The sequence below is a fragment of the Zingiber officinale genome, chromosome 2B (assembly GCF_018446385.1).
Source record: "Zingiber officinale cultivar Zhangliang chromosome 2B, Zo_v1.1, whole genome shotgun sequence".
In the NCBI taxonomy this organism is placed as follows: domain Eukaryota; kingdom Viridiplantae; phylum Streptophyta; class Magnoliopsida; order Zingiberales; family Zingiberaceae; genus Zingiber; species Zingiber officinale.
This window is the reverse complement of record NC_055989.1, coordinates 35702169-35846347: the sequence shown is the minus strand read 5'-3', so window position 1 is coordinate 35846347 and position 144179 is coordinate 35702169. Positions and strand designations below refer to the sequence as shown.

Sequence of the window (144179 nt, the reverse complement as noted above, 5' to 3'; positions counted from 1 at the left end):
TATTCGGCGAGGACGCTCCGGCCCCGATACCACCTCCACCTCCAGGCCGAGCACCACACCCCGTTCCTCGCACTCTAGGCGACCGGTTGTCGGACTCGAGCTATCCATGACGAGTCTTCGTTAGGAGGTCTCTGACTTTCATCGGGGCATGCGGCAGGAGGTCACCGACCTACGACGGGAGATGTGGCAGGAGGTCTCCGACTTGTGACGAGACGTAAGACAGGAGATCTCTGACCTTCGAAGTGATCTATCCAGCTCCCGAGAGGATGACCGGACCTGTCATACTGAGTTGATAGAGTTGTTACGTTCCTTGGGGTCCGGACCACCCTCCTCATCATCCCGATAGATTTGATCATCACTATTTGTATTTTATCATGACCATTGTATTTTGACTTATATATTGACTTATACTATTCTAATTTACTTCGACTTAGTTATATCTCGACTCCGACATTGACTTATCTTGATGTGTTTGATAGACTAGGACTCTTAAATTACAAATATTGTTTTCAAAAATAGTGCTTTTAAATTCTAGGTTAAAACTTTCAAAACTTCCCATTTTTAGAATTTCAAAAACAATTTTAGCTTTAGACTAGGTTAATCCCTTAGAAAGCATGTTTCTACAAGACTAGAATTTGAGCATCTCACCAACACACTAGAACTACCTTGCTTGTGATTGTCGAACATAGAACGGGGTGAGATGCATAGGCAAATTGCCTGGACTTAAGATGCTTATTTCAATGCATCGACATAAGTCTGGGCGTTAAATACAAAATAGACATTAATCAGGTTAAGTTATTCAGTTTAGTCAAACACTAACAGATTACAGTTAGACTTAACCTGACTAACCAAGTGAAAGCTGCTATCCTCTAATAGTCAGTAAGTAGCTAATTGGTTAGATAATTTTTGTAATGTCAGGTTCAGGGGGAGGTTTAACTATTTTTATACTTATTTTGAAATTAATTTTTGAAAAATATTTCTTTAATAATATTTTAAATCTTTTTAACACTAACTTTTATAAAACTAAGTTTTTAAAACAAAAATTTTTGTTTGGATTTTTCAAACTTAGTTTTGAAAATTAGGCTTCCCTAATTGGGTTGTTTTAAACTTAGGTTTGAAAATTGGTTTTATTTAGTTTCAAACTTTAAACTTTTCAAACTTAATTTTGAAAATCATATTTATTTGTTTGATATCCAAATTTAGGTTTGAAAATTTGATTTTGAAAAATAAAATTTACTTGTTTAAACTGAGTCTTTCAAAAAGTCTTAAACTTGCAAAACTCATTTTTAAATTTTTTGGTTAATTTTACAAAGTTTATCTTTGAATAATTGCTTTAAAAGTTTATCTTTGCAAAGTTATCTTTCTAAATTTGACTATTTTTCAAACTTAGCTATTTTTTGAAAAAGATAAAAGTTAAAAGCTTAAAACAAAAGTTATCTTTCTATGTTTTAGTTTAAATCCCCCAAGTCGATCTGACTTACATTTGTAGACTTCCTTGCATTTTAAATTAACATTTGTTCTATATTTATTTTTGATGAATGCCAAAGGGGGAGGGTTAGGTGGTTAAGTTAGTTAAACAACAAACTACCAAATTTAAAATAAAGGTTAACTTAAAAACCAAATTGATTGTTTTAATTGCATATTTTTCACTAACTTAAGCTGGTTGTCATTGCATCAAAAAGGGGGAGATTGTTGGTGTAATTAACACTAACGGTCTAACTCAAGTTTTGATGAATGACAAAGTAGGTTAAGTTAGTTTCATTTGTATTTTAAACTGTAACGACCACCCTTCTTACAACTCTACTACTCTCTAAGGTGACCGTTACTTAACTATTAACTCTACTTAACCGGTGTGATCGAAACCACGAGGAATCCCTACCGAAAATTTTCGGCAGAGTCTCCCCTGTACCGATGACCATAAACATCAATACATACACAGTATACACAGCCACAGGTGACTGGAACATATATCAAACACCCACGCAGTTCATATATAATCAAAATAACCAACTTTCGCAAAACACGATAAAACAATCCAAATAACATGGAACTCAAAATACATTCTCAATGTTTATTAATCACTACAATGCGGAAAACTCAACAACATCCCAAGTCTCTCCCATAGTCCTGGCATCACACACCATCCGCACCTCCTCGTCATCTTCCTTTATCTGCAGTAAGAGGAAATGCAAACTATAAGCAAATACTTAGTAAGCGCTATCTAACTCACAAAATCTCAATATGCATGTACATATATCTATAACATGATCTAACTGATTACTTACTGAAGACTACTCATGCTCATCTAATAATAAAGAAACAAATATACTGAAATGCTAAACATGTAAAGCTACTCATGCTCTTCTAATAGCAAAGAACAGTAAACTAATCTAAATAACATGCTAGCATAAAAGAAAACTCAACTTGCTGATTCTAAAACAAAGTGAAACTTATTTCATTTGTTCTAAACTTATTCTTTATTTCACTTGTTTAAAATTTATTCTTTAATACTTTATACTTAGGTAAAACTTGTTTTACTTGTTCAAAAACTTATACTTATAATACTTCAAAATAGTAATCAACTTCTCTTGGGCCCAGGCTTAGTACCATCTTATGCGCGTTCCCTAATAGGTTGGGGTAGCGAGCCACCAATCCTAAAAGAGCAAACCTTGGTCTACCAGGGCCAAGACTTTAGAATTGGGCACCTGGATTTGTTTAACGACAACCTTGCGAAGTCGGGTACTAGCCTCTTCTTAAAAGTAAAATACTTATAATCTTAATTACTTCTTCTTTAAATGTCTTGCCATTTTAATAGGCACCTTGTGTGCCAAAATCCCTAAAGTCTTGACTTTGGGATCTACTTAAGGCCTTGACCTTTTCTTTCTTTTCTTTATCTTTTTTATACTTTTCTTAAACCCAAAATACTATTAGGGTATTTTTCCATATGCATCTATAAGTGAAATCAACTAAGTAACACACAATCATGCATATTGAAGTAGCAAATAAACTCAAATCTGTATGCTTAAACAAATTCTAAAACTATAATTCTTAACCCAAATCTGTACTATGATACTTAACAAAAATCTGCACTATACTAAGCTTATCAAAAATCTGCATATTAAGCTTAACAAAAATCTGCACTAAGGCTTAACAGAAATCTGCACCAATGCTTAACAGAAATCTGTACTAAATTGCTAATCTACACCACTAAACAACTTAACACTGCATGTTAAAGAATTAATAACAAAATGGGTCTAACAGTAGGTTAATCAATTAATAACACAAGGTCTAGATAAGCTCATTTCTTCTTCTCAAGTAGATGCCAAATCATCCCTCAATCTAACGCATGATATCTTCTCATTGTCTATAGCGTAATTTTAGATATTGAATCTCTCTTCTAATTAATTGCTTGTCAAAATATGAATATTGGAATCCAATTCTATCCATTTTCTCAATTGTCCAGTTTGAAAGAGAATTAAGGATGAAGATATTAATCAAGAAGAATGTCATCCTTTAAAGAACAAACCAACTTGAATCTTCATCAAATGTAGTTGTCTATTCTTTTGAAGATCAATCCAGAAAGCATGCCTAAAGACTTCCTCAATTCTAAACTGCAAGACTTCCTCAATTCTGTACAAACACAATCAGAAAGCAAGGAAGGAGGGCTAAATCCCTAGCTACTCAATTCTAAACTACAAGGCTAAAATCTAAGCTACTGTGATGAGATCTTCATTAAAGACTTCCTCAAAACTTATCATATCATGTAAAGAACATCTTTAACCCAACAGAACCTCACAAATCTACAAAGGAATATACTTGAAACCTCTTAATCTACACCAGAAATTTCCACAAGCAGGGAAAGAACTAAAATGTTTCTTATCTTCTAATTCTTTTAATATAGAATGCCTCGGCATTTCTTCAAGCACTTGGCGTGCTACTGATCCCAAATTCTGAAATTTAGAGATCCTATCAAGACCTTGGTCTTTTCTTACTTATAGCTACTTATAATCCTCAGAAACTAAGGCTATCTGTTCATGATACATGTATAAATAACAAAAATCAGAACTGATGGTTTATTGAAAATTCTGGAACTGAAACCCACTGAAAAATCTGAATCTAAATTGCTTAAATTACACGATAAGGAGACCTAAAACTGCAGGTTAACACAAGAAAACAACAACAGATCTAACAACATGGTTAACACAAGTTACTCCCACATAGAATTCCATAGGGAATCAAAAATTCTGCACTTCTACTAATTATAGAACACGCCTACTGCCAAACAAAAGAAGTGAATGCTCATTGAAATAAACTGCACTGCTATAAGAGAAAACTTTCATAAACCTCATTCGTGTATCATCATGACAACTAAACCTCTATAATAGAATTTAAACCAAGCCTTAAAGTATCTAAAACTTGGAAGTTCTACTCTATATATTGAGATTGCAAATTTCTCTAACTCCTAAGGGTAAACATGAAACAACTTGTAATGCACATTGTGATAACTATATAACTTCTAAAATAGAATTTTAGGACTACCCTTATGGATCTGAAACCTACAAGTTCTAAATTTATTGGGAACATAAATAATTATCTAACTTCCACGTAGAGGTGAGGAAGGAACCTAAATCATGGTATCATCTTCTTAAAAACACAAAGGACATAAGGTTCCATAAACATCCCAAAATCAGCTAACATGAGGTAAACTTCAACTCTACTCATTCTACAATCTTGCTCATTTAGTCATGATAGAGAGTTATCTGAACTAACCATTACCCTATCTAGAAGAAAGGTTTTGTCATTAAACAAGTGTTGTACCAACATTTAGGGTTATCTAGAAAGAGTAGGAATCATGCTCAGAATTGATCTAACATTTACCAAAATCTGTCCATAACAAAAGAATTCGATGCCAATACAAGGAGCAACAATCCCCTTACTTTTACGTCATAGAGTACTAGATCCATCCACAATTCTAGAAACGATGAACTACAAACCCATATCAACTTTGGAAATCCACCAACCTGTCCATAGAGAAAGGAAATTCTGAACCCATCAAAATGTGCAGGAGCCTCAGATGAATTCACACTTCATCCTATAGATCTACTACCAAAACTATAACCAACTCCAAGAACCCAAATCACCAATGAATAAATTCCGAAATCTACAAGGCCCCACATGAACCGATCATGCCTACTAAGGTAACAAACAGAAAGGGTTTGGGTCGAAATATGAGAATACTAATTACAAGGCTTGAAGGAAATCTAACCCACATGCTTGAACTGAACTAATCCTTCTCCTTCTTTCTTTAGGGTTCACGGCAGTAAGCATCAAAAACAAAACCCCTTAAAACATGCTTCGAAATCCAAAAGGAAACAAGAATTTGAAACCTCAACATATGGCAGAAAATAAAGGAAATCCCGGAACTACTCTTACTGCAGGTGAGTAAGCAACTTACCCTTACGTTTGGGACTTACAACTGGAAGAGGAAGGCTCTAGGGTTTGGAGAAGCTTCAAATTCCGGCGGCTTCTTTATGTTTCCGAGCTCCTCTCGTCGAGGTGGTCACGCACAGGTGAAGACCGGCTGGAAAACGGTGCTCGTCGGCAGCCGGAGACGTGCCCTAGGTCATCTTCGTTTCTGCCCGAGAGAGAGCCGCGCCGCGCGTGCGTGAGAGGAGAAGAGGGTTTCGGGAGATATTAGAGCTCGGGAAAATTTTGCCCTCTTTTTGTAACTAGGTTTCATTATCAACTATACCTTAATATATTCCGCTCCTTCCTAAATTAGCAAAACCCGCTGGCACAGTTGGTTGGCTGCGTTCTGGTTAAGGCGTGGCTCGCGAGTTTGAATCTCGACTGAAACCATTTTTTTTCTTCCTATTTATTTCCTATTCATTAACTACTGCTTAAATAGAATATTTCTCCTTCTTTAATAAGAAACACCCGTTGGGACAGTTGGCTAGCTGGATTCAGTTAAGGCTCGGTTCAGGTCCGAGGTCCACGATTCGAATCTCGACTTGAACATTTTTTTGTCGAAACTTCCTTCGTTTAGTAAAAATATCAAATGACCTCCAAAAATTACATAAAAATACTCTAAAAATTTCTAAAAATCTCTAGAATTTTTATATAGTATTTTTAAATATTTTTAAATTACTTTTGAGACTCGAAATTGAGAAATTTGGGTTGTTACATAAACACTCTAATCAAATGTGTAGGAGAAGTCCAAACAGGTTAACGGGCTGACCGGATGTCTGGCACGAAGCCCAGCTAGGTCGACGGGCCGATCGGATAGCTGGCACGAAGCCCAACTAGGTCGACGGGCCGATCGAATAGCTGGGAAGAAGTCCATATGGGTCGAAGGGCTAACCAGACGTCTAGCACGAAGTCCAGCTAAGTCAACGGGCTGACCGGATAGCTGGCATAAAGTTCAGACGGGTTGACGGGCTGACCGGATGTTTGACAGATAAGTGAAGGTAAGTTACTGGAGGAGAGTGACTATGAGGACGCGTTCCCGGGAAGGAAACTTAGGTGCTGATCCAACTTAGAACCATTTCAGAACTCTAAGTTGAGATCTTGACTAGATTCCGGTCTCGATGAGAGGGAATCTAATTAATATTTCATTTGATCATAAACTGTGCTAACACTCTATTTTGTAGAATATATAATTAATATTTACCTCGGACTAACATTTTCTTACAGGAAGGAAACTACTGGAAAACAAGGGTCTGGGCGCTCGGAAGGGATCTGAGCGCCCGGAGGTCCAAGCGCCCGGAAGGGATCCGGGCGCCTGGAGGTAAGTTTTATCTTTATCGCCGCATTGACACATGGAGCTCCCTGGTTGGCTCGGCTACGTCACATTCAGGGTGCCCCGAAGGGATCCAGGCACCCCGAACCTCCTATATAAGGAGGGTGAAGGCTGGAGTAGAAGAACAACAGCAAGATCTTCTATCACATTCTCTGCTGTGCTCCTGCGACGCCGTGAGGCTACTCCGACAAAGTGTCATCTTTCTTCTTCTCCTTATTATTATTGTCGGAATTTCTTTTTAGCAATTTCCTGTAATTCAATTGTGTAACACCTTTTCGAATTGCTAGTGGATTGTCCAACGAAAGCACTCGATGAGTGCGGGCCTTGGAGTAGGAGTCGACAAAGGCTCCGAACCAAGTAAAACGAATCTTGTTAGCATTGTTGTTTTTTGATTTTTTTCGCTTCATAAGTCGATAAATTTTTATCGCTATTCCCCCCCCCCCCCCCCTCTAGCGAATTCTCGATCCAACAATATATGCATAAAAATTTAATCTAAGCATGATTTTGGAACCCAAAATATATTCCTTCTTACTGGATTGATCAAAACTTTTCTAGGAACATATTTATGTGATAATTTTCTTATTTGGCCCTTATGGTATCTAAATTACTAATTTAGTCCTTGATATTTTTTGAAATTTGAAATAGCAACATTCGAACATGCAAAATTCTTTAGATTCTCTATTTCTAGTTTTAATTTTTAATTTTTAATTTTTAATTTTTAGTTTACCGAAATCTTTCAATCGATAAGATGTTGATAAGGTTCCTTTTAACTCATTATTTTCTTTTAATAATTTTTTATTTTCATTTTCTAATTGATAGAAAGTTTTAGACAAGATTTTTATAAACTTGTACAATTTATCAAGAGGCAGAGACCGTACCTAACTTACATGGTTGATCCCTTTATCTGAAGCTCCCCCTATAGCGCTGCTTCCTTCTGATGTTGCTCCCCTTTCTTCAATGCTTTCGATGCTCATCTCAGATAAGCTCACTTCATCTTCTTCTTCTTGGTGACTTACCATCAGCGCAAGTCTGGCATGGGCATGGATCTTTGACTCTGATAATGTTTCATCCCATGTCACCTTTAGGTTTCTATCTTTTTCGGGGTCGGCTTCTTGTTCTTCTCCTTGTTCTTTAATTTTAGGCAGTTGTCTTTGATGTGCCCTTCTTCATTGCATTGATAGTATCTTACTTTTCTTCTCCTTTTCTTGACTTGAACTTAATTGAATTTATTAGTTTTAACAAACTTTTTGAACTTTCTTACCATAACGGCCATTTTGTCATCATTGAGAGATGTTTCAGATTCTAGTTTATCCATTTTTACCTTCAAGGAAATATTGTACTTCAACTCCTTCTTTAGATCTGTGCATCTAGACTCATGAATTTTAAAAGTGGAAAATAACTCTTGTAAATTCCTTACCTCTAAATCTATAGAGATGTAATATGCATCTACTAGAGTTGACCATTCAGGAATTCTAGGGAAAGCGTTAAGGGCATACCTTAGCGAATATCAGTTGGTTATCTTTTCTTCAAGATTCGTGAGTTCGGTGACTAGTTCTTTAAGCTTGACGTGCAATTGAGGAACTTTTTCACCTTCCTTGAGTCACAAATTCATCAGCTGGTTCCGAAGAAGATCTCTTCTTGCGAGCTTGGCTTTAGAAGTTCTTTTGTGAAGCTCCAAGAATTTTTCCCAGAGATCCTTTGTAGACTCATAGACTCTGATTCAATTTACCTTTTGTGGTGGCAACACGCTTAGCAGATAGAACTCTGCTTTTCCATTCACCATAAATTTGCCTTATTCCTTTTTCGTCCAATGGTCTTTTTTATTTAGCTCGTTGTTGCTATCAATAGGTATTGTAAAACCATTTTTCAAGATTAGAAATATATTGAAGTCAATTTTAAAATATACTTCCATCCTCTTCTTCCACTGTGCGAAGTCTCCCTCAAACTTTGGTGGATGGATGCTTGTTTTGACTATCGTCTTTTGTACTTTGGTCGGCAGTTAGTCCTTTTGAAGCTATTGAGCTCTGATACCACTTATAGGTCCTCTACGGCCGGTAAGAGGGGGGGGGGAATTGCCTGAAAATGAAAGAACACACCTTCCTTTCTCGATCTTATAGCTTGATTAACACAACCACTTGTACAAAAAAAAGAATTAAGAAGCAAATTAATTAAAAGACAGAGGCACAGAAATTTACTTAGTTTGCAATTAGAGGATTGTTAATCCAAGGCAAGTAAAGCTCACTATAACGGTCTCCTTTGGATGGAGTAGCCTCTTACAATGTTGACAACTCACATAGTAGAAAAACAGACAAAGAACTAGTTTATAAGTGTTATTCTTGAACTACTAAAATCAAGATTGTATTTATAAACCTGATCCAGGTGCTTGGAAGGGCTCTGGTTGCCTGGGTGATTTTGGCCATCTGGAATAGGGCTCATCTGAACCCATTTTCTTACCTTCTCGAGCAACTTTCTACTTCGGCTTCTCGTCCCTCAGAATGGCAGTGCGTTTCCTTCTCGTCCATCAGCGTACTCTTCCACAGCTCCTCGTCCCTTGGATGCACCGAGCCCGTCAGCTCTCTCCCATGCCGTCCTTCTCGCTAGTTGGGACTTTCACTTGACCTCTTGTGCTCCTAAGTTCCTGCACACTTAGACACAAGGATCAAACCACAGCAAAGCCTAACTTGACTTGGCCAATTACATCAAAACTACCACGGGGTCTTATAGAATCAATAGTTATAACCTCTTAAGGTTATAACTTATAGTTGTAGCAGCTACAATTTTGTAGTAGCTGCTTCAATGAGTTGCTAGTCTTTCAGTAATACATTGTAGCAACTATGAAATTGTAACTACTACAACTATAAGTTATAACTTTGAAAGACTATAACTTTTGATTCGGATTGAATTATAGGATACAATATATAGGAAATCAAAGCTTTTTCAAAGATCTTTGATTTGATATATTATGCATCCCATAGTTTAATCAAAATCAAAAGTTATGACCTCTTAAAGTTAAACTTTAGTTATAACATGTAACGACCCAAATTTCCTTATTTTGAGCCTCACAAATAATTCAAAAATATTTAGAAATGCTATAGAAAAATTCTAGAGATTTTTAAAAAATTTTAGAGTATTTTTATGCTATTTTTGGAGTTCGTTTGGTATTTTTACCAAGAGGAAGAAGTTTAAAAAAATAATAAAAAAGAATATGTTGAAGTGGGGTTTTGAACCCAAGATCTCGAACTAGAACCTGAGTCTTAACCGAACTCAGCCAACCATCTAGTCTGCGAATATTTTGTTAATCAAGAAGGAGAAATATTCTATTTAAGCAGTAGTTAATGAATAGGAAATAAATAGGAAGGAAAATGGTTACAGACGAGTTTCGAACCAGCGACCTTTGGCTCGGTCAATACCCGGCTGACCAGGTGTGCTGGCGATCGTTGCTGGTAAAGTAAGAAGCGAAATTTATTTAAGCAATGATTAAAACAGAAAATAAATTGGAAAAAGAGTTCGGCTGGGGATTTGAACCTGCGGCCTTTGGCTCGGTCAAATCCCGGCTGACCAAGTGATCCAGCCACCGGTTCTGTTTAGAAAAGGTAGGAAAATTATTTAACAAGTTAACTGAATATGGAGATTATAAAGAGGGATAAGTTGAGGTGGTAAATTCCCAAACCGAAAACCCTTTTCCCTCTTCTTTCCTCTCCCGATCGCGAGCGACGGCGATTCCTTCTTGGGCGAAGACAAAGTCGCGGCTAGGGCATAGTTTTCCGGCGGCCGGCCAAGGTTCATCCGAGAGCTCTTCGCCTTCCCGAGATCCTCTCACCGAGAAGAAGCTATAGGCGCAAGGAGAGGCCGGGAACCTCGAGCTATCCGAACCCTAGAAGCCTTTTCTCCTTCGGTAGAGAGTCCAAGAACGCTAGGTAAGTTGCTACTCACCTGCAGTAGGATTGCTTCGAGATTTTCTTTCCTTGCTGCCGTGGTTTAAGGATTTTGGTTTTATGCTTATTGGCGTGAGTTAGATTTCTGAAGCATGTAGTAGGAGTAGTTTTCGGACTTGTTCTTCTTGATTTCGAATCATGCTGTAAAGATTATGCTTGTTCTTCTTGATTGTTGAAGCATGCTGTAAGGAGTTTTGTCTTTGAAGATTTCTGCCGTGAGTGTTCTATAGGTTATCGCTTGATTTCTAATTCTTTTTGGAAGTTAGAATGTTGGAGCTATGTAGCCCTATCTTTGCATGATTGTCTATTCCTTTGTATCGAAAAGGTTAGTAGTTGTTTGAATTTTCCTTGTTCTCCGAGTTTGGAATGGTAACTTAAGGATAATGAGCAAGTGATTCTATTTCCTGTATCTTTTCTGTTCGAGTACTTTGTTAGAGAAGGTTATTAGGTTTGTTCTTCATATCTAATTTGTATAAGGATTATTCTCTTTTATTAGCAGCAGTAATCTTTCTTATTGCTTTGTTTAGTTGGAAATAATTTAGGATGTGTAGATTTATTGAGTTATGTTTTGGAATATGCATGTTTAGATGCTTGATAGGAGGCTTAAGATGTAGATTTTGATAATTCATTATCAAAATTGGATTTGTATCATTATACGAATCATTATAAATTGAGATTTTAGATAAGCTTAGTATGCAGATTTTAGATAAGCTTAATATGCAGATTTTAGTTAAGCTTAATATGCAGGTTTCTGTTTAAACTTGTATGCAGATTTTGTTTAAGCATTGCAATGTTAGAATTTGTTTAAACATTTCAGTTTTGTAAGAAGCATTCTTTTATAAGAAAAGTATAAGAAAAATTAAGAAAAGAAAGAAAAAGGCCAAGGCCTTAAGTAAATCCCAAAGTCAAGACTTTAGGGATTTTGGCACACAAGGTGCTAAAGAAAATGCCGAGGCATTATATAGAAGTATTAAAAGATAACAAGTATTTTACTTTTATCAGTGGCACTGTGTTGGACTCTCGTCCTTGGGTTGGGCTCCATAGTCGTCCCTAGGTTTAGATAACCTAGTAGTAACGGCTCGGCCGACGGTCGACGACCATAGGGTCGCCAAATGGGCCGCCAAATGGGCCGCCGAATGGGTCGGGTCGTTACAAAAGTAAAAGCACAGTTGTCGGGCCCAAGAAGAAGTTGATTATTATTTTGAAGTATTATAAGTATAAGTTTTTGAAAGTTTTACATAAGTATAAAGTATTAAAGAATAAGTCTTTAAACAAGTAGAATAAGATTCAGAAGGTGTTTAGAATTCAGTAAGTTTAGTTCTTTATTCTACCATGTTTATCTAGTGGATGAGTAGTTTTCATGTTTACCTATTAGATGAGTAGCATGATTAGCGAGTAGAATTACATGAGTAGATTTCTTAGCTTTTCTTTGTTATTAGTTTGACATGAGCAGTTATGTTTATGCTTTATTTCTTTTTAGAGCATATAGTTTTTAGTTCTTTTCGTATACATGCACATTCGTGATTTTGTGAGTTAGATAGCGCTTACTAAGCAAATTTTGCTTATAGACTACACTTCCTCTTACTGCAGATACAGAAAAGGAAAAGATATAGAAAGGAAGGCGACAAGGTGGCGCGGATGGTGTGTGATGCCAGGACTATGGAAGCCTTGGGACTTAGTTTAAGAATTTATTAAGATTGCCATTTATTAAGAATGTATTAGATGAGTCATTTAGTCTTCCGCTGTTAGTTAATTGTATGTTTATTTTGTTTCCGCTATTCATTACTTGCATGATTTGATTTCATTAAACTGCGTGGTGATGTTATTCCTTTTGTGTGTTTGATATATGTTCCAGCCACCTGTGGCTGTGTATATTATGTTATGTATGTCAATTTAAGGTCACCGGTATAGGGGAGATTCTGTCGAAATTTTTCGGTAGGGTTTCCATGTGTTTTTTAATCATACCGGTTAAGTAGAGTTAGTAGTTAAGTAACGGTCATCCTTAGAGAGTAGTAGTAGTAAGAAGGGTGGTCGTTACATAACAGCTACGATTTCGTAGCAACTACGGTTTGGCTGCTGGGTAAAGTTTGAGAGCTAATAACTTTTATTTCAAATTAAACCATGGGATGCACAATATATCAAATTGAAGATTTTTGAATGAGCTTTGATTTGATACATTGTGCGTCTCATAGTTCAATCTTAGTAAAAGTTATGGTCTATCAAAGTTTAAGCCAGCAACAACGTTGTTGTTGATTTTTTAAAAACCAATACTATTGTGTTGTCTTTCTAATTTTTAAAAATTAGAAACACATGATTGATTTTCTGTATTGTTGTATTGTTGATTTTTGAAAATCAGCAATATGGTGGTACTAATTTTTAAAATCAACACAGGGTTGATTTTCTTGTTGATGTGTGTTGTTGATTTTCTGTTAGAAAATTAGCAACATGGCAACACAAAAATTAATCTTGTATTGCAGATTTTTGAAAATGAGGTACATCACTTTTTACTGTGTTGCTAATTTTCAGCAACACCATATTATTGATTTTTGGATATAAAGTATAAACTTTAAATCACTTTTTAATGTGTTGCTAATTTTTAAAAATCAGCAACACAGTAAAAAGTGGCTCAAAATTTTTTTTGAATGAATAGTAAAAAGAAAATCAACAACACTAATTTTTTTCGCCATTGTGTTGTTGATTTTCAAAAATCAACAACACAATTGTGCTAATGTCAAAAATTAATACCATTATGTTGCTGATTGTCAAAATTTAGTAACATAATAGTGTAGATTGCATGGTGAGAAAAGGAAACTTTTTTATTGCTTTTATGCATGTAAAAGGGAGAGGAAAAAGGAGAGAAGTTGCAAGTAATTTTTATCACACTACATTGTTTGGATATTTCTAAAATCACATACGTGATTGGGAAAAATGCATATTCATCAACATTATTTGGTAAATCAACCGTATATATATATATATATATATATACACACACACCATTGATAACATGCACTCCATCTGTGGGTGACAATTATGAGTGTTTATTTTTTTTAAGCTCCCGATTATGCTAATAAGATTTTTTTCCTTTAGGGTTTACTGGTTGGGTTACATTGTTAATAAAAAAAATTCAAATAAAAAAAAATTAGGTACTTACAAGGTGTGCAGGATAACATTTCACCTATAACCCATTGATAGCCTACACACCCTTTGTGGGTGGCAGTTGTGGGTGACACTCATAAGAGGCGGAATCTGTGATTTTTTGTTTATTTTTTTAAGCTCTCAGTTATGCTAATAATATTTTTCCTTTAGGATTACGGGTCACACACACACCATTTTTATGCTGTTGATGCTGTGTTGTGGACGACATCCGTGACTACGTATTTTTTAAGTTATTTATTTATTTATTAAAAAATCCTTCGTTATGTCAATAAAGTTTTGTTTTTAGGGTTTCAATGTTAAGTTATAATATTAAGTATAAATTTTAGATTGAAATTTTGTTCGGATGTATACGGGGTGTATGGTATAAGTTTCTTAGAATATCATTTCTCTATGTGTGTGTATATATATTAGTTATGTGCTGCAATTTTCAATATCATATATTGTAATTTTATTAAATCTTATTTTTTATGGAAACAATAACTAAGACGAATTTAAACAATAATCAATTACCCTTAGTAGAGATTTCTATCGAGGCAAGTTCAAATGAATTTCTTTACAAATGGGATCATTCATTTAAGATACCAACATACTTGTCAGTTTCCTTTTAGTTGTATATTTTATTTATAATGTTATTAATAATACCATAATTACTTTGATTGTTTCCCTCGACAATTAAATGTTGGTATTCATGCAGAATAAGAATGCCAATAATATATGACAAATAGAAAGCAATAAAAAATTTAATCACATCTCACCTTAGGCATCTTCTATGGAATGTTTTTAAAATGGTTTATTAAATAAAAAATTGGAAAAAAAACTCTAACCATTATAAATGTAAAATTTGTAATTTGAATGTTATTAAACTCTAACCAACATTTGAAAGTTTTAAAAATGGTTTATTAAATAAAAAATTGGAAAAAAATCTCTAACCATTATTTATAATGTTATTAATAATACCATAAATACTTTGATTGTTTCCCACAACAATGAAAGAATAAGAATGCTAATAATATATGACAAATGTAAAGCAATAAGAAATTTAATCACATCTCACCTTAGGCATCTTCTATGGAAATTTTTTAAAATGGTTTATTAAATAAAAAAATTAGAAAAAAAACTCTAACAAAACTCTAACCATTAGAAATGTAAAATTTGTAATTTGAAGTTTAAGAGGGATAGCAAAATTTTAAACATGTTCTTTCAACTCAAAATTAACAATATGAGTGAGGTTAATAATCAATGATATAAATTTTTTTTTTGATAATATAAGGTCCATAAAAAAAGTTATAAAAAGATTTTTGATTGCAGAGAGAAGTTAGATTTTTATGTTTTTGATGTAGCATTAAGGTGACGTATTGGATATTAAAAAAAGAAACTCATATAGAGTTCTAAGATGTCCTTAAAAGAGAAAATTAAACTAAATGTGGGGGCATGTTATCTAGGAGAGCATTAATTGCAATGATGAAATATTTTCTTTTCACTTCAAAACACTCGGTGGTCATTGACACTTTAAGACCAATGCAGAGCTATTAGAAATATTTTTATGCTTAATCTTCAATTAAATGTTACGTGATGGTCATAGTGAAAAGCAACGCATTGGCAAACTGAAATGAACATTTTTAGTTTTCCTCTATGTTTTTCTTGTGAAGTTTGATCAAAACAATATAAAAAGTTAAATCGACAAAACAATTTTTTCTTTATTGGTTGCTACTCGGAATATCGTTCTAGTTCCGCTGTATAAAAATTTATACAAGTATAGAACTATCCTAGCTACCCATGTGCTCTACTAAAGTTAATTTTGGGTTACAAACGATGCTTAACATTATTAATCCAAATTTCTCTTTAGAAGTTAAACTTGAATTGTGAACGAAATTGAACATTCTTACTTAAAGTTTAACCGATGTGATCTTCCTAAGTTAAACACATATTACAGAAGTTATCAAATATCTATTTCAAGGATCGACTTCCAGGTTAAACATGGCGAGACACTAGGCCTTCTTGGGTATGAGATCACCCACCACTTCCTAGACAAAAGTCTCACAAAGAAATAATTGGATATTTAACTTCTTACAGTAAACTAGGTTTAACTATAGAGACCTCAATTGAAACACAATATTGAAACATGAAATCGAAAACATAAAATCGATAACAAAAATGATAACTTAAACCGATAACCTCTTGTGTTTAGTTTTTCAAGATCTATACAAAAGATGAACTAGTTATGATGCGGAAACTAATAATTAGTTATACCTTTTATAGCTTATAGACCTCTTGATCTTCTATTGTATTCCTCTCATTTTCTTGGACATCGTGTGGGCGACGATCTACCAAGATGAAATCCACCCAAGCATTCTCTTCTTGCTTCCAAGTTTCGGCCACCAACAACCTCCAAAGGATGATGAGTTTCGGCCACCAACCAATCTCCAAGGGATGCTAGGAAACAATGTCTCCTTTCTCCTCTTCTTCTTCAAGCAAAATCTGGCCACCAAACAAGCTCCAAGAGATGATGCCGCCGGCCACCAAAGAGGAAAAGAAGGAGAATAGGAAGGGCCAACCACAAAGAATAAGAGAGGAGGAATAGAAGATGTGTTCTTGGGTGAGGCACCCCCTCCTTCTCTTTTATATTCCTTGATCTCATGAAATAAGGAAAGTTTTAAACATAATTAAAACTTCCTTATATTCCTTGCTAATGACTAAAAAGAAAAATTTTAAAATAAAAAATTAAAACTTCATTTTCTTCTTATCATGGCCGACCATATCTATTGCTTCAAACAAGGAAAGTTTTAAACATAAAATTAAAACTTCCTTATTTGTTTCCAAATTAAAAATTTCTTTCTTTAAATCCCTTGTTGGTTGTAAAAGGAAAATTATATAAATTAAAATCTTTCTTTTAAAATATGTGGATGATTGTAAAAAAGGAAAGTTTTATCAAAAATTAAAATCTTCCTTTTAACTACAAATAAGGAAAGATATCAAACATTTCTCTTAATCCTTTGTAGAAAGCTATAAAAGGAAAGATTTAAAATTTTTTAAAAACTCTCTTTTAAAACCATGGCTTCCACATAAGGAAATATTTAAAATTTACAACCTCCTTTTAATCTTAATGTGGCCGGCCACCCTTGCTTAGGCTCCAAGCTAGGGTCGGCCACAACTTGGCTTCCTTCTTGGTTTGGTTTGGTCGACCCTAGCTTGGGCTCCAAGCTAGGCTTGGCCAGCCACCAAGAGGTGGGTAAGAAGTTGAGTTTTGGTGGATATAAGACTTTATAAATAAGAGACTACAATAGGGACCGAGAGGAGGAATTAGTTTTGGTCTCCCAAGCTTGAGCTTCCCGTGTTCGCCCCGAACACCCAACTCAAGTTCATCAATAATATCTCATTCCACTAAAGAGTTATTATTGCACTACCACAACAATCTCATTTTACTATATGGGCTACTTCTTATTATAAGTACGTTAGTCTCCCTGTGTTTAAGATATTGAATGCCCACTAATTAAATGATTTACTGACAACTCACTTAATTAATATCTAACTCCAAGAGTAGTACCACTCAACTTTGTTGTCATGTCGGACTAAGTCCACCTGCAGGGTTTACATGACAATCCTTATGAGCTCCTCAAGGGGACATCATTAACCTAGATTACTATGACACAGTTTCATTCTATAATCAACAACATACCATATAAATAATATTATTTCTCAACTTATCGGGCATATTGATCTAATGAACTAAATCACACCTTTTGATAAATTAAAGAAATAAATATTAAGTATACGTGCTTGTTATTATATCATGATTAAGAGTACGTACTTCTATAATAATAGAGATTTTGTTCTTTTATATAGTCAGTATAAAAAGAAACTACCTCAAATGGTCCTGCTCAATACACTCATAGTATATCAGTGTAATTTATTAGTCAAGATAAACTAATACCTAATTACACTATAACCACTCCAATGGTTTGCTCCATTCCATCAACTATTTATAATTTATAAGGAACTGTTAACATAATCTTCTGTGTGTCTCCTCAGACTATGTTATCTATAATATAAATTAAATGGATAACTACACTTAGCATAAATGTAGACATTTGACCAATGTGATTCTTATTTCAAAATAAATGTTTACAAAAGACTAGACTTTTAGTATACATTCTAACACTCTTACCTTATAGATATGGGTTGGGTAACACATCTGTTAGTACCCTAAATGATTGAGGAGAATATCATTGATATCCGAGTGGTGTTGATCATGATTTTAAGATTTGAGCAAATGAGTTTAAGCTAGACATTGAATTGTGATTTAATATGCATGTCTAAGTATATAGAGACTTACGAGAATACACAAGACCATCCAACGACTTAGGGTCTGGTGTAATATAGTGAAGGATGGTATGAGAAACTCGAGGGATCAAAAGGACGAGGAGTATTGAAGATAGTTGTACATAGAGTAGAAGACAAATGCATACGAGATGGATGACACGAAAAGAGAGTTAATGGACTTGGTACATTCAATGGGAGAAAGATTTCTGGAAATGTATATTGGTGGAGCAAGAAGGAAGCACAAGTAGTGGAGGGCTCAAATGTATCTAATGGATGAGAAGCTGGGTGAAAGTCTTCTTGAGTAAGTTGATTGTTAGTTGAGTTGAGTTGAGTGAACTTGTTTTTGGAATAAATGGTAAAACTCAACTTAGGGGGACTTGCTTATAGTGAACTTGAGTAAAAGTTTCGGGCTATTGGAATTGGGTTCTAAGTGACTAGAATTCTCATTGATCAAAATTTACTTTAGGCGAACGATGCATAGTTTATCAACTTTTGTTTAAATAGGTTCATTTAGGGATGTTTGAGTGACCAAAAAATAGATCCAGTTGACTAGAAGTGCATGTGGAGCATGATCAAGTTTAACATTGAAAAGACCAATTGAGGATTTGATTGACTGGGAGGATCGAGTGATCGAAAGGGCTTCCTATCGATCAAAAGGTCGTCATATTAACTAAGACAAAATTCGGAGACCTATTCATGAGAGTTGCCACAGTCGAATACAGGCGATTACGTTACTATTTCTTTATTAAGCCTTTTGTTTTCTATTGTATTGCTACCACTTGTTGTACTAAGAGGTTTCTCCTACTCTAGCCTTTTACTGAAGTAGATAAGGATAGTGGATATCGTATATATAAACCTTGGAAGTAATAACCTAGGGGTTGTGGATAAAGTAAATCTTGTGTTCTTCTAGGTATTCTTGTGCTTTTGTGTTAGACTATTTATATTTGCTAACATGTGTGTATCATTGCTATTACGATAGCAAGAGAAGTTTCATTTTATTTGTAGGTGTGTCATTCACACCCCCCCCCCCCCCCCCCCCTCAGAGTGGGGTCGCCCATAATAATTATTTACTAATTGAACATCTTGATTAGGAGGAATGAATAACACTTGAAGAGATGGTCAAATCAAGCATTTAACTACTCAAATTTGATGGAGACTTCATTATTTAGAAGCACATGATGGAGGCATTTTTTTTTCATATGGATTTTAACATAATAATATCTATAAAATATGACTTTGAGTTGCTCAGGGACATTGATGGAGAAGAGCTTGAGGAATACTAATAGAAAAAAATAAAGGGAAGACTTCACGACTAATAATAAGGTAGAATACGATCTATTAAGTATTTTAATTATATAGGAAATAAATGGGGTTGGAGTGTATCATTTTGTAAAAGAGCTTTAGGAGAAAATGTGTAGGATCGAGAAATGTTGGGGGGAGGGTAAATTACACGTGTCGCTAACTCCCGATTTTTTAAAACTCTTTTTGTTTTTTCAAAGTTGGTAGAAGAATAAATAAAACAAACACAGTAAGAACACCTTTTTTTTACTTGATTCATAGGTCAACTACTGCTAGTCCAAGGCTTGTGGTCTTTGATCATTTTTTATGGCAATTCACTAGTAATCTCTTTTTTGAAAAAGAAAGAGACTCATATTTATGAAAAGCTGAGGACCAGTAACATATTTACCGTTCCTTTTACAATTGAAAGTATGAAAGATAATTAAAAAGAAATCCAAGTTATACTGAGATTAGAATTAAAATCCAAAGTAGCATAGTTTTTGGAGCAACAGATCATCATGTCATCAGCATTTCATAGCGAGACAAGAGTTGAAACACTTCGAAGTTGTTGTCTGAGCCTCGGCCAAGGCCTTCTTTTATAGGCCCTGATTGGTCTACTGCTAATCTTGACCGATATACCAACCAACATAGAAACTAGATCTAGATTCGCTAGATCGATCTACTAATCCCTAGGATTGGTTTACAATCCAGCCTTGGCTACTCTTGTTCTGCCACATCAACTTGACAATGAGGCAAGCCACGTCAGCAGCTCAGTCTTTATCCTCGATCGATTTGTCTACCATGTCAACAAGTTAAACCTTATCCATATGCCACGTTAGCCAGGTTGTTCTTATCCTGTATCACATCAGCAATCTGAGATCCAACTGGTCCACATCAGATGCCATGTTAGCACATTGAAGGACTTACTTCATACATCAGTGTTTGGTCTACCAGTCCAGCTGATTGGTCTATTGAACCTATTCGATCTACTCAACTTATTGTTGGGGTTGCAAGGTTGCAAACATAGTCTCACATTGAAAGCATATGCAAAAGATCATAGGTTTATAAGAGAAAATATATCTCCATTGGCATGAGGCATTTTGGTTAGACCTCAAGAGCAAAACCATGATGGTTTAGGCCCAAAATGGACAATATCATACCATTATGGAGATATCTAAGTTATTTTCGATCCTATAATTGGTATCAGGGCCTGGACAACCAAAATGTTTAATCGCTGGCTATGCACAAGAGCTATGGTCTGATTGAGCCATGTCGGTACAATATTGACCTCGAACAAAGAAAGTGGGGACTCCTATGTTGGATCAAGAGGACCAGACACCAAGAAGGAAGTCCTAGTTACCGCTAGGCAAGGAAGTCCTTGTAACGCCCCGCCCCTCCTGCTAAGGCGACGGGGGTTACTTGTACACATACATACTTACTTAACACAGCGGAAATCTTACTTAGAGAAATTAAAAGCTTTTACTTTAAAATCACTATGGACATAAAAGAAACACATAGCATACTTATCATGATTTTTGAGTCATAATACCCAACCACATAATTAAGGTCATGGAGTCAAAATGAAATAACATAATCCTGGCATATTTCTTTATTAACAAAAGCAGGTCTTTCCCTTTAGCCAAGCCACTACCACACACATCCTTCTAGCCCCTCCTGCTGCTCCCCTAGTACATCCATTCCTTGCCTTTATCTGTGGTACAAGAAAGTAAGCTGTGAGCACTCATGGCTCAGTAAGTTCCTTTCCTACTCACAAAAACCGTATAGCATATCAAAATCACAAGTCAAAATGCATGGAAACAATTTATTATATCAAGCAGCATATCATGGCATATCATAACATAATCATCATAAAGTATAATAGCATATTCTAACATGAACATCAAATGAATCCTGACATAGCATAACATCATCATAAATATCATGGCATAATCATAAAGTATATGCAAGGTGAATTCCTAAACATGTATCATGAAACATATGCAACATGTCTTTTGAAAACTTATAATATACATACTTAAACATAATCTCAACATGATTAGGGCCCCGGCTTGTACCACATACATAAATGTGCGCATCCTATGTAGGTCCAAAGTAGCAAGTCTTGAACCCTACAAGGCATACATACTAGGCCCGTTTCTTAGTCCATCGACCTAGGGGCACTTAGGAGTCCATCCCTAACGAGGCCCGTTTCTTAGTCCATCGATCCCGGGGCGCTTATGGAGCCCACCCTTGGTACAAGCCATACATAAAGTAAAGTAGCATGTCATACATATCATAGTTCTTATCATTTCATGCATAACATATTTCTTAACATATCATAAAACATGCATATTTGGGCACACAGCACATGCATGGATCATAAGCATACATAATGAACATGTCATTTATCACATCATAAGGCATGCATATTTGGGCACACAGCACATGCATGGATCATAAACGTACATAATGGACATGTCATTTATCATATCATAAAGCATGCATAATTGGGCACATAGCACATGCATGGGTCATAAGCATACATAATGAACATATCACTCATCATAGAAAGACATAATCATACATGGAATCATTTAAATAACATCTCTTAATTCATAGCATAGCATGTGAGGCACATCTAGGTCACTAAACCTTTTATGGCCAAAAGTCAAGAGTAGGGACATGAACTCTAGACAACATACAAACATAAGAATCTCATGCTAACTTCACATCTATCATAAGAAAGATCATAAGCATGTTAACCTAAATTTTTAAGCCCTCCTAGGTTTCTAATTCTTTCATGGCCGAAACCTTCATGAAGAGCAATCGAGTTCTAAACAACATGTAAACATGAAAACCCTAAACTCATATCACATCATATTTCATAAGGAACAACTTGAGCATGTTTAATTTGGGTTCTAAGTTCCATAAGCTTTTATCCTTATCATGGCCGAACCCTAGCAAGCCCTATTCTAGGTTACATGTAGCATGAAGGTGTTGAACCTTAAGCCAATATCCTACACATTTCATGAGGAACATCATAAGCACATTTGGTTCAAGTTCCAAACTTCCTAAACCCATTAACTCAAGGTAGTCGAAACATATTAAGCATGGAAAACTAGATTTCTAGTGGCATAAGAGCATGGAAAAACACAACTACATTTCATAGCATTTATCACAAGAAACATCATGAGCATATCTAAGTTGGGTTCTAAATTTCCCTAGGCCTTTAGACCAATAGTGGCCGAAACATGTGAGCATGAAAACTAGGTTTCTAGGGCATAAGAGCATGGAAACCACAACTACATTTCATAGCATTTATCACAAGAAACATCATGAGCATATCTAAGTTGGGTTCTAAGTTTCCCTAGGCCTTTAAACCAATGGTGGCCGAATCATGTGAGCATGAAAATTAGGTTTCTAGTGGCATAAGAGTATAGAAACCACAACACATTTCATAGCATTTATTACAAGAAACACCATGAGTAAACTTAGTTTAAAATCTAAGCATTCTAGCCCTAAAACTTAGTGTGGCCGAAAGTTACATGTAACTAAATTTCTATGTAACAAGCAACTCTAAGAACATCAAACTAGTTTCATATCATTTCATCAAGAAGGTCATGAGCATCTTAGCCTTGGTTTAAACTTTCCTAGGCCTCAAATCACAACATGGCCGAATCTTCATAAGCATGAAATAGACTTTCAAACCAACATACAATCAAGGCATAACATTTTAGCTTCATATCCTGTCTTAGGAAAAATCATAGCATGCTTAGTTTTTAGTTTTAAAGCTCTCCTAGGCCTTTAGTTCTTCCATGGCCGAATATTCATGAGCATAAAAAAAATGGAGTTTCAATCAACATACAAGTAAGAGAAAAAGTTAACAACACCATTTTCATAGGGTACATAACACAAGAACAAGGGAGCATGTTTAGTTTGAGTCTTTAGCTTACCTAGTCCTCTTGTTCATGCTTGGCCGAGAGTCTAAGGTTCATGGATCTAAGTTCTAATTAATCATTCTAGCATGGAAACATTAGATTAACCTCCTACATAAGATACATGCCACAAGAAAAATAATAAGCATATCTAGTTTAAAATTTCTTAGACTCTTCCTTTTGTCTTGGCCGAAATTTCCATGAAGCAACCCTAGGTTTCTAAGCAATCTATCTTCATGAAAATCATATGAGCTATTGTACCACAGGTGAGGGGAAGCTTACCTAGTGTTCACTTGTTAATCCTTAAGGAAATGGTACCCTTGGTGAAGAGGAAGAAGAGAGCTTCTTCTTTTAGCACTCCTTTTGATTTCTCTTGCTTGGAAGGGTACACCTTGAAGGCTCCTTCTTGTATCTTAGTTTTCTCTTAGGAAGAAGACCTAAACTCGGCTTGTGGTGATGAGGGAGAAGAGCTCTAGTTTTGGCAATGGTGAGGAAGAAGAAAGAAAATGAAATCCTTTTCTTTCTTTCCTTTTTATGCTAAGTGGGTGGAAGAAACAAATATGAATTTTGCTTCCCTTTCTCCTTAATTCATGTATATACTTTTCTAATGAGAATATGTCCTCATTCATCTCCCTTAACTCTTCTCATCCTCACTCTCTTAATCCCCACGAAAATAGAGAAAAAAATAGAAAAGACAACTTGTCTTTTGCTTACTCCTTTTCTTTACCAAGAGGTAAACAAGAGGAAGAAAACTACTTGATTTTCTCTTGTTCCCTCACTTAATTTTATCTTCACTTTTAACTACAATACCCATCATTTTTCATTCATATGTTATTCATTATCCTAGTGGTTATCATACATAATTTTATTTCTATCCTTTGTTAGAGGTTCAAGGTTCAAACCTTCACCTCTTCTTTTTATTTCTCTTATTTCTTTTTCCTTTGATTCTTCTTACTCTTATGCTCTAAAGCAAATAACACCCATATACTTATCTTATAGTTTTGTGGGTGTTACAGTCCTAGTTACCGCTAGGCAAGGAAGTCCTAGTAGGTTGGGTGGACCAAGAGGCAGGAAGACCTAGTGGGTCGAGGATCGGACGTAGGAAGCCTGTGGTCCTTTGTTTGAGAGAGGAGGGGGGGAGGTTGCAAATATAGTCCCACATTGAAAACACATGGGAAAGATCATGAGTTTATAAGAGAAAAGATATCTCCATTGGCATTAGACCTTTTGTGTAGAGCCCAAGAACAAAACCATGTGAGCTTAGGCCCAAAGTGGACAATATCATACCATTGTGGAGATATTTAAATTCTTTTCGATCCTACACCTATTTGATCTACTGATCTAGCCTATTAGCCTACCGATCCTGCAAAACAAGAATTAGCACAATTTAAGTATAAATGAATTTGACAGTTGATATATGTATATTATGCATGTTTTAAGTTATTTTTTATCGCACATCTATTTTCATTTCATAAGCATGATTTACGTTATCACATCCTATTTCAATATCATGTCTTAATTTTTTTTTTTGTCATTTCTTATAAAATGAAAAACCATAGCCAAACCTGATCTTCAAGTATAACTTATTTACAAAGACTCTAACTTCTTTACAATAATCTCTAAAGTAATGCAAATCAACTCTGTAGTCTTTACAAACCCAGAATTAACAAATCTTTCTCACCCAACAGATTTGAAATACTCACAAAACAAGAGGCAATATCAGTGTAACTACAAATGAAATCCCATATGAATCATGCAAACCAAAATGCCCCATGTCCTAGAGAATTCACAAGCAATCAAAACCCCAAAGAATTAATCCAGACTACCTACACATCCTCAGTTTCTATACTTATATACACCAAAATAAGTATAGAAGTTTAACAGGCTCCAAACATGTTTAAGATATAACTATTTTCCACATCCAAGTGATTATAACAAACCAAAGAATAATTCCATTAATCAAATACCGCACACCAGCTTTTAGTGAATATCCTGTACAAAATTTAACAAGCTCCAGTTGTCAACAAAAGAAAACCTCTACGCAGCCCAACGATTTCTGGTCCCAACCTCCCCTCACAAATAAGCTTTCAGAATAATACAAAACCTGCCAAAAACCAACCACAACCAATATACCACAACAACATCACCATATGAAATAAAGGAAACCTGTGCTTTGAATTTGCCGACAGAAAACCAGCAACTCCAAAAGCAATAGCTCCATACGTCAAAAGAGGGCCAAGAACACATAAACACAACTTGCAAACAAAACAAGCACCATTAGAAAGAATAAATATAACAAGAAACACTGCTGATAAAAAATTCACAGGAACTCCTTTTGCCAGCGTAAATCCAGCGCACATAAAACTTGCATCATTTAAACTAGCTTAGAAGAAAACTGAATATATAGATCCAAACAGCAAATTCCACAAAATGCCTTACCAATCTCAAAGACACTTTCGCCATAGAATTAAAAGCTTGATTAGCAATATAATCAGCCGTTGCATTAGCCTCTCTATACACATGAGAAAAAAAATACTTAATACTTACAAATAATGCCTTTAGTTTTGCGTACCAGGTTTCAAAAGTCCCAAGAAACATAAGGAGATGACAATATCTTCAATGCTACTAAAGAATCGGACTCAAGCCATAACGGGAATCAATGGGTCACAACACATAACTCCAACCCCTTAAGAATAGCCACCAATTCCGCCTTCACATTTGACCCCACTCCAATTAAACCACACTTTGCCAACAGCATGATACCATCATGATCACATATAATAACCCCAAAAGAAGATAAACCCGAATTCCTCTTCGAACATCCATCCGTATTTAACTTAAAAGTTCCACACCTCGGCTTTTTCCATCTCACCACCGAAATTGTATTCACCAATTTTGACCTCACCAAAATCTCCAAATTGCAAGTCGTAGAACTATAGCCTTCCCAATGCCTTGGTTTAATTAATCCCATAGCCATTCCAGTAATGAGATAATGGGTAGAATTCCAAATAATCTTCTTTGCAAATGGCTTTAAACCACAATGCTTTGCATCATTTCTTGCATACCATAAAAACCATATAATCAAGAATGGAATAGCCTCCCTAACATGACCCCCATGAGACCACACCCAACCAACCCTCCACCTTTCAAAAACCAGGAATCTATCAACTCTAAACAATTGCGCAAAATAACCCCACACTTCTAATGCAATAGCTCCATGATAAAACAAATGCTCCCAAAACTCCATAAAATCACATCAATAGCATTTAGAAGCTAAGTAAACTCCTCTCCTCTGCAACACTTCATCCACAGGTAATCGTTTCCTTAAAAAAACATCAAACAAAAACTGAAATATTTGGAAAAATTAGCTTACAACAAACTGCACTCCATACTTCAACCTGCTACCCAAGACCATCCTGTTGCTGACCATTCCAAACACACCGGCAAGCAGACTTCATAGAAAACCTACCATCCAATGATGGCTTCTATACAATACAATCCACCACTTTTTTTGCCCAATAAGAAGACCCCTCCACAATAGGCAAAGAACCAACAATTTCACAAAAATTTGATCCGGTAAAAGTTTTTGTAACTTATTCACATTCCATCCCACATTACAAATAAAATCTGTAACTTAGAACACTTTGAATAAGCATAAGTTGGCCTCCATGAGAAAGCCTAGAAAGATTCCACCCAAGTGCCCTCACTTTCTCTAACAGTGGTTGAAAATAAATTACCTTTCAATTACCAGAAAATATTGGCACACCCAAATACATGATCAGAGCCACCCCTTCAAAACCTATAATACTCACAATTTGACTCCTTCTAACAGTAGAAACCATTTTTGAATGATAAAAAGAACTTTTAGCAACATTTATAGATTGCCCTAAAGAAATCATATATAAATTCAAAAAAATCTGAATCCTTTTAACACAATTAATCGAAGCACTCATCAAAATCATAACATCATTTGCATAAGCTAAATGAGAAATTTTCATAGCACATCCAGAATCAAAAAACATTTGAGGATATTTAAAAAATAATTCATCTAGCCCTCTTGATAGAAACTCCGCCACTATAATAAAAATTAGAAGAGATATAGGATCACCTTGCCTTAAATCCCTTTTTGAGTGGAAAAAACCAGATAACTATCCATTAATTCTCACCGAAAACTAGCAATCACTAATACATCATCTTATGATATCAATAACCTTTTCAAAAAAATCAAAAGCAGCCATAACTTTAAACAAAAAACTCTATTTAATTCTATCATATGCCTTAGCCATATCCAATTTCAAAATTAAGTTCCCTACTCCAGTGTGGTAGTTCAACTTATGAATGAATTCTTGTGCTAACAGGATATTATCAGAAATTAATCTTCCTACTACATATCCACTCTGTGACTAAGATATAATTTTATCCAGCATCAAGCTCAGCCGGTTTGCCAACAGTTTAGATACAATTTTATTAGAACCATTACATAAATTGATTGCCTAAACTCCTACCAACACTGCACATTATCAACTTTAGGAATTAGCACAATTGTAGTCATTACCATACCTTTAGGGAGAGAATCCCCTTGAAAAAAAAAATTCTAAAATGGCTTGATACAAATCCTCCTTAATAATATCCTAGCAGGCCACGTAAAAAGCTGCAGAAAAATCATCTTGACCAGCTGCACTATCTTCACACATCTCCCATACCACTTGCTTTAACTCCTCAATAGATGGTGAAATTGACAAAGCTTAATTTTCCTCCAAACTCACTAAATATGGTATGTCGTCTATACTTATAGAATAACACTCAAAGTCCTCTCCTATTAATAGATATTCAAAAAACTAAGCTCTAGAAGCCTGAATAAGGTTATTATCCTCCGAGCAAACTCCTTCATCTTAAATTCTAAATATCGGCCTTGCCATCCTCCTTTTCCATACCAGATTATGGAAAAATTTAGTATTCCTTTCACCTTTCCCAATCCATTTCACAGTTGCTTTTTGTTTCCAAAACATTTCTTCCATATCCAATGTACAAAATAAAGAAGCTTGACATTCAACCATATAAATTTTATTCTCCAATGTAGGAGAATAATCAAAAGCCTTTTCTGTCGACTCAAAAATCTCTTTAGCCTTCATAACATTCTCAAAAATATTACCAAAAACCTCTGCATTCCACCATTTTAAATGTGCCTTTAGCCTTTTAAGTTTAAATTGAAATTTCTGAAGTCCAAAACAAGAACACGACAACATCCAATTCAGTCATACTGGAAGAGAAAAATTATGTTGTTTAATTCACATTTTCTGGAATCTAAATGAAGCCCTTGGCATAATAAAGATAGGGAAAGAAATATGCAAAGGGCAATGATCTGATGTCGTCCTATTCAAATGTTCCACCTGTACCATATAATTTTGATCTCCCCAAGATGAAGATGCCAAAATCCTATCCAAACGCTTCCATACTTTACCGTTATGGCGACACTGACTGTGTTGAGTTCAAGTGTCTCATGCAAATGGAAGAGGGGCCAAGGTTGTGATTGGCGGCGGGGGGTCGAATGCTGCATGCGAGAGGAAGGAAAACGACACAAGGGGATTAATGAAACTTAGTTTTTAATCAGCGAACTTAGGGCAAGGTTTAATCAGCTACTCATTTAAATTGAGTATTCTAAACGGCTTTATTAAGGTATGTCCATTTATCCCCATAAAAATAATCCCAATGTCCATATTAAATTATGAAAAAAAAACCCTAAAATTTTAATAAATTCCCTAAATTTATTTCCTTCCTAATTTCACACCTATACAATTTTATTTCCCTAAATAAATTAAATCACGTCAAATTTTAATGATTTTAAAAGTTAAATATATATACTCTCCCACTAATAAAAATTTGGTACCCAAATTTACTACTTAAATTAAGAGATCCTCATACAAAGGTAGCAACTAAGCAGCATATATATATACTAGTCCATCATAGTATCATGAACAAATTTTCAACCATGAGGGATTTAAGGTCTTTATAAAACTACACAATCTACTCCTAAGGTATGCAATCATTGTTTTGTAGGTTATGAACCCACCATATTTTCACTACTCCCACATTACGATTTATCTAACTGTTGTGGGTAAAATCCACTAGGTGCATATATTCTTCTAGCTGCCTTCGAAATCTTTGGCGCATGTTTGCTAAGTGACCCAAAGAGTCAGTCTAATGGGTCAGTAGGAAATGGACAACGTTAGTTAATCGATCAACGATCACCAAGTACTATGCTTCCCTTTCTTCTCAAGAACAAAAATCTTCTGAAATAATTAAGTTTGCTGTCTCTGACGCTCTCGCAATAAAAATAGAAATTCAATAAAATTAGTTCAGTTGTCTAGTAACTCTTGGAAGACAGTAACTTCAACTTCACTAACCTCTTAATAACCAAATCATAGAATAATAATAATAGCTCATCATAAAATCTACTTAAATGACTACTGAATGAAACATGTAAAACAAAATCGACTAATTATACTAGTGGGGGAAAAATATAGTTCAGTGTTTGCTAGATTGAATTGTTATATTTACTTATAAACTTTTGGTATATCATCCATAATGGAGCACCAAAAGGAAAAGACCTTGCAGCTTATACTTTAACGAAGCTGCAAAGTCAACCACAACTAGCCATAGTGTCCGTTGCATAACACTTTGTTGAAATTCTTTGAAAGCTTGAACAAGAATAGCAGTGAATAATGTTACTATGGTCATAGGTACTAAAACTAATTAGAGTCTACAAAGAAGTTTGGTTTGGATCAAGAATTATTCTTCAGGATAGAGTAAACAATGTAAAAAAAAAAAATCTAAGGTTAAAGTATGTCTTGGAATATGTGACAATATGTGAGATCAGATAAGAAGGCAAAGAAAACTCAAAAAAAAATTTGAAGTACACTTTCCTATGGAATCTGAAACACTTTCTGTGCTTTAACAAAAGAGGCAAATAAAGGCTTAAATAAAGAAGATGCAAGCACAAAACACTTCACATTTTTACCTTAAAAATTGATCATATATCATATTTACTAGTGTATGGATATATAACTTAAGCTATATTGTCTCAAAAGATCTAAAATGACTAGCTAGCTCAACTTAACATAGGCAAACAAACATGGTGGATTTTGTTACATAGAAAAGTTTAACTTAACAATTCACAAAACTGGATCTAAATACACTGCGATTTTAAATAGACATCAATTGTTGAAAAACCTAGGAAGGAAAACTATAACGTAAAGCAAGGTATCAACTTCTAATTTCATTATTAATTACTGCACATGAGTTTATGATCCAAGAAGACATTAAAGAATTCCTACAAGTGAATGCGCTATATAAAATGTCTGATTGTACAAAATGGGACTAGACAACCAAAGAAAAGATTGACTAGCTTAAGTCGTCATATAAGAAGTTAATGAAGGAAAGGAGAAATTTTCCATTTCCATAAAGCACAATTAATAATATTTTTCCATGAAAGTGTTAAAAACTAGCTTGTTCTCTTCAACCAAATTACTGGATCTCAAATGGCCAGCTCATCTTACCTCTTTCCTGAGTTTGTTATGTTAGGACCTACAAGCATTTTCCCCCACTATTTTCATGATGTGAGAAAATCTATCCCTATTGATAATAATATCAAGTCAACTCAATCGTTGGAATTGCTTCAGATTGAGATGATGAATATAACAAAAGCCCCAATACTAGTAAGGTTGAACATTGGCTCGCATGATAGTCTGAAATAGTCAAGGCCAAACTAGCATTTGATGCAGTAATTCAATGGAGGGTGAAGAATCAAATACTTATGACACAACAAGGCAATGAAAGAATGCCCTTCTGCTGATCGTCCAAGCAGTGTTATTCTATTCGAGCAGGGGAGTTCAAAAACTTGGGGACAACAGAGTTACATTGGCGTATCAGAGATATTGTTTGATTCCTAGGGGAAAGAAGGTAATGGTGACAATGACACTGCAACAGCAACAACTAAAACTATAAAAACAACACCAAGAGTGTTGGTGATGAATATAGATGTGCTACCACATTACAACAGAGAAAATATCAAATTGCAACAAGGTTAACTAGGGAGATTGAGAGGAAGAAGGAAGGAGAAGGATCTTTTTCATCTCCATTCTCACAACCTTAAACTATCACTTTAAGCTTTATGTTGAAAATTATAATTAGGTTCTTGGTAACTTAATAAATTTATCCAAACCCTTCGTTATCTTACAAATATAGAAGAAAACAAGAGAAATTGTATTCACCTAGTGTTATCATGCTAAACCACATTAGTGAGAACCCAAAGGACATTCAACTGGCCTAACAATAACCTAAATATAGTAGTGAATCCAAATGGTATAACAATACTAGAAGTATACCTTACTTCATATAGCTCAGAGATGTCTTGTTGTTACTTGATCGCAGAACTCAAAAGTCACATCGACAAAACCAACCACAAAAATTCAAAACACAAAGATAGACTTCACAACCTGTGCCCTGATACCAATAAAATTGTCACACCTAGGAGGTATACTTGTCCGACTAAACGGACAGTACCCTTTGTGATAATATTTGATAAAATATGATATCAGTTGACAGATCAAGAATAAATATATAGCGGAAGATAAAACATAACCACCACTCATAAAGAGGGATTTATACAATTCCCTCACAATATATAAAATACAAATGAATGTGTATCGGTATGACCTACACAACAAGTACAAGTTAGAAAAAAGTGGATACCATAAGGCTAAAGACCACGAGTGAAATAAAGTGTATTAAAAAAAACAACAAGACAGTGGGGAAAATACGATCTTGAGTGTGATATGGGATTGACAGTCAGGACCTCTGAGTGACACAAACATCCCCTATCTACTCACCTGGAAGGTCAAAGAAAAACAATGGCCAGTGAGTACAAAATACTCAGCAGGTATAAGAAGATAATGCATGATACTAAAATATAAGAAGCAAAAAGAGCAATCTCAAGTATACCACTTACTAGAGAAGGTAAGAGCAAAGCGCTAATCTAGAAAATCTACAAACATGAACAACCAAACATAGAATATACATATAATAAGTATACAACAACTATTGACTGAAGTCGAACTGTCAGCCAGGGTATGTAAGACATCACTATCTGCGAAAAAATACTCTACCACGGATGGTTCCGTGGGCACGCTATTATAGATAGTCCTGTGGGCAGTCAAACTCTACAAGTACCCATCCAATAAGAACAAGAAGTAGACATCACCATGTACTAGGGTACACGCCATTAGCTATATCACTATCTAAAGGTATAGTACATGTATAAACAATCAAACATAGCAACAAGGAGACTGCATAGATGCCCAATGAAATAAATATAAGGGCAAGCAGATCAAATAGCAATATCAGGAATCAATCAAACATAGAGTAAAGGTAAAATAGGTATACTATCATAACAATGAAAAAAAATTATGCACCAAGTACAAAGGATCTAAAAGAGAACAAGAGGGAACTACCCACCTCATCGTAGATCGTCCTATCTCCAAGTCAGTGCACCTGCCTCAAGCTCGAATCCTTTTTTCCCCTTTTTCTTTTCGGTAAAACTAACACTGGGCAGCAATTGGCTGTTAACCAGCGAGGAGAGCAACATCCAATGTGGCAGTGATTACAGATACATGTGAACAGTGCGACGACAGAGCACGGGCAGGGACAAGGGGTGATTGCTGGTTGCTCGCATTAAGGACTCAAGAAGGTAGTGACTACATGGTCGGGAAAGCAGCGGTGGTGGTTGCTCATGGTCGAAGGCCAAGGAACAACGGTGGTTGCCATGCGGCTCACCGGGGGAAGGAATGATAGTCATTAGTAAAGTTCTTCAACCTTGGTAGGTCACAAGTCGCTCTAGAGATGGCTTGAGAGATGGTAGTCGTTAGTAAAGTTCTTCGACGATCAGCCTACTACAATAGCAGCAACGTTGTAGCACGAGCAAGGAGGGGGGGGGGGGATAGTCAGCCAAGGCTTCATTGGCGGTCCGATGAGGTGGCGGCTACCGCGATGCCGACTATGTCGAGTTCAAGTGTCACACATAGACGGAAGAGGGGCCAAGGTTGTGGTTGGCGGCGTGTGGTCGAGCGCCCCATGTGAGAGGAAGGAAAACGACACAGGGGTATTAATGAAACTTAGGTTTTAATCAATGAACTTAGGATAAGGTTCAATCAACTCCTCATTTAAATTGAGTATTCTAAACAAGATTTATTAAGGCATGCCCATTTATCCTTATAAAAATAATCTCAATATTCATATTAAATTCTGAAAAAATCCCTTAAATTCTAATAAATTCTCTAAATTTATTTCCTTCCTAATTTCACACCCATACAACGTTATTTTCCTAAATAAATTAATTTACATCAAATTTTAATGATTTTAATACTTATATATATATTTGGTATATTACAATTATGGTTTGATCAATGATGAGTCATACAGATTTTCCTACTTCCTTTTGGGGATATGATCTAGAGATAGCTGCTTCACACTTAACTGTGTTCCATCAAGACGGTCATAAAAACATCATATACGATATGGACCGAGAAGAATCCCAAGATGTCTTTTATGAAGATTTGAGGTTGTGAGGCTTATATTCAACTTCAAGTTTCAGAGAAACTAGGATCTAAATCTAATAAGTGTTATTTTATAGGATATCCTAAGGAAATGAAGGGATATCACTTTTATAATCCCATACAAAGTAAAAAAGTAAAATGTTTGTTGCTAGAAATGATGTTTTTCTAGAAAGATATTTTATTTCTAGAAGAGCTAGTGGGAGTAAAGTCGATTTTAAAAAAAAATCAAGATACACAAACTAGTAATGAGGCCTTAATAGAAATTGAATAGGCACCACAAACTGTTGTGGGTCATAATTCTGTTACACTACAAGTAGTTATGGAGCAACAACTTGTTCGGGTAGAACAAGCGCTACACAGATATGATAGAATACATTATCAGCCTAAGAGATATTCTTTTTCTCTTGTCTGACCATGGTGATATAATGCTTGTTGATCTCAATGAACCTACATCCTATCAAGAAGCTATAATAAATCCGAATTCTGAGAAATGGCTAGAGGTCATGAGGTCCACAATGAAATCTATATACACCAATCAAGTATGGACTTTGGTTGATCCACTTGAAGGAATTAAACTCATTGGGTATAAGTGGATCTTTTGAAGCGAAGACTGAAATGGATGGTCTTATGCATGCCTATAAATGTAGATTGGTGGCTAAAGGATTCAAGCAAATTCATGGTATAGACTATAACAAAACTTTTTCACAAGTTGCGATGCTCAAGTCTATTCGAATCATGCTTGCTATTGCAATTTACTATGATTATAAGATCTGACAAATGGATGTCAAAACTGCATTTCTTAAAGGCAATCTACTCGAGAATGTGTATATGACACAACCTAAAGATTTTTTAGATCCAAAGCATGCTGGAAAGGTATGTAAGTTGTAAAGATCCATTTATGGATTAAAGTAAGCTTTTAGAAGCTGGAATATTCGATTCGATGATTCAATCAAAGTGTTTGGTTTTATCAAGAATAAAAATGAATCTTGTGTCTATAAGAAGGTTAATGAGAGCACAGTCATCTTTCTCATATTGTATGTAGATGACATACTTTTCATTGGAAATAATATTCATACTCTTCAGTCAGTGAAGACTTGGCTTAAGAATTATTTCTAAATAAAGGAATTAGGAGAAGCAACCTATATTTTAGACATCAAGATCTATAGAGATAGATCTAAAAGATTGTTTGGCCTAAGTCAGAGTATATATATTGACAAAGTGCCTAATTGTTTTATCATGCAAAATTCCAAGAAGGGCATTTTGCTGATGTCACAAGGTGTGAGCCTTTCAAAGACTCAATGCCCCTCTTCTAGGGAAAAAAGGACCACATGGATTAATATCCTTATGCGTCTACTATAGAATCTATCATGTATGTCATATTTTGTATTCGCCTTGCTATTTCGCAACCATTAAGTGTGACGAGTAGATACCAATCAGATCCAAGTGAAAGTCATTGAACAACAGTCAAGAATATTCTTAAGTACTTGAGAAGAACGAAAGAATATTTCTTGATATTTGGAGGTGATGAGGAGTTATATGTAATGCACAAAAGATCCATGTGAGTTAGGTAATGTTACATGGATTGCCTAGTTCTTATCCTCTATGTTCATGCTCTTATAGAGAACCTAACTAAATACTAACACAACCTCACGATAGCCACATCAGAGTCAGAGTGTTTATCCCATTGGCATTCAATGCTACTAATTAAGTAGAATATGTAATGCAGAAAGTCCAGTTAAAGAATTACCCTTTATCACTAAGAGCTCCCAGGTAATACAATCTACATTACACCATGCATTTCGTAGCATGGAATTGAGATAAACCTGTTAAGTTCTAATTAGCTATTTTCTTATAGAGTATTGACCTCCCTTTCAAAGCAATACTCTAAATGTCCGGTTAAAGGGATACCTTTATCACTAGGGTCTCTCGATTATACGATCTAGAGCACCCCCTTACATGGATATCAATCCTCCACGTCATTGAATAAAATATGCAAAAGATATATAAATGTGTCACACACATATTTCATCAAACATGAACAATGCATTAAACATGTCATTGAATATAAAACATGGGAAATCTACATAGTTTTACATCTCCATCATATTACAAATACTTCCTAATTCTAGAAAGGGAGATCTACTTTATTGTAAGGGAAGAACAAATTCAAAACATAAAATAAGGCATACTTACAACCTTAGATGTGAGAAGAAAGGAAGAATAGCCCTGAAAAGAAAGTTAGAAAAATCTCTTGCTTTAAACTTGACAAGGACACAATATTAATTAAGCACAGTTAATTATCATTAAAAATAATAACATAAAATAAGTAAGAGGACAAAGAGATTTAGCCTTTTATAGACTTTGAAAGCACAAAAATAACTAGGAAAAGTGATATAATGCTTGATGTTTAATTTCTAGCTCTAGGATTTTTTTATAGTCTTATAGGGAAAAGTTACTATTAGTTCACATCAGTTGGAGACACCTCCAAAAGGATCCAGGACGTCTCCAAGAGGATAAAGATTATCCTCTTCTCAACAGTAGCTTAACGACTACTATTCATTGGAGGCGCCTCTATGGAAGCTCCAAGGCACTTCTTAGAGAGGCGCGCCTCTAGCTTGTAGCCTCCATTAGGGCGCCTCCATAAAGAGGCACGAGGACGCCTCCAACCTCCATCAGGGCACCTCCATCAAGAGACACGGGGGTGCCTTCAACCTCCATCAAGAGGCACAAGGGCGCCTCCAATCATCTTGGAGGCGCCTCCAACTAGCTTGGAGCTACATTCAGCCTGTCCAGTTAACCTCTAAATGGTTAACTCTTCCTCGCACTTCTTTAAGTGATGCTTCGGCTATCCGGAATTGAGTTTACCTAAACCCAATTCCGATCTTCTCCTCAAGCAAGTTTTTTCCACGACTTCTCATTCCTCGAACCATCCGCGTGTATCATTCTTGTGCACCGATGTACTCTTTCACATCTTTTTAATGGTTAACTCTTCCTCGCACTTCTTTAAGTGATGCTTCGGCTATCCGGAATTGAGTTTACCTAAACCCAATTCCGATCTTCTCCTCAAGCAAGTTTTTCCACGACTTCTCATTCCTCGAACCATCCGCGTGCATCATTCTTGTGCACCGATGTACTCTTTCACAGCTTTTTGTTCCTCGGATGTACCAAGCCCATCAACTCCTTTCCCGTGCGTTCTTCTCGCTTGTCACATCTTTTGCTTGGATTTTTGTGTTCATAAATTCTTGTACACTTAGATACAAGACATCAAAAGACACAAGACCTAACTTAACTCAATTGATCACATCAAAATCAATCTGGGGTAAGTTTGATATTATTTTTTTTTAAATTTCAATGGAGTGATTGCATCCCTCGTCCCCATGTGGCTACACCATTGCCCCCACGGGCATAACCAAATTAATATTTAGGTGGTAGATTGTCACATGAGAGCAAAGTTCGAATCCTCACGGGAATACTCCTTTAGGGAATAAAATCTTTCTCACCTAAAGAGCCTGCTCGGTTATTATGATTTATTTTTTTTATCTTACTCCGGGGCTAAAGGTGAGGGACGTTAGGTGAGCAAGTCATTTTTGTTGGGGATGATTTTACTTATAATATTTATATTTTATAAAAAAATCAAAATAAAACTTATATAATATACCTATACAATATCAAAATGACAAAATAAAAAAATTATGGTCATGCAATTAAATTTACTAAAAAAATTAACAATTAGTTATGAAAACCTTAATTTTTAAAAGTTTGATAACAGATCCTTCGATGGCTTATTTTAACTTACTTGCAGTAATTTTTTTTTCTTTCTTTCTCGTGTAGGCTACGAAAACAAAAAGTCTATTGACTATTTCATAGGAAACATATTTTCAATTAAAAAAATTGTTATCAATTAGTCTCATTGCTTAATTTTAAGTATGACCAATATTAAGGGTGTAAATGGATTAAGTCATTTGTGAGTCGTTCATGAACAACTCGATCAAAATTGAACTTAAGCTCAGAATTGATCGAGCTCAAGGTGAGCTCGGAGTTGATCGAGCTCGAGCTGAGTTTGAATTTGATTGAGTTTGAATTGACTCGTTTAATATTTGAGCCGAGCACAAGTCCATTTAATACTATCTCGCTCGTCCAGTGTAGTTACTAATTTAATATTTAATATTTAAAATAATTTTTACATTAAAATTAAATAATAAATTTAGAAAATATTTGTGGTTAGAATTTTTTATTAAATAAACAGAGATGGAAAGTTCGAATCTGCGCTCGATACCTTTAAATTTTTCCTTCGGCCATTCAGATAAATAGATTTTCAACCAAGAACTAACAGCTAGATATCATCGTATCAATCTAAATTGAAGCTTCTTGGCCGCATTTACCTCTTTTCGGAACGAACCGGACGTCTGAGCTTAATCCTTTTTCCAGCTGTAGTCTTCTCTGCCTTCTGGTTGGCTCTGCCTCTGTCGTTAGTTGTTATCTTCTTATCCGCAGTCTCTTACTCGATTGATTGAGCTGCTCTCGCGCCATGGCGGTCGCCGTCGCCGCCTCTCTCCTTCCATTCTTCTACCACCTCCTCGTCCTTTCGGCCTCCCGATGGCTCTACGCCGGCGCTGCCTACATCGCGTACAACACGTCAGGTAGCCTCGTCCCAGGCAAGATTAACGTCCACCTGGTTCCCCACAGCCACGACGACGTCGGCTGGCTCAAGACCATCGACCAGTACTACGTCGGTTCAAATAACTCCATCCAGGTCTCCTCCCACCGACATTTTCCTCCGGCTGGCTGGATTTGGGGTTTTGTGTTTGATCCTTGATCTGATCTTTTCCCCCCATTTTTCTGTTTGGATTTCCGCTGCGAGGGAAAACAGGGTGCTTGCATCCAGAATGTGTTGGATTCGGTTGTGGAGGCTCTCCTCAAAGACAAGAATCGAAAGTTCATATACGTGGAGATGGTTTTCCATTGCTTTTCCTTTATAACCTTTTCTTTTCTGCGACTGATTTTTCTTAGAATTGTTGGTTTTGGGATCTTCCGTTTTTCCTAAAGCATTTTTGCTTTCGTTATCTGGGTTTCTCCCCTTAGGCTTTCTTCCACCGGTGGTGGCGACAGCAGAGCGATACCACGAAGAAGTCAGTAAAGGGGCTCGTTAGCTCGGGACAATTGGAGTTCATGTAAACTACCTCCCTCCCCCCATTTTTCAACTGCAAGATAATCTCTTCTCCAAGTTCTTGGATACAACTACAAGCGTTGTCCAATTGGTTACTACTTTTTCATTTTCCGTACCTTCTTTTGTCAACTGTTGTATAAGTATTAAAATTCATGGGTTGGCGTGACTTTCTACTTTTTCCCTCCTATTTGATGCTTCCTTTTCTTATATATTATCCATTATTCATTTCCTTTTTCCATAGAAACGGAGGTTGGTGTATGCATGATGAGGCAGCTGTCCACTACATTGACATGATTGATCAAACTACTCTCGGGCATCAGTTTCTGAAGCAGGAGTTTGGCCAAGTTCCAAGGATTGCTTGGCAGATTGATCCATTTGGCCATTCTGCTGTACAAGCTTATTTGCTTGGAGCAGAGGTACAAGCTTTGAGCTACTGTTAGACTTACTCATTGGGTTTAATTGAGCGACAGAATTAGCCACAGAAGAGAGGGGACACATAACAAAAAGCAGATCTTGGAAACAAATATTGGGAGAAATGGAAGATGAGAAATTCATGTCTTGACTTTTATACCATCTTATAATTTTATTGAGCTAAAGCTTATGTTAGAGAATGTGCAATTTATGTATGTCTAGATTATATACCTACCTATTAGAGATTGGTTAATTTATATCTCATCCACCTACCAAGATAAGTAGGATTCAATAATTGAAAACCATGTTTGTTTTGCTTGTACTTTTGTTTTGTTTTGTTTGTTTGACATATTGTTTTTTGGTATCTTGGTTGTACTCTTTTTATAAAAGAAATGAATATATATATGTATGCATGCTTCAGCTAGGGTTTTAGATGTCATGAAGAGTATTGACTCTTATCCAATACTCCTACCCTTATGGTTCTTTCGCTACTAAACCTTTCTGGGGTATTAGGTTAAGAGTCAATACTCAGTGAAATTGAGTCAAATTATATAACTCATACTAAAATGTAGTGCACTTTCTTTTGGGGGTCCCCTTTGTGATGCTCGAACTTCAAACCTTTCTAGAATCTTCATCCAAGGGGTTGGATGGTCGCTTCAAGGTTGTTATTGTTTGATTTGACCTATAGTTTATGCTTTTTCATGTGGCATGTGCTTGGCTTAGAACTTGTGTTTTTTGCACCCCATAATTTTTTGCACCCATCTCAGATTATCGACCTATCTTTTGTTGTACGGTATTATATAAGGTTATTTCTAAGGTAGCTAGGATGTCAAACGTTATGGGTCAAATTCTTCATCTATTTTTAGTGGCTTTTGTGTAGGCAGGCTCATCACTCTCAACATCCATTTAGCAAAGGAGCTTTTTTAGGAGGTATACTAGAAATATGATATCACCTCGATGCATTATGAAGATTGACCTCTAGAAGGCCTTTGATTTAGTAAATTAAGACTTTCTGCAAGAAGCTATGTGGTGGATCATAATTCGAAATTCAGATATATTGTCTTTACACTCCTATGCGCAGCGGAACTTTAAAATTTGTTTTATGATTTAACAATTAAATCAAAGGAGTGTTCATATGAATTTTTCAAAAACAAACATGAGCATGATCTTTAATCTAAGTATGCATTACAATCTTACCATTCAAGTAAGATTCTTAAAGCATAACAAAGATAAACTATCTATTGATTGATTCATCTGATGTCAATTTAATATTTTTATTTAAACATGCAAAATTATTTAATTTAAACATACTAGATCATTTAAGCATAGTCTAAATAAAACTATTGACATATTCATCAATATACAAATGAATCAAAAACATAAGCGAACACATATCTCCCAAACAACCTATGTATAGGGATGACTCCAACTATTTTAGGTTTAGCGAAATAGTTCTTCTTTGTTTGTCTTGAACTTGTGCTTCCTCTGTCTAATCGGATCCACGATCAGAGCCCCCTTTCTAACACTTGATCGCACTAGAGATCAAGTGTCGTTTTTCGTTGAGACCGTCGTAACGACTTCCTCAAAGATGAAGAAATTGCTGCCTAACTACCCCTTCACAAGGGGCTACCAAATAGAGATATATAAGAAAAATGGGCGGCAACAATCTTCTTAGAGAAGAAAAATAAGTGACAAAGAGATGAATTTCTCTTGATGGAAGAAAATGGGAAGATCTGTATCTTCTTCTCTTTTGAAGGGGCGATAACTTGAAAGAAAAAAACTTCTTGATAACTCTAAGGATGACCACTCTCTTTATAGTTCTTCAACTCTCCAAGGAAGATAAAGAGATATATGTCTCTTCATCTCTCCAAGGATAATGAAGAGATGTGTCTCTTCATCTCTCTAAGGCAGATGAAGAGATATGCGGCTAACAAATTAAATCTAGCCATTTTCTTTCTTCCATCTGGGCGATATTAGAACTTTTCTAAAACCCAATAATGTGAGTCCATCATAATCATATTAATTGGGCTTCCACGCGATCCTTTTGTTAGAGTAGGTGCCCTGCAAAGCCAACTGTTGGCTAGGACTTTATTGACTCTTGTAAATAAGTAATCTTTATTTTAATATAATTCAATTTAGTTTGACATTTACTTTATCTTTATACCCATGCTAGATGCATAGATAAAGTCCTTGAATATACTATAGTGAGATGTGATGGTATATATGATGATCATCATTAAATACATCAATATTCATTGTATATTCTAAATTTGTTTCTAGTCAATTGGACCGCCTAATAAACAAGGATAAAAGGCTGCTTGAGCTAGAGAGTAGCATCTGTGATGTAGTGTACCATGTTTCATTGGTAAGGACATAAAGATGTTCAAATATACATATGGGTGATCATACGATGAGTTCATCGAACATCCCTCACACAGATTTTCCAAGTGATTATCATTTATCGAGTGGATAAGCCTTTGGTTGTTGTTGTACACTAGTAGTCCTTATGACCCGGGATAACACTGAGACTCTATATGCTGGGGTTGTATTTTGACTCATTTACCGACTCTATTAGGATCATCAGGAAGTGAGATTGGGTGTAGTAACTAAACATATAGGAGTCAATATTGTAGTCGAGGATTCACCACACACTCACAAGTGTGGATATCCTATGTAATATATTATTTTATAGTGTATGAAGTCTCTGATCAGAGCTGTAAGATGTACTTTAGGAAAGGAGTTTCCTAGTTACACATGCGATATCACTATAAGATATATCACATGGTTGTCGAATCAATATACAATCCTCGATATACCAATAGTTGTAGATTCAACCGGAATGTATGAGATGAAGGGACCAGACTGAACGTTAACCATGATCGACTGGTTCTTGCAGGCACTATTCAGTGATACCTAGGGAATTATAGGGTGGTGCTACTAGACGTTCTTACCATGATTCGTTGGGTCTTAATCAAAATTAGTTTTGACTTCCTATAATTAAGGAGTTGATTATAGGATGGGGCTATTAAGGGCATGCCCGAATAAAAGACAAGTATCGTCTTGAATCACAAAGAGTTGTGAACCCATGACTAGCTGTATCCTTGAATCAATGAGGGTCACACAAGTATTGATTTCCTTATTTCCCGTTGAGAAAGTCAAATTCAAGTAGTTGAATTTGGCGAATAAAGTTTGATGCGATCAAACAGTGTATTGACAAAGAAAGTTTGATATGATCAAATGTTAGAGTGATTTCCAATCAATGGAAATAAGGAGAGTGGAAGAGTCCCACACAAAGTATATAAATTAGATTTATATTATTGTAATAGTGAGCAAGTATATTTATCGCGTCAACGATATTGGATCGTTGATATGATTACAATGGACTTATATTATTGGGTTCTAGAAAAGTTCTAAAAACCCAATAGGCAAAGATGGAAGAGATATTGGGTTTTGAAAGTTCAAGCCTAAAAGGAAATGTAATATATTAATATTTGCATCATGAAATTGAAAATAGGAATTTCATTTCAACGTGTAATGAAAAAGGAAAGAGGATATTTTTATTTTTTCCCTTTTCCACCAATTCCATGTTATCCATTTTTCCACTTTCTCCACTCCTCCACCTAAGCCACTCTCTCCACTCCTTTTGAAAAGAAATGGCAACACTCAAAAAGGAATGAAAACTGATAGAGTTTTTGATTAAGATACATAATCCATCAGTAGCTTCTCTTGGAGGGCTCGACATCAAAAACTTTTGATTTTCCTTGGGGAGTTGAGCGACCACTTCACCTTTGAAGCTCTTGAAGAAAGATACGACAGCCACATTTTGCCTTGAGTTTTGCTGAATTCGGACATCAAGCGTTTCCATCCTCTATTTGGAGAAATTCGGCAGCCCCCTTTCAAAGAAAGAAGATAGAGATCTTCTTCCTCTCTTCCATCGAAAAGTCCCATCTCCTTGTTGTTGCTTTTCCTCTTAGAGAAGTATTGTAGCCGCCCACTTTCTTGCAGAATTTTAGAAGGAGTAGCCCCTTGTTGAGGGCTATTAGACATCCCCTTGTGAAGGGGTAATTGGCCAACTGCTTCCTTATCTTCGAGGAAGACGTTTCGACCGTCTCGACGACAAATGACATTTAATTTCTAGTGCGATCAGGTGTTGGAAAGAGGACTCCGATCATTAACCGGATTAGACGAAGGAAGTACGAGCTCGTGACAATCAACGAAGAGTTATTTCACTACAACCAGAACAGTTAGAGTCATCCCTAAACATAGGTTGTTTGGAAGGTATGTTTATACTTGTACAATGATTCATATGTATATTGATGCATGTGTTAATAGTTTTATTTAGATTTTACTTAAATGATCTAATATGCTTATTTTAGATAGTTTAACATGTCTAAATAAAATGATTAAATTAGCATTATATGAATAAATCACAAATAAAATTTTAAATTTTCGCTGTGCACAGGTGTAGGGATGACAATGGGGCGGGGCGGGGATAGGTTTGCCATCCCCACCCCGCCCTCGAATTTCATCCCTGTCCTCATCCCCGCCCCCATCCCCATTTTTTCGGGTTCGGAGAATCCCCGAACCCGAACCATCGGGGATCAAATCCCCATCCCCGCCCCATCCCTGCTTTCATCCCCAAATTAATTTTATATTATTATTATTATTATTATTATTATTTTATTAATATTAATATCAGTATTAATAATAATTTTATTATTAATATTTTAATTTTTTAATATTAATATTATTGTCAATATTATTATTAATATTTTTAAAAATAATATTATTATATTAATAATAATAATAATAATATTATTATTATTATTATTTTCAGGGCGGGTTCGAGGATGGGGACAATATCCCCATACTCGCCCCGAACCCGTCCCATCCCCGAAAAAAATCTCCGAATCCATCCCCATCCCTGAATAAATCAGGGATCCCCGTCCCCATTTAGAGTTTTCCCCTCGGGGCCCCGAATCCGCGGGGAAAATTGTCATCCCTACATAGGTGTGTAGAAACACGATATCTGAATTTCAAATTCGGTTCCAACACCTTTGGGCTTCCGAGTGCTGCTACTTCATCCTCCTGCTGTGCTGCGAAGCTGTTGTGCCCGACAACCATTCAGAGGACTTTTGATCACGGACGATAGACCGACGTTGACAAAACAAGCGTTCGGACTTCAATTCTTTCTTATTGGTAACAAAGCTATTTTATTATACTTAATTCTGCATAAAGGAAAATGTAGTCTGTTACACTTTTCTATTCTTTCTCTTTGTACTCGATTTCCTCTTCCGGAGGTACTTAAAGAGATATTTAAGTGGATTACCCATCGATATATCCGCGGGACCTGAATCTTGGAGTAGAGTCGCCGAAGGCTCCAAACCAAGTAAAATTGAACACATGCTTTCTTGCCACTTTTCTACTTCGTTTTCTAAATTATTTTTCCGCTGCGTACTTCACTTTTAGTTTTAAAAGAAAAGACAAGTTTTCAAAAACCACTTGATTCACCCCAATCTCACGTGCGACTCGATTCAACACTGGGGAGGTAAAGGTGCACCACAAGCATATATTCTTCGCATTCTCTTGTTGTAAATGTGATCAACAATGCCAGGAGGTCAAGGAAGGATGGATAACCAGAAGCACGACGTCAGCATTCTTACCTTGTTGGGGAGAACAACTAATATCTAAAAAGAGGAGGAAAATAGATTAAGGGTGCACAACATGCAATCCAGAGTTTTGATATATGACTAAGGTTAAAGTTAGGTTAGTTGTGATCTAAACAATTATGTCAAGTTTGTAGGTGCAGGATACAGACATGTGTTAAAATCTTGGTTTTGAACCTAAGTCCTAATGAATCTAGGCATCTAAGTCCTGGTTGGGAATCAGACATGAGTTAAGTCTTGGTTGGAGACCAAGTAATAAATTTCTAGCTGGAGATTAGGTGAATCACAAAATTCTTACTTGGACACTACGTGAATAAAGTCCAAGTGTGTGGAATTAGCTGGATGTTGATTGCTTGACACAAGTTCAAGAGTGTGGAATTAGTTGGGAGCTGATTGCTCAGCACAAGTCCAAGTGTGGGCTGATTGCTTAGCAAAACCGAACTAGACGGGTCAAATTTAGTCAAGTGTGAGTAACTTCACATTCTATATCATACTCATTACGTGTAACGACGGTAGGAAACATGTTCGACGATTCAGCAATCGGATGGAATTCGGTGGCGACTGGCTGGTGATAACTCTCGACGAAGGGATTTCGGAGGGTTCAGACGTCTATAGTTGGGTTTAGACGATCGGAGTGTATGTGACCGGAGCAGCTTCTAGGTGACCGAGAGACGATGTTATCAGCAATTCGAACAAGGCGGTCCAGATGAAGTTTGCCCCCTACCTATGTGATTGGAAGGTGTACGACAATCGAAGAGTTTCGTTAATGTTATGACCGAGAAGGCTCTAGGCGACCAGAGGAGTCCTATATAAGGAATTTCGAGGCAGAGCTTGAAAATCAACTCATCTACATAGAATTCACTCTTCCTCTCGCGCTCGAAGTGTTCCTTTGCCTTATGTGCTGCGATACACACTTTATTTTTATTGACAACACCTATAGTAATATTTTTATTTTCGGTGTTGCCTTAATCTATTTTATCGTGCTTAAACTTTTTTTTTTTTCTGTAAGATTTCTCAACTTAAGAGAAATTAGAAATAAGAATCATATTCTATATGTGCTGCATGTTTATACTTTTGGTTTGATTGATCAACTTGTATGCTTAAACTGTTAGCTAAATTCATTTGTATGCTTTGATTTGCCTTTATCTTGATTGAATCAGTGTAAGTTTAATTTATATCTCTTACTATTGTTGATTCAACTGTTTTAAATTAGTATTTGCTCATTTTTAAATTCTTAACGCTATTTACACCCCCTTTAGCGTCAATTTCGATCATACAATTTGGTATCAGAGCGGGTTGAGCGGATAGAAAATAGGAACGCGTGGATAGTTGCATGTCTAAGTTGGATTTCCCTACCTGGCGCATCTAGCTAGTAGAAGTTATCTCACCTCACTCTAAACAGTTAGACTAAGAAATTGTATTAAAGTTGATTTAACTACTGTTCCTTAAAACGACTTTGTTCGAGTGATTGTTGTTCCGATTCTCATGAAGTCTGCTGTGTCTCCCCATGACCTAGAAGCTAATTTCAGAAACTCTTGCTAAATTCGTTTAAAGCAAAACCTGAATCTAACATAGGACGAACTTTGCGTTATGAATCAAGGACAAATAAATCTAATCATTTAATAATCGGAGCCTAGCCCATACCCAAATCCAAACCTTAACTAACCAAACCAAACCCAAACCCAAACCCTAGACTTTAATACAACTTGAACAAATATTTGCTTGAGATGTCTTTGTATGAAGGATTCAGTACAACCTGCCCGCCGCTCTTCAATGGCAAATGCCAGTTGGAAGAAAAAGATGAAAACATTCTTAAAAATAATTTAGAATACTTGGAAAATATCCAAAATGAAACCAACTTGCTAAGAGACACAAAATGTGAGCTATGCAGGTTCGAATCATGGACAAGTAGCATGAAACAAGCAGTCCAATCAAATGCAAAAGCTACTACCATCATTCTCTATGGTCTAACTCAAGCCCAACTTGAGAAAGTCGGGTCATTCAAAGATGTAAAAGAGCTTTGGGAAAAGTTAAGTGCTAAAATAAAAAAAGCCGAACTTGAATAAGTTAATTGCACTGTTTCAGTCAGATTTTGAGGACTCAACCGATGAAGTTGAACCTGAATCAGAATCTGAGCCCAAATTAGAACTCGAGCCCAAGTCAAAATCCGAACAAGGCAAGTTAAAGGTAAGTTAAACTTTAATTTAATTTTCATATTATTAAAAAGAGGGAGATTATTGGTGCTAGGTGCACAATATGCAATCCAGGGTTTTGATATATATGGGCATCTAAGTCTGGTTGGGAATCATATATGATTTAAGTTTTGGTTGGTGACTAATCAAGTCCAAGTAATTAAGGCTTGGCGAACAAATTTCTAACTGGAGGCTAAGTGAATCAAGCCCAAGAGATTAAGGCTTGACTAACAAATTCTTAGTTGGACGCTAGTTGAATAAACTCTAAGTGTGTGGAATCAACTGGGAGCTGATTGCTTGACACAAGACTAAGTGTGTGGAATCAGGAGGTTGATTGCTTGGCAAGACCGAACTAGATGGGTTAAATCTAGTCAAGTAAGTGCGAGTAACTTCATATTTTATATCATAGTTATTACGTGTAACAACTGTAGGGAAGCATGTTCGACGGTTCAGGCAACCAGATGGAATTCGAGGGCAATTGGCTAGTGATACCTCTCGACGAAAGGATTTTGGAGGGTCTAGGCGATCGTAGCTGGGTTGAGGCAATCATAGTGTACAGGCGACTGAAGCAGCTACCGGGAGACGACGTTATGAGTAATTCGAACAAGGCAGTCAAGATGAAGTTTGACCCTGCCTAGGTGGCTGGAGAGCTTTATGAATGTTTTCTTACGGATAGAAGTTGTAGCCACGTCAACACCTCTACAATCGATTGGGAAGGCTCCAAGCGACCGAAAGAGTCCTATATAAGGAGTTTCGAGGCAGAGCTAGAAAATCAACGCATCTACACAGAATTCACTCGTGCTCTAAGTGCTCTTTCGCCTTCTATGTTGTGACACACTGTAACCCATGCTTCATTTTTCATCGGCAATACCTAGAGTAATATTATTTTCATGTTGCCTTAATCTATTTTATTATGCTTAAACTTTTTAGATTTTGTTTTGTAAGGTTTCCCTAGGAGAAATTAGAAATAAGAATCATATTTTATATTTGTTGTGTGTTTATTTTGATTGATCAACTTGCATGCTTAAATTGCTAGCTAAATTCATTTGCATGCTTTTATCTACCTTTGTCTTATTTGATCGATTTATTTCCACTTTGCTTACTCTGATTGATTCAATTGTTTTAAATTAGTATTTGCTCATTTTTAAATTCTTTATGCTATTCACCTTCCTCTAGTTTGATCCCACAGTTCATTCCTCTTTCATTGAAAGGGATGCCCAAAGGACAATAAAAAAAAATATTGCTGCGTAGAGTTAGTGAAATAATTCTTTCCTATAATTGGAAGCAAAGAACCAAAATGAAGGGATGACAACTCGACCCGGAGTAGAGTTTTTGTTAATGGGAAGAATAATATAGGTTGGATTTCAAATTTTCCTTTGAAAAGTTTAAAAGTTGTCTAAGTCATTAAATTTGTATAATTTATTATATTTCTTAAAAAATAGCATGAGAACTTTTAAAAGATTGTTTAATTTTTTTAAAAAAGTGAATTAGAGTTGTTTTTGGCATGATTAATATTTTATTGGGATAAATTAAGTTTTATTTGCAAGAATAAGTATTATTATTAATTTATTATAAGGGGTTAGGATCCCATGTAATAGATAACTTTTTGAATTAATATTATTATTTTTTATTTTATTGGTGAGAATTTATTTTCAGTAAGTGTTTTGTTTCTTCATGTGGGTTGTTGTTGCTGTAGTATTTATATTTCCTCTGTTTCATCAACACCGTTCAAGTTGGATTCTTGGAGGTTGGTGCGATGTCACCATAAGCTGACATTATGGGCTTTCTTGTTGCTTTGTGTAGTGGGTGTTTAAATGTCTTATGTGGAGGTTTTTTCAGAAACCATGCTTGGGACAGATGAATGACCAATCAACTTGAACATTAATAATAAAAAGTAAAGATTGTGCCATTTCTTTAGATTTAAAACTTTTAGGAAACTTGATGCGGTCACCCAAATTAATATTTGATATATGGAAATTGAATCCATCTAGTTTTTTCCAGGTAATGCAAAAATTGAAACTATTTTCCCTTGCATTACTTTCATGTTTTACTGGTAAAATAACTTCTTTCATCACTTAAATGCCTATATTTTATCAGCTTTATATATTGGTTTTCTGCCAATATGAGTTCTATGTACTTTCAGGTTGGTTTTGATGCCCTTTATTTTTCACGAATTGATTACCAAGACCGACAAAAGAGGACAGATACCAAGAGCCTTGAAGTTGTGTGGCGGGGTTCCAAAACTCTTGGTTCATCTGTAGATGTTAGTTCCACTCCCATCTTTCACTCTCATCTTTCAAGCCCTTTTTTTCCATTAATATCCAAAGCATGATTAAAATTTTTACTTCTTCAGTTAACTGTTTAAAAAAATGTCTATTTAGATATTCACCGGCATATTCCCAAAGGACTATGAACCACCCCCTGGTGGTTTTTACTTTGAGGTTAATGATGAGTCACCTGTTATCCAGGTCATTCCATGACTCAAACTATAGAATGTTAAACACTCTTTCAGAAACTTATTGCGATAAATGTTTGTGGATGAAGGATGATCCTCTTTTATTTGATTACAATGTTCAAGAACGAGTAGATGATTTTGTAGCTGCAGCTTTATCCCAGGTATGCTTCGTACTTTTCATATAGTTTTCACTTGCTACATTTTCCTCTCAAAATTCTAGTTGTCTAATTGACATGCTACATGAATGTGAACTTATTTTTTTTAGTTTTCTTTGATTTTATTTTCTCTGTGCTCACATTTAGATGACAATTTTTGATGCTTGCAAGAGCGCTTATATAGAGGAAATGACATGAAAGTTCTGCTTAAATATGCAGCCTGCCTGCAATCAAAATGCCATATAGTTCTAAAATTGAGTTCTTGCATAAAACGACATCAAAAAGAAACCAAATTATTCACAACTCCTGAAGCTGTCACATACAACCATTTATTATCATTTTCAACATGAAAAAAACTCTTCAGGCCTTATAGATTAGGATTTTGTTTGTTTTTCAACATTTGTTTAACTGCAAAATGGTCCATCATGTTAGAACACTAATAGCAATTTTCCTATATTTTCAGGCCAACATTACTAGGACGAATCATATCATGTTCACTATGGGGACTGATTTCAAGTATCAATATGCATCCTCATGGTTCCGACAAATGGATAAGTTCATTCATTATGTCAATAAGGTAATTTGTTTCCAGAAAAAGAATTCTTTGATAAGAACATGTAAGATTTTTTTTTTAGTGTGAAAGGTTTTTTTAATGTCATTATTTTTCTTCATTTGTCTATGATTTTTTAGATTTTGTTTTCCATGTTTTTTTTTGTAGTGCCGATGTTTGCATGTCCACCTGTTTATGAATTCCTACTTCATGTTTTATGCGGAATCACTTCTTTTTCTTCAATATCTTAAAGCAAAACTTGCTGAGATTGCTTAATCCGTGTTCCAATGTTTCCCTGTCTATCATGGAATATTTATGACCAAACAGTAAGTCTTGTAACTATGGTATCTAACAAAATTGTTTGCTTGCTGAACTCTAATTATTAGGTTGTATATTAGAACTTGAAAGACAAACAAATTATTCTGCAGATTTTAATTCAAGGATCATCTTCTTTCTTAACCTTGTCTCTTGCAAAATCTAGTACGCTTCCTTTCCTTAATTATAGTGTTTGCATTTCTCTGGTTTAGGATGCACGCATAAATGCCTTGTATTCGACTCCATCAATTTACACAGACGCTAAGCATGCTGCAAATGAGGCTTGGCCTCTGAAGATGGATGATTTCTTCCCGTGGGTGATGAATATAGTTGATACCAACCTTGGAAATTACTTTGTATTATCGTTTGATCTTCTTTAACTTGATTGTTAGATATGCCGATCGTGCCAATGCATATTGGACAGGATACTTCACAAGTAGACCTGCTTTAAAGGCTTATGTAAGAATGTTGAGCTCTTATTATTTGGTAAGTACTTTGTACTGAAGTACTTATACTAGCAATATCCCATGGTTATTCTCTGGAATTTTATTTATTTATATTGGCTATTAGCCTCATTGTTAGTAGCATCTCTTCCAAAACTAGGCAGCAAGGCAGTTAGAATTTCTTAAAAGAGGAAGTTATGGCCTTACAACAAACAGTCTGGCTGAAGCTTTAGCAATTGCACAACATCATGATGCAATTACAGGAACAGAGAAACAACATGTTGCAGACGATTATGCCAAGCGATTAGCTATTGGTTATACAGAGGTGATATGTTTACTTGGGGCATGAAAATGCGAAGTTTTTTTTATATAGCCATAACTATTGTCTTCATGCTAAGATGTTTCTAACAGGCTGCTAAATTGGTTGAATCTACACTTACTTCCTTGACTGAATCACATTCCAGCTCTGGTCATGATGGTGGTGATGCTGTAACAACAAAATTTGAGCAGGTAGAAATTAGTTAGATGCAACGCCCGCTGGATTTCAGATTCCTTTTTCATTCTTTCATAGTATTCACCATTAGGATTGGTGTAGCTTATACTTCCAATTAGGTAATTTTTCTGGGCTATTTTGTTATTACAATCTTGTTTATAATTGAAATGATGCTTATGCCCTTTAGCACATTCCAGAATCTCCTGATATTGAAGTAGCTTAATTAATAATAATATCAAAAATAAATATCAGTTCTATTTGGCCTTTGTTTAAGAAATTAAGACAGTAAAGTTCTGATATTTTAAAAAGCACTGATCAAGTTATGTCCTTTAGCAGTAATTAGGAAGTAAGCTATGGTGATTTCTTTTTCTTAAAAATGATAATTGAGCATCTAACTTCCCCGACCTTTTTCCTAATCTTTAGGGATCCTAATCCTTTAAATAACACAGCTGAGATCATGGCTATAACGGAGTTTTGGTCTATGACCGAAAATATTTTGGTCTATGCTAATATGATTTCGGTATTTTTTAAATATAAAATATATTAACTAAAAATAAAATATTTAACATAAATATATAAAAACTAATTTTTTAAAAAGAAAAAAAAATATAGAGATAAATAAATAAAAATTTTATTATATATTTTTGGAATTAGAATAAATAAAATATATAGTTAATTAGATAATTTTATTAGAATTTAATTAAGTCTTTTTAGATTATCCCATTCATAGTTAGGAATTAATTAAGACAATCAACTTAAATTTTAATTAAAACCCTTTAACCAGTTCACGTGACCCCTTCGTGGCTATGACATTTTTTAAATATAAAATATAATAATTAAAAATAAAATAATTTAAAAACAAAAAATTATAAAAAAGAAAAAATATGGAGGTAAATAAATAAATAATTTATTATATATTTTTTTAAAATTAAAATAAATAAAATATATAATTAATTCGATAATTTTTATTAGGGTTTAATTAAACCTCTTTGGCTTGGGGTCGCGCGATCCCTCTTGTGGGGGTCATGCGACTGCGACAGTAAGCTATCAGGCTTATGTCTTTGGTCAAGTCTATCTAGCTAGCACCTATTACACTCCTTTAGTTTTGCTATACTTACCATACCATAACAGACCATTTGACGGCAATATTAGACCAATTTCAGACAACACATTGAAGAATATAATGATATCAGAGCCCTGTTCGTATCTTGAACCGTGAGTTTATGACTTCTAGATTTCTACGAGAGAATTGAAAACTACACTATTTAGATTTGGCTCTACAACACCCATCAAGAAAATAATTACTTTAGATTAGAATATACATGGTTGCTATTTTAGAACTAAAACTCATACTCATTGTCTACATACATACAGATAGCTCTCACTTAAACTCTATTATAGAGTTTAGGAAGTTCTTTAGAAATCCAGCAACAAAACATCTTCCGGATTTTAGATTATATAACTAATAGCCTAGTACAGAAAAACTAGATATTAGTTGAGATTTAGAAGAATCTAGACTATCTTAAAGAAGCTCAAGAGTCTTTAAAAAAAACTTTTAATCAACTAAGATTAGATAGTATTCTTGCAAAACAGGACATACTAGCCCTATCTAAGTTAATTGTGAAAAATAAACCCAAACACTTTAAAACCCAATCTAAAGCACTCTTACTGCAAATCAAAGGACTGATTATTAGTAATAGTACACAGATTGACGAAGAACTTATAGCTCTTCATAAAATACTTAATGAAATCAAGTATAAATAAAAAAAATTCATTTTGAAAACACTCATTATGAGGAGACTTTAGAATATACACAACAATATTCTAAAACAAAAGAGGACGGATATTATAGAGTTGATTTGACCGGAAAAAGTGATCAGATACAAATCCAGCAAAACAACACTATAATAGCTCTATTAACTTCTCTTCATCATAGAGTAACAATTCTAGAAAATCATAGAAACAAATACAAGGGACTAATCATTCCACAAATTGGAAAGAAGCCCTTGAAAACATAAACAAAGACTTAAGTAAGTTATCTACTCGAAATCTAGTTAATAGAAGATCCCCAAAAACTTATTCATTCCTAACTTATAATCCTAATTAGTCAAATGAGTTTACACGAACTCAGATGGAATCTTTTACGAGTCCTTCTCAAACAATAAGAGGAAGACAACTAGAAACCAATACTACTTCTTAGCTAGATAATATTCTGGCAAGAGGAAATAGTTTTTCTAATCATAGATTAGAAGAACTTATAGATATAGATAGAGATTTTTTTAGACATCTTAGAATAGACCACTTCATCTTCGAGATGGAGGAGAAGAAAGACTTAACCGAATGACTGAAGCAAAGACGCTTTTAGCTAAAAGGTTTATATTTTATATACAGGATTAATAGTGTTTGGAGTCAGAGGTCTAAGAAGAACACAAGTAGAGGAGAAGAAAGACTTAACCGAATGACTGAAGCAAAGACGCTTTTAGCTAAAAGGTTTATATTTTATATACAGGATTAATAGTGTTTGGAGTCAGAGGTCTAAGAAGAACACAAGTAGAGGAAAAATCTTGTTAGTCTTATATGACTTCCGTTTCTCTGACAATGCAAAAGCAGTCATAAGACGTATAGAAGTTGACGTGAATAATAACTTAGGCATAACTTATCATTGTCCACATTTTAACATGACTATAAGAGACTTTGTCAAACATATTAAAATTCTGGTCCAAGCCAGAGGGTATGGTCAGTTCCAAAATAGCAATATCCAATTGAATATTATATTTCTGGGAAAAACTATAAATCATATCCATAATTTTAAGATCAAAGTCACCAATATGATTGAGGCTCTTATTTGAAAGGAATCTATTTCTTTAAATCTAGAAACTTTGATTCAGAAACCCTAGCAAATTTAGAATGGAATATCAACTTAGAAAATGCTGAATCAACACTTATAACAACAGATTCCATAATGTATAAAGACAGAAATGGAAACTTAGCGGTTAGATTTTCAGGATGCCAGCCTAATACTTCACAAAATGAAGAAGAAATAGAGGAAAACTTAAAACTGATGAATTTAGAAGAGAAAAACTCCTCTACAAATACTTAATCAATTACATGATAAACACATGAATGAACTTAGTAAGACAAACTAAGATTCAACATGCCAGTAGCATACAATTTAATGAATAGGTCAGAAGAAATAGCTTCTTTCTTCAATTTACTACCGGTAGAAGTAGCAAATTACTTAACTCAAGAAGACTTAGCTGAACTAGAGAAGTTCGATAAAAAAGAAAAGAAAATTGAGGATAATTGGATATTATATTTTGATGAAGAAAAAAATATAATAGCTCAAAAATGTAACGAAGATACATGCAGTATCAGAAAAAGATTTGATGAATACAGAATCCTCTGCAAGATCTGATGTATTTTATCATTGCCATATTAAAATTAGGACAGTGATAAGTTATGCCTAAGATATTATTCATGTTAACTTCTATAAGTCCTATGACACTTTTTCTTTGTCAGAGAAACGAGAGTCATATAAGACTAACAAGACTTTTCCTCCTACTCGTGTTCTTCTTAGACTGCTAGTCCAAACACTATTAATCCTAAGTGTGTATAATTATGCCTTCTAGTTAAAAGTGCTCTTCTTCAATCATTATGTTAATTCTTTCTTCTCCTCCGTATGGAAGATGAAGTGGTTATGCTTTATGATGTCTAAAAATAGAAGTAGTGAATGAAAGTGTCCCTGATTATATAATCGTTTGGGATTAAGTGTGTTTAGCTATTCATTGGAGAACACAGTTAAATCTCTATTTATATATTTTAAGTTCTAATCTATGATTAAAAAATTATTTCTTCATGCTAGAATGTTATCTAGCCAAGAAGTAATATTGGTTTCTGGTTGTGTCACGCCCCAGAGGAGTCCCTGTCCGAAAAAATTTCGGCAGCATCTCCCCTGTACGGCGGACAATCTGAAACTTCTACATAGCACATATACCTCAGCCACAGGCGGCTAGAATTATAACAATAAATAAAAACAATCACCACGCAGTTTATATAGATATTCAGCCTCTGGCTGTCACAACCACGCAGTTAATAATAGTAATCACAAACAATAGTACTCTGACTCGAAATCCACCCTACTCAACTACACTCGTAAAGCTCAAATCCGACGAACTCATCTCTTCTGCCGTCCAGGCAGGCATGTAGTAGAATAAAATCCAAATCATACCAAAAGTCCATCAAACGGAAGGATTCCATACAATATCCATATGTAAAATCCAAAACAAGACTAAAACAAAATCTGATAGAGAAAAGCTAAAATAAAATAACAACTCAAAACTAGCAGAGGACTAGCACTACGTGCTGTGGGAACCAATGACTGGAACTGCTCACCTCAACCTGAAAATATATCAACAATGGAAGCGGGGTGAGTCCAACACTCAAGGTACAACTGATATGCATAATAAAACAAATATCGACAACACTAATCTCCTGAATACGAGAAGGATAAATGCAATCGAAACGAAATCGGAGATAATCGTACTAACCGGGATCAAAGTACAAAGGTAACAGGTCGTCAGACAGATATCCCGTATGCATGTCAATCATATGCATCCATATAAATGCAGCAAGTAAATGCAGAATCACAAACAATAAATGCAATAAATGCATATGGTGACCGTGCACTGACATCACGCTCCGATGAGCGAGTGGACGGGATCTTTGTCGGAGTACTCGCCCTCGACCCCAAATCATAAATGGGGAGCTCAATGCTCTCATCTCCTGAGACAATCTAGAGGACGCTGAGTCACCCGACCAACGGAGCCAAACAGAGTCCACCATCTCCGGCTACCACGCTACACTAAATGCCGAGCTAAACAGAAGGAATCGATCACGGCCACTACCGAGTCACCCGACCAACGGAGCTAAACAGAGTCCACACACCTGCCGATATACCACTAACCCATGGGTGGTGGTGGTGTGTGAAGATATGTAACTGGCGATGGGCTCAACCATAGTGGAGCCGACAATCGCACAACATGCAATCATGATGCATGACACTAAGCATGACAATCTCATGAATAACATAGTAATGACCATATAAATAATACAAAGTGTGTACCACTGGAAGATGTATTAGATAGAAGGTACACAAATCAGATAGGGCATCAAATAAACCCTAGATCCAGAAGATAACATAGCATGTGGTTAGGTCACTACCTAAAGCATATATGATCAGGTAAATAATATGCAGTGCAGAACAAATAAACAAGCAACCATGTAACTATCATGTAGTGACCAACCGAAACAAAATGATTACACAATCACTACTATATGTTAAACATATTATTATGCATATCAAAGACATAAGTCAAAGTACCCGCCTCCGACAAAATGGTCCAAATCTGACTCCGAGATACTCGTCTCGCGTCAAAGTCCTGTGTATTAAACATAAAGTCTAGTTTAGCTAATTCTATCATACCAAAATTAGCCAAATTAAATTCTAATCCAATTTAAGAAGTTATAAATTGGATCCAACTAATCCACCCAACACAATTAACGAACCTTAATTAAATAAAATCAATTGGCCAACTAGGGTTAGTTCCTTAACCCTAATCATTTCTTATCGCCCCAATAACCCTATCCTTTTCATAGCTAGAATTAAATCTAGTTCGTATTCAAAATTACGTCCTCCACTTACCTAATTCTGAAGCCTCAACCGATAACGTTGCTGCCGGAACAGAGGTAGTTGCTGGAACCCAAGCAATAACCTGCGGTTCACTGTCTATATCAAAATAGAGCTTAAGAAATCATCACACTAATGATAACATAATTCTAGATCAATCTGTGCACCTCACCTTCAATCACAGCCAAGGCAATTTACTGCCGGAGAGGATTAGCGCCTGGAAATCAGGTACTCCACAGCACAAAATCCTGGTAGAACAAACCCTTAGTGCTGGAATCAAAGGAATCAAGAAGAAAATCAAGACTAGGGCTCGGCAGAACCTGGTGGTCGGTGAAGGTGGATCGGCGTCGGCACAGAGCTCCAAAGAGGGAAAGAGCCTCGGCACTGGGTGGTCGGCGCTGAGGCTCAGCACTGTATGGTGGTCGGCTTCAGTGCCAGGACACGGGAGAACACAAGCAGTGGTACTCGGGTGCCGGCGATCGGGGGTGGCCGGCGCTACTCGAGTGGCTGGTGACAACACTCAGATGGCGACGCAGGAAGAGATAAAGGGTCGGCACAGGAAAGGCAGCCGGCTGTCAGCGCTAGGCTGAGGAGGAGCGGCGTCGATGGGGCGCTAGGGCAGAGGGTGCGGTGGTGCTAAAATCGCAAGGAAGGGGGAAGAAATCGTGCGGCGTCGGTTAGGGCTCGAGAGGAGAAGAGAGGCGCGCGAGGGAATTTGGCGAGGAAGAGAAGAAGAAAACAAATAAAGAAAATAAAGAAAAACAAAAGAAAAAGGAAATGTAAATATAAACATTTCCTCACTTAAATGGGGTAGCCTAAACAGGCTTTTCCGGACCCCGTTTTATCCCCGTTAAATCGTCCGTACGAGCTCCGAAAAATTCCCGAAAAATTTCTAAAAATTCCGGAAAATTCCCTCCTTAATATTCGCCTATTTTCCGGTATTTTACAGGTTGTCTTCCTTTTATTGTTTGAGAAGGACTTGTAAAAGATTCCATCTGAGTTCGTGTAAGACTCATTTTGATTGATTAGGATTATAAGTTAGGAATGAATTAGTTTTTGGGATCTTCTAGTAACTAGATTTCGAGTAGATAACTTACTTTAAGTCTTTGTTTATGTGTTCAAGGCCTTCTTTCCAATCTATGGAATGACTAGTCCCTTGTATTTGTTTCTCTATCAACAATAACTAATTTTCTAGAAGTGTTAATCTATCATGAAGAGAAGTTAATAAAGCTATTATAGTGTTGTTTTGTTGAGTTTGTATCCGATCACTTTTTCATGTCAAATCAACTCTATAATATCCGTCATCTTTCGTTTTAGAATATTCTTGTGTATATTCTAAAGCCACCTCATAATTAGTGTTTTCAAACTGAATTTTGTTCATTTATACTTGATTTCATCAAGTATTTTATGAAGAGCTATAAGTTCTTTGTCAATCTGTGTCCTATTACTGGTAATTAGTCCTTTGATTTGCAGTAAGAGTGCTTTAGATTGGGTTTCTAAGTGCCCGAGTTTATTTTTCTCAATTAACTTAGATAGGGCTAGTATGCCCTGTTTTGCTGAATACTATCTAATCTTAGTTGATTATAATTTCTTTTTAAAGACTCTTGAGCTTCTTTAAGATAGTTTAGATTTTTTTGAATCTCAACTAATATTTGGTTTTTCTGTACTAGGCTATTAGTTATATGATCTAAAATCCAGAAGATGTTTTGTTGCTGGACTTCTTAAGAACTTCCCAAACACTGTTAAATAATTTGTAATGTTGGTATTATTCCTCTTAATGCATACATGTCATCTGCAAAGTATTGTGAAACTAAGAATGCTTTTGTTGCTCATCTCACATATTGTAGATGGAATGCCATAGATTTGCTTACCAAGATCTGCATAATTTTGACGAAATTTTTTTCGATGTTTGTACAGAAGCAGTATTATTATAATTGACTTTTAGTGTCGATTTTTCACACAAGCGAAGTCCATGCAAACATGAGGGATACAAATAAATTTATGATCTTAACCAATAGGTCTTAAGACTCAAAACCTTCATATGTTATATGTTCTTTACTAGTGTGTTCTGGGGTAATGGAAGACTACCTGATATATCAGGCAGCTCGTGATCATTTGATCTTCATCATCTTTTGTTCTCCATGCTAGTAATTTAGTAAGGCTTAGCATGGCCTGAACCCTCAGTTGGTCATTTCTAAAGAGGATTTATTTACCAGGATCATCTAATCACATCAAGCCTTTCTTTGCATGGAATGTTAAACCTTCACTTAACATGGCCATTTCTTTGTTCCAATCCACTCCAATCGATCCAAATTCAGGAGTCCAGGCTACTTTTTTTCCCAGACCTATTTTTGAGGTTTACATATGCTGAAACTTATAGGTTCTCAGATGATGCATGCATGAAATATATGTATTTTATGATGAATTCTAATTTCCTTCAATTGATATGAATTTGTGGTCAAAAGCAGAGCATTCTATTTTCATGGTGATTGCTTTTTCCCTTTTATTTTTAAGGCAATGCATTTACACTTTTTTTCTTCTTTGCCTTAGATGCTAATTTATGAATTTGATTGTTGTTTTATACAGTGCTCCCTTCTTAACATAAGTTACTGCCCTGCATCTGAGTCAGAAATAAAAGATGGAAGGAGCTTGGTAAGTTTGTTTGATTTGGTATATTGCTTTCAAGCTGAGAATGTATATCATATACATGAACTTGTAGAACTGTAATCTTATAGGTTGTTCTTGTCTATAACTCTCTTGGTTGGAGAAGGGAGGACATCATCCGAATACCTGTAAGAATGGTTCTTTAGTTGCTTCTCTAGTTTTTGTTTATTGATTTGCATGTACTAAAACAGTTCACTTGGTGAACATTCTCTTTCAATTCGAAACATTTTAATCCAAGCACATTTGATAATTGATTTATCAAGAATTTTTTTTGTCTTATCTGCTGATTTCATTGCTTATCTACTATTTTCCTGTTTCCTTCATAATACTTCTTTTTTGCTATATTTATTTTAGGAAATTAACTAAAGATGGGGTAACTATACCTCTAACGATGTGGCACCATGTCAAAAGGAAGAGAGAGAAGCATTAGAGGGTAAATTGAATAAATATTCAACTAGTGCTTTAGGTGTCCAACTGGTTATATTATTTAGAACCCACTCCCAAAACAATGGAAGACTAGAATAAAAGGACTCACTCCCCAAACAATAGTAGGATAATTGTTCAGAATCAAATACTTCAATTGTGGACATCACAACACATTTTTGCAATTTAAATTATATAACAATTTCCTTCCAACACAAAAAATCGTGTGAGAAAGAAAATGAACTAAGAAAGCAAAAAGAGTTTGTGGGAAAATCGGTTTTGGTAAGCAATTCTAGGACTTCAGTTTTCATCGCGATGATCGTTGACACCTTAAATATGACTCTTTACCTCTGTGTTGATATGCATGAAGGTGGTCTATCCCGATGTACACAGTGCCTACTCCAAGGTAACCTTACTAAAGCGATCACTTTTATAGGGAGGCTCATGTTATGATGCGCCACCCCACAATCCCCTAGGTGCTATCCTATACTTTGTGACGTCGAATCTGGGTAAACCCATTAAGCTCCGTGATAGCCAATGGTGCATGTCTTGGTCGTGGCGCGCCGCCGGGCTTGCGCGGTATCATATATATATAAATTCTATGTTGTTTAGATTAACTTTGCAGTATAGGAAAAGGAGACTTCCAAACGATCGAATAAGATTTTCGATTAGAGGGACGCTTGGGCTATCGTAAGTTAGGTTCGAGCAACTAGATGTTCAAATGAGCATAGAACTCGGTCAGATGTTGATGTGGTAGAGGATAAAGTACGATCAATTAACGCGACACTACATTCGCACGACTGTAAGTTAATTGTGCGAGCTAACAAATTTAATACTTATGAAAGCTAAGCCAAATAATGTTGTATGTATATTGTCCAACTATATTACATTGGGTTATATACATGAGTATGAGTAGTGTTTGATATCTATTAACTTGAAAATATGACCTATTTCTTGTTGGTGCCATCGATTAAGCCTAGCTTTAGCTTGGTCCTAATAGATGAAGGTTCGCAGCGAGGCGTAAGCCTTGCGCTTCCAAGACCTCGGAAGCGCTTGCTTCGTTGCGCCTCACGCAAAGTGCACGCTTGCGCTTTTGCGAGAAGCACAGCTAGGTTTGCTTTTTTTTTTTTTTTTTCTTTAAAGCTCTAATCAATACGTCGATTCGTGTTCACCACTGGATCGTTTGGCTCTTGCGCCTCTCGAAGTGTTTGCCATTATCGGCAAGATTTTATGTTTTCGCATTTTCTTTTTCATTTGGTTATTTTTTTGCATTTTTCTGGCGTTGGTGCCGCTAGAAGCGTCGCGGGATGCCTCCTGCGGCACTAGATGCGGCGTGATGCCCTTGGCATTGTCGGCTGCTGCGGGCATTGCGATGTGTCTGACAGCGTCGGACGTGTCGCCGGACGCCTCCGCCGTCGTCGGAAGCGTCCAATGACGCTCCAGGGCCGTCAGACTCGTCCCGTGACACGTCGCGATGACTGCGGCTACCGGCTATCGTGGTTTTTTTTTTTTTTATATTTATAATTAATTAATTAATTCAAACAACTCCTCACTTAGATAGGGATAATTCGAATAGAGTTTTATAAATTCCAATTAAATTACCCCCAAAAAATATATAAAAAATATATTTAAAATTATTTTTTTTATAACTTCTATTAATTTTAATTTTATATTTAAAATAATTTTCTTAATAAATATTATTAGTTCTTTATATTCTGATTTCTCATAATTTAATATTTAAAATTAAAAAATCTAATAAATATTATTAATTCATGTAAATCATACTTATATTCTAATAATTTATATTTAAAATTAAAAAAATATAATAAATAGTATTGATTTATATAAATCATAATTATATTATAATAATTTAAAAAAATTCTAATAAATTTTATTAATTAATTTATATTCTAATAATTTTATATTTAAAATTAAAAAATCAAATAAATATTATTAATTCCTATAATCATATTGATATTCTAATAATTTATATTTAAAATTTAAAAATTCTAATAAATTTTATTAATTCATATAAATGAGATTTTTATTCATAATTTAAAATTTAAAATTAAAATATTCTAATAATTTTATTAATTCATATAAATCAGATTTATATTCATAATTTTATATTTAACAATAAATTTTTTAATAAATTTTATTAATTTTAATAATTGTCTCATTATGTCTAATATTGCTAAACTTAAATTTCATATATTTTGTTTTTTACTTTACTAAGCCTAAACTATTTCACTTTCGGTGTTTCCCGCTAAGATTCGAGTTTAGTATTTACTCCTTCAGTGTCACATCTAACAAAATAATATCATTTGCAAATAACATGCATCACGGTACTGGGTTTTGGATGTTGTTCCGTGAGTTCATTCATGATTAGTATTAAAAGATAGAGAGATTTAGAGTTGATCCTTGAACAAAATCTTTCTATTCGCGAAATAGTAGGCTGCGCAGTCGAACGCTTGATCAATGATAGTCAACTCATGCTACATGTAAAAAGCAAGAAAAGAGTCATTGATAAAAAAAAAATATACAACAATGGTTGGGTATAGGATATTTAGTCAATTGATGGGTGAAATCTAGTCGATTGATTGAAGGTTTCCCACAACGAAAAGCAACCTATAAAAGGAGGAAGCTTTAGGGAGTTTCACACTCAATTCTTGCCGTGTTGTTGCATTTCTGAACCTTCTTTGAGCAATTCAAGTGAAAAAAAGCAAGCAAAAGAGCAAAACTTCATTGTTGTAATCTTTTTTTTTTTTGTATTGTATTTTGTTTTTGCTCATCTTCTGTATTCCTCTTGTTATAAGAGGTTTTTTTTCCTGCCTTTGGAAGGTATCTAAGGAGTGAGGGATTTTGAAACTGATCCACTGAAGGTGCATAGGAGCCAGCTCCTGAATTGCGGAAAATTGGCTTGTATTGTTGTGTTCTTGTGTTTTATGCTTTGATTGTTTTATTTTTTTGCTGCGTACTAACTTGATTGTAGAGACGAACGTGAAAAAAAGCAAGTGTTTATTCACTTCTTCTCTAACCACACCCAACGATCCAACATTTATAAGATAATTCCATGTAGTGGCTTAAATGAGCTAAAGTAGGATTTTGTAGATTTAGTCTTATGTCCTGAATTAATGGAATTATTGATGATTATATATTTGTTAAATATTTCAGGTTATCAGTGATGCTATTCTTGTCACAGATCATGAAGGAAAGATAATCAAGTCTCAGCTTTTACCTATAAACAGTGCCTCCTTGTCTTTACGGAAAACCTATGTGCAGGCATACATAGGCAACTCGCCTAGTGTAACACCTAAATATTGGCTTGCTTTCCCAGTAACAGTAGAAGCTCTTGGTTTCTCGACATATTTCATTAGAAGTTCGGAAACAAGAGGTTACTTCTTTTTATTACTTGGATATTGATTTTCTGTTGTCCATTCTGTGTAAAACAATGTGTTGAATAAGGTGTAAATTACTTGTCTTACATCAGGTACCCATGCTTTTATGTCAATAGTTGACTCATCGCAAGGTATGAAAAATTCCACAAAGGAGGTCGAGCAAGGAAATCTAAAGCTTCAGTTTAATCATGATGGAAAATTAAGTTTCTATTTCAACAAAAGAAGTTTGGTATAATAATGTTACCCTCTTTTTGAAAAATTTCTTCTCCATATTCAATTTTTTATCTTCATCTTTGTGTGGGTTTAAATTGTAATGCTATGATTAAACATGCATATTAATGAGTCCTCAACTTTTTTTTTTGCCAAGTGCGTATAATCTCTTAAACAATTGTTAGCATTCCATTTAACTATTTTTAGCTGATGCTGTCACCTGATCTGAATATGCTACTTTTTAAGGTCAAAACTTCTATAGAACAGACATACAGTTATTATGTTGGAAATAATGGAAGTGAAATTGATCCTCAGGTATTTAAATGATTAAATTTCTAATGATATATTTTCGTGTGACACGAGGACATGCCAGCTAAGCTAACCATACATTTTTCTTCATTTATGTAGGCCTCTGGTGCATATGTATTTCGGCCAAGTGGTAAATTTCCTATAGAATCAGATAAGGTAAAACATTTTCTTTACCTAGAATGTCTTTTCCATCGTATTATGATTATTATCCTGTTGTATTAATTATTTTATTCCCCTTCAGCGTTGTTTTATGTTTTGAAAGATATCTACATAAACCACAATCATATAGGCTTACGGGCTTATGTAATAAGGGACCATAATGAACTCCTTTATGTTTGTGAGGATGGTGCAAGGAAAAGAAAATTCTAGTTTTTAATGTTCAAGTTGTGTCTATGTTTAAAATAAATCAGTAGCATACTTTATGGATTGGTTACAGTAATATGCAAAAATTTCTTTTATACTTGCAATGTGATATGTTGTCACTTAATGTTAATCACTTAATGATATATGAAATGTGCTTTACGATATGATAAAATTTATGTGGAATTATATATTTCTAGGTTTACTAATTAAAATATAGTAATAGATGCTATTTTGTCTTGATTACTTAGATTGATTAATTTAATATATTGCATTTAGATGGAAACTTATAATACGTTTTGTAGGATGTGACATTGCCTTTCGTCATTATTGATAGAATCTTTTATTTATTTGTAGCATGTAAATTTTAATTATTTTTTATTTGAGTATGGATTTTAAATGTATTATGCATTGGCTTAACCTCATGCTCCCTTTTCAATTATATATTTATATATTTATATATTTTAAAATCTGGTTAATTAGTTAATAATGATTCTTTAGGTTCCTTTGACAATCTTAGAAGGGCCGTTGCTACATGAAGTACATCAACAGATAAATTCATGGATACATCAGGTGATGATATTCCTTAATTACTTGTAGTCTCACATAATGTGCATCCATCTTTTAATATTTGTGTACATTTAGTTTCATTTAGTGGGGTAGTAATTTATATTCTTATTATTTTCACAACTGATTGTCTTATTACCTTAGTTGTTGAGGGTCAGGAAAACTTAACTTTGATTACTCTTTTTGAAGTTAAATGATACGTCTTGAGTTATCATGATTAGGGAAATTATTCCTCATGAAATCCCTAAGTAGCATTCTTTATCTTTATATATATTATATAACAAATAAGGAGTATTATTAGTTGACCTTTTATTGTTTATATATAGGTCCTTTGCCCGTAACTCTCTCCCTCAAGCTGATTCGGATATTATAGAAAATTTAACTTCTACAATATATTCAGTTATAGGTCATCTTAATGATTTGCTTAGCAAATCTGTTAAACTAATTTGTTAACTAATTGTTAGAACTAATATATGATTTGATCTCATTACTTTAATTTTTCTTTCCGGTGAAGTGACATTCAGTCTCTATATGCTTTATTTTCTAATGAATCACAGAGTTTCAGGCTACATCATTGCAACTTGATTGTCACCGTAAAGTTTTGTCAACTTTACAAGGGTATATCCTAGCTCAGTCATTACTCAACCCAACTTAACCCAACCCAACCCAACCCAAATGAGTTCGCATGTTGCAAAGGCCATAGTTTTATATTATGCCTCTATACTCCACTTTGCCACCACTATCACCTTGTTGCTTTTCTAAGAAATGAGTCTATACCATCAGTCGACTATTCTCATGTTTCATTATCCAAATCCTATTATTGCATCTTCTATTTATGCCTCAATTTGAATTTGTCTTTGTAGCATTAGTTGACTTATATAGTCATCGATCGGCTCATCCATGAATTGATCAGTTGATTGTTCTTCTGAACCATATCATTTTGTTTGTTGTTCATCAGTTTGAGTCAACTTCCTAGTTGATTCAGCTATTAGTTAACTAATCCAAACCCAAAAACCCCAAATGGCAATCTTTGGAGTTTTAAAGTTCAGAATAGTTGATTGGTATTCAACACTAGTCAACTGGCACATTTGAATACGACCATTCAAATGTCGAGCTTGCCTAGGTTGAATTGTACCCTCTATTAGATGTAGTGCCCTACAAAGTAGATTGTTGTAATATTTTTCTGAATTAATAAAAGAAATAGACATTTGAATTCTGAATGTTTTACATATGTCACAAAGAATTTATATTGATATAAAATTGTTTTATGTTGATGATGTGTAAAAGTGAATATTTATTGAAAAGCTTAATACTCTGGTGGTATTATAATTCTAAATGGTTATTATTTACAAGAGGATTAGAATTATACATTACAAAATACTAAATAGTCCATGATTATATCAAAGTAAGAGTCTTTGATTAGGAAATCACAAACACAGTCCATAAGCATTGAGAATGCAATTACCTTATCCAGGTGATCATGTGTTAGACTTTAAGTTAGGGGTTTTGCATATAATAAGATTATACATGACAAGATCATTGTTGTTCTAGAGACTTTGTTTAAGTATCATTACAAAGACTCGACATCACTAGATCATATGAGAATTAATCTTAATCCTGAGTAATAATAAACTCCGCTCATGGATCAACGGGCCTTTTGACTTGCCAGACCTTACATCTATGTGGGCTCATGGCTAGCATTTTGGTAAATGTAAGAGTTCAGTCTTGAGTTTATAATGGAATAACTCGAGATTAATACATTGATAATTAATCAAGTGTTGGCTAATTATACAATTTATTGGAGCTTGAATTCATGGCTTCATGGTCCCCGCTCCACCTTTGATAATCTAGATAAGATGCCTTTAATATAAGTAAATGATAATTATTTATGTTTACTCTTCACTGCATTCTAGATTATTTAATGGTTAGAAAAGTTAATAATTTATTATAAGAGTTATTAGTAACTATCAATTGATAAATATTAGATATTTATTAAAAACATAATCCATATTATTTTGACTATAGTTCTGAAAAATAAGATTTAATTCTAATTTGATTAGAATTATAGAAAATAAATTTTGAATTATTTTCTTAACCCTGGATGCCATTTATCAGAAATTAAAAAATTATATTTTCTTATATTTCAAATTTGATTGGAGAAATATCTAAATAAAATATTTTAGAAATATTTTGAGGATAATTATCCTCATAATAGGTGCCATTTAGGAGAGAGGAGAGGAAATATTTTCTCTGAAATTTTCTTGATTGGGTTATATTTTATCGGATGATTACAAAATCTAAATGGGATATTCCAAGAGCTAAAATATCTCACTTAATCCTATCAGGATTGATGCATATTGCTAGGATTTTGGGCCCTATTTATATGCCTCATTCTCCTCGGAAAAGAAGAGAAGAGAAGGATGAAAAATATATGATTCAGAGTAGTTGTATGTGAAAATAGACTCTCTTCTCTAAACCTATACGCCCACACATAGAAAGAAAAATAGTTTTTCCTTCTTTTGAGAAGTGAGTTAAAATCTAAAAGCGAGCTCACTCTCTAGTCTAATTTTGACCAGAGGCTAGGAGCGAAAGTTTGTGGTGTCAAGGAGATCAAGCATATTCAACCTTGCCTGCCAAAGAACTTGATTAGATCAAAGAGGACTTATCAATCGTATGATGTTAGAAGGAATCATAATTACCTATGTTGGTGGTTCTAGTCTCTTCTTCTAGTTAATTTAGTTGGTAAATTAATTAATTTATTTAACAATATGTTTGATCAGTTTAATTAATTAGGAGTTATGAATTTCTATTAATCAACTTGACTATCCTAAATTATTTATTAGTTATTTTAATTGTTTAAATAACCTAAAGATTGATTAAATTATTGAATCAATTCTTATTATTATTTTTAAAATTTTTGTTACATTTCGTAACACATTTATTACATTTTGAACGCGGTAAGAACACCCTCACCCAATGAGTATAGGTCACTTAAACTCCCATGGAGTCTTACAATGTTTTGAAACCACCTCCTGTCAAGCTATTTGTCCCTCGGATGCATTGAGCCTTTGGCTCGCTCCATATGCTTTCCTTCACATTTTCACTTATGTATTCCACCTCCGTGTCTTAACAACGCTCTAATGCTACTCATCTTGTAGTCTCTTGGATGCCCACGCCATCTTTATTTGAACTCTACGGACTTCGAGCCCTCGAGCTATTAACCGAGTCTCTTTCCCCTAGCTGAGGTGGAAAATTCCTCCTCCCTTTCTGGAGGAATGCCAGAGACATCCTCAGGAAATACGCTAGGAAATTCTCGGACAACTTCGACATTCCCCACCTTCTGGTCGACTGCATCAGGTATCGAAACAATATTGGCTAGAAATCCTTGGTATCCCCTTGTCATGAGCTTCCTCGCACTGATGCAAGAAATGAGGTGCGGCCTCTGTCTGTTCCTGGTTACCTCAAAAATAAACTGCTCCCCGCGGGGTGGTCGGACGGACGTCGACCTCCGCCGGAAGTCGATCGAAGTTCCATTTTGTGATAACCAATCCATTCCCAGAATAATGTCGAACTAGGCATTGGCAACACGATGAGATCCGCCTGCACCACATGCTCCTGTAGTCTAAACTCCATGTCCTTCGCCATCCTGGTAGATAACATCTACTCACCAGAAGGTCCGGTGGCTTTAAACCCAATCCCCTTGTCTTCTGGTAAGATACCCAGTCGCTTTACGAAGACCTTGGATATAAATGAGTGCGTAGCTCCCGAATTCAGCAAAGCATAGGTAGCTACACCTACAATAGATATCCTACCTGCGACAACAATACCATTATACCCATTTAAGCATAATAACTTTCGAAAATTGTCCGTTAAGCACCTTAAAGTTTTGAATCGATCAAATTCCTGTTCTTAGCTCTATATTTCTTGTCTATAATCTTGTTATTGAGGTCCCATCTCAGATCATGTAAAAATTCAAGACATGTAATCCTAAATCACTCATGCTTAACATTTTATGCGATAGGCAATAAATACATTAAATTAGTTAGATTACTTGTGACAAGCGTAGTGTCTGGCTCTGCTTCCTTGGCATGCATCACAAATGCTCGTCCGATCACCGATTCTTGCAGCTTTGGGTATTCTTTATCTTTGTGCCCATCTCCTCTGTATTTGAAGCACTTGTAGGTGCCCCACTGGCCATAGTGCTGGCGATTGCACTCCTTGCACAATGGATTTTCCTCTATCTTTGGGGCAGTTGCTCCCTGTGGTTGTTGCTTTGTTTTCCCTTGACGCTTCGACTGTCCCAATCCTTTTTGTGGTTCGATATATGACTTCTTATTCTGTTGTTGTTGTTGTTGTTGTTGAGGAGGCCTCTTCCTCTACACTTCCTACTCGATATCTTTCAAGGACCGCTCGGCTCTGTAGGCCCTAGTGACAGCGTCTTGATATTCAGTCGGATCGGCCAACAGAACGTCCCGGCGGATGATAGGCCTGAGACCATCCAAAAAGTGCCTCAATTTTTCAATAGCATCATTTGTGATTAGGGGCACAAAATGACATCCTCTATCGAACTTCTTGACAAACTCAGCAACAGACAAGTCTCCCTGTCGGAGACTTATAAACTTCCTCTTCAACCTAGGTCTCACGTCAGCGGCAAAGTACTTTTCGTAGAAGATCCCCTTGAACTCCTCCCCGGTCAGGGTATTCTGATTAACCCCCTTTTCTGCTCCCTCCCACTATAGAGAAGCATCATCCTTCAGCAGATATATGACACATCGAACTCTGTCAGTGTCAGCCATGTCTATGTATCGAAATATCACCTCCAAGGATCGAATCCACCCCTCAGCAACAAAGGGGTCAGTAGTGCCAGCAAAATCCTTAGGGCCCATCCTCCTGAGCTGCATATACACGTCCTCCTGTCGTCCCCTATAGGCATTACTAGTATGCTGAGTCGAGTCATTCCTTCCAGTATACGGGTAGCAGCATCTGGTAGCGGAGATGGGGGATCAGGCGTAGCATGTCTCTCCTCCTCACGTTCTCCTCCATCACAACCATCTTCCCTATGCCTTTGATAGACCCGTCTTGGAGGCATACCTGCACATATCATCCTATCCCATTCGTAACCATCTTGCACTCATTTGAAATATTTAACCGCCTAACTTTTATATCATATAAGCATTTAAATTCAGCATATACAATTCAAAGCGGTAATAATTCACAGACTTGGGGCTGAACTTCCCGGAATTGGCAGGACACATCCCTTACAAGATCCTTGCTCTGATACCAACTGAAACGACTCTTAAGTTTTTTTTATTTACATTCCATGCATCATTTAGCATTCCAATAAATAAGAAAACTATTTGTAATTAATAAACCAGTCAAATATCCTGGAGATCTAAATTCAATACTATTTTATTCTCTCTAAATTTGATCAAGGGTCCAAGCCTCCAACGTCATCCGTTTCTTCACCTGCCACAAACCAAACCTAGTGAGTCTAACTCAGAGCCTCTAAACCATAGTAGCAAAAATTCCTTAACCAGTCGTATGCATAATTAAATCTACCTTTACTTGGAATTTATTGTCAAACAAATAAGTAAGCAGACATATAGGCATTTTTCCAAAAAAACATTAAACTATGAGTATCACACAATATTTTTGTGTATCCTTTAATCATTACATTATATAGCATTTTCCTTTAGCATTTATCATATATCATTCTTAGGTAGAGATGTATTAGTTATCCTTTATCTTTTGTTTGATTGATCAATCTATTTAACCATGGTACCAGGTGGCAGAGCGTCAGCAACTCGTCACTGGATCGTGGCCAAATATGAAAATCTAGTATTAGGATCCCTCTAGGGCCTTGTCTCGTAAACGGGGTCTCTCTGGGACCTTGGCCCTCACAGAATTTCCATTAATCCTTATCATTGTTGTCATTTTTCATTTTTTTCATCATTAAATAAGCATTCATACTATTCATTTAAATAAAGCTCACATACATATGTATATCATTAACTACATGAGCTTGATAAGCATAAATATCACTAACTAAATAAAGCTAAATAAGCATGATTATTATTTACTATATAAAGCTAATTAAACAATCATACCATTAATCTACATAAGGCTTAAATAAGCATGCATATCATTAACTACATGAGCTTGATAAGCATGGATATCATTAACTAAGTAAAGCTAAATAAGCATGATTATCATTTACTACATAAAGCTAACTAAACATTCATACCATTAATCTATATGAGACTCAAATAAGCATGCATATCACTAACTACGTGAAGCTCAATAAATATGAACATCATTAACTACTTAAAGCTAAATAAACATCCACACTCCTAGACCTCCTCGAACATCAAGTGACCAACCATTCGTCAAAATCTGCTACACACCCACACACCCTTCGACAATTTCTCAAACCTTATTGCAGATAGCCCAAGTAATCCTTCAAAAATCTGCTGCTTGTAGCCCCCAATTCCCCTTCAAAAACTTGCTGCACATACCCCAAATACCCGAAAAATCTGCTGCTCTTAATCCTCAAATCCCCCTCGAAAACCTGTTGCGTATTACCCCAATATCTCTCAAAAATCTGCTGCTCTTAACCCTCATATCCCCCTCGAAAACCTGCTGTGTATAACCCATAAATCTCTCAAAAACCTGCTGCTCTTAGCCCTCAAATCCCCCTCAAAAATCTGTTGCGTATAACCCAGAAATTTCTCAAAAACCTGCTGTGTATACAAGTTCAAAGGCGTAGGAAGAAAAGTCGAAAAAAACTGCTGCATATATAGATTCAAAGGAGTAGAAGAAAAGTCGGAAAACTGCTGCGTATACAGATTCAAAAGCGTAGAAAGAAGGGTTGGAAACCTGCCGCATACACAGATTCAAAGGAGTAGAAAGAAGGGTCGAAAACCTGTTGCATACACAGATTCAGGAGAGTTTAAGAGGTGCCTTTGTGCTCGGAGGCTTGGTGTTGGCGCAGGTGACGATGAGGAGCAACGATGGGGTGTCCCTTTAGCCTCGTTCTTCCTTCCAAGGTCGAAGACGAGATCTCTCCGCCTCCCTTTCTTTTCTTCCGCCGAGAACTCTCCCTCTCCCTTTCTTTTCTTCCGTCGATACCTCTCCCTCTCCTTTTTTTTTTTTTTTTTTATTTCTACCGCACCTCTTATAAGAACTAAACCCTAGGGTTGGGTCCATTCCTTACCAATTGGGCCGAGCCCATGAGTCCATTAGTTGGTTAAAAGCAATTTAGCCCCTTAAATAAAATAAAAAGTTTATTATCATGTTTCCCCTTGACTTTTTATGTTTTAAAAAAAATAAGGTCAGAGCTTACAAAAGACATCACTTGCAGTCTTTAGAAGAGAGACAGACGATAAGGAAGAAAGACAAGAAAAATAAGGAGAAAGACGATGATAGCTCAAGGAAATATAATGAAGAGAAGGATTACGAGTGGAACGCATACCTTTCCGAAGTGCAATGGGAATATCAGACTCAGGAGACGGGACTGGAGGAAGAGGCGAAGGACTCGACTCCAAAGGTGTGTTTATGGTAGTGTCAGTGATGGGCGACGGTAAAGCATGGCGGGGACGACGCCAATAAACCTGCAAAGGAGAAGATGGGGCTGGAGGTGATAGAGATACCCCCGGAGGATAAAAGATAGTCAATAGTGCAGAGGGAGAGAACTCGGATGGAGATGCGTGAGGCCCAAAAAGGAAATCAAATCAAAGAACGTGACATTAGTAGAGATAAAGTACCGACGGAAAATAGGGGAATAACACTTGTACTCTTTCTGAGACTGGGGCTATCCAAGGAAGACACACTTATGAGACTGGAGAGAGAGTTTGTCAATGCCAGGATCAAGAACATGAGCAAAACATATTGAACCAAAGACTCTAGGTGGTAAAAGATGAAGAAACTGATGAGAATAAATTGTTGGTGCAGCGGAGACCGGCAAGAGGGGGGTGAATTGCTGTAAACAAAAATGAAACTACCCTCCTCGGATTTCAACTCAGAATAAATGCAGTAGTAAAATAATAAAGACAGAAAATAAAAGCAGAAACAGAAGTTTAACCTGGTTACAACCAAGAGGGTTGTTAATCCAGGGCAGTGAAAAGCCCACTAAGAAAATTCTCCTTCTCTGAAGGCGGAGAAGCCTTTTACACTCTAATTGCTCAGAACTACTGCTAGGAATTGCTTATGGATTGATTGCTTGAGTTGTTATTGAATTCCTAGCTCCAGGGGCCTTTATATAGCTCCTGGAAAGTCTATCCCGAGGGTCCAAGGCGCCTCCAACAAGGTTCAAGGCGCCTCCAGCTCGGTCAGCGGATAAAACTTTATCCGCAACGCAAACGGTCAAAACTGACCTGTTGAAGGCGCCTTCAAGATGGAGGCGCCTTCGGAGGCGCCTCAAGCTTGGGGCGCCCTCAACCTCCTTGCTTTGACTTCCGACCCTCCTTTTGGGTGATTGCGGCCAACCGGAATAGGGCTCACCTGAACCCAATTCCCGGCCTTCTCCTCGAGCAGCCTTCCGTCCCGGCTTAACGTCCCTCGAACGCCGCGCACGCTCTTCACGCCCACCGGAGTACTCTTCCGCAGCTCTCTCGTCCTTCGGACGCACCGAGCCCGTCGGCTCCCTTCCCGTGCCGTCCTTCTCGCTAGCTGCGTCTTCCGCTCGACTTCCTGTGTTCCTAAGCTCCTGCACACTCAGACACAGGGATCAAACACAGCAGGACCTAACCAACTTGGTTGATCACATCAAAACTACCACGGGGTCCAACAATCTCCCCCTTTTTGATGTGCATCAACCCAAGTTCAAGTTAGGATAACAAATAGACATAAATAGTAATTTTAAAGAAAAATTACTAAACTAACATATTTAAGCATGAATTTGCAATAAACAAAATTGCAACACATCTTCAAAAAAACAGGTAAAATTTTCATTTTCCTAATTCTCCTTACTCTCCCCCTAAACTTGTACCTTACTCTCCCCCTTTCAGCAAAAATGGGGTCTTAAGTAAGAAAAAAAAATTTTAAGTAAGAATGAAGTTGAAATTTTTTTTTTTTTTTCCTAAGTAAAAATGATTTTTTGAAAATTTTCGAAGTTAAATTGAGTTTTTCAAAAAAAATTTCTAAGTTAAAAAAAATCCTAAGTAAATTTTTAAATGTTCCAAAAAACACAGTCTGAGTCAAATGAAGTTTTCCAAAACAAAATTTCTAACAAAAAAAATTAATTTAGAATTTTTTAAAACAATTTCTAAGGAAATTTTAACAAATATTTGATAACTTTTCAAAGCATTATTTGATTCTTGTTTAATGCTTGTTCAGAAAGTTAATTAAACATTTGCTTTCAATATTTTAGCTTCCAGGTCGTGGCGAGGCACTAGGTCTTCTTGGTTATTGGAGCAACAATCACTTCCTTAGATAAAGCTTTCATAAAGAATTTCAATGTTTAATTTTTCACTCTTTAAGCTTTTTAATTAAAAAATTAATTCAGCACAGATTTTGGAACCCAATAAAGGTTCCTTCCAACAGGATTAGTCAAAAACTTAGGGGGTATATAATCTTTAGGAATTTTCCTAAGTTGGCCCTGATGCTTTCTTATATATCAATTTAATTTTCCATAAATTCTAAGTTTTGATTTTGGAAAAACATTTATCTTTAAGCATGCATCAGTTTTTAATTTTTCAATTTCAAATTTTAAATTTTCATTTTCTGATTTCAAATTTTCATTTTCTTTTTCTAATTTATCTAATTCTCTAGAAAGAGCTTTAATAAATCTAAACGATTGAGTCGGGGTTAGATTGCGTACCTTACTTACCTGATCTGGTGACGCTCCCCCTTCACTGCTGTTTTCTTCTGATGTTCCTCCCCCTATATCCATGCTCATGTCTGAGCTTGAGTCTTCTTCCAGCTGATGGTTCGCCATTAGCGCCAACCCTGAGAATTCTTCGATGTCTGACATAGAGGATGATGAATCTGACCCAGTAGCCTTCAGATTCTTGTGCTTGGAGGGTTCTGGTTTCTTGTATTTTGATTTTTCTTTTTCTTTCTGCTTTCTCTTTAGCTTTGGGCAGTCATCTTTGATGTGCCCCTCTTCATTGCAGTTGTAGCAACGAACCGTCCTCTTCTTTCGATGATGCCTCTGCGATTTAAATTTGTTAGTACTGAAAAACTTATTGAAGCGTCTTACCAGTAGTGCCGCTTCGGATTCGTCGACTGAGGCTTCGGAGTCAGAACTATTCATCTTTGCCATTAAGGTAATGTTCTGACTTGACTTCTCTGCTCCGTTGGGATCTGAAACTCGAGAATCGTGAAGTTCAAAAGTGGAAAATAATTGTTCTAAAGTACTTACCTCGAGGTCCTTAGAGATGTAATACGCATCTACTAAGGAAGCCCACTCTGGAGTTCTCGGGAAGGCATTGAGCGCGTATCGGATAGAATCCCGGTTGGTTACCTCTTCTCCAAGGTTCGTTAGTTGCGTTATCAGCTCCTTGATTCTCGCTTGGAGTTGCGCTACCTTCTCGCCTTGGTTCATCCGGAGGTTCGTTAACTGGTTCCGGAGGATGTCGCGCTTCGCTTCGGAAGTACCTTCGTGAAGCTCCAGGAATTTTTCCCAGAGATCTTTCGCTGAGTCGTAGCTTCCGATCCGATTTACCTCCTGCGGCGGTAGAACGCTGAGTAGGTGGAACTCAGCCTTTCCGTTGGCGACGAAATCTGCTTGCTCCTTTTTCGTCCAGGTATTTTCCTCCTTATCTTTCGGAACTGCATAGCCATATTTCATTATTAACAGAATGTCAAATTCGGTTTTAAAAAATACCTCCATTTTGCGCTTCCATGTGGCGAAGTCTCCGTCGAACTTCGGGGGATGGATGTTCGCTCCGGCCATCGTCTTGATCGTAGTGCTTCAGTTGGCGGTTAGTCCTTCTGAGGCGATCAGGCTCTGATACCACTTGTTGGTGCAGCGGAGACCGGCAAGAGGGGGGTGAATTGCTGTAAACAAAAATGAAACTACCCTCCTCGGATTTCAACTCAGAATAAATGCAGTAGTAAAATAATAAAGACAGAAAATAAAAGCAGAAACAGAAGTTTAACCTGGTTACAACCAAGAGGGTTGTTAATCCAGGGTAGTGAAAAGCGCACTAAGAAAATTCTCCTTCTCTGAAGGCGGAGAAGCCTTTTACACTCTAATTGCTCAGAACTACCGCTAGGAATTGCTTATGGATGGATTGCTTGAGTTATTATTGAATTCCTAGCTCCAGGGGCCTTTATATAGCTCCTGGAAAGTCTATCCCGAGGTTCCAAGGCGCCTCCAACAAGGTTCAAGGCGCCTCCAGCTCGGTCAGCGGATAAAACTTTATCCGCAATGCAAACGGTCAAAACTGACCTGTTGAAGGCGCCTTCATGATGGAGGCGCCTCCAAGCTGGCAGCCCAATTTCCAGCTTGGTTTTTCTAGCTTCCGACGCTTCGTTCTTTTGGGTGATTGCGGCCAACCGGAATAGGGCTCACCCGAACCCAATTCCCGGCCTTCTCCTCGAGCAGCCTTCCGTCCCGGCTTAACGTCCCTCGAACGCCGCGCACGCTCTTCACGCCCACCGGAGTACTCTTCCGCAGCTCTCTCGTCTTTCGGACGCATCGAGCCCGTCGGCTCCCTTCCCGTGCCGTCCTTCTCGCTAGCTGCGTCTTCCGCTCGACTTCCTGTGTTCCTAAGCTTCTGCACACTCAGACACAGGGATCAAACACAGCAGGACCTAACCAACTTGGTTGATCACATCAAAACTATCACGGGGTCCAACATAAATTACATAATGAGGTATTTTATCCTGAAGAGTTGAGGAAGACATACGATGGATGAGATAACACACAGTAAGTACAACATTGCCCCAAAACTGATGAGGAACGTGAGAGTGGAGAAGAAGAGTCCGGGTGGTCTCGAGGAGATGACGATTCTTACGTTTTGCAACCCCATTCTGTTGAGGGGTATGAGGGCAAGACGTGCGATGCAACACACTGCGAGATGCCAAGAAAGTACGAAACTAAGTAGATAGATTCTCGCGTGCATTATCACTTTGCAAAGTTCGAAGAGAAATACCAAATTGAGTTTTGATTTCATGGAAAAAAGATTGAAAAATAGGAAATAATTCTGAACGATCCTTCATTAGATATAACCAAGTACAAAGGGAAAAATCATCTATAAAAGTAACAAAATATCGTGATCCCAATGTAAAAGAAATACGACTCGGACCCCAAACATCAGAATGAATCAAAGAAAAAGGGTACGTAGCTCGACTCACAGTACGAGGAGAAAAAGAACTGCGAACATGCTTTCCTAATTGACATGACTTACAAGACAAAGACTCTAAGTGAGAAACGATAGAACGTAATTGTTTCAACTTATTCAGACTTGGATGTTCCAACTGAGCATGAATAAGAAGTGGAGATGTCGTCGTCGAACCAACAAGAGAGGGCTGTTGAAGCCTGTATAGGCCATGAGACTCACATCCGAAGCTAATCATCCTCCCCGTACTCCGGTCATGTAAGGAAATAGAAGTTTTAGTAAAAGAGAAGATACAATCAAAGGCCCGAGTAAGTTGGCTTATGGACAATAAATTATAGGTGCTCCAGGGACATAAAGAACATTATGGATAAGAGACGGGGAAGGATAAACAATACCAATACCCTAGGACTGAGTTTGGGAACCATTGGCCATGGTGACAACGGGTAAATAACCGAAAGTAGAGAGAAGAAAAAAAGGATTTATTACTAGTGATATGATCGGTGGCCCCAGAGTCGAGAACTCAAGGACCCGAAGAGCGAGATATGTCAGCAAAGGAATTACCAGCGCGTGCGATGGTAGCAGTGGAATCTGAAGCCTAATGATCCTCATACCATTTCAAAAAGTCATTATAGGAAGGCGGTGTTTTGGAAACAACCTCTTGCAATAAGCAGGGTAAGGCTGCGTACAATGAATCCTTCCCTGGGACCCCGCATGATAGGAACTTCGTGCACCGGGCTGTCTTTTTTTTTTATCATAGGAAGGCGGTGGGGTCAGATCCGGTGAAAATTGTGTAGCGGAAGCTGAAGAAGTGACAGAACTCTAAGCGATCTGAGCAACGCGAGGAGATCGACTATGGAGACTCCAACAGTTATCAATCGTGTGTCCTGGTCGGTGGTAGTGATCACACCAAGGACTCCCTTTGCCACCCTTATGAGGTGGAGGTTTGTTGTTGTTTCGAGAGACCAAAACTGACGAGTCAACAAGAACGGAAGGAGACAACAAGATTTTGGTAGGGACACAGAGGAGAGTTGTCCAGGTATTGTCCATGGTAGCTTCTGTGGAGCTGCTCAGGATCTGATCGTGAACATGAGAATAATCTGTGGGCAGACCATATAAAGCCAAAGACAAAATTTTCTTCCAATTTTCAAGCTCCGCAACAGGAGTGACCGCAGGTGGAAGTAGTTCATTGAAGTCACAAAGAAGGCTAGGGATTGAACCTAGATAGGTAGACATTGAATCCTTAACCCGATGGGCACTGAGGATGGTCATGAGATCTTCACAAACCTGATAGAGTCGCCGAGAGGTGTTTGTAAAGATTTGTTGAGCCTGTGTCTAAACAGAGTTACATGCTTTGTGAGTGTGGAAGACATCCCTAAGAGATGGATGGATGGTGGCTCGGATAATGCAAGACAACGGGCGTCAAACTTTTTCCATAGAGGACGATCGGCGACTTGGACATCCTCTTCGGTGTGAGTGAGATGTGTCTCATAACCCTGTCCAACAAGCCAAAGCTCAATGTGAGAGGCCTAAGAAGAGTAGTTCTTACCATCCAACTGCTCCGAAGAGAGTGGTGCAGTGATGTGGTTGGTAAAGATTGAAATATCCGGTTTTGGAGTGGCGGAGAAAGTCATTGATCAGCTCGGTGAAAGAGGGCACACAACGAAGAAAGGCTCAAGCGATGTAAGAAGATAAGTGGGGACGGTGGAATTGTAGGAAGAATAATCCTTGCCTTCACCAAATGATCTTCCGAGCTTCTCTTCATCGCCGGATTACAGGAGAGGACGGAGGACGGTGTGCTCACAACGCAGGAAAAATGTCGCGTCGGTTCGCGAAGAGGAGAGGAGGGCGGTAGCATCGGGCGATGCTGTGGCGCAAGGAACAACGACACAGAAAAAAATAGGATTTGCCTTTCAACATTGCTCTGATACCATGTGGAAAAGAGAAAATCTCTCTATCTTATCATTAATATGTTTATATGTAGGTATTTATATACATAAGGAGAGAAAAGAAAAATCAATCTCAATCCTAATAATCGAAGGAATCCAAATTAATCATAATCCCTACAATCAAGGGAATCTTCAGAAGTATTCAACAGAATCCATTAAAAAAATAATAATATAGCTAGGAGATAAATAATTAAATAAATATAAATTTTATTATATATTTTTAGAATTAAAATAAATAAAATATATAATTAATTAAATAATTTTATTAGGGTTTAATTAAGTCTCTTTGAATTACTTCTATCATAGCTAAGAGTTGATTGAGATAATCAACGTAAAGTTCAGTTTTAATTAGAAAAAAACTCCGTTTTAATTAAAAAACCTGACACCTCGGCACTACTGCGGGGTCGCACGACCCCTCTTACGCAGCCGCACGACCCCTCCGACACGGCCACTAGGGCCGCACGACCCTTTGCGGTGACCATGGGGTTGCGTGATGCCTCTGCGGTTGTCGCTGGGTCTAGTGTCAGGTCATGCCGGTGTCTGTCGGTGGACGAAACGAAATGTTTCATCTGTTTTGATCAGATCGGCATGATAGGATGCTCCATGTACCCGATCCTAATAGTGTTATAAGACTTGATTATTATTGTTGTTATATGAATTTCTTTGATTGTGGATTTATTTTTCCTCATCCTAGTTTGTTGATTTGTTTCTCTGGTTCTTTCATCTTGTTTGTTTTTAATATAAAAGGTAGGTCTACAATTTCATACCATTGGATATGAAACTAGAGTAATTGAAAACATACCTATTATAAAGAATAACTTATTTATTTTTCAGTTAACTAACACCTTATTTTGGCCTTTTATTTTGTGTAAGATAATGTATGTTCAGTGTGTCATCTGTTTGTGTCAGGCTTCTTTTGGTTCCATAAACCAATTTACCATGGTAGATATTTTTCCGCATGTACACATTCTCAAGTTAATTTGTTTACATGGTCAATATGGTTCTCTTTCCGAGTGCTAATATGAATTTGAATGTAAGACTTAAACAAATTCATGATCTTCATTGAACAATTTATCAAATAATGCATGGACAACTGCCATTATAAGTAGTGTTCAAGAAGCAATAATTTTGGTCCTTGTCCATTCATTCATACTTCACATAAGGATCAAGTTCGAGCCCTCTTATTAACTCTTTATCCGTCGGATACGTGTTACTGAGGCTCCCCAAAAAATCCCTTCGGGGGTTTCTGGGGTATGGGGCCGCGAAGCGGTGGGCCCAGTCATGTTAAAAAGTTTACCCTACCTTAATTTGTAAATGTCTCCCTTATGTGCTAGTCACTATTCTAAAGGCTAGTAGCCGCCCATGATTTACCTCCTCCGTGTTGGCCCTGGGACGGATTGTCAGGGGCGCTGGGGGCGAGCGTATTCGCCTTTTACCATCACATAAGGATCAAGTGTATAAGGTCATATCAACCTGATAGGCTGCTGCTGCTTCTTGTACATCGGTTATATTTTATTTCATGATTTAACATGTTACAATTTTAAATATGCAGATCACAAGACTACACAAGACAAATGAACATGTGGAAGTCGAGTTCATTGTTAGTATCCCCTTTCTTATCATCTTATAAATATCTTTTCTATTCTAATGAATGCATCGTCAATTTTATTCATTTGACATATATTGATGGATATAGATTGGTCCCATACCATCTAATGATGGTATTGGTAAAGAAGTAGTAACTCAGTTTACAACAACTATGGACACCAGGAAAACATTCTACACTGATTCAAATGGACGTGATTTTATCAAAAGAGTAAGCTTCTTCCATCTCCATGACCATTGAATGTTAATCTTGCCATCTAGATTTCCAGAAGGTGTTTGCAAAAGATATATACATAATCAATATATGTAGTTTCCACACACATGACCTATTTAAATTTGAGGCAATAGTTTGCCCAAAAAAGGATGTGGATTTTGTAAAATAATTCCATAAAAAATTCCTGTGGTGTTAATAGAGTACTCTTTATTATTTGTTGTAGTTTACAGATTCCACAACCACAATCAACAGCGTTGATTAATTAAATATTTAGAGTAAGTTACAGTCAAAATTTGAAGAGAGATGGGTTTAGTCTCACATAGGGTATTGAATTGTTAGATATTATGCTGGAGTCCTATATATGAATGTTATTGTCCTTTCTTTGTACCATTAGATCCAGAAAACTTGATTTGCAGTGTGCTTCCTAGTAAGGTCAGAATTTTCTTTAGTCCCTTTAGGGTGGACTGAGAGTTTAATATATTAATGCAACCTCCATAACTGCACCGCACCCAACTTTGCTAACTCTACCATTAAGAAGCTCATGACCCTTGCCATATCCGAAGTGGAACAGAAGACAATGGACATTGTGACTCTTAATGATGGTATTGTTTTTAAAGATTTTGTACTTCAGTTTCTCATTGCCAAATGCTTTTCTTACATCCTCAAATTTGTAGATTTTGCTTAGGAAATTAGTTTGTGAAGATGAAAATCATCTTTACTTATAAGTTTTGCAATGTGCTTTTATGATGTCATCTTTACTTATTTCTGAAAGAGAATTTATGTGTGGTGTACATTTATATATTTTAGATGAAAATTAAATAGTTTCATTGCTTTTGAAGATTCAACTAACATCAAATAGTTGAAACTTACAGAACTTTCTCATATACTTATATTGTTGCTATTGCTGATGTAGATCCGTGATCATAGATCAGATTGGAACCTTCAAGTCAACCAACCTGTCTCTGGAAATTATTATCCCGTATGCTTCTAGCCAAAATCTATTCTTGTTTGATGTTAGCAATAAATTGTTGCCATAGTTCACATTTTTCTCATGTGTGCATAAGCTTATTTGGTGTTTTTCTTCATTCATCTCCTATCGTTTGGTTTTGTGCTGTTCACAATACGGACTAACACAGCTAGGAGATCATTGATCTTCTATATTTTGGTTCACCTATATGACATAAATATTGAGCGATCTTGCAAAGTATCATATGTACTCCTTAAAAAACTCAGGAGAAAAGGAAGGGAAGACCAGCTCTTGATCACTTATAGCCTATATTGTGTTAATTGATGAGAGTATAAACTTACGTCACACGGGTTCTGTTAAACTTACGTCATTCGATTGCCTAGTCAACTTTGTTGAATTGGTGAGGCCACCGGGTTAAATATATAGCTAATTGCTTCTTTATTATCCAATATTCTAAAAAGCGCTAGGCTATAGGCGGGCGGTCACCCGCCACCCAACGCCTAGGTGGATTTTTTTTTTTTCTTTTTTCAATTGATTGACAATTGGCTGATCGATTATGAAGGTTTCTCTAAGAAAAAAATTTGCATAATTTGATTTCAACATACAATGAAAATATTCTGAAATAACAAAAATACACAAACTAACAAGGAGCAAAATATTAATCAAAATTCAAAATATTAATTTGTTCAACTTCAACATACAATGAAAATTGAAAATAGCAAAAGGACATAGAATAACTCATATAATCCTATATCCCTAATTCTTCTTCTAGTTCATCTCCATATTTCTCCAACACTTCCTCTGTATCGGATTCAAACTCAATCCATGACATCTTCCTTTTCTTGTTCTTCATCTTTTACAAATTCTTCTTCGTGAAGTTCTTTTACATCTTCAATATTTGTCTTAACATCTTCATCTCCACCATTAACAATCTATCCTTGTGTTTGCTTCACTAGCAAGTAGCACATCAACTTATTTTTCTTCTTGTCTTCTCTTTTTGTTTATGATCTTGGCATTGAATTGAACATAGACTAAATTGTTCAACCTTCCAGTATCTAGTCTATTTCTTTTCTTTGTATGAATCTACATTAAAGAAAAATATTAATATTGAATACATATTTAGACATTTAATAATTACTAATTAGTAGTAAGTACACAATAAGCAATTAAGTACTTATCCCCTCAAAAGTACTCTAATTTCTCTTACAACTAGAAGATCTTTTAGTTAAAGAAAGGATTCCTTTAGCCATTTTTTTCAATTTAGGTTTATTATTTCCAAAAAGATGCCACCATCCAACTAAATAAAAACAAATCAAATAATAACAAAAAGCAAAATCATGAAACGAGCAATAAAAATTACAAAATAAAATAAGCAATTATTACTTAGTTCTTACCCGAATCATATTTTTCATCATTTTTTTACATCCAATTATAGCCAATGCTCTTCTAAATTCCCCTGTTTTGTTGATATACTTCAACAACTCCACATTTACTACCTCACTTTGGCTATCAAAATCATCGGGAAAGAATGCTTCAACACAAGTGAAAAATCTATTCGTGCTCACTTCTTCACTTCCTATGCTCTGGTAATTGAAGGAGTAATAAGGATTCAAGAGGTAGGCTGCCAAATGTAGTGGACTATCAGGTCGATTATGACTTTTCTCATCAATAACAGACGATAGTGAAGCTCTTGATTTTTGAATGACACTTTAATCTCTTCTCTCGCTTTTAGTAATTCTCCATACACAAAACGCATAGATGACTTATCCCCATCAACAAGATGAAGCAACTTAACTAAAGGGGTAAACACCTTCAAGCAAAAACTTACCCTATTCAAAAAGAGGCACTCATAGCGATATTATATTGCCACCTTCCCCTTTGCACTATTTGAATGTTGGCAAACATTCCATTCTTCACTAGCAACCATAGTTCTTAGTTCACTTTTCTTCTCCGTCAAGCTTTGCAAAGTTAGAAAAGCAATTGCAAATTGTTTTACACCCAGCCTCACTATGTCCCTTTTTTTAGTAAACTTTCTTATTATTGATAATGTCTTGTGATTTGCATAAATAAAGATTGTCAAGCTCTTTGCTTTCTCAATCACCCCTTTGAACTTAGGTTGGTTCCCATTTCCTTGAAGTATAAGATTCACGGTGTGAGTTGCACATGAAGTCCAAAATATATGTAGTCTCTTCTCCTTCAATAAATGAATTGCCGTCGTATTATTTGAAGCATTGTCCATTACCACTTGAACTATATTTTGGGGCCTAATTTCTTCAATGCATTTGTCCACATATTCAAATATATGATTCTCGGTATGTGCTTCATCCGATGCTTCCTTAGAAGAAAGGAAAGTTGTGTCTTCTTTACAATTGACATAGAAATTCATGATAGTTCTTTTCCGGTCAGTCCAAGCATTGGTCAAAATCGAGCAACCATTCAAAACTCATTCTTCTTCTTGCTTCTTTAATAGTTTTAGTTTTGTCTACCTCTTCCTTCAATAAGGGCTCCCTTAATAAGTATTCAGTTGGAGGACGATAACCTGGACCAAATTGATCAGCTGCTTCCGAAAACCTCTTGAAGCTATCATTGTCAATGGTATGAAAAGGAATACCAGACTCATACATCCATCGAGCTAAATATTGGTGCACACTATGTCCTTTGCTTCCAAATTGCATTAATAAATTTTTGTTGTTGTTCTCTTATTACTTCCATTCAATGAAGCTTTGCGATCAATGACGGTTACAAATCGGTCCATAGGACCAAGAGTAAGCGAGTTTCTTCTTGTCCCTAGACTCCCTTTATCTTCCTCATATTCTTCAAGAACAACTTCTTCTCTCACCTCCATTTTATTCATATTCTTTTGTTTCTTTTTTGTTCTTGCTTCTTCAATGACATTCTTATACTTCACTTTATCCTCATCTAAATGCTTCTTATACGGGGCAACATTTCCCTTGATATTGGTAACATGTTGTTTGATCCTATAAATTCTACCACTAGCAATTTTTCCACACAACTTATATTTCAACTTATCTAAATAATTAAGATCCACTAAGTCCACAAATTCCCATCCATCCCATCCAACATCATTCGAATTACGCTTCAAAGGAGTATGAATCTTCGACATTGAATTAGATGCTTCAGAAGATATAGTACCCGACATTTTAGTACACAAGTAAAAAATTATCAATATCAATTTAAAAAAAAATCATTTGAGTAATGGTTATCAAGCATTCAAAAAATAATCAATTATCAATTCAAGCCAAGCGAAGCAATAACATACAAGATTTAATAATATACAAATATACAATTAAATAATATTAACTAACTTAAACTCGGGGATGTTACTAACTTGGCATAAGAAAAAGCTACTACGAAGAAAAGAATGAGATTGTCGAAGATGGGAAATGAGGGAACAAGGCACTACGCTTCGGCCCAACACTTGGGCTGCTTTCCCTTCGTCTTGGGCAACCTTGGTTAGCTACAGCGAGCTTCGGTGGCTGTTGTCACGAAATAGGGCAAGGTGCTAGTGGTTGTTGGTTGTATTAAAGGCAGCAGCTAGGGCTGATGCTGTGGCTAGATGCTGTTCTTTGATAAAGAACAAGAAGCGGAGGGAAAGGAGGAAGAGGCGGCGGTTGCTCGAAGAGGAAGAGAAGAGGCAACTGCTCGAAGAGGAAGAGGTGCTGCTGCTAACCTAACTTTAAAAGTTAAAACAATTCAAAAATTAAAATATAAACTTGTTTCGTTGCGGCTAATCGATTGGTAGAAACTTATCAATCGATTCACAAGGTTCAATCGATTCGGCATTTCTTGCGAAACTCTTGTCAAACCCAATTGATCGGTCAATCAATTCGGCATGCTTCTGTTTCTTGTGAAACTTATGCCAATCGATTGATCAATCGATTAGATGTGTTCAATCGATCGGCTAATCGATTCGGCAGGTTTCTGTTTCTCAAAAAACTCATGCAAATTGATTAGAAGTGTTCAATCGATTGACCAATCGATTCTGCCGGCTTCTGTTTGTTGTTTCTCGCAAAACTCATGCGAATTGACTAACCAATCGATTAGTAGTGTTCAATCGATCGACCAATTGATCCCGCAAACTTCTTTGGTTGCGAAACTTATTTGAATCGATTGACCTAACCGATTAGAGGTGTTTAATCGATCGGCCAATCAATTTAATTAAAACGACCCTAAGTTTTTTTTTTCTCCATGCATCATATAACATTCTAATAAATAAGAAAATTGTTTGTAATTAATAAATCAGTCATACATCCTGAGATCTAAATTGAAAACTACTTTATTCTCTCGAAATCATAAACGTTGTTTATTTATTCTTTATGTGGAATCGGAAGGTCCTCGGAAGTGTACTGTTGGTGCGGTTAGCACTAACGGTCTAACTCAAGTTTTGATGAATGACAAAATAGGTTAAGTTAGTTTCATTGTTATCTAACACTCTGACCGAGTGTGCAAGAGAAGCCCAGACTGGTCGACGGGCTGACCTGATGTTTGGCATGAAACCCAGTTAGGTCGATGGGCCGACTGGATAGCTGACACGAAGTCCAAACGGGTCGATGGGCTGACCGGATGCTTGACACTAAGTCCAGCTAGGTCGACGGACTGACTGGATAGCTGACACGAAGCCTAGACGGGTCGAAGGGTTGACCGGACATCTGGCAGGTAAGAAAAGGTAAGTCACTGGAGGGGAGTGACTGTGAGGACGCTTTCCCGGGAAGGGAACATTAGGCGTCGATCCGACTTAGATCCATTTTGGATATCTAAGTCGAGATCATGACTAGATTCCGATCTCGAGGAGACGGAATCTAGCTAATACTATGCTTGTTAAACTTTAAACTGTGCTAACACTTTGTTTTGCAAGATAATACTATTTGCATTTTGTCTCGGACTAACTCTTTCTTGCAGGAGAAGGATTTTCTAGAGAAGAGGGGTTCGGGCGCCCAGAAGGGGTCCGGAGCCCGGAAGGGATCCGGGCGCTCGGAGGTGAGATTTCATCCGCAATGTCATTTCGCCACGTGGAGCGCCCTGCTTGGCTTGGCTACGTCATATTCAGGACGCCCTGGAGGTTCCAGGCGCCCCGAACATCCTATATAAGGAGGGTAAAGGCTGGAGTCATTACAACAACTCACGATCTGCTCTTCTGTGCTCCTGTGACGCTACGAAGGCTCTCCGACAAATTGCTAATTTGTTTGTATTCTTTCTTATTGTCGGTTGTTTTATTTTCTAATAATTCCTGTATTTCTTTTGTAATCCATATTTCGAATTATTAGTGATTGCCCATCGAAAGCACCCTTATGTGTGGGCCTTGGAGTAGGAGTCGACACAGGCTCCGAACCAAGTAAAAAATTACTTGTGTCATTCTTTTTGCTTTACTTTTTCCGCTACGTATTTACTCACTCGAAAGTTTTTAATCGATATTCAACCCCCCCCCCCCCTTGTAGAACGCTTCGATTTAACAAGTAGTATCAGAGTAGATACCGCTCTGATTTGGTGCAACCACCAATCAGACAGGGGGTGAAACTAGTTTTTTTTTTTTTCTTTCGGTTTTCAGATTTTCGTAATTTTCCAAACTTGTACTATTACCTTTTTGGAAACTTTTCTTTCGTCGCAATCTATCTGAATTGGTGCAACACTAATTCACTTCTTAAATTATTTCTATCTTATCCCGCACTACTAATCCAAGACCTAGTCTTGGGACCTTTTTTTTTTGTCTATTCTTTTTAATTGTGTGCAGGATGTCTCAAATTGAAGGCTTCAGCACAGTACGTCCTACCCTGTTCAACGAGGATGACTTTCCGTACTGGAAGAAGTGGATGGAGGTTTATCTAAAGACGGATTTCGACCAATGGTTCAGCGTCACCAGAGGCTACAAGGCGCCGGTCGACAACTCCGGAATCCCACTAGAACTAGAACAGTGGACTCCGGACATGAAGAAGAAAGCGTCAATGGATTTCAAAGCACTAAATACGCTTCAATGCGGACTGACGAAGGAAGAATTGAATCGGGTTGGACCGCATCAGAATGCAAAAGAACTGTGGAACAAATTGATCGAACTACACGAAGGGACAAGCGACGCCAAGGTAACGAAGCGCGATCTTTTGTTAAATAGATTATTTAACATTAAAATGCAGGAAGGAGAGACGACGAGTCAGCTTCACGCAAAGAGTAAGGACATCCTCAACGGACTCCACGCAATAGGCCATCAAATGGAGAACCGGGATTTAATAAGGTATGCCTTAAACGCTTTTCCGCGCAATAATTTGTGGGCATCTATCGTGGATGCCTACAAAATCTCTAAAAATTTATCAAAATTAAAATTAGACGAGTTATTTTACGAATTAGAGTTGCATGAGCAAACTAACGCCGGAGCCGAGAAAGGTGTAGTTAATACTATGCTTGTGCTATGTCATATTCAGGGCGCCCTGGAGGTTCCAGGCGCCCCGAACCTCCTATATAAGGAGGGTAAAGGCTGGAGTCATTACAACAACTCACGATCTTCTCTTCTAGGCTCCTGCAACGCTACAAAGGCTCTCCGACAAATTGCTAATTTGTGTGTATTCTTTCTTATTGTCGGTTGTTTTATTTTCTAATAATTCCTGTATTTCTTTTGTAATCCATATTTCGAATTATTAGTGATTGCACATCGAAAGCACCCTTGTGCGTGGGCCTTGGAGTAGGAGTCGACACAGGTAGGAGAAAAAAATTACTTGTGTCATTCTTTTTGCTTTACTTTTTCCGCTGCGTATTTACTCACTCAAAAGTTTTTAATTGATATTCACCCCCCGCCCCTCCTCTATCGAACGCTTCGATCCAACATGTACTGTCCAGCCCGGTCTGGTCAAGGGTCCAAGCCTCCAACGTCACCCGTTTCTACACCTACCACAAACCAAACCTACTGAGTTTAACTCAGCACCTCCAAACCATAGCAGCAAAATTCCTTAACTAGTCGCATGCATCATTAAATCTACCTTTACTTGAAACTTGTTGTCAAGCATACAAGTAAGTAGGCATATAAGCATTTTTCCATAAAACATTAAACTATGAGTATCACACAACATGATTTTGAGTATCCTTCAATTATTATATTATGGAGCATTTTTCGTTAGCATTTATTGTATATCATTCTTAGGTGGAGATACATTAGTTATCCTTTGTTCGATTGATCAATCTGTTTAACCATGGTACCAGGTGACGGGGCGTTAGCAACTCTCGTAATTGGACCGTGGCCAAATATGGAAATTTGATATTGGGGTCCCTCTAAGGGCCTTGCCCTCACAGAATTTCCATTAATCCTCATCATTATTGTTATTTTTCATTTTTTTTCCATTATTAAATAAACATTCATACCATTCATTTAAATAAGACTCACATAAACATGTATATCATTAACTACATGAGCTCAACAAGCATGGATATCACTAACTAAATAAAGCTAAATAAACATGATTATCATTTACTATATAAAGCTAATTAAACAATCATACTATTAACTACATGAGCTTGATAAGCATGGATATCATTAACTAAGTGAAGCTAAATAAATATGATTATCATTTACTATATATAGCTAATTAAACAATCATACCATTAACTACATGAGTTCGATAAGTATGTCATTAACTAAGTAGGCTCAAATAAGCATGCATATTACTAACTACGTGAAGCTTAATGAATATGAACATCATTAACTATTTAAAGCTAAATAAACATCCACACTCCTAGACCTCCTCGAACATCAAGTGACCAACCATCCGTCAAAATCTGCTACACACCCTTCGACAACTTCTCTAATCTTGTTACAAATAGCCCAAGTAATTCTTCAGAAAATCTGCTGCTTATAGATCCCAATTTCCCTTCAAAACTTGCTGCACATACCCCAAATCCCCTCAAAAATTTGCTGCTCTTAGCTCTCAAATCTCCCTCGAAAATCTGCTGCGTATGACCCCAATATCTCTCAAAAACCTGCTGCTCTTAACCCTCAAATCCCCCTCGAAAACTTGCTGAGTATAACCTAGAAATCTCCCAAAAATTTGCTGCTCTTATCCTTCAAATCCCCCTTGAAAACCTGCTGTGTATAACCCAGAAATCTCCCAAAAATCTGCTGCATGTACAAGTTCAAAGGCGTGGGTGCATATACAGATTCAAAGGAGCAGAAGGAAAAGTCGAAAACTTGCTGCATATTCAGATTCAAAGGCGTAGAAAGAAAGGTCAGAAACTTGCTGCATACACAGATTCAAAGGAGTAGAAAGAAGGGTCGAAAACCTGCTGCATATACAAATTCAAAGGAGTAAAAAGAAAAGGATTTAAGAAGTGCCTTGCTCGGAGGCTTGCTGTTGGCGCAGGTGACGAGAGGAGCAGCGGTGGGGTGTCTCTTTGGCCTCGTTCTTCCTTCCAAGGTCGAAGCCAAAGAGCTCTCCCTCTCCCTTTCTTTTCTTCCACGAGACTTCTCCCTCCTACTTTCTTTTCTTCCGCCGAGAGCCTTCCTTCCTCTTTCTTCTTCTTTTTTTTTTTTTTTCTCTTCACCACCCCTCTTATAAGAACTAAACCCTAGGGTTAGGTCTAGTCCTCACCAATTGGGCTAAGCCCATGTGTCCATTAGTTGGTTATTAGCAAATTAAACCCCCCCCCCCCCACCCCGCCCCTCCTCCTCCTTAAGCCTTAAAGTAAATAAAGAGCCTATTATCATGCTCCCCCTTGTTTTTTTTTTAAGTCAGGCCTTACATTAACAGACTTTTATTTAAAAAAAAATCGGATGCTCGTGCCTACGCGACGCCTAGCCACCTAGGCGGCTAACTAATGCGGCAATACCTGCTAGCGTCGCTTTTGCAAAAAGGCAAGGAGTGGGCAGCCGCCTGCCACCTAGGCGTCTCCCACAACTTAGGCGCCGCCTAAGCGTTCCTAGGCGGCGGCTTTTAGAGCACTATTGTTATCTACAATCACATTAGCATACAATGGAATATTAAATACAAAAACGGTTGAATTTTCCTCGAAGTTAATCTATTTAGAATTAAATCTGGATTTTCCTAAATCCAATTTTTCTTATAATTTGGATTTTCTTATATGAGATATCTTAAGTTTAGAATGATAATTAATGGCAATTTCCTTGTTTTTAGGAATTTGTTACTATGTTCCGTCATGAAAATCATGAATATATTAGGATGTGTCATCCTCCAATTGAAGTAATGAGAAATGAGATCATTCTTCCACCAAACATCTTGATGGTATCTGAGTTAGGTTCTCTTAAAAAGAAACCCTAGCCTTCATTCTTAGCCATCCTGCATGGTATGACATGACAGCTGAAAAATCTGTTATACTTTTGAAGGCCATCAAATTTCTATTCTCTTAAATTTTGGAACTTCTAGAAACTCTGAAAATATCTCTTTTCATCACCAACCATAGACTCAACGGGCAAAACTTTCTCCAACGGTCTCAATCAGTCAAGGTGTTCACCTGTGGCAGAGGTAATTACTAGAAGTGGAAAGCCAAAAATCATATGATCATGTCATGGCTCATAAATTCAATTAATGCTGATATTGATGAGTATTTTCTTCTCTATGAGAGTGCACAAGAAATTTGGGAAGCCATGTGAGAGACTTATTTCAGTTCTGAGAATATATCAGAGTTGTTTGCAATTGAATCAATTCTTCATGATTTACGACATGGAGACCTCACAGTGATGCAATATTTTAACACACTCGTCACTAGAAGCAACTAGACATGTTTGAGAGCCACAGATGGAAGTGCCCCGAAGACAATGCTCTGTATCACAAAATAGTGAAGCAGAAGAGGACATTTAAGTTCCTATTGGGATTAAAAAAGAATTTAGATGAAGTTAGAGGTCGAGTGATGGGAGCTAAGCTTATTCCAAGCCTTAAAGAAACCTTTTCTGAAGTCCGTCATGAGGAAAGCAGGAAAAAGGTCATGATGAGCAATGAACATCCATCTCTAACATTGGAAGGATCTGCACTTGCTGCCCATGGTTCCCATCCTCAAATCAACAAGATACTTGTAAACAAGGGAAGGGAAGACCTTGGTGTGATCACTGCACTAAACATGGCCACACCAAGGACACATGCTAGGAGATACAGAATAAACCAGCTGAGTGGAAATCATCAAAGTCAAATTTTGACAAAGATAGTTGTGCCAACTCAGCCAACGTAGTTGACGAACCACCGGCCACCATTGAGTCAAAGTCCGTTCACCAAGGAACAACTTGAAGTGCTTCAGAAGCTTCTAAATAGCACACTTTCTTAACATGCTACTCCTAACCCATCCACCAGCGTGCATGCACAAGTGGTCTGATGTACTGATGCTCTGCATTTTATTGTGCGCTAAACATTCAAAACATTGAATTATTAACTCAGGGGCATTAGATTTCATAACAAGGAATGAGTCCTTCTTTCATGATTATCAATCATGTCATACTAATTTTAGTATGCACATTGCCGATGGCTCTCTGTCTAAGGTGGCTGGGACCGGACTATTCAACTCACTTGAAATTACTTTTAAATCTGTGCTTCATGATCCTAAACTTGAGTGCAACTTAATGTCCATCAGTAAGTTGACTCGTGATCACAACTGCTCTACTAAATTTCTTTCAAATGTGTGTTTTGAATTGGGTTTGAAGAAGAGGATTGGTGTGCTCTAGACTTTATCTCTTCAAGACACCTCAACCTAGGGAAACCTTAGTGGTGAATAATGATTTTTCTAGGAGTAAGTTTGTTATTCCAATCCTAAGTCCGTCTTTAATTCCAATACTGTGTATCTTGAAAGGTTGTTCCCTCACTTATCATCAATAACAGTTCAGAATTATTTAAATGTGAGATCTATCAACTTGCTAAACACACGCCTTCTATCTATCCAAGTGTGCCCTACTGTCCATCAAAACCAATCACATTAATTCATAGTGATATTTGGGCAAATAAAAAATATTAATGAGGCTCAGTGGTTTGTGATATTTGTGGATGATCATACAAGATTTATTTGGATTTTCCTTATGAAAGAAAGGTTAGAGGTTGATATAATATTTAGAGCATTCAATTCCATGGTCCAAACACAATTTGATACCAAAATCCAAATTCATAGGGAGTATTTTTTTTGGGATAGGTAAAATATATATATCAAAGCAAGACTAAGGTACAATACCCAGAAATCAGTAGTGTCTCATGTCAAAAAACACTCCCAAAGTCCGGTAAACATGAATTTGTACATTCCAACAAATTTTCTCTTTGTAGTGGTCCCTCGTCAAAGATACAATTGTTCTTTGATCTCCAAACAAAGTGTATCAAAGCTAACATCGCAAGGTGTGACTTAGTCAGGAGACAACCTCATTTGAAGATACACCCAAAGATTCTCAACATCCGTCGGTAGGTAGACATCCCATACTAAACTCCCACCAAGAAAGAAAACTATGGGTTGAATGGCTCTTTACTTTGAAATATAAGGTAGATGGGAACATTGGCAGGCTCAAGGTTTGATTAGTATCAAGGGGCTTTAATCAATCCTATAGTGTTTACCAAGAGACCTTTGCTCTTGTTCCAATGCTCAACAACGTTTGAATACTCCTCTCATTAGCAGCAAACTTGGACTGGCCACTTCATCAGCTTGATATAAAGAATATTTTTTTGATGGTAATCTTGAAGAGGAAGTCTATATGGAGATTCCTTTGTGTCTACAAATAAGCAATTGCAATAATAAGGTGTGTAAATTATTAAAGTCTCTGTATGGACTTAACCGTGTGCATGGTTTGCCAAGTTCTCACGATGAGTAAAAAAGCATGAATTTGTTTTAGTTTCAAGTGGATCATACTCTCTTTGTGAAGCACTCTTGGGAATAAATTAACCATCCTCATTGTATACGTAGATGACATCATTCTAATGGGAGATCATGAGGAAGAGTTATCGAAGATTAAACGATCCTTGGCAAATTTTGAAGCAAAGCACCTTGGTCTTCTACGACACTTTCTAACTATGGAAGTGACTCGATCAAAAAGAGGAATATTTATCTCTCAACGAAAATACACTCTGGAGTTACTCAATGAGACTGGCATGCTAGGATGTAAACCTGCAAGCACCTTTATGGAACCTAAGAGGAATGTGTTCAAGTAGACAAAGGAACATATCAATGCCTATTGAGAAGGTTCATTTACCTCTCCCATACTCGACTAGATATTGATTTTGCAGTGAGTGTCATAAGTCAGGTTATGCATTGTCCGATGGAAGAACATATGGAAGTTGTATATCGAATTCTTAGATATTTAAAAATGACTCTTGGAAATGGGTTATTCAAGAAGAATGAATTTAGAGATAGTTTTATACTTCGATGCAAACTCAGTAGTCCATGGTGATCTTTTAACACGGAGAAGAAACAGTTCATGGTTTCCAGAAGTAGTGCAGAGGTTGAACTAAAAGCCTTAACCATAGCGATTTGTGAAGGAATATGGATCAGGTGAGTTATGACCAACTTGGAGATAGCGTTTAAGAAGCTAGTGAAGCTGAAGTGCGATAATCATGCCACTATTCGCATTGCAAAAGATCCAATTCATCATGACAGAACAAAACATGTGGAGATTGATCGACATTTCATAGCTGAGAAGATTAAAAACTCGGAAGTGCAATTGATCTACACTCCTACTAGACCCGAACCTGGGCCGACCCAGCTTGGGCTTGTAACCGGGTCAACAAGCCAGGTATCCATCCAGACTGTAACTGGCCTGGCACGGTAGGCCAGGGTTATGGTTCCAACCCAATAAAAACCACCGAACTAGCGGTTAACCACTAGTTCAAATTGATAGTTCAAACTGGCAGCTCAACATTTTTTTATTTTTTAAAAATATATCTATAATATTTAAGTTGTATTAATGGTGTGGTTCAATTAACTTATTCTACCTTTCTATTTAAACTAATTTTTTAACATATTTGCCTTGAATTCTTTGATGTGAGACTATTCTACTTATCTATTTAAACTAACTTTTTAACCTATTTACCTTGATGTATTTGATGTGAGACTATTCTACCTTTATATTAAAGCTCATTCACAACCTATTTATTTTAAATTATTTGATGTGGAATTTTTCTATTATTAACTTATTAGATTTATTTGTTAATACTTCAAAGACTTTAAAGGAAGATATTTCAATTGAGACAAGATATTTGTAAATAATAGGACAATAACACTTATAACCTTTTTGAATCTGAGAATAACCTAGGAAGATATACTTCAAAGACTTAGATCTATTTACTGACATGTGGACGAATATCCTGAATAAAACTAGTGCTACCAAATATTTTGGGGTTAACAAGAATTGACTTATTGGGAAAAAGGATTTTGTAAGGGATTTCACCATGACAGAGGATTACATGTAGTTAATGAGAAAGCATGCGGTAAAAATTGCATCAACCCAAAATGCTTTAGGAACATTCATTTGAAATAAAAGGGCTGGTATCAGCACAAGAAGTTTCATGAAGCACCCATATAAGATTTGAATAAACTGGACGTATATTCCTTAGGATTATCATTTCATTGTGGCAAAAGGCGAGTACATTCGCCCCCAGCGTCCTCGCCAATCTGTCCCAGGGCCAACACAGAGGAGGTAAATCACGGACGACTACTAGTCTTGGGAATAGTGACTAGCACATAAGAGAGGTATTTACCTCGGTTATGTTGAGATTCGAAACCCAGACCTCATGGTGGCAATAGCTCATATGCTAGCCACTAGACCAAGGATTATCATTTCACATCGTATGAATGGACGCATTGGACTGAGTTTTAACTCAGCACAAAAGACATAAAACAAAGAAAATAATTCAAAATGATTTTTTATTAAATATAACCAAGTTACATGAGAATAATCATCCATGAAGGTAACAAAATATCTAAAATCAGGTTTAGACAAAATAGGACAAGGTCCCTAAATATCAGAATGAACTAATTCAAAAGGAATAGTAGCACGTTTGTTTATTCTAGGACTCGAAGTAAGATAGTGATGTTTTGCAAACTGACACGACTTACAATTTAATGAAGACATCTTACCATATTATGGACCAAGCCTTCTGAGCTAAGGGAGAGATGGATGCCCCAATCTAGAATGAGCCTCAGAAGGAGAAGTGACACTCGAGCAAGCAAAAGAATTTGAGGAGTGTGTCAAGAATATAAAGGCCTCCATACTCATGTCCTTTATCAATAATTTTTTTTGTCAAAAGATCTTGAAATAAACAATGATTATGAAAAAAAAGGAAATGTAACAGTTAAGATTACGAGTTAATTGATTGACAAAGAGCATATTAAAGGATAAATTAGTTAAATGTAACACAGAGGACGGAGAAAACAAAGTGGTAGAATTGACAGTGCTAGACCCACGAACACAAGATGGAGACCCGTCAGCTAAAGTCATGGTAAGAGTATTAGCTTTAGACTAAAATATAGAAAAGAGACTAGAATTATCTGTCATACAGAATCAATGACCCATTTGGAGGATGAAGAAAGAAATGTGTTTTGTTTACCTGAATTAGCAATAGTAGTGATAGAGGGAGTTGAACTTGAGTGATTCTTGATATTTTGATAACTTGGCAAATTCGTCAATAGAGATAAGAACTGATTTATCAGAGGCATCATTAGTGGATGCAATATAAGCCAAGGGTTTTTGTTGATTTTTTTACCGAGACTTTCTACACTTAAACTTCGTATGACTGGGCTTACAACAGGAGTTGCACATAATACGAAGCGAATTTGGCATTCAAGTTTCAAAATCTTGTGACCTATCTCCTTTGTTTCCATTGTCACTAGTTGAGTATTGCGACTCACCAAAGCACCATTAAATGTAACCAGTGCAATACTTTTTGTATGGAGAACATGACTAAATATATCTTGTAAAGAGGAGACTTCAGAACTAGAGAGAACTTATGACTTAGCAGACTCATAGCCATTTTCTCTTATTGGCCTTGTTGAACATCAGGGCTAAAGGGTAGCAAGATATTAAGCTCCTCGTATGCCTTCTTGAATGCCAGAAAATAATTGATGTCAATCTTGTTTTTCCGCACGGTAAAATACTTTGCGAACCTCATACATGCGAGAGAGATTTCTTTTTCCAGAGTACAGAAATTTCAAGTAATCCATTAGTTCTTTAACAAATTCAATTGATCAAACCAATTACGTCTTATCACTACAATTCTGAATCTGAAGGAACAAGCGAGCATCATTTCTAAGCCATCTTAGCTTCGAATCATCTTAGGAGGGCCATCATGTTGATCGTTTTAATGCATGAAAAACACATAAATACAAAACTATAAAACTCACAGTGATCTCCCGTAGTAGATCTTGATCTTTGCTTTTCTTACAAAACGAAAAACTCACAGTGATGCTGGGAGAAGATATCGAAGAATAACTTGCTGTCGGAATAACAATCACGAACAAATCAAAAAGCTCTTCAAGATTCCACGAGCCAAATCCCTCTCTAATGGATGTTCTCCTCTTACAATCTTGTGCACACGGACGAACCTTGCATAGAGACCTTTCATATATGTGACGAACCCGACTTTGCACAAACCTCTTACACATCAAGATCCTGCAAAACTCCCTCTTTCTTCTTTGTCTTGGACGCATATATATAAGAGGAAGATGACTCTTCCTCTCCCTCTATTAATAGAGGAATTAAATGGGCTAGAAGATGAAGGGGAAGGGGTGTCCTTTCATTTTCTTAACTCTAACATCTCCCACTCGTCCAAGTCAATCCATAAAGGTCATCTAGTCACAAAGACCATGTTAGTCACATACTATATTATAATCAAGTCACAAAGACTAGAACAAAACATTAGTTAGTCACAAAGACCAAATAAGAACTAGTTAGTCACAAAGACCAAATAATAACATCCAATCCATACTTTAGGGAAAATGGTTTGTGCAACAGCAAGCACACTGAGCAATTATTGCTAAGAAGATTGTTACACCTTACATAGTTGCTCTATAGAACGAATCAGAGACATTCTCATAATGACACATAGCCTCTCTCTTGGTGGTATATATCCGTTATTCAGGAAACATCAAATCTCCTAGTGGCACACAACCATTACCTTAGAGTTATCCATGTTTTGTTATTTACCCAGATTAAATAATCTTTATTTACATCAATATGAACATCTCTAATCTCTCATAATGACTATTATGTCAAGAGTATGTTCCATATTCAATATTTACAATCATTTCTATACATAACAGAAATGGGTCGACTAGTGAATAACATCAAAATATGCAAATCTATTTAATATTCCTTTTTAGCTAGAATCTATTCATTTTAATTAGTCGCTTTCCTATTTATGCTCCATACACTAAATCATCCATAGCCAATAGGAAACATGCTAAAGTAGTAGACACTGATTATAACTTGAAGTAGACAGGTAAATTAATTTATAATCTCAAGGGTCTTACATAGTAGAGAAGCAGAGATCCATTCTCCTATTACCCTTCTTGTCGCTATAGCACATGTGATATGAATCACATGCTACGATGTTATTGTCTTTACTAAAAAGAGCGTATGTTTTTTTTTCAAATTTTAACATCGTACAGATTTGGATCTAGACATACCTATTGTCTAATTCTGAATTCAACATATGAATTCCAATCTGCCCTTAAACAGATTCAGTAAATGGTGGGTACATTTACCTCGATCATTACATAAATGATCTTATCTTAACATAATTATCAAGGCGACCTTAACTTATAAGTATATAGGTATGTCTCTATTCACAGCTACATAAGCTGTCCCATAAGTAACTTTCTTACTTCTATTTATACTTAACAAATAGAGATGATTGTCCATGTGAGTGGATCAATCTCAATCTATCAACATGCTCATCGAGACTTTAATCTAAAATATAACAATATATACATTGAATAGATCATAACATTTTACAACGTGTTACATTTTACAAAGTCACAAAGACTTCCCATATCTTTGAAATGACTCTTTAGTTAATGATTTAGTAAAAGGATCTGTAAGCATAGTACATGTAGGGATATACTCAAGAATTATTATTTTCTTATCCAGAATATCCCTAACAAAATTATACTTAATTCTATATGCTTGCCTTTGCTGTGATATTTGGGATCCTCAGCTTGATTGCCACAATACACTGTAACAAGACTCCCACTGTCCTCAGCAATCTTCAAATATTTTAGGAACCTTTTCAACTAGACAGATTATTGCACAACTGATGCGCAAGGCACACAACTTTCATTGTCGGCAAAGCTACACAAGCCTAGCCATATAGCTTCTATTGCCGACAAGGCTACACAAGCCAAGTCACATAGTTTCCATTGTCGACACGGCTACATAAGCCTGCTTCTTGCTATTCCATGAGATGATGCCACCATTTAACAAGAAGGTATTACCATATGTGGATTTTCTGTCATCAAGGTCCTTCGCCCAATCTGCATCTGTGTAGCCACTCAGGCTCATCTTAGTTCCTTGAAAACAGATATATAATCTGTTATCCTTATGAGGTATTTTAATATCCTCTTCACCACTTTCTAGTGTCTCGATCTTGGGTTTAACTGGAAACGACTAACTAAGCCAACACCATAGCTTATATCAAGATGAGTATACAACATAGTGTACATCAAACTACCAATAGAACTGACATATGATATTATCTTCATTTTGGCTATTTCTTCAAGAGTTTTGGGATACAATGTTGCAATCTGACATATTAAAGTGTTATAGCACCTTAGCAATATAAGTCTCTTGAGATAAACCCAAAAACCTTTTTGATCGATCTTTCATGATCTTCACTCCTAAGATGTACTCAGCTTCTCTTTAAAAATAATACCCTCCATTTGGGTATATTCTTTTACAACAAGTCGAGCTTTGTATCGATTAATCGATCCATCAGCTTTCCTCTTGATTTTGAGAATCAACTTCTTCCCAATAGCCCTTCGGCTCAGAGGAAGATTGACTAAATCCCAAACTTGATTCTTTCTCATTGACTCAATTTTCTCATCTATTGCAACTTACCTTTTTTTTTCTCTAACTAAGCATCTTAATGCTTTCTCAACCGTTCGAGGTTCATTGTGTTAGCTGAGAGTGTTATTAATGCCTTATTCTTAATATCAAATCATTTTCGAGGTTTAATCTTACAAACACTTCTTCGTAAGTTGGGATGTTGAGAAGTCAACTTATGGCTTGGCAAATCACACCCACTGGGGTGACTAGATTCAGGCATCTCTTTTGACACCTCTCTTGTTGATAATATCTCATCCTCTAAAAAAAAAGAACACTTTTATCAACATCACCTCTGGTTGAGAATTCTGTTTCGAGAAAAGTCGCATCTCTCAAATCTATTTCGGAGATGGTTCCATCTAGTTGCTCACCTATGAAAACATAACCTTTAGAGGTCTCATGATATCTAATAAAAATACATTTCTTACCTTTAGGTCCCAGTTTTCCATACTTGTGAGAATTATCATGAACATAAGCAGTTGACCCCAGGGTCTCAGATTACTTAATCCGATTTTCTGCTTGTCCAATTTCATATAGGGTAGATGGAACTGGCTTTGAAGACACTTTGTTAAGTATATAGGCCACAACTAACAATGCATGATCGACAAATTATCTTGTGCCATCATAAACCTAACCATTCTAGAAGAGTTATATTTCTTCTTTCACCAACCCCATTTTGCTGTGGAGTTACAGGGATTGTCTGTTGTCTAATATTCCCTCTATCATTACACATTGTCAGTACGTAAGGTTTTAACCTTAATTGATTCTCAACTTCGTGCAAGTAACGAATGAAGCAATTTAATGCTTCTGATTTATAAGAAATCAAATACACATGACCAAAACGAGAGAAATCATCAATAAATGTAAGGAAATAAGAAGCTTTAGCCTTCACATTCATAATGACCACAAATATCCGAATGAATTAATTGCAATGACGATTCAACTCTTATAGCCTTACCAAATGGTTTCCCAATTGATTTTCCAATAAGACAATGCTCACATATAGACAAGTAAATCTTAGCTTGAGTGCCTAATAGACCCTCTCTAGCCAACCGATTCATACGTTTTTGTCCTATGTGTCCTAATCTAGTATGCTAAATCTCATTAGTGATATTTGCATTACTAGTTAGAGCAATGTTTGAAAAACAACCCTTAATAGCACAATTGACATCTAGTTCTACATCAAGAACCATAAAACCATTTGATAAAAAATCATTTCCGATTGACACTGAGTCAATCTTAAGTTCAACACTCCAGCTATAAAAAATTAATATAATACCCTAAACAGAAACAAGATTCTATTGAATTTTAGGAGCATATAGGACATCATATAGAAACAAAACACTACCCCACAGAGGTTATGTTTGCAAGTGCCGACTCCTTTGACTTCAACTTTTGCATTGTTTCCTACATAGATCAATTTGTTGTTAGCTGGTACCCGTCGGTACTCTACAATTGTAACTCACTCCCGAGCTACATGGTTGGTTGCTCTCGAATCTATAATCCACAATGGATAAGAATCAGCTAATAACACTGAACTAGCAACAAAATGCTCAGGAAAAGAAGACACACTTGGATTTTCCTTTCTTCTTAATTGGGCTCTGTCCCACAGGAGCAGCTTCTTTCTTTTTTCCCTTCCCCTTCCTTTTCTTAAACCATTTTTTTTCATGGATCTAGATGATCCAACAGAACCAATAACCACATAGGCTAGTCCAAAAATTCTTTTGGATTCAACTCTCTCCGTCTCCAATTCTACATGGCATGAGATGTCAATGAAAGTCTTAATACTCTTACTGTGAGTTAGGGTCTGTTACATGGTCTCAAGAATCTGGAAGGGAATGAATAACAACTCTCTCCGTCTCCAATTCTACATGGCATGAGATGTCAATGAAAGTCTTAATACTCTTACTGTGAGTTAGGGTCTGTTACATGGTCTCAAGAATCTGGAAGGGAATGAATAACTGCTTGAACCTGTTGTTCATCGGTCAACTCATGACCAGCAATTTTAAGCTCCCAAATTATGTTTGACATCTCCTTGAGGTGTTGAACCATTGAAAGATTCGGGTGCTTCTTATAGTTGTCAAACTTAATCGTCAGCTGTCGAAACTTGCTCAGACTTACTCCACTATATTTCTCCTTAAGGGTTACTCAGACTGCATGAGCTGTAAGATACGATTCATATTCAAAAACTAGATCATCCATTATTGAACTAATCAATATTCCCTTAGCAGTGGAGTCCTTCTCCTTCCATGCCTTATAGAGTGGGATCATTTGTAGGTTCTTTCATAACCTGTTTTATAGCCTCAAGAACATATTGTATCTTGAGTTGCCAGATTTTGTAGTTATCCTCATATAATTTCTCTCTGTTATTGAGTCTAGCTATGATGTTCTTATTTGTCATGATCTAACATAAATAAACATATTATTTAGTATTCAGTGTAATTTATATGCATGCAATTTATGATTGACTCAATGTTAATTTGAGTTAGTTTACAAAAATCAAGTGATAACTACGTTTTCACTCATCATTCGTATGATCAATCAAATCAACATTGATCAATACTATTACATACATCCCAACAAATGAACTAATTATTATTCTATCATGATTTGTTTAATTAAATGAACTAATCATTTAATAAAATGAACTAATCATTTATCAATGAACATATCATTTACATAAACATACTGCATATTGTTAACATATAACAAACTGACATAAACTAAATAGACTAATATTGTTCATACATAATGATAGTAATAATAACAGAACTCTAACAAACTAGATAGGCTAACACCGCTCCCACTAGGACAAATACTAGTGCAGTGGCCAACATAATCCCCTTGAACCCGGACTCATTTGAGGCAATATCAGATTGACCAACTTCAAGATTTTCAATTTAATCTATTATCGAAACTTCTTCGGAATCTTCCTCAGATTCTTCATGATCTTCCTCTGGATCCTTCTCAAATTCTTCAGGATCTTCCTCTAGGAACTCATGGTAAAGTAGTTCCACACACAACTATGCATATAAAATTCTCCCTTTGGAGAGCCTCCATATCTGGTGTGCTACCACCTTTGAATTTTCCGGCAGTGAACGAATCAATGCTTAGATCCTTGTAATTATCCAAGATTGGAAATTCTTCTTGTTCGAGTTTCTAGGACTGGTAATCATCCATGCCATCTATAAATTGAAATTAAATAAGTTAGTACAAAATCAACTAACCAGTACAAAACTGACTTAATTCAATTTATACAGACATAGAACCAATATTATTAATCAAGAAAAATAAATCTTCTTGATTTTCAGGAGTTTAAATCGACTAACCCATTTGATCGATCGATTAGGAATCCAGATCCTGAGCTCTGTCCAATGTCCTCATTAGAACTAATCTAATTGAACAGGGATTTTCTGTACCTATGTTATGTTATTGTTTAATATAAGTCTATTTCAGCCAATCTCAGGCTTATTATCAAACTCAAATATGTTTGATCAGCCCAATGCCCATTGGATTAAGTCTGACTTATTAGAATAAATCTAATCTATTTGATCAAATTTAACCCATAGAACAAATCTGGTCATTTGATCATATCTGGTCCAAGCCCTATTAAATCAATCCAAATCGATTCTGGTTTGGATCAAACTGGTTCGGTTAAACTAACTAATAGTTTGAACAAGACCGGGGTCTAATTGAACCATCATGGTCTGATTAAATCAATAAATGATTTAAATCAAATCTAGTTCTGATTGGACCAATCTGGTCTGGTTAAACCAACTAATAGTTTGAACTAGATCTGGGTCTGATTTGAATTAAAGTGGTTCAAACCAATTTAGTTTGGTTCAGTGAACTAGATTCATTTTAAGTCAAATCTAACCAATTAATTAAATCTAGGCTCAATTAATTAATTGATATGCCAGGCAATACAATAAAAACAAATTACGTTTTATTAATATGCATTTAACATTCATTAATAACAAACCTTATTTTGTTTTTCACGAAACCACGTCTTCTTCCCAACACCGAAGCATATGTTCGCTTCTTCAGCCGAAGCCATGCCCACGAGCACGCCGATGTCGTTTCTGCCGCCCCATGCAGTGGCGAGGTTGTCGACTACTACACAACTGCCAATCTTCCAACGCAAGGACATCTATAGCTATCCTCTCGACTTGGTCGTAGGTGTTTACGACCATTTCTACGTGACAAATACGTGGTCGGCAGCAGTCGCCGATTCTTTTCATCCGAGGCGACTCATATTTCCTAGTACCTGACGATGGTGGCAGATTGCGACACTATCGCGATTTCTCTTTTGATGAGTCGACGATTTCTTCGACGATAAACATGTGCATACCATTCGAACAAATCTAAAGGTATATTTGCACAGATCTCTTGGCTTATCATTTTAGGCATTTAATATAACAGATCTATGTGTATACTGCCTGCATGCACAGATCTATATTTGTGATATTGGCTTATCACGGTAACAGATCATGCAAGCAAAAAGATTCATCATGATACCATTGTTGATAGTTTTAAAGCATAAAAAATACATAAATACAAAACTATAAAACTCACAGTGATCTCCCGTAGTAGATCTTGATCTTCGCTTTTCTTACAAAACAAAAAACTCATAGTGATGCTTCGAGAAGAAGATCGGAGAAGATATCGAAGAATAACTTGCTGTCGGAAGAATGATCACGAACAAATCGAAAAGCTCTTCAAGATTCCACGAGCCAAATTCCTCTCTATTGGATGTTCTCCTCTTATAATCTTGTGCACACGGACGAATCTTGCACAGAGACCTTTCACATATGGGATGAACCCGACTTTGCACACACCTCTTACACAGCAAGATCCCGCAAAACTCCCTCTTTCTTCTTTGGCTTGGACGCATATATATTAGAGGAAGATGACTCTTCCTCTCTCTCTCTATTAATAGAGGAATTAAATGGGCTAGAGGATGAAGGGGAAGGGGTGCCCTTTGATCTTCTTAACTCCAACACATCAGTCACATGACCATCAATTCTTCGTAGATAAAGACGAACCGTCTTACTCCAATCCAAATAGTTCGAACCATTTAGCATAGTAGACATTACAGACACCACATCTGTCATAAGACTTATTTTCAGCCATAAGACTTTATCCCAAAGTCAAATAAGAGAAGAATCCGAAGAAAGTTCCAAACCAACAAATATAGATAAACCCACTTTCGCTTAGGTGCTACTCGCATTGAGGAAAGCAGGGCGATAGGTTCACGCTAGCGGCAAGGATTGCTGGCGACCGAGATTAGGCGACGTCGATGATGCTTCTGATGACGCATGTTGGGAGAGTAGCGACGGCAGTCGCCGGGGATATAGCTGACGTGGTGGCTACTTGGTGGCCAGAATCTGAGATGACGGCGTCGTGGAATGAGAGTTGGCGCTTGGTGCGATAGTGGGTAAGCACACGAGCAGCCCCGTGCGGGTGAGGTGATGAGCAACAACTGACTTTGTGCACGGACAAAGGAGGGAAGGAAAGAGTGTCGGTGATGAGGTCATGGTTAGCCGGTGGAGGCGCGGAGATGAAAGTACGTAAGAGGTCAAAGACGCGTAGATGGAACCTAATTTTGAATCTCTAATTTCGTAAGTGCTCTGATACTTTATTATTTGAGATAAAAAGAATGGATAATATTTATTGAAAAGTGAGACATTTATATACAAATTGGAATCTATCTTAGGATAATTAGGCTAATCGACAACTAGCCTAATTGACATATATATTAACTAATAACTAATATATACAAATATTAATTCCAAATCTCTACTCTTGCTTCGAGCTCTTAGCTCCCTTAATCTTTCATCATCGGAGCTAATCTGAGTGTCAGAGGGGTTTTGTCGGACACATCTAGTGCCCTCTAATGTGTATTATTCAACGCAAGGTCAAGCAACGCATTCGTAGAAGATCTCATCATCCGTTTCTAGTGGGGCGATAGATTTTTGCCAAATGAGAGGACATTAAATATATTTTTGTTAATATAATAATAAATAATTAATTGATTTAATGTTACAATAGCTATAGAGTTTAATGTAGGGATAACATATATATATATATATATCATAAAAGAATTGGGATAAACATATATTTATGATGATGATGATTATGTATGTTTCCTTGTACTTTGTATACTTTGTGAAACATAGTATTTTTTTCCCTTTTTTTCCAGATTAACCTAGGCATGTATATTGAAGATGAGGAGACAGAATTATCAGTATTGGTAGATCGAGCAGTAGGTGGAACCAGTTTGGTGGATGGCCAAGTTGAACTGATGCTCCATAGGTATGCCTATCTTCCAACATTAGCATTCACGCAAGTAGCATGTGACAAAAAACTCGTACTTAATCATGATGGTCAATCCCTTTCTTGTTTGTAGGAGATTGTTTCATGATGATAGTCGAGGTGTAGCAGAAAATCTTGATGAAGAAATTTGCATAGACACTAAATGTGAAGGAATAATAGTAAGTACAATCAGTTCATAACATACGTTAAACTACTCATAATTTCTTGTCCATTGTATTTGTTGCACTATAGCAATGGCATCCTCATATGTTACCTAAGCATAGATGATGTAGATGCATTAAACATTACATGCCTTGACTTTGACTTTGTCAAGTTGGTTGTGTTCATCTACTATTTCTTGCTTTAATTGTTTAGATATGTTCTAGTTAACTTTTTTTTTCATGGTGGTGAAGGGAGACCAAAATTGTATTTTCATTCAAAAATTGTATTTTTTACAGTGGAGAAAACCAGTACTCCGCCCACAAAACGTTGAAGGTTCACATTAACTGCTTAATAGAACCACCATCTTTTTGGTTTAATCCTTTACCTGAAGTACGTTCAACTGATTATACTTAAAGTTCAAATCAACACAGAAGCAACACTACTTTAGATGATATTTTAGGGAATCTCTTAAATTTAACTTGATATCATCTACTTGTTTATTTTCTTGAATTCTTGTTAAGAGTTAAATGTTGGTGATATATTGGTAGAAATTAAAAAAAAAAAAAAGCTTAACTTGGTGAAGTTGGACTTTAGTCTGAGACGGATTTGACCATATGACTTGTGAAACGTCCCTAAATCTACTATTGAATAGGTAAACTTTTTTTTTACACCTTAAAATATCCAAACGTTTCGAAAGGAAAGCTCTCAAAACTTATGCATCATTTTCAAAATTTATTAAGGTGACCCGTTAAGTTCTCAAAACAGTAAGCCACTAGTAGATGCAAACACTTATCATAAAGGTTCAGAATTTATTTTCCTAAAAGAGACAAAACAACTAACTCATGCGGAAGCGTGATTTAGAAGGTCTTTGGATTGTACTGTCAACGTCCCGAGCCTCCTCATTGGTCAAAGCCGCCTATCCTCTTTTTGTCCTGACACCTGCAACAATCAATACTATAAGTCTAAAGACTCAGCACGTTCAAACCATGATATGCAATAATTAATCCATGTAACCATGTATTATAAAAGTAGACATATGTTAAGCAATTCTAAACTTAACCTTTTGCATAGCATAGACATAAATATGGTCTTATCATTGTGTCTAGTTTCGTAACAACTTATCGGATATAAACATAAACACTTTGTTAAACAACATATATCTGGTCATATGCACTAAAATAAATCATGCTAACCTTAAACCTGAACTCAAACATTCGTATAACATAAACATGAACATGGATTTTCATATTAGAACATATGTTAAATAGTATTAACCTTAACTACTTGCATAAACATAAACATGATTTTTCTATAAACGAAACATATGTTAAATAATCTTAACCTTAACTATTTGCATAGCATAAACATAAACATGATTTTATCATGTTAAATATCAACGGAGAATAACCTCTGAATTCAATTTCGTGAACCTCCAAACTACCTTAAATTAACATTCAATTTTTAACCTTTGTTATCTTTTATTTTTACTTGCAAGTTTCGTAAATTACATGAATTTAGATCATCAAGTGTAGCTACTTTATACCTTAACCTCTAATCGTTTGGCCAAACGTTTATCCTAGTACTATGTTGGTAAGGTTCACCGGACCCTTCTTAAACCAGATTCCTAAACTAGGTTCACCGGGCCCTTCTTCAGCTGGATTCCCAAATCCCTCTGCTTTTGTAAAGTTTACCGAACCCTTCTTAAGCGAATTCCCAAACCCCTTTGCTTTGGTAAGGTTCATCGGACCCTTCTTAAACCGGATCCCCAGACCTCTTTTATTTTGGTAAGGTTCACTGGATCCTTCTTAAGTTGGATTCTCAGATCTCTTTTATTTTGGTAAGGTTCACCGAATCCTTCTTAAGACAGGTTCCTTACCCATTCCCTCCATTTTGGTAAGAATTTCAGTAACTTCTAAGTCGAACTCCTTACCCATTTTTAATCTTAATTCTATTCTTAACTATTTATTTAGCCAATCTAATCCATTAGTTCGTCACCATATTAATCCATTAATTAAATCAACCCATTAAGTGGTAACTCAACTAAATAATAAATCCTACTATTAATTAAACATATACATTCTTAATTAGCTCTTAATTAATTTCATCGAATATTCTACCAATCATTCAATCTTTTTATGAATCAATCCCATTAATTAATCGTTAATAAAATTAATTTGCCTAACTTAATCAACTATTGCTTGATTGTTTAAACATCAATTAAAAATCCTAATTAAACCGGTTACCAATAAAACATGCATCGACCATCAATCATACGTAATATGATCCATATAGTACAATATACAAATGTTAGAAAACTTGCAACATATACCAAAATATTATACCACGATCCATATGGTACAGTAAATATCAAAAACCATAAAAATTTTGCGTACATATTAATTATTTACTTAACCGCATCCATGCACACATGACATTTTATCATAAGATCCATAACATGCACAAACATAAATTCCGAACCCTATAGTAATTGTTTATAGGTTCATAAACACACATGGCATATTATCATAAAATTCATCACATACATATTTATAAATCTGAACTAATCTAACATACTAAGTCACCAAGAACATGATTGAGTTCATAGCATACTAACCCATACAAAACGAAATTTACTAACATGCTAAGTTATCAAAGAAAACATGGCTGATTTCATAGCATACTAAAACATATAACTAAAATTAACATACACACTAAATTACCATAACATGGTTGAGTTTATAGCATCCAAAAAGAACCAATACTAACATAACATACTAAATTATCTTAAACATGATTGAATTAACATACAGAAACATAGAACTGAAACTAACATAATATACTAAATTATCTTAAACTTGGTTGAATTCGTAGCATACAAAAACATAGAACCGAAACTAACATAACATACTAAATTATCTTAAACATGGTTGAGTTTCCCATATCTAAACATTATTATATGAACTGAATATTGCATAAAATAGTTTAGAATATGCCTTTGATTACTTGCTACCAAACTTCCTCTTCTTCTCCTCCCCTTACGGCTTGGACCGACAGAAATTCTAGCTTTCTCCTCCCCAAACCCTCCCTCTCTCCCAAACCCATAGGGGTATATATATAGGTTGCACCAAGTCTAGACCCTAATAATTGAATGGTTCAACAACAAATATTAGATCATATAAATTTTTATAGCTATTCGGATTTTAAACAAATTTATTCATAATTCAGATATGTATAAAAATTTATACATATTTGGAATTGAATGCTTAATCACCAAATATTTAGATAAATTTTATACACCTTCGCATTTAGGGAGTTATATAAATTTTATACACCTATTGAGTGATTCAACACCAATTAATAAATTATATAAATTTTATATATATTCGGAATTTATTCTAAAATGTCCTAAACATAGGTGTCTTGAGATTTAAATCACAATCCATAATTGTCGTTAATAAACCTACATTATTTAAGTTAGACGTTGTAACTTACTCTAATTATGCATAGAGTTAGTGGGGATTGGTTTCGAGCACTACAACTTGAATTCACTAATGAACTATATGATTTATTTTAATTTGGATGTTTTTTGGGTTTTGAGTTTTACATAGGTTATCCTACTCATGGTTTAAAGTATCGTGACATGTAGGGTGACATGGGCAAAATTTTCCATCTCGGCCATTGACTAGCACGACAATGGATTCGACACTAGAGCTAACAAAAACCAAGAGAAATAAAAGAGAGGGAAGAAGAAGAGGAGAAGAGGAACTATCTAGGAACAAATGATAGTGGCGAGCTAATTAGGGTTGAGCAGCAGACGAGAAGCTGTGCTGCGTGAAGGGAGACGAGTGGTGGAGGTAGGCCGGTGCTACTTGAGGGGCACGGAGTTGACGGAAGGTGGTGTCAGTTGCAACGAGCAATGTTTGATGGTGGCAGTGAGTGGGCTACGAGAGAAAGGATGAAGGATCAGGAGGTTCGGGAGAAAAAAAGAGAGTGGAGAGGTAAAAAAAGAAAAAGAAATAGGAATTATATAATAATTCTTAATCTTTTAAAAATACTACTAAATTAAATACGAACCTCACTATCATATGTATAAATTTGGTTCACTTCTAACCTAATCAAAATAAATTCAAATTGGATTCGATTTGAACTTACTATATTCTAATTAGTATGTCCATTTGGTGGGCTGGATCTAATTTGGCTTTTATTCAAACCTTAAAATTGAAAATATTAATTAGTATTAAAAAAAATAATTTAAAATATAAAAGATTAAATAATGTAAAATTTGATTTCTAAAATCGATAAATATTTTTTTTTGCGTTTTCATTATAAGATTCTGTCAGCAAACAATGAAAAAACTAGGAGTGAGCCTAGTATTTTATTCATTTATATCTTCTTTTAACTTTGCTTCAAAGTCAAAACACATTTAAAGTTTGACATTATATTTTAATTACATAGATTTTATTAAATAAAATAAAAATAAGTTATTTTGGTGAAAAATCAGTTAAGAAATATGATAAACTAATTGGACAAATTACTTTAAAAAAATAACGGTATAAAGTTCAATTTGAAACTATAAAAAATTTTCAATTTCAAATTTAATTTTATTAGAAAAATCTTGAATCTAAAATTAAAAGTTTGATTGAGTTAAATTCTAGGAATTCTATAGTTTCTATTTTTTTAAAAATTATACTTATAAAAAATAAATAAATTTAATTATAAAATTTAAAATCTAATTTAAGCCTACAATATAATATTTTAGATCTCAGAATTTGAAAATGTTAATTTTATTTTTCTTTCATAATCCCTAAGATAGGGACTTAAGTTTATTTAAGTCTGTATCCTTTTATACTAATTATGGATGAACTCATTACACACATTCAAGATACAGTACCGTGGTGTATGTTTGCAAATGATATTGTTTTGGTAGATGAAATACGTTGGAGTAAATGCTAAACTAGAATCTTGATGGAAAATACTAGAAGGGAAAGATTTTAGTCTTAGTAAAATAAAAACAGTATATATGAAATTTAAGTTTAATAATATTAGATGTAATGAGACAATTGTTAAGATAGGAGATGACGAGTTGCCAGAAATCGAGAGCTTTAAATATTTAAGGTTATTTTTGTAAAACGATAGAGGGATTGAGAGTGATATCTTACATAGAACACAAGTAGAATAGTTGAAATGGAGAAAAAAGTCGGGTGTTTTATATGACTGTAAAGGACATCTAAACTTTAAAGGAAAGTTCTAAAAAATCGCAGTTAGACCTGTTATATTATATAGAACTGAATGTTGGTGTATGACCCGAGCACATGAGCAGAAGATGAGAGTTGCAGAGATGAAGATTTTAAGGTGGATGTGTGGACATACGAGGATGGACAGAATAATAAATGAGAGCATTAGAGAGAAAGTTGGAGTTGCATCTATTGAAGAAAAACTCCAAGAGATGTTTAAGATGGTACGCGTATGTACTTAGACGACCAATAAATACTCCAGTTAAGCGATATGAAACTACGACAAACACACCTATCAAACGAGGATGAAGAAGATCAATAAAGACTTAATTAGCAATAATAAAATAAGATAAAATTTATTTAAGTATAGATGGTGATATAGTAGGAAATAAAACTCAATGGCGTAAAAGGATGCATATAACCGACCCCACCTAGTGGGATAAGACTTGGTTATTGTTGTTGTTTCATTTTAATAATTTAATAATCATAGTTACTAAATTAAAACCATGTGATAAAATTCTATTTTATTACACATTCAAGAATTTTTTTTTTGTTTTATCAAACAAAATACAAGAAATAAAATATTTATTGTTTAAATTTCTTACAAATACTCATAAACAAATTTTATTCACAATTACTGAATCCCATAAAAATATACATGTATTTCATATAAAATTATATCATTAATAATGAAAACCTGGCAATTCACCAAAACATGTATGTGGTTTTACGTTTTCCCTATTTCAGTACTTGGTTTTGGAATTGTCCAAACAACGTAGATTTGCTGAGTTTATTTCCCATTTCACCCTCCTCCCTCCTCTATTATTGTTCATTTGAAAATCAGCACTACAACACTATGTTGCCCTCGTTCTCTCTCGATCTCCTCCTTTGCCTCGTCTTTCTACTCTTGAGCGCTACGCTCGCCATGGAAGGCCATCTTGAGTTCTGCCATTGGGAGATCCTGATGGACTCTGATGTCGGTGAGGACGATTGGAAACCCTCGCATGAGCACGACTTCGGCGATGGAGGCATCATGCTCAACTACTTTACGTTAGATTCACCCGAGGAGCATCGTAAAAGAGCCTCCTTTGGTGGAAATGACCACAATGGGGAGATGGTTGAGGCGACAATGATGGACGATTTGAAAAACTCTAGTTGGGTCGACTCAGACACGAAGGGGAAGGACGTCGATATTCCGAAGGCGAGTACTGATTCGAATGGTTGTGGGTTTGATGAGTCGGAGGAGGAGCAAAGATCTTAGCCAAAAGGACGAGCTTGGTGGTGCTAAAGTACCGGAAATTGTCGAGAAGATACATGAAGATGAGAAGGGTGAAGAAGGATCATGAAAATGGGAATTGAGAAGCTTGAGGAAGAAGGGTGTGAAGAATATGTGGAGATTGAGGACATTGACTTGTAATATGATTTGGTTAAAGGACAAGAGAAGAAAGTGATGGCTTGGTGGAAGTTCTCATTTGAGCTTCTAAAGTTCTATGTTTTGCAACTTATTATCTATCAATTACTTTTTTCCTTTGAAGTTATTCCATTGTTATTATACTATTTTCAGAGTTTATTGCTAAACAAATGTTAAGGAGAATATCAAGGAGTTTCTTTTAATACTTGTTCCTCTCCGCAGAAGCCACTCTAGTCTCAGTTGAAGACCCAAGCAATGTGTCTCAATGAAACCTTCTCGGTTGTGAGGTGCCTTTGAATTCTAAAATCTCAACTGCATGCTGGTGGATTGACCTCATGGTCAGTCCTAACCCTTTAGTGAAACATTTCGCGGCTTCGCCCAAGGAGAGTTGACTCTAACAAGGATGAGATGATTTTTCTTATTAATTCTAGAGCTCATCCAAACACCCTGAGCAGATTCCTTTTCAAGGAAGTTCTGAGTCCCTAATTGCTCCTAAAAATTCATTTTCTTTTCATACTTGTGTAATGGCCATCTTCATTGTATTGTTTAGTCTTATTGTTGATGTTGGTCTGTGTTTGAGATCAGTAAACGATGTCCTGTGTCTTTTTATCTGTTTATCGAAAAAAGATTGATTGTATTATCTTTCGAGTAATTTGTTTATCTTAAGGAGTTCACAGAGAATGTTGAAGATTATTGATTGAAAAGTTAAATCACACACTAGATTATCTTCAGATATTATATACAGTTTCAACATAACACATCAAAAATAATAAACAAGGCCATAAGATAAATTGATAACACTTGTGTTATTGGTTTCCAGAAATTAGCAATACGGAAAATCAGCAACACCGTGTTGCTGATTTATGAAAATTGGCAACACCATGTTGCCAATTTTCGAAAATTAGCAACACTATTGTTGATTTCTGAAAATCGAAAGTTATGGTTTTTCAAAATTTAAGTCAGCAATACGTTGTTGCTGGTTTTTTAAAATCAGTAACATTATGTTACTGACTTAAACTTTAAGCGATTATAACTTTTAACTAAGATTGAACCATGAAACACACAATATATCAAATCGAAGATCTCAAGCAACAATGTTGTTTCTAACTTAATTTTTGAGAGACAATAATTTTTTACTGAGATTGAACCACGGGACACAATATATCAAATCGAAGATCTCTGAACGAGCTTCGATTTGGTATATTGTGTGTCCTGGTTTAATCTTAGTTAAAAATTATGATCTTTTGAAGAGCAGTAATATCAGCAATACATGATTTCTCAAAATTTAAGTCAGCAACAGCTTGTTGCTGAGCTTGTTGCTGATTTCGAAAAAGCAACAACACGATGTATTGTGTTGTTGCTTTTATTGTTCTTCAAAAGATCATAACTTTTGACTAGGATTAAATTACGAGACGCACAATATATCAAATCAAAGGTCGTTCAGAGATCTTCGATTTGATGGTATCTTAAATTTAAGTTAGCAACAACGTTGTTGTTGGTCTTTTGAAGATCAACAACGTTGTTGTTGGTCATTCGAAAATCAACAACATTGTTGCAATTACGAATTCGTTGCAGCAACAACACATTGTTGCAGTTACAAATTTGTAGCTGCTACAACTACAAGTTATAACTTTAAGATACTATAACTTTTGATTCGGATTGAACTACATGATGCATAATATATCAAAGCGAAACTCATTTAAAGATCTTTAATTATTGGTATAACTTTTTGAATATCAAATTTATTATACTGTTAGTTGTTGCTTTGTGTAAATTATTGTGCTCTTCTAATGTATTATTGTTGTAAAACTCAAAATTGTCACGCCTTGGAGGTATTCCTGCTCGACAAATGGACAACATATCCCCTCTTATGACAACGTGTAGAATCTGGATATAATATCACAAGGAAGTACAAGTATAGCATCTACAGTCCACACTGCTGGAATCAAACACAGTGGAAGATAGAGGGATTTACACAATCCACTCACAACATGAAAACACAAAGTGCTTGCGTATCGGCACGACTTTAACACAATAAATACAAATACACCACAAGATTAAAATCCACGAACAAAGCCAAAATGCAACTACAAAGCAACAAGACATAATATGGAAAACACTATCTCGAGTGTGATGTGGGCTGGCAGTTAGGACCTCCGAGCGGCACGAGACATCCTCTACCTGCAAAGGGTAGTGAGTACAAAATAGTCAGCGGGTATAAGACAGATAGTGCATGATCGATATAGTGTAAGGAGATCAAAGGAAATACAGTCTTAGGTAGCATACTTACTACATAAGTAAGAGTATCAGTATAATCAACTACTAACAAAAACATAAAACAACCACATAACCCTCCACTAACTTACTCAACCAGGTATAACCAATGAATTGGGAGTATATACTATATGTCCAAACTCTGCACAAACAAATGTATAACCAGCAAATAACAATTCCTGACTAGCGAAACAATATGCTACCACGAATGAGTCTAGTGGGCAGTCAGGGTATATAACTAGTCACTGTCTACAGGAGAACGCTCTACTACTGATGGTCCCGTGGGCGGACAGGATGAGATAGCTATCTAACTCCTCAACCATTGGCTGCGGGAGAATGCTCTACCATGGATGGTCCCGTGAGCAGTTAGGGTATGTAAATAGTTACTGTCTGTAGGAGAACGTTGTACCACGGATAGTCCTGTAGTCAGACAGAATATATAAGTATATAAAGCCATGATAGCAGAATAAGTAGTAACAATCCATCCAAGGATAGTACTCTACACTTTATGGTCTGACCTCCCTAACGCATAGGCATGAGCCTAAATAACAATCAAAGGTTTAGTAGGATACTCGATATCTTACACTATGGTATAATTTTACTAATGTATAAACATGAGCCTACATAACAAACAAAGGATTAGTAGGATACTCGATATTTTATACTACGGTATAATCTTACTAATATATAGGCATGAGCCTATATAATAAACAAGGGTCTAGTAGGATACTCGATATCGTACACTATGATATGATTGTCCTAATAATAAGCATAAACTCAAATCATCAACTAAGGGTCTAACAAGATATCCAACATCCTACACTATGGTATTGTATGGTAATATCATACATATAAAACAAAATCAAGCATGAAGAAAAATGAGATTGCATACATATAAAATGGGTCATCTTTAAGGTCAAGCAAAAGAAGTATTAAGCTCAAGTAATAATATGAATAGAGTCAAGGTAATAAAACTATCAATTAAATCATAAGTCATGCACTAAGATTAAAGATCTTAAGAAATAAGTCAAAAAGTGTCTACCTCTAATATAGCTTTTGTCAAACAGTTCCCACGGCGAGACGCTCGTCTCGTATTAGAGTCTTGCAACAAAATGTACAGTTTAGCTAATTTCATCATGCATCAACCAACTAATCCTAAATCCCAAAATCAATTGGGTAACCCTAATCAAAATGATCATTAGTTAACCCTAATTATTGATTAATTTCAATCAACCCAATACCTTGATTGAATTAGGTCTAGCCCACATCACCCTAATTCTCACAAATTCATCCAATAATCCCAATCCATGGTTAACTAATACATCCATGAATCTCTTATCACCTTAATTATCATGAATCATTTAACTAAAACAATTCTTAACAACATTTAATTAAGCTAAATGAAAGGATCTAATTAGGTAACGAAATTCGTTACCCTACGACTTCTCCTCATCTCTGACGATGGTCCATTGTTGTCCACATAAGCAAGAGCAGGATCAGGTGGTTCAAACAATGATGATCTCGTTGTGGCAGCAGCAACAGTTGCCCGCGGTGGTCGTCGTGGAAGAAAACGACAACCTTGACTCTCCAGTGATGTCCCAACCCTCTAGCGATAGCCCACGGCAACTGGTGGTGACCCCTCAGTCCGGAATAGGTAGGAGGTGTGGCGGTGTGACGGCGATGGTGGCACCAACCGATCAAGCACTAACGGTTCCAAAGATGCGATGGAATCACGAGAGAGGAAGGGAGATGGCGATGGCAGCTCCCACATGGCCGATAGCGGATTGGCATGGCCGGAGGGGGCAGTGGCTGTATTGTCGCCACGCTAGACTCACACGGAAGGGGGCGGCTAACACCTCTCGAGGTTGGTGGGGAAAGGATCGGGAGGTGGCCATGAGGAGGGTGGCTTTGGATTGATGGTGGCGCAACGGGGTTGACGGTGATCGACGATGGCGCATAGGGGGTAGGGCGAGTGGTGGTGGAATCGGGAGAGGAAGAAGGAATCGGGCGAAAATAGTAGGGGGAGAAGAATCCAACTTAGGGTTTTAATTAAAACCTTATCTTAATTATTCCAATCAACTCCCAACTTAAATAGAGTACCCAAACAAGTTTTCATAAACCCTAATATTCATCCCCTTAGACGTGTCATACGACTGGTTTAAATCCCGAAAAATTCCTAAAAATTTCTAAAAAATTCTACAAAGTTATTTTTATTTTTATATTCTTATTATTAAATTGTCGTATCTCACATTCTCCCCCACTAATAAAAATTTGGTCCCCAAATTTACTATTCCAATTGTAATACTAAGGCATCTTCATCTAAGGCTAACAACTAAGTAGTATACCCATATACTAGTCCATTCTAGTATCGCGAATAGTCTATAATGGTCTGGAATCCTTTATACACTTCATGATTTACTTCTAAAGTAAATAATTAGTGTTTTGTGAGTTATGAATCCATCATGCTTCCGCTATGCTAATATTGCGATCCGTTTCCGTAGGTGAATCCACTAGATGTAGATGATCTTTCCAACTATTGTCGAAGTCCATCCCACATGTTGTAAGCAAATCTTCTAGTGTCTAAATGGTGTGCTCTGGTTGTCTGTGTGTCTCAATGAAATCTTGCACAAAATGAAGTTCTATACACATAACTTATTGGAAATTCCGTCCAGTGATCCAAAGAGTCAGTCTAGCGAGTCCATGGGAAAATGGACGAACTTGGTTAATCGATCAACGATCACCCAAATCGAATTATGCCCCTTTCATGTTTTGGGTAACCCCACAACAATGTCGATCGTAATACGTTTCTCCTTTTCCACTTAGGTACAAAATCTTTCCAAGTATTCAAATGGATTTTTCTTGTTGCTGGCAACACATGCCAACATGTAAAACTGCATTTTCATTATCGCCATTGCATTGTTCAAGGGAAACTTCTAAGATACAGAAACACTTTTAAAAATTGAATCAGTGTTCTGTATTATTATATCATTTATGCCTATCACTATACTTGAAATATGACTTAGAATGTTCATAAGCTGATGCTTTTGAAATGCAAGCCTACGATTACCTTCAATCCATTTCCTTCACATCTTATCAAGTTCCTAAGAAAATGATTTGCCATTAAGTTAGAGCAGGACTGCTAAGACATTATCAACCCATGATCTTGAAACATTCATGTAGATTGCTTTTTGGGTTTGCAATAGGAGTGGTAATTGTTTTCTCCAATTGAAAGCACACTTTTATTGTGAAATTCAAACAAAATCAATGTGCTTTGATACCAACTAAATTGACATGCCCCTTATAAGGTAGTGTCCGGATCAAAGTCTCCATGGTTAAAGGCATTGCATGGAACCCACAACGATTGCACAACTATTTCCTCGATACCTACTGAACTAGAAACATCTACACAACCAAAAGATAGTATGCAAAATTCATATTTATAAACATCACAATTTCTCTTATCATAATTTAGAAAAGTCATTAAGGGGGTGACACCACATGCACGCTCTACATGAATGTGACTACCAAAGGTAGTCTGAGTTGATCTTTACCACTATGACCATTGAATAGTTAAGGAGAAAAACCAATTTATATTGCTCACGTTATCTATTAGGCCAAAACCCTTATCCACTATGTAAGTCTATGAAATAATATCAACAAGAATACATTCACAATGACCTAACATCCAAATGTAATTTGCTAGTGTTATGTTATGCCTTACGTTCACTAGATCCTAAGATACGGTAAAGTATTTTTGTGTTATATATATATATATACTGCACAGCAACAGAAGTAAAGAGTCAACAAGATAGTATTGATGTTTCTTTATAATGTTTAGCACATTGAACTTTCTCCTTCTTGGCAACTACTGATGGTGGTAAAACCTCTTACAAGTTTAAGATAATTATAGGAAATCTAATAAGACCTAGCCAACCTTATCTTCACCATCCTTGAAGACTTCACTAAGCTCTCCTTTTATAGCTTTCAATCCTCCAATGTCTCTTGCTGTCCTCACAACAATATGATTGTTATTCTGCAGCAATGACTTCTTTGTGCTTTTCACGTCAGCATGCAATCAACTGGTGACTTACTATGTCAACTGCCTAGTTGACTCAACCATGAATAAAATCATTTTGTTCGCTAGCTTATTGGACCCAGTTATTTATTGAATCCATCTAACCCTTCACAGGGATTTAACAACGTGCTCATCATTTGACCTGACATTGCAGCTGAACAGGGATGATTCTAGAGTGCATTTGACTCGAATTTGATCAAGGGAAGCTATTGACACTCCAATTTTTACCAACATAAAAATTGCTCTCAAATTATACATATAGGTCATAATGGAGAACTATTGCTATCCGGACAAACATTTTAAACCATTTGATTTAGGTCATTCATGTTTATGGATTAGTTTTCTCATCAGGCTGAGTTGTTTGTATTATAAACTTCTGTTCTCAGATTATTTCTTCTTGATTCTATTTGTGTTACCTTCTGCAAAGTGAATGTAGTTTCCTGTCTTTCATTCCCTTGATATTTTTTTTTTTCCTTTTTTCCTTTTGTTTTTGTAACAACCTTATGTGTCAATTTGATGAGTGTGTTTTGTTCTGCACAATAAATGCAGTTTCATATCTTCAATTCCCTTTATATTTGCCTTTTGATTTTTTCCATTTAACAACCTGATGTGTCAATTTGATCAGCTTCATATACGAGATTGGAAATAACTAAAAAATTACATGGTGACTCTATATAAAGCCACACAATAATACCAAATCAATATAAAAATTATTAACTAATTTTAATATTTTAAAAGGGTATATAATAATAAATCCAATGACCTAATCTAAATTAATAACAAATCTATTAAAGGATAATATTTTAGAGGGGTTATTTTAATATGTCTATTTGGGGATCGTATCATAATTCCTTTCTTATTTCCTTCCAATGTTATGTTAACATGCAATGATGCTAATTGTTAAACTGGGATACATCTTAAGTTCAAGATGCAATCCAATCCAACTCCAAATGCCAGGGCATTTCAGTGGAGAACCTTTTGCATTCAAACATATTTTAAGAAGCCTCATTTGGAGACATAAGTGTAAGAGGTAAAATTCCATTCTCTCCTCTTCTTCTTACTTCCTACTCTCTTTAACATCCCTCTCCAACCTAGCATCAGTTGAGGTTAAGGATTGGATAGTATGTTAAAATCTAAGAGCACCCATCTAACCCAAAATGTGGAGGCATTTAGGTGGATATGTGAGACTAAGGGCTGCAGTTTTGTTCTTTTCACTTCGTACTGTAGTACCATTTCATTTATTGTTTGTTTCAAGATTATCAAGTAATCTTCTTCAGGAGTGATTTTTGAAACTAGTCCGTTTTAGTTTACTAAATGCCATGTTGTCCTTTCCTGATAGCTTTGCTTCTTTCACAGATTCAAGGTAAGTTATATATTAGAGTTGATCCATTGGGCAAAGGAGCTCAGTGGCGCAGGTCAACAGGTCAGAAGATATATTCCCCTCTTCTTATTGCATTCTCTGAAGAGGTAAAACTTTGACTAGTTTGATTCAATAATTTCTAGCTTATGAAGAAACAATTGTTAAGTTGCACTTGTACTAATACAGCATGGAGGAAACTGGTCAAATTCTCATGCAACGACATTCTCAATGATGGACCATTCATACAGCTTGCCAGACAATGTTGCATTGATAACTCTCCAGGTAATTGGTCTGCTAGTTTTTACTTATTTTTCCTTTTGTCAACTTGTATAATTTTTCTTTGTACTGGGTTTTTTCTGTCTCTTCCTTGGCTAGTTTAGTTCTTCATGCTCTTTCTCCCTATAATGTAGTTTCGTTTGAACATTTAATTGTTGTCTTCATTGATTATAGTTATATGTGCTTGCATCTTACAAGGACACGAGAATTGTTTGATTCAAATGAAACATGCATCAATTTGGTTACCTTGATTTTCATATATCTTGATTGTTCTCTTGTTGGACCGCAAATTTATTGGGACAACAGTTTTTATCTTGGTATATACCCTTTTGGTATTATGTAACTATTGTTTTTGAAGATAAATATGGGGGTAATGTTTGTTAAATGTTTTTTCAATATGATAAGAGTATGTGTGGGAATAGCATTAAATTCTTCATGATTGTTTGCCAGTGAATGAGGACCATGTTTAGATAAGAAAGTTAGTTTAGGTCTAGTTTACTTGCACAAAAAAAAGAAGGGGAGGGAGCTTGGCATATGATCACTCCCTTCCTTTGTTTACCTACACATTTGGTCGACAGAGAGAAGAGAGGAGAGAAGAGAGGAGAGAAGAGAATTTTGTGGCTTGATTTTTCTATTCCAAAACCATCTGCCAAAAACTAGGTGGATACAGAAGGAGGGGGAGGGAAGAGAGAAAGAGAGAGAGATAACAGATATGGGGAACCTATATAAAATGATCTATAATTCTACCTTTGCCATTTTAATTAGATTTTACCTAATAATGCTTCTATGTAAGGATACTTTTGTCAATTAAATTCCTTTCTACCCACCTGGAATTTGCAGTAAATAATAGATCTAGAGGAAATCTTTCCGGCTTCTCTCCCCTCCCCTCCCCTCCTTGCCCCCTAATTCTAAGGGCAACCTAGATGCTGAAGGGGCTTACATTTTCATGCATAAGATAAACTCAGGGTTGGTGTTTGAATCGTTGTGGAAGCTTAATGTCTTAGGGGTCAAGAATTGTGTTTCTCAGGGAAGGTTCCTACATCTGATCTTAGGGTCTCTCGTCTCTAGCCAAGTGGATACTTGTTATTTATGTGGTTGTGACTGAAAAATTATGCCAACAAAGTTTGGTGTTTGACCGAAAGTACTTATGGATGCAATGGTTAATTGGGAAGTGGTGTTTCTGCTGCATAACATAGATTTAGTAGAATCAATAATTCCATCTAACAAGATAATGGTTCCATCTTTTATATTGTGGGAGATGAAATGAAATGTCAATGTGTCACCACTGTAGTTTTTACTTACTGGCAAACTTTGGAATATTTATTATGTTTTGTAAAACTGGCATCTTCAACATGATAAAAGATTTGTAATTTTATGAACTTAACTCCATGAGGAAACGATGCTTCCATACAAACAATTGACTTTGCTTGTGATTTACTTAGCCATAGATCTTGCTTCCTGTAGCTGAAAATTCTTGCCATGAATTAATTCTAAATTTTGATCTCGAAGATACTCAAACAAGCCGACCCCACTTAGTAGGATAAGACTTGATTGTTGTTGAAGATACTAAAACTGCACATTTTGCATTTTCAGGAGCTTCAAGATGGAAATGTTCTCATAAGGTTTGCACACATGTACGAGGCAGATGAGGACAAGAATCTCTCAGAGATGGCATATGTTGATCTTAAGAAAATATTTCCAGACAAAAAGGTAAAACCATCATCGTAAATAATAGCTTTTGTGACACATTCCTGACAATTCTTACATCATTTCTTCAGATCAGCAAAATAGTGGAAATGAATTTAAGTGCTAATCAAGAACGACAGCAAATGGAAAAGAAGAAACTTAAATGGCAAGTAGAGAGTTCACCAAGTGCAGACACTGTAGTACGAGGAGGGCTTGTTGATTTTACTGAATTGGTGATTGAGCTAGGACCGATGGAAATCAGAACATTTATTCTGAACTTTAACAATACATAACAACCATTTGTTCCATCGTTAGCGAGACCCAACATAAATCACATGCACCCAACTGTGTTGTGGTCCTTGGTACTATGTACTATTGAGATGGTGTCTTGAGAGATCTAAATGTAGATGTTTTTTTTAACCTCCAGAATGAAAAAATAAAATTCCATACGTAAGCTCGTGCTTTCATTTATGTGATAGAATTTTCCAGTCAACTCTGAAATGCTAAGTTGAAGCATAGTACTTTTGGGCTATTGCTTGAAGAAAATTGTTTTGTAGTTTCCCAGTTAGTTCAATAGCTTCAGATTTATGCCGATGTCTTGACTGTTACTTTTTTTTAAAAAAAAAACAATGGATAAGATGCAGCTTAATAGAAACTCTCAATGAGTGAATTCATTCATTAAATTTATTTTTTGAGATATGAGGATGAGTTAAGGCCATCAAACATTACTTGTGGTATATATTAAAAAAACATATTAGTAGAATCACAGTATAGTCTAAATATTTTGTTGGGAGGTTCGATTACTTAGCAAGTGGAAGTTTGGGCAAGTTAAGTATAGCTCATGTTTTACAGATGGAAGTTTTGGCAAGTTGAGAGCTTTACCTGATGCTTGGCAAACAAAAAAGCTCCAGGGGCAAGGTCTCTTGACACAAAATATTTGAAAGTGAGATTTAACACATGAAGTCCTAGAGGTACAACCTTTTGGTAGTAACTTCAGGTGAAGTTGTGGATTAAATGCACTTGTATAACGAGTTACATGTGAACTCAGACTAGGTAGAGACTCCACCTTAGAAGCGTTCTAAGGTAAATAAATGTGACTTTTAGTTAATTAGTTTATGAGTCAACTAGACCGTCAATTCAGGGTTTTTTTAGTGAATAGAATATTTTTATTCGCTAGTTACTAGGTAACAATAGCTAAATTCAGTGACAGTTGGTTGATAAACTAATGAGAAATTTAGAAGAAATATTTGATTTAACATGATCAAGTTGCAATACTCAAACTACTTAGGAGCTATAACACTTAGATGACTAATGGTAGATTGGGCCAACTAAAGAATCTATTATGACCTAGCGAATTGGTGTAATCAAGCAAACTTTCAGTAGGAATAATTCAACAGTTGACTCAACTCTTGTTGAAAGATAGAACTTAGGTTGAACCAAGGCTACAATTAAGGCTATAAATATGGGCAAAGGGAGCACAAAAAGACTATTGAAAGCTCTCAACGTTAGTATCTTGGCATGGAAGTTCCAATTAGCATGGGGTGTGACATATATGTGGACGTAACAGCAGACAAAAGGGGAGTTCGAGAGATCGATCAATCGGAATATGGATAGACAATGCAGACTAAGTTGTTAGATAAGGAGGTTACAAAACTAGTGTTGCACGCATTCAGGGCTTCTAGAAGCGATTGACTTAGTGCAACTTTTGTGCTTTATTTTACTCCTTGTGTAATACATTATATATTTGTGTATTGCTAAAAAAACATGGCTTGTAAGACATTTCTCTACCTCTAGGAGGTTTCCGTTAAGGAGAAAGATATTGACTTGTGCTTGAGATATAGGCTGCGGAGAAAAAACCCTAGAGGTTATTGAACCATGTACATCTTGGTTGTTTGTGTTTATATTTATTGTTATTATTTTTACTTCATATTTTTTTGCTGCATACTAATAATCTGAGACGATTAAGTCAAAACAAGTAAAAATTCTATTCTTTAGCACATTTTGGAGTTAAAATTAGTATCAGAGTCCGGATTTTTGCTAAATACTAATAGCAACAAAACTAGAGTAGTATGTTTTGCTTTAATTTTGCATTATTTCTTTTATATATTAGAATTCCTTTCTTGTTTTTGTTAAGATGGAAAGTAAAAATTTCGGATGGAGCTCGAAGAAAAACTTGGCTGCAACATCTATATATCCACCTCCATATAATATGGAGGATCTCAAGTGTTGGAGGCCAGCTATAACATCCTTAGTTTTTTTTTTTATCCAAGCATGTGGACGTCCCGAATCTTAATAGCACATTCATCCATAATTGGTTCTCAATTTAACTAAAGTATATAAATAGCTCTTAAACATTAATACTAGCAACAAACATTAATACTAGCAACTTTGGGTACTGGTCATATAGTTCTAGAGTTTATTCTTCAAAGGAAAACATTTAACTAATGCGGAAATTAAATTGGAAGATCTTCGGGTTATACTGCCATTGTCCCGAGTTGGCTCACTAGTCAATATCTCCTGTTTCATTCGTCTCATTACCTAAAATAGTTAAAATCTATGAGTCAAGAGACTTAGCATATTCAAAAACGTGTTATGCAATAGTTAACACCTATAATCTAGTGTACTAAGGGAAACACATGCTAGGTAACTTAGGACTTGCCTACTGGCATATCAAGAATATATGTATAGGCGTCAACATAAACATAAGAGCATAAACATAAGCATAAATATGTAAGTAAACTTAAGCATAGGAATACACATAATCATGAGTGTATACATAAGCATACTTGCATGGCGTAAACATACATACTAGGGATGAGCATAAACATAATCAGGTATGAACCTTTCATGAACATAAGCATAATCATAAATGTAGGGCCACGTAAGTAGACTGGCATATCATAGACATGAACATAAGCATAGATGCTGACATAAACATATGAGCATAAACATAAGTATCAGCATGTAAATAAGCTAAGCATGAAAATAACTATAATCATGAGCATATACATAAGTATACTTGTATGACATGAACATATGAACTAAGAATGAACATGAACACATACAACCATAAACATAATCACGTAGGGTTGGTGAGCTCCTGAGCTAGGGTCACCGGTTATACTCAACCACGTAGGGTTTGGTGAGCTCCCGGACTAAGGTCACCGGTCACACTCAACCACATAGAATTTGGTAAGCTCCCGGGCTAAGGTTGTTGGTACGGTTAGCACTAACGGTCTAACCCAGGTTTTGATGAATGGCAAAATAGGTTAAGTTAGTTTCGTGGTTATCTAACACTCTGACCGAGTGTGCAGGAGAAGTCCAGAAAGGTCGACGAGCTGACCTGATGTCTGGCACGTAGCCCAACTAGGTCGACGGGTCGACCGGATAGTTGGCACGAAGCCCAAACGGGTCGACGGGCTGACCAGACGTTTGTCATGAAGTCCAGCTAGGTCGGCGGGCTGACCGGATAGTTGGCACGAAGTCCAGACGGGTCGAAGGGTTGATATGACGTCTGGCAGGTAAGTAAAGGTAAGTCACTGAAGGGGAGTGACTATGAGGACGTGTTCCCGAGAAGGGAACTTAGGCGGCGATCCGACTTAGAACCATTTCGGAACTCTAAGTCGAGATATTGACTAGATTCCGGTCTCGGAGAGACGAAATCTAATTAATACTCTTTCTGTTAAACTATGAACTGTGCTAATAATCTTTTTTGCAGGAGATATAAGTGCCTCGGACTAACGTTTTCTTGCAGGAAGGAAGCTACTGGAAATTAAGGTCCGGGCGCCAGGAGGTAAAGTTTTATCCCCAACGTCGCTATGTCACGTGGAGTTCGCTGGTTGGCTCAGCTATGTCACTTCAGGGCGCCCCGAAGGGCTGCGGGCGCACCGAACCTCCTATATAAGGAGGGCCAGGGTTGGAGTCAGAACAACAACTCAGAATCCGCTCTTCTGTGCTCCTGCGACACTGCGAAGCTCTGACAACGCGCTGCTCTTTTAGTTTTCTTCCCTTGTCGGTATTGTTTTATTTTTTTCATTAGCATTCATGTACTTAGTTTGTAATAACTTTCGAATTGCTAGTGAATTGTCCATTAAAAGCACCCTTGTGTGCGGGCCTTGGAGTAGGAGCCGCCAAAGGTTCTGAACCAAGTAAAAGGTTCTTGTGTTAGCATTGTTTTGATTTCGTCTTTTCCGCTGCGTACTCTCGATTATTTTTTAAATCGCTATTCACCCCCCTCTAGCGAAACTCATGATCCAACAAGTGGTATCAGAGCAGGTACCGTTCTGATTTGGTGCAACCACCAATCAGGCAAAGGGGGTGTTTTTTAAAGAAAAATTTAGATATCGTTGATCTTTAAAATAAAACCTTACGTTTTTTACTTTTTTTCCCTCCAAAACTATTTTTGAAAAATACATCGTTATCTTCTCACCATTGCTTAGTATTGACAAAATATTACATTTTCAAAATTTTGAAATAATATTTTTTAATATTTTATTATTTTTCTCAAAATTAGTGCAATACTATATTTTTTCCAGCACTGCTAATCCAAGACCAAATCTTGGCACCACTTTTTAGTTTCCCATCTTCAGCATTCAATGACTCTTCAAGAAGGACGGAACCCCCACGAACCACCACCATACGATCAAGAAGATTTCAACTACTGGAAGCGATTAATGGAATGCTTCTTAGGAAGCTTAGATTTCGATTATGTGCTAATATTGAAAAAATTTTCTCAAGACTTGGAACTGAACAAAAACGTAAGTAAAATTATTTGTAATATTTTACCTAACAATGTTTTATCCAGACTAGAAAAGTACAAGAATGCATATGAGCTTTGGACACAATTGATCAAACTTTACGAGGAGTCGTTGGAGTTGGACGATCATGTCGAAATCGAATCCAAACTTGAGTCAAATCCAACAGAAAAACCTACTGAATTAGGGGTTGCGCTCAAGGTTAGTAATATTTACCAAAATATCCTTGCTAATAGTAGTTTAAAGAATATACATGTTAATTTGGATATTTCTCAAAATATCTGTGAAAATAGTGTAGCTGACAATACTTGCAAAAATACCCCAAGGATATTTTCTAATAAAATAAATCTAATTAATTTAGAAAATTTAGAAAATCTGAAAATAATTAATAACCCTAAAAATTCAAATTTAAACCTAAACAAATCTGAAAATTCAAATAATAATGATAAGGTCAATAGTGATCTAGATAAAATTAATAAATTGTTTAGTAATCCAGACAATATCAATCTGGAAAATTCTATTCAAACCCAAGATAATTTAATTAACAAAAAATTAAGTTTTAAAGATAAGACTTATCTAATAAATTCCATTAATTATATCAACTTAAAAGGTAAAGAAAATATAATGATAAAATTAAACACTCTGATAAAATCAAAAATAAATTTAACACACTTAAAATTAAATATTAAAGATAACATATTAAACAAAGATAATCTAAAAAATTCAAAATTAATAGCTAATAAAAGGTTAAAAGATAAACCTTTGAAGAAATATAATTTAAACAATTTAATTAATTCAAATTTTAAAATTAATAAAAATTCAATCATTAACGATCATCTATTAAATAAAGACAATTCAATTAACTTAATAAAATTAAAATTGAAAGAAAATTCAAATATTAAATACATTCTTTTAAAGAAAGATAATTTGACCAATTTAATTAATTCAAAATTAAAAACTTAAATTTAAATTACAAATTAAACATTAAATCTTAACTGAAACTAACTTTAATTATATAAAAATCTTTAAAAATATATATACTATATAAAATCGAATAAATCAAATCAAAAACAAACTAAATCAACGAATTCAAAAACTAATATTTTAAAACCTACCAAAACTTAAAATATCATGAAGTTAAATATAACTATAAAAGAAATAGACACAAACCAAGAAATAAAAATCAAAAATAAAAGGCAATAATTCAGGGGGAGGCTCTAGAATAGCTGACACCTCTAAAAATAATCTACCCGACAAGGGTAACCGAAACCAACCTACCCGGCAGGGCAATTAGGACTAGAATAAAGGATAAAGTTTAACTTGACCAACAGTACCGGTGAAGTTTTGGATGATAGTACATTAGGGAAGCTTAGTCTATGCATGTCTAAGAAGATATGACTTCAACCTGGTGCATTTGGCTAAGTAGAACTAACCGAAGCTACCCTTTATGGATCCTAACCAGTTAGACCAAGGTTTTGCATTAAGTTCAGTGGATAAAACTATTTGGAAAACCTTGAAGGCATGGTTACTCTAATGATGTCCAAGTGACTCACCATAGCCCAGAAGTTTATCCAAAGAATGAGTGTTTTTGAGCCCAAATCTAAACCTGAATCTAACACAAAGTTAAATCAAATCCTAAAAATACTAATCATCTCCTATTTGGCTCTTAGGGCTAAATACTAACATATCAGTCACACTCAACCATATAGATTTGGTGAGCTCCCGGGCTAAGGTCACTGGTCACACTCCACCTAATTACATAAGCATGGACATAAACATAGACATATACATAACATGATCATGTGGCTAAACATGTGGCCACTACATAAGCATAAGCGTAAACATTAACATGTACATAATTGTAAGTGGGTTCATTTTAGGAGAATTTAAGGTTATCATGATGGAAATAAGAAGCAACATAAACCTACCTAATCTAGAGATCCAAAATCTAGATGTAGCATATATAATCATCATGATAAGAGAAGTGGAAACATAACTCAAACCGAAAACTCATCTAGTCTAGAATTTGAAATCTACCTAGTGCACATGAGGTTATCATGGTAAGGGGTAAGGTTGAACACAACACACTAACTAGAACTCTGAAATCATATATATATAGCCCACTAAATTACCATGATGTGAAGCAAGAGTAAACACCAACATACAAACCAAATTATCAAAGCATACATAGAGCCTACTAAATTACCATGATATGAAGCAAGGGTAAACACAAGAAGACTAAGCAAATTCCAAAACTTACAAGTTCTAGGAGCTAACATGGAATCTTCTAAATAAACAAAAGAGCATAGCAATCTATAAAATCCGAACCTTACAAATTTATGGGAGTTAACATGGTATCATCTTCTTAAAACACAAAAGAGCATAAGGATCTATAAAATCCAAAACTTCGACCTTCTACTCTAGAATTTGAGCATACATAGTTTTCTAACTTCACAGGGAAAATAATTAGTAAGCATGGGTCAAAAATGTAGTGCAACATTCAAATGAGTAACTCCTAAAAATAGGATTTAAAATCGCTCTTAAAGAATCTAAATCTTACACCAATCCCCAACACTACTAGAGCATCACAACTTTTTTAAAACTGAAAAGAACATAAGGAGAAGCTATAGAATTTGAATTCCACACCCAATTATAGCACTAGCTAAAGTAACCACTGTAACGCCCGAAAGTTCTCAAACCAATTTTAGAAATATTCTACGATTTTTCTGGAATTTTAGGATATTTCTACAGAATTTTTAGAGTAGTGGAAGTAACAAAAACAAATAGAACGTAAAATAGCTTAAGCGGGAATTGAACCCGAGACCTAGCGAACTCTATGCCTTATAGGGTGACTCTAGTAACCAAGTGAACCCAGCAGGGCCGTGCTGAAAGAAAAGGGAATCAATTATATTTATGTTAGAGTTGGGCCGAATAAACCACTTAATATAAATAGGAAATTATTAAGTGGAGAATTGTTTAACGACAATTCTTTTCCCCTCAAACCCTTACACGCCGCCTCTTCCTTCTCTTCTCCTCTCGGCGCACCAAGCCCCAAGGGCTAGGGTTTCGTTCCAAGGGCTTCAAGAGCACCTTCCGGCGATGACTCCAGCACGAGAACATTCCTCTCCGCGAGAAGGGCACGTAGACGCGAGGAGATCGACAAAGGGATCTTCTCCACCGGAAACCTAGCGTTTAGATTTGTAAGAAACTTGGAGCAGGAGGTAAGAAACCCCTCACCTGTAGTATAAGTAGCTATTCGCATGTTTTTTTCTGCATTAGTTTAGTTGTGTACAGCTTTTTAGTACGTAGGGTGTGGTTTAGTGTACACCAAGTATTTGACAGAATGTTTAGATCAGTAAAATGCTACAGTAGGCATTTTAATAGCTCAGTAAATGCAATAGAAGCATTTAAAATAGCATATTAGTCTTGCTACAGCTTTTATGAGACTACGGTCCAATGGGTGGGCTCCCACAGTCGCCTCTAGGTTCAGATAACCTAGTAAGAGCAAGATAAGGTATATTAGTTACAAATTAGTATTTTACTTTTCAGTGGCACTGTACTGGACTTCAGTTGTCCTTGGGCTGGGCTCCCATAGTCATCTCTAGGTTTAGATAACCTAGTAACTCTACTAAATTCGGGACTTGCAACCCCGGGTCTAGTTAGGGATGCGCGCATAACACGTACAATTGCTAGGCCCATTAGCAGTATGATTATGTATTTTCACCTATTTATGATAAATAGCTTTCAAAACTTCACAATATAGTTTATGTGAATACAGAGCAGCTTAGCATCAGTTAGCAGTAGCGTAGCTTAGCTTTTATTTCAGTTTAGTTCTTATGGATCCACATGATGGTTTTACGCTTAGCTATAATTGCCATGTATCGCATGTGATTATGCCATGTTTTAGAATCCATGTTTAGCAATGTTCAGCATATATTTCAAATAGCATGTTTTTAAAAGCATAAATCGTATCGTATGCATGTTTTGTGAGGTAGATGGTTTATTACTATGCTCCCAAGCTTACAGATACTTCTTTTCCTTATACTGCAGATAAAGGTCTAGCGGAGGCTGGAGGTCAATGCTACGAAGATGTGTGTGGGCAGGAACTTGGAATGAAGACCCTTGGGAACTAGCAAATTTAAAGAATTAGAACCTTTGTTCTTTTTAATGTTTATGCACCTTTGGAATGTTTAAGAATTCTGAATTGTGAACCCATGCTTATGTCATGCCTAGGACACTAGTTAGCTTATTGATGAGTAGTAAATCATGCATAATGTTAGTGAAGACCTATTACAATGTTCTCTAGGCATTTTAGGTTTATTATAGTGAGTTGTGTATGATCGAGCTCTGAAATCAGGGTTCTGCAGCGAAATCAGAAACTCCAATCGATCGACCGATGGATTGGAGGGACCTCAATCGATCAGTTGATCGATTGAGAGCTGATTTTCGCGAACAGTAAGCTCTGGAATCGATCACTGGATCGATCGAGGAATTAGCCTCGCGAACAGAGAGCTTCTGAATCGATCACTGGATCGATTAATCATAGTTGGATCGATCAGCCGATCGATCCATAAATTCTTCTGTGCACAGTAGCATGCTGAATCGATCAGGGAATCGATCAGATGACTCCAATCGATCAGCCGATCGATTGGAGTGTCTGATTTCAGCTGGAAGGGTCTCATTTAAGTCTTTTGAGCAAATAGAAAGTTTGGGTTCCTTCCCTAGTGCATGTATGTCAGAGGAAAGGTCTTTGAACCTAATCTTACAGGCTGTAATAGTCATTAGCAGAGTAAGATTTTAAATAGCGCAGATTTCTGCACCTTATAGTTAGCACAGCATAATGTGACGGTCCGGCCTCGCAGCCTAGTTAGTAGGAGGTGGATTGTTACAACCACAAGTAGAAAACATGCACAAACTTGTAAAGAGCATCATACTCCCAAAAAAAACAACCAAGAACATCAAGCTATAGGATCCAAATTTCACTAATTATAGAAACTAACTAAAACATAATTCAAGTAAGGAACATGCCTTCAATCTTTAACTATCAACTCCCTCTTCTTTGTCTTCCCTTGGAGCTCTAGAACCGGCAAAAATTTGGTGAGGGTGAGGGGCTTAGGGCTGGCAGGATTATTCAAGCAAGATGGAGCTTTTATGTAAGGGTTTTATAGAAGGTGGAAGTTTTAGGACTTTGTCTTTTTTTTTTCCTTTTTCTCCAAGAAATATTAGACCTAGTCCTATTAAAATGACTACATTACAAATTTAAGAAAACATCTAAATTTTATCAACTAAAAATTCCTCTAATAGGCATACAAGTTTTTTTTTAAAAAATTTATATTCATATGTTATATAAATTTTTATACTAAGTTTTATAAATTTTATACATGCTAATTCCTATAAATTTTTTTATTTGCTAATCCCTATAAATTTTCATATATAAAAATTTATACACATGAGGTATAAATTTTTATAGAATTACTGAGTCACATATATATTTTTTCTATACACATATTTGGATAATAATTTTTATACATATTTGTATCCTACTATTAATCCAAATTCTATAATTGTGGGTTAACTGAATTAATTAAATTAAATAAATTTTTAATTAAATCTAAATTAATTAAATAAACCCACTTAATTGAATAATTGGGTTTCTGGATACTACACCAGCAATGGAAAACTTCATCTAATAGGGGACTTTGAAAGTTGGGTCACCTTGAAGAAAGGGTTTGAGATTCCAAAAGATGAAGAAGGAATGCCTCTTTCAGAAGGATAAATGGACTAAAATTCAAATAAAAAATTTAGAGACAAATTAAAAGATAATGATTTATTACTAAATTATACATAATAGGTAAATTTAAGAATGCACATGATCTATGGACGAGATTATCTCAGCACTAGACACAAGCTCAAGGATGATCAGAAAATGGATATCAACAAACCATCCTCTTCAAAACAATATGAACTAGTTCATGAATGTTGATTCCTATTAAGGACTCAATAGGTATGAATGCTGATTTTTTTAAAAAAATATAATATATTTTCAATGCAGAGAAAGAGGATACTACAAAAACAAGTGACCTTGAAGAAAACTTTTGCACAACCTATGGTGAAGGTATTGCTCGATGTTAGAAAGGGAAAGGAGTACATTATGTACAAGAAAATGTACCATTACAAAAATTAATTTCCATGGAGACAGCATTAAAACTATGACAAATATTCAATCAATAAATCTATTAAATTATTGTATTAATGCTAGTTTGTTTTCCGGAAGGAATGCATTGCAAAATCTGATTGTAACATTTCAGCAATGACCGATACATCTCCAGAACTCGGGTGTAGTGCTAAATATGTAAGAGTTTGCATTGTAGAGTCCAACTGTAACGTATCAGTAAGAACTATTACATCTCCATGAGAACTTAGGTGTAGTGTTAAATAGGCAAGAGTTCTCATATCATAGGTTGGATAAGAATAGATATTATAGGAAAACTAATAGTCAAATATTTAGAACATGGAACATATGAATCCTCATTGGTAAATAGATGGAAGTAGTAAATACAATGATTAGGAGAAGAATTAGTATTTTTGTATACAAGAGACAAAATGGGTAGACAAGAAGAGAAAGATGATAGAGAACTCAAGTTTTAAGTTATAGTACATAAGAAAGAGTAAAACAAGAAAGAGAGTGGATATTATTGTAGATAGTTCATTAAAGGATGAAATTATAGGAGTAGTTAGAAAAGAGGATATAATTATAGCCCTTAAGATAATAGTCGCAAAAGAAACTATAAACATAATTAGCGTATATGCACCGCAAGTAGGATTAGATGAAGCTACCAAATCCAGGTTTAGGCATGATTTAGACGAAGTAATACAAAATATTCTACCAAATGAAATAATTTTAATAGGAGGTGATCTAAATGAGCATGTCAAAGTGAAAAATAAGGAATATGAGAGAGTGCATGTAGTGTCCGAAACCAATACTGCTAACTCCATGCATGATTAGAGTAAGTTACAATGTCTAACTTAAATAATGTGTTGGACCCCGTGGTAGTTTTGATGTGATCAACCAAGTTAGTTAGGTCCTGCGTTTTGTCTGAACCCTATGTCTGAGTGTGCAGGAACTTAGGAGCGCAGGAAGTTGAGCGGAAGACGCAGCTAGCGAGAAGGACGACACGGGAAGGGAGCCGACGGGCTCGGTGCGTCCGAAGGACGAGAGAGCTGCGGAAGAGTACTCCGGTGGAGCGAGAAGAACGTGCGCGGCGTTCGAGGGACGAGAAGCCGGACGGAATCCTGCTCGAGGAGAAGGCCGGGAACTGGGTTCGGGTGAGCCCTATTCCAGATGGTCGCAATCACCCAAGGAGCCGAACCGGAGAAAGTCAACTGGAAGTTGACTTGTCAACGGTTCGGTCGACCGAACCTATTGATCGGTCGACCGAACCCTTCTTTAACTGAAGCCAACTGCAGCAGACACGTCGAATGCCACGTCAGAAGCTGACCGTTGGTGAAGCTGATCGGTCGACCGAACCTCTTGATCGGTCGACCGAACCGAAGTTAATCCAGAGACTTAGTTGAGCAAGATGATCGGGCCAACTCAGCTGGAAGACCGTTGGCCGATCAGTCGATCGAACATAAGGATCGGTCGACCGAACAAAAGCTCATCCTCAGAGACTGCACCTGGACGGAAGACTGGGCAGGTACAGTAGGTTCGGTCGACCGAACATGGGGATCGGTCGACCGATCCCTCTCGAGTCAAACCCGATCCCGAAGGTTCAGGTTAACTGATAAGCTCTAGAACCCCTATATAAAGGGGGTCTCGGGTAGCTATTCGTAACAACGATTAGATACGAAATTCAACTCTGTAATTACTGTTTAAGCAACTTCTATGCTCTCAAGGTGTACAAGGCTTCTCCGCCTTCAAAGAAGGAGTTTCTTACTGCGCTTTCCATCGCCCTGAATTAACAACCCTCTTGGTTGTAATCAGGTTAAAAAAAAATTCCGTCTTCACTTCTCTTTCTTTTATTAAGTGTTGCTTTATTTTAGAGTTGAAAAGCTTTGAGGAGGGTAACTTTTATTTGTAGGCAATTCACCCCCCCTCTTGCCGGCCTCCGCTGCACCAACATAATGTAGGTTTATTAATGATAATTATGGATTATGTGATTTAAATCTCAAGACACCTACGTTTAGAAAATATTAGAATAAAATCTAAATATATATAAAATTTATATAATTTAATAATTGATGTTGAATTACTCAATCGGTGTATAAAATTTATATAACTACTGATACGGTTAGTGATGGAGGGGCCCAAGAGGAAAGTATTAGAAAAGTCCAGGCTATATGGCGGTCAAAAGTCACGAGAAGGTGGCGGTCAAAAGTCACGAGAAGGTGGCGGTCAATAGTCATGGCGACTTGGTGGTCAAAAAGGCAGGCTGACAAGGCAGTCAGGGCTCAGCATAGGCAGAAGCGGGTTGGGATCGGCAGAACTGAGAGGCGTCAGCTCGATCCACAGGCCTGCAGTAGAGGGCCCGGAAATACAGAGCACATAGGCCGGTTAGGGTCGGCAGAGCTGAGCGGAGTCAGCCCGAGCCACAGACCTGCGGTTGAGGGCCAGGAAGTACAAAGCGCAGGATGCAAGTCGGGATTGGCAGAGCTAAGCAGAGGCCCAGAACTGGAAGTATAGGCCAATGGGTCGGAAGCGACAGAGCTGATCAGAAGTAGCCCGAGCCACAGACCTGCGGTTGAGGGCCAGGAAGTACAAAGCGCAGGATGCAAGTCGGGATCGACAGAGCTAAGCAGAGGCCAAGAACTGGAAGTATAGGCCAATGGGTCGAAAGCGACAGACCTGATCAGAAGTAGCCCGAGCTACAGACCTGCGATTGAGGGCCAGGAAGTACAAAGCGCAGGATGCAAGTCGGTATCGGCAGAGCTAAGCAGAGGCCCAGAACTGGAAGTATAGGCCAATGGGTCGGAAGCGGCAGAGCTGATCAGAAGCAGCCCGAGCTACAGACCTGCGGTTGAGGGCCAGGAAGTACAAAGCGCAGGATGCGGGTTGAAGATCAGCGTGGCTATGTCTAGACAGTTAGGGCTGCAGGCCTGCGAGTTGGAGGCCTGGAAATGCGAACCACAGGTGCAGGCTGGTGCGGGGACACAATGGATCGGAGGAGCTAAGTAATACGGGAGCGGAGAATCTCAACGGTCCGTAAGGGGTAATCATTACATACCAACGATGCGGGCGAAGGCGAAGGTTCCTGAAACGAAAAGATGCCCTCATAGCCAGTAGTGGCCTGCCAGCTGTCCCTCATTACAGGACAAAACCCAAGTGCGAAGGCGGAGGTTCCTAACAGAAAGATGCTTTCACAACAAATAGCAGCGCGACAGGTGTCCAGGACTAGAGGACAAAGCCGGGCGTCTAACGTTTTCTGACAGAAGGGCAGGTTCTAGCAGGAGGACGCATAAAAGGGGAGAAATCCCTCGTACGCAGGTACGCGCACACACTCCCTCGTCACTTTTTTCCACAACTGTTTTCCTTTTCTTCTTCTGTCTGCTTTTTTCTGGGGAAAAAGGACCTGACTTGAACGTCGGAGGGCCGGATCCGGGGACTTTTTCCCTGGGTTTTGGTCTCTAACGTGAGGGGGGGATCGTCTGAGTGTGCGCAGGGTCCTGCAGCCGCATCAGCCACCCGTGGGGAGCCTGCACCGCCTGCGACTTTCCGTCAACGCCCAGTCCACCGCGACCAGCCTCCGTCCGGCTCAGCTTCCGGACGGGATCAAATTTGGCGCCGTCTGTGGGAACACAAGAACCTGTTCCGGAGCGTGAAGATGGAGGACTCCGGTCGAAGCTCTAGCCGGAGGAGTCAACGAATCCAGAGGTTGGCCACCAGAAGGTGAAGGCGGGGCAGGTAGCACGCTCTGGAGTGGCGCCGTAGTAAGTCGGTCTGACGGCGGGCCTGCCACCTCCAGGTCATAGGCCTGTTCCTGGCCCAAACTTGTCTCCTGAGCCGAGCTCGTGCCCGAAGACTTGGAGGGGGAAGAAAGAACCACCACGCGTTGGCGCTGTGAAGGTGGAGGAGAAGTGGCGGTGACCGGGGCCGTCCGTTTGCTATTGCGCGTCACCCGCAGCCGCAGAGTAGGACGGAGAGGAGGAGTCTGTCTAGTGGGCGAAGAAGCAGTCGCAGGTTGATCGAAGGTGTGGCTCTAAAAAAGAGGCCTCCCTCGGTAAGGTCGAGCGGGAGATTTTACAGAGCTGCAAGGGCCAGGCAATCCAGTAGGGGTCGCGCAGGGAACAGGGCTGATCAGCGGAGGTTAGGAAGGCACGGGTTGGCAGTCAGGGGAGCTGCTTACTCGGAGTAGCTAGGCAAGCATCTCGGTGGAGACAGCCCCCAGGCCAGTTCGTTAACCACACCAGCACGCAAAGGCACGCGAAGCTCCCACAAGCTAGAAGAGCATTGCGAGCCCAGGGCCGAATAAGGTTCATGTTCCCTCTCTCCCGCCCACATCCTATACTATGCATGATTTGCTTGCAGGAAGACGAGGGATGCGGCAGAATGAGCGCAAAACTGGCGAATAACGCCCAGCCCGGTAGAAGTAATTAAGGCGGTTCAGATGAGGCAGATGGAGGCTGAAGAGAGCATCACATCTGTGCTACTGGCGAAGAGGGTCCAACAGGTCTCGGACCAGCGCCATCGCCACCGGTCTCGGACCGGAGTATCCAGACTCTCGCCCCAGTGCGAGTTATAAGTGAGCTCTGTCCTCACGCCCAACGACCTTCTTAGGTCGGCTCCCATGCGAGAATTAAAAGTGAGCCCCGCGCTCACGCCCAACGACCTTTTAGGTCGGTAGTCCCAGACTCTCGCCCCAGTGCGAGTTATAAGTGAGCTCTGTCCTCACGCCCAACGACCTTCTTAGGTCGGCTCCCATGCGAGAATTAAAAGTGAGCCCAGTGCTCACGCCCAACGACCTTTTGGTAGTCCCAGACTCTCGCGCCATGCGAGTTATAAGTGAGCTCTGTCCTCACGCCCAACGACCTTCTTAGGTCGGCTCCCATGCGAGAATTAAAAGTGAGCCCCGTGCTCACGCCCAACGACCTTTTAGGTCGGTAGTCCCAGACTCCCCGGTCAGCGCCGGATCTAAGTGAGCTCTGTCCTCACGCCCAACGACCTTCTTAGGTCGGCTCCCATGCGAGAATTAAAAGTGAGCCCCGTGCTCACGCCCAACGACCTTTTAGGTCGGTAGTCCCAGACTCTCGCCCCAGTGCGAGTTATAAGTGAGCTCTGTCCTCACGCCCAACGACCTTCTTAGGTCGGCTCCCATGCGAGAATTAAAAGTGAGCCCCGTGCTCACGCCCAACGACCTTTTAGGTCGGTAGTCCCAGACTCTCGCCCCAGTGCGAGTTATAAGTGAGCTCTGTCCTCACGCCCAACGACCTTCTTAGGTCGGTGATAACCATGATTTTACTATACTATTCTCATTCACACAATCATGGTTTGATGTAGTTTTCATATATAGAATCCACATTTACACTACATTTTTATACTTTGTATCAATTTTGGACCTAATTGCAAATTAGTCTATTTTCATGGTATTTGATGCTAATATTTGCTTATTATTTTGTAGGCATCAAAAGGGTCATGGACCCGATCAGATCAGGCTGCATTTGGGCTCAAATCAAGGGCTAAACAAGAAGATCAAGCCTCAGAGCATTATAGGCCGTTCATCCAAGATTGAGTAGATCTGAGCCATCCGTTGAAGATCTGGCCGATCCAACTTAAAGGGGAGCAGATCTGAGCCATTTATGAAGATCCAGAAGTTTTGATCCAGATCTGAGTTCATCCAGCCATTGATCCAGCCGGATTAATCTGGACCGTTCATTGAAGACTGGGCTGATCTGGACCATCCAGTGATGATCTGATCGATCCGACCTACAGGAGAGTAGATCCAGACCCTAGATCAACATCAGTACATTCAGATCAGATTTTGGATGACTTTCCACCGTTGATCTAGCCCAAATGAATCTCAGCCGTTGGATCTGAACTGAGGAGGTTTAAAAACCTGCGTGAGAAGCTACAGTAGCTGGGCTCGGCTTCGTGATTTCCGCTACAGTGTCATCGTCTTCTTCCTTGCGGCGGCCGAGTTCCCATTCCACGTTCCAGATCCGAGAGCTTGGTTTCTTCGACGACGACGATCATCAGCTGCCGGCATTCATCTTCCGGTGATCAGAGAGCTTGAGGGAGGTTCCCCGAATGACGATTTGGGTTCTGTTTCATCGTCGCGATTCCGATTGTGGAGGTCTCCCAATCGGCGATCTTCGCATCCACCAGAGCTGAAGGGAGGTTTCTCAGATGCTACTGGATCTTTTCCGATCTCCATTCCGCAGCCAAACTGTGTTGAATTGGCCATTCGATCTGGTTTGCAACTTCACAGGACCTGGGCTCTGTTTCTTCGGCCGATGAGGTTTCCAGATGGATGGAGCTTGAACGGAGGTTTCCGTGAGCTGTGAGTGCCCTATGGAAATAGCTGGAAGTTTGTTTGATTGTTGTTGAATGCTTATAGGGGTTCCGAGAGCATTTCTGTTGGTTTTACAGCAGATTGGAGGAGTTTTTGCTACGGGATCCGGATTGAGGAATGCTTAGGGTTTAGATTTATTTGTTTTGTCTTTGAATTGTTGATGTTCATGTTCAGATCCTCAGATCTGATCCATTACTTTGCTATTTTAATTTGTTTGAGTTTTTCTTATGCAATTCTGTTTTGATTTTCTTTGTTGCAAAAACCCAGTTCTTATTTCTGATTCGAATTCTAATTCCTTAAGATTTCTGCAATTACAGTAATGTTAGCTACTAACTTGGTTTGCAATTTTATTTTACTTGAAATTCTTTGCTTCGGTTTCTATAAGTTAGGATTAGTCAATTCATGAATTTAGGAAATACTTGTTTGACTCATTGAATGTTGAGGTGGCTGTTAATGAGCTTGATTGATGAATGAATCACTTAAACTTTTCATTGTTCACCTTTGTAGAATGTGGTTGATTGTTAGTGAGAAGTGAAGACTTGGTGGATGAGTTAAGTGTTGAATTTGAATGCGATTATGAATTGATTGTTGATTGAATATGAGGGAATTGCATTAATTGATTCAATGGTGCATTTAAATCTGAATTTAATTGATGCTTATTTGATGAGAAGGAAATGGATCATGTTTAGATGAGAATGAACCTTATTTGATCTTATTATTTGATCTTGTGATGTAATACTTTGATTGGAACCAACTCTAGAATTTACACACTTTTACTAGTTAGTCCTCGGAAAAATACGACTTGGGACTCCTTACTACACGTATTCTATTTAGCTTAAATGGGTTCCAATCTTTATTAATTTGGAGCGCCTTGTGACATGCAAAAAGGCCGACACCAAATTTTGGCGCCGTTGCCGGGGACCAACTAACTAGTAGTGTGTATAATTTTAGATTGTGTATTGATTGATTTTATTTGTTAGCATGTTGATTGATTTGATTGCTTATTTCTCTTTTGTATTTTCATGTTGGGTTGTTCTTGAATTATTAATTGCTTTTACTGTTCATGTTATCATGTGTTTGAAACTTTATGCTCTTGAATCTTCTAATCTTGATTTTTAGTGTTGTAGTGAAAAAACAGGAGATTTCTTTAGCATGGATCCGTATTTTCAGAATTTTGGAGGTGGAATGGAGAATTATCATTTTCAGCCTGAGTATCAATATTACCCAAACATGGATCAACAAAATAGGTATGGGTCATTTTCAAATGGTTTTAATTCTAATTGGGTGGATAATTCATGTTTCAGGTATGAAAATGCACAAGGACCATTTATTGAGCCATATCCTACCTACCAGAGTTCATATGGATTTCAAGAGGTTTCAACAAATTTTTTGCCACAATCTTTTCAACAAAACGAACCTCAGATGGATGAGTCAACATGGAAACTCAGGGAGATGATGCAACAAATGATTGAACATCAAGAGCAACAATTTTCAAGGATTCAGAACATACAGATTCAATTAGATCAAATTGCATCATCTATTAATCAGCCGCAAGCACAAAACTCCAGTGGAGAGATGGAAAGTAGCGATTCTGTCAGGCCTGACCCTACTTCCATTAATTCACATGATTTTTCTAATATTTTTTGTGATGATTATGTGATTATGCAAATTTCTGATCCTACTGATATTGTTGTTGAAGATGTTGTTAGTGAATCAGGTTCTGAATATGTTTTTGAAGATGATTTAAGTGTAGGGGAGTGCTTACTGGAAGCATTACCTCAAGAATCACCAAGAGTTGAAGATGTAAGTGTAGGGACTTGTGCTATGGAGCCAAGCACCCAAGAATCACTACATGAGGATGAACCATCACCAGAACCACAGTTTGAGCCATTATTTAATGAAGAGGAGGTAACAATCACCACTCCAGGTACCGTTCAAAACGACAAGGTGAGTATTTTTTATGATTCATCAGAAAATTCAATAGAGGTACCATTTGTTGATTTCATTAGTTGTGATTCATTTCTTGATAAATTTTCTACCCACACTAATATTCTCCTATTTTCTTTTTACCCCACATGCGTGTGGGAGGGATTTACCTTTATTGATGTTGTAGGAGAACATAAGCTTCCGGAGTGGATGCTTACACTGAACCGCTTAAGACCTCCGGAAAGAATTTGCAATGGAAAAATGGTCAATAAAAAGAAATTGAGTGGAATAAAAAATACTCCATTTCCGATGTGGATTCTTTTGCTAAATCTTCTTCGACCTCCGGAATTAAAGGGGAGTTGGTTCTAATTTTGCTTTATCTTGCATTTTAATTCATGCTTAGTTAATAAATTCTTACTTTATACGTTCCTCTAGTTTTATACCTTGCATTTGCACTTTGTTTTTACACTTTGCATTTTATTTTGTATTTTACTTTCATACTTTGCATTTAGTTAGTACATAGCATTTCATTTGAATAATATTCTTCATGGAAATTTTCTAAGTAATATTTTTAAGATGGTAAAAATTTCTTAAATTTGATCATCAATTTTAGGTCATTTTACATGATTGGATGCTTTTCTTACATGATATTAGTTAAATTGGTAGTGGATTCTAATTTGATCGATTGAGCTTGTTTGCATATAAAAATACCTAGAGAAGACCACTTTAAGCCTATACTTTATTTTTTTTTTTGTGTGACATGCACTCACAACAATTGAAACTCTAGAACTTGCTTAGTTTCTTTTCAAAGCCATAATAGCATATGTATGCGTGAATATAAAGGATATTTGTCATTCTTGTTCTCTCACAATTTCAAATTCCTTTCTCCACAATTTTCTTAAAATATTCTTGTCTAGCATTCAAATCCCTTGATTATCTTTGCTTGTCAATATTTCATTGAGAGTTTGGATAAATTTCTTGATGAGTTGGATTGACTAGATGAACAAAGATTGAAGTGTGGGGGAGGTGTTGAGTGTGAGTTTTTAGAAGTGAAATTCTGCTGGAGTTTGTTAGCTGGAATTTTTGATTTACCCTGATGCTGGAATGTGGAGTTTTGAGTGGAAATTACACACTTGGATAAAGAATTACTTCCAACTTCAAAGTACTGTAATTTCCAGAACTTATCAAATCTGTGTAACATGTTTGTTGGTGTGTTTTGTGCCAAGCTTAGTTCCAAATTCCTAGAATTGTTACTGCTAGGTTACATTAACTTGAATTGTATGAATGGAGTTTCAAGAAGGCAGGAATGTGCAGGGACACTACAGAACAGAGGAAAGGAAAAGGATCAATTGTGCCAACATTCAGAAATTTTGAGCTGTATTCTAGATTCCTGAAGCTGAATTCTGTTGCTGATTTTCAGATTCCAGATTTCAATCTGATAAATTCTGCAATATTTGATTCTGCAGAGATGACACTAATGGAACAACAATTACATGTTGGTGTAATAAATTTGATGATGTTTGAATTGAAGCTCCTATAGATTAATTGTTCTTGTTATGTATCCTTCTGGAAAGCTAGTCTTTGATAGACAATGATATTAGGGGTTGCTGGAATTGGAAATGCAGACACTTGCAGATTGAAGAAAGACAAAGGAAGTGGAAAGCAAGAGTAGCTGAT

The 144179-nt window shown here is 36.5% G+C and overlaps 1 protein-coding gene across 3 annotated transcripts; it reads left to right on the top strand.

Annotated features, from left to right (window-relative positions):
* Window positions 1–38385: 38385 nt before the first annotated feature.
* LOC122045587 (alpha-mannosidase At3g26720-like) lies at window positions 38386–123787 on the top strand. Of its 3 annotated transcripts, XM_042605869.1 has the most exons (28): window positions 38390–38789; window positions 38907–38990; window positions 39119–39207; window positions 39445–39619; window positions 49616–49735; window positions 49854–49940; window positions 50017–50088; window positions 50546–50659; window positions 51160–51260; window positions 51340–51433; window positions 51551–51715; window positions 51802–51900; window positions 60156–60221; window positions 60305–60361; window positions 63831–64050; window positions 64147–64283; window positions 64511–64579; window positions 64673–64729; window positions 65435–65506; window positions 81283–81330; window positions 81427–81546; window positions 82463–82528; window positions 106726–106838; window positions 106933–107017; window positions 121351–121461; window positions 121541–121636; window positions 123224–123340; window positions 123409–123787. In XM_042605869.1, the coding sequence occupies exons 1-28, from the start codon at window positions 38565–38567 to the stop codon at window positions 123607–123609; spliced, it is 3060 nt and encodes a 1019-aa protein (XP_042461803.1). In that variant the 5' UTR covers window positions 38390–38564; the 3' UTR covers window positions 123610–123787. The 3 variants fall into 3 exon arrangements, with proteins under 3 accessions (XP_042461805.1, XP_042461804.1, XP_042461803.1); XM_042605870.1 differs by lacking the exons at window positions 106726–106838; window positions 106933–107017 and having other exon boundaries at window positions 38389–38789; XM_042605871.1 differs by lacking the exons at window positions 106726–106838; window positions 106933–107017; window positions 121351–121461; ... (1 more) ...; window positions 123224–123340; window positions 123409–123787 and adding an exon at window positions 87437–87978 and having other exon boundaries at window positions 38386–38789.
* Window positions 123788–144179: the final 20392 nt, after the last annotated feature.

Excerpts from the sequence above, each read along its gene's own strand:
- LOC122045587 (XM_042605869.1), top strand. The coding sequence starts at position 38,565 with ATGGCGGTCGCCGTCGCCGCCTCTCTCCTTCCATTCTTCTACCACCTC. Across the intron at positions 51,716-51,801 it reads TAGCTATTGGTTATACAGAG|GCTGCTAAATTGGTTGAATC; the intron begins GTGATATGTTTA and ends TGTTTCTAACAG. Across the intron at positions 64,730-65,434 it reads TTCCTATAGAATCAGATAAG|GTTCCTTTGACAATCTTAGA; the intron begins GTAAAACATTTT and ends ATGATTCTTTAG.